The 112,053-nt window shown below is 39.2% G+C and overlaps 3 protein-coding genes across 9 annotated transcripts; 1 reads left to right on the forward strand and 2 right to left on the reverse strand.

The window, feature by feature from the left end:
- The first annotated feature begins 4,886 nt into the window (after positions 1-4,886).
- On the forward strand, positions 4,887-36,875 carry PGBD2 (piggyBac transposable element derived 2). Of its 7 annotated transcripts, XM_067032183.1 has the most exons (5): positions 7,541-7,622; positions 8,143-8,261; positions 15,296-15,468; positions 31,047-31,110; positions 34,325-36,480. In XM_067032183.1, exons 4-5 carry the CDS (start codon positions 31,094-31,096, stop codon positions 36,084-36,086), a joined length of 1,779 nt encoding a protein of 592 aa, XP_066888284.1. In that variant the 5' UTR covers positions 7,541-7,622; positions 8,143-8,261; positions 15,296-15,468; positions 31,047-31,093; the 3' UTR covers positions 36,087-36,480. The 7 variants fall into 7 exon arrangements, with proteins under 7 accessions (XP_058917827.1, XP_066888285.1, XP_066888282.1 ...); XM_059061844.2 differs by lacking the exons at positions 7,541-7,622; positions 8,143-8,261 and adding an exon at positions 4,887-5,168 and having other exon boundaries at positions 34,325-36,875; XM_067032184.1 differs by lacking the exons at positions 7,541-7,622; positions 8,143-8,261 and adding an exon at positions 4,891-5,168 and having other exon boundaries at positions 34,328-36,480.
- An 8,530-nt stretch (positions 36,876-45,405) lies between these two features.
- LOC131755792 (olfactory receptor 2V1-like) lies at positions 45,406-46,691 on the reverse strand. The gene is given in 2 exon segments (XM_059062404.2): positions 45,406-45,591; positions 45,843-46,691. Coding segments are annotated over 2 exon segments (1,035 nt in total).
- Positions 46,692-72,097: 25,406 nt separating this feature from the next.
- LOC131755793 (speedy protein E4-like) lies at positions 72,098-75,508 on the reverse strand. Its single transcript, XM_059062405.2, has 5 exons — positions 75,439-75,508; positions 74,734-74,792; positions 74,045-74,130; positions 72,329-72,497; positions 72,098-72,185 (listed from the first exon to the last, which is right to left on the reverse strand). Exons 1-5 carry the CDS (start codon positions 75,506-75,508, stop codon positions 72,126-72,128), a joined length of 444 nt encoding a protein of 147 aa, XP_058918388.1. The 3' UTR covers positions 72,098-72,125.
- Positions 75,509-112,053: the final 36,545 nt, after the last annotated feature.

Consider the following 112,053-nt stretch of genomic DNA (forward strand, 5'->3'; position numbering starts at 1 on the left):
TGTTTAATTGTGCATATATTTATCATCCCTGTGGATATTCTTTACCAAAAGTAATTCTTAACTTTACATAGGACATTAAATCCTTAATCGTACAGAGTACACCCAATCAATTCAATTGTCATCAGCATGTATATCATGTTCAGTATCATCTCTTAACAAGCAAGTTCTGAGAAACCAACAACCTCCCGGTTAATGCCACTTTTATTGCCCTGGGCCTGTTAATAGCTGGAGATGGTAGCTTGACACAATATTTGGCATTTGGTTCTTCAGAGCCAAAAATCTGAAGTTCACTTTAATACTTTTTTCCAAAAATTTTTCTTTAAAACTTAGCCTATTTGTCAATTAAAGACAATTTCAAAATTTGCATTTTTAGAAAGAATTTTGCTTTAATTGGCTGATATTTTCCAATTCCTATTATGTAGGTTTTTTATCCTCCTTATCACTCCAAATTTGAATTTTTTTTAAAAAAAAGTTCAACTTAAAAAAATTATTAACGTAGTTTATTTCCAAGCAAGGCACTGAAAATGTCTACATGGGGTCTTCAAACCTCCGTAAACATATAGACTTGGTCTTGATTTTTAAATTAATTTTTGGTAAAATTACATGTGCTAGCATCCACATTGCAGGGAGAATGCTCTCTAGATTATAAAGAGCTGAAAGGAGCAGGCATGGGGCACACTGTTTATGTATCTCATTACTCCTTGCTCAATTCACCTTCATGGTTCATAGCCATAATAAGAATTAAGCAATAAATGAAAGTTTGAGTTATACTCAGCAGCATATATAAGAGTTGGTAAAGTTCATGCCAGTCACTGTGGGCATATGATGAACTCAACAAAATTTGGCATAAAGTGTGTTTAAGAGAAACAAGAAATAAAGTTAAATTTTAACCAAAGCCATAAAAAAGCTCCAGCTGAAATAAAAATAAGCTACAAAAGTGACTTTAACATTTTTAAATACATGAAAACTAAGACCCCATTATGCTGAGCCCTAAACCTAAATGACTCATAGAACACATTTTTTGTTTTCTTTTTGCCATAATACTATGAGCAACAGCTTAAAACACAGAGATGGGATGATGGATGTCCTTATAGGAGACAGAAAAGCAGAAGACACACAAAGACACATGTGAAGGGGTTTCCCTGGGGGGTCCAGTGATTAAGACTCCGTGCTTGCACTGCAGGGGGCACCCAGGTTCAATCCCTGGTTGGGGAACTAACATCTTGCATGCTGTGTGTGTAGCAAAAAAAAAAAAAAAAAAAGACAGACACGCAAAGAAGAGACAGAGATTGGACAGATGCAGCCACAAGCCAAAAAACACCAAGGACATTCATCATTGGATTTAAGGCCCACCTTAATCCATGATGATTTCACTTTACTTTTATTACATCTGCAGAGACTCTTATTCCAAATAAGGTCGTATTCTGAGGTTCTGGGTGGACATATCTTTTGAGAGGGCACCATTCAACTCACTACAAGGATGATTAAAACCTCCAATACCACAAGTAAAGAAACGGTTTCTTTATTAGAAAAAAAATTCCTTCGATATTCTCCAAGAAGGCAGTCCAGTGTGAAAATTAATAAAAGGGAACTTTACTGTATTAGAGTTGAGAGGCCACAAGGGGGAGAGCCACACATGTACCACTGAGTCAATATGAATCTTAGTAGGAAGAGACACATAGTTTGCATCTCTGGCTGGAAATGGCCCTACTTCAACCACTGCCAGCATGAGGAAGAAAGATTTTTTTCTCCTTGCTTGGCAACAGCACAGCCAATGTGAAGTTGTCACAACTCAGACAATGAAAAGCCACCATACTTCAGTGGACTTTTTGTTTGTAACAGCCCCTCCCAACTTTCCCTTCTCCTCTATAAAACAGTTTCTTCTCCTTTGCTTTACGGTACTTTCAGGTGGTTTGCCATGACTGCATGTCCGAAATTGCAGTTCTTTGCTGCTCCCAAATAACCCATTTTGGAGGTAGAATATTTGGCTGTTTTATTGTTTTAAGGTAACAGCAGTCAAGGAGAGAGCACCTGAGCCACTAGATGGGCTCACCTGGAGGACACTGTCACCCATTACTCCATAATTCTCTTCCCTCTCTTCTCCACCTTCAGTCCATCTTTTCCTGACTATCTTTTTCACCGTTTTTGTTCTATACTGATTTCTCCCCGTATCTTAGATTCCCCCTTCCCCAAATCTCTATGATCCTAATAGCCCAAAATAGGGACCTGATATTTCTGGTGGTTTGTATGCTGGTTATTCTGGAAGAGTGTTCGCTTCCTATTCTCAGATTCCTCCATCCTCTATTTCACTCATGAATAGAGAGCCACAGTCTTCAGCACACGTATTGCTGTGTGGATAGTGAAGTCCTTTCACACACCCTTTCTATTATCTGAGGAGGAAGGAACTGGGGAGCTGGAATGGAGGGGGAAGGCTCAGTGTAATCCCTCCCCAGGTTAAACTCTATGAATTGGCTACGGGTTGTGAATATTTCCATTATTCATATGGGAGTGAGGAACCTAAATTCTGAGTGGAACAATCCAGTCATCCAAGCAAAATCTCAGATTTTTACTGCGCATTTCCTCCTTGGTCCAAGTCACCAAGGAGAAAATGGCTTAGGTGAGGATCCTAACCATTAATTAAGACAAAGGTGGGTATGAGCTGGATAGGTATTTCTTCATCTAGAAAAGACAAGCCAGTCAGTAACCTCCACGAATTTGCTAACCAAGGTCCCAAAAGAATGAGGATTCCAGTATGCATGTAACACCAAACTCCTTACCTCCCACCAAACCTTCTCCTTCTGTCATCTTTCACTTGTCAGTCAATGGCAACGCTATTCTTCTACTTGTGAAGGCCAAAACCCTTGAGTCTTCTCTGCCTCCTTTCTCTCATGTTCTACATCCAATCTATGAGCAAGCCCTATTGTGTCTCTACCTTCAAAATATATCCAGGATCCTACTATGTCTCTCTGCCTCCATTATTGGCACCTTGGTCCAAGTCACCATCATCTCTGGTCTGAACCACTATAATAGCCTCCTGTCTGGCTCTTTGCTTCACCTCAGAGGGCACTTATAAAGGCTTCATCAGACTGCATTCCTCCTCTGCTAGAGCCCCAAGCACACACAGAGGCTGGCCACATACCTGGCACGTGATTTATCACTTCTCCAACTTCATTGCTTTGACTCTCCTTGTTCACTCATCTCCAGCCATGCTGTTCCTCCAAAGTGCTGGGCTTGCTCCCACCTCAGGGCCTTTGAACATGCTGTTCTCCTTGTTTCAAGTATTTTCCTCCTTGAATTCTGCATGGCTTAGTCTTCATATCTTTTGGCTTTTCCCTCAAATATAATTTTTTCAGGGAGAACTTCCATGACCACACTATTTAAACATTTCCCTTCCCTGATTTTTTTTTTTCTCCATAGAACTTTCCACTTTGCATACCATATATTTCACTTGTTTGTTTATTGTCTGTTTCTCTCACTGGAATGTAAGCAGTGACTGTCACAGACTGGGCATTCAGTGGATGCCTGTTGAATGAATGAATGAATGGGATGTAGGTTCTGGGGAACAAAAGAAGGTAGGAAACACTGCATTTATGTTACCTAAAATAGCACCCCACCATCCCAGAGCTCATCTTCTACCCCCTTAACTTGCTTCATTTTTCTTCACAGCATCTATCACTTTTGATACTATTTGTTTTTTGAGTGCCTTCTCTATTAAAAAGTGAGTTCCATGAGAACAATAACTTTTTGTTCTCCGCTGTCTCTGGTCTGCACGGCAACAATACATATTTGTGGAAAAAACAATGACAAACTTGAGGGTGCCCTTGGCTCCAGAATCTCACAAATGGGCATGGTAACTTATTTTTCTGACCCAGGTGGTTTACACTTTACAGTGACCAAAACCCTTATGAGAAGTGCCAGGGTGGAGAAGCAAATACAAAACCTTCACTACTTGGCCCTCTTCTTGAATGTTTAGCACAGTTTGGTCCCAAGGATTTTTGTGTTTAGAAAAACCCTTGGAGGACAAGGCACCCTTTTCTGTAAAGTCACTTCCTATATACTTTATGGAACAGAGTCTCAAAGTGTGTGTATGGGGAGGCGATGGGAGTGGTCCAGGCTGGAAGGGGGATTCCCCCGCCCCGATTTCTCCCTCCCCACCCCCAGCCACCCCCCACCCCCCGCCCCCGCGCCGCGTGCAAGGTACCTTGTCTGCAGACAATTTTAGCTGTTGTAACTGGTGGAGCAGGGGTGTGGTGTGCTACTGGCACCTAGTGGGTAGAGGCGAGGGATGCTCAAAATCCTAAAATCACGGCTGCCATACTTAGCAAATAAAAATACCTGTAGGTAGGGTCGCCAGATGAAATACATAACTCCAAGATTAATTTTAGAGTATATTTTTATCTGAAATTCAAATTTAACTTGGCGCCCTATATTTTATCAGGTGATCCTACCTGCAACACATGGGACAGGGCCCCACAACAAAGAAGTATCCAGACCAAAAGTCCAGGGTGTGAGGTTGGTCCAGTAACGCAGATTGTTGGGCCTGGCCTCGGAGTTTCTGATTCGGTAGGTCTGGAGTGGGGCCCCAGGATTTGCATTTCTATCAAGTTCCCAAGTGAAGCTGCCATTGGTCTGGAACTACATTGGAGAACCACCGACCTAGAAAGAAAAAAGACTTCGTGCCATCCTGAGTAATAGCGAGGAAAGTGCCTAGGCTAGCATGTAAGGGGATAGGACGAGAAGGGGCTGCAAGACGGTCAGAAGATATTTCTGCCGTCCTGGGCCCTGCCTCAGAGGCACTTCTGCGTCCCCTCTAGGCGCCGCGGAGGCCCCAATGTCTCGATGGTCGCTCGGATCGGGGGCGTGTCCTGGGCAGGGGCGTGTCCTGGGCGGAGAGCAGAAGGCGGGCCGAGGCGAACCGAGCGCTCTCGTGCCGGACGTTGCGCGGCCGCGACGCCCGACGCCGGCGGGGCAGCGGCCCTTTGGGCTCCTAGCTGCCGGTCGTATCTGGCGCGAACCCACGAGGCTCCGGTGCGTTCGGTGGAGGTAGGCGTCGTCCCGCTTGCACCGCCGACTGGGCCCCTCTTGGATGTGGGAGCGGCGCGCCCTGGCGTTGCGTTTTCTCAACGGTGTCCGAGGCGTTGGCCCTCGCTGCCGCAGGCGGACGACGGGTAGGTGGGACCGGGACAGGGACAATGGACCTCCTGGCGCGGAGCTCAGAGGGCCGCACGGGGGCGCTCGCGCTGCGGGACGGGGAGGCTGGGCTGGGACCCCGGAGTACTCAGCTGGGGCGGAGCGGGCTTGGGGGCAGGAGACTTTGGGCGAGGCCGGGCTGTGGGCGGGACCGGGGCCTGCTAAACGCAGGATGTACTAAGGGAGGAGTGGCTGGGACCCTTGGGCGGAATCGGGGGCTGGCCCGGGCTGGAGGCCGGACGGACTGTGGGCGGAGCTGGAGCTGGGTCAGGCTGACGCGGGGCAGATTGGGGGCGGTGTGGGCGGACATCTGCAGGCGGGGTCGGGAGGTGTGGGTGGGGTGCGGCTCCCGCGCCACGCCCCTTGGGGGAGGGGCGGCTCCGCGCCGGGACGCTCTGGGTGCAGGGCATTTCTGGCATTTATAGTTTCTGCATGCTTTGGGGATCGCCGACGTTAAATAGGGTCTTTGTTTTCCCCCCTTTTTGTTTGGTATTGAGATGCGTAGGAGAAGAAGGAGGAGGACCACGTTTCACAAAGGCCATTCCTGAGCTGTGGTACACCTGGCTTAGCTTTGAGGCATTTACGTTTATAAAATGTCTTATTTTCAAACAAATATTTTTGAAGTAACTTAAGAATTTGAAAAAAGTTGTAAAACTAGTACAAAGAATTCCCACATTCTAGTCACCGAGGTTCCTAACATCTTATTTAACAGAACAATTAGCAAAACCAGGACACCTAACATCTACAGGCCTTATTCAGATTTTTTTTGCTTTTCTTGTCCATTTCCTCTTTGTGGTATAGGATCCAAATCAGGATTTAGATGTATTTAGTTGTCGTGTCTCATTGGAAAAATTTATATTTTAAACAGTAGAAGCCCCCTTACCTCCAAGATCCTTCAGAGTGGCCCATGGGACCACCAGATCTCAAATCAAAGAGGCTTTTCTTCTTGGATGCCAGGGCCGGTTGAGAACGTCCAGCTGAGCCTTCGGGCAGCTTTGGCATAGGTGGTCACCCTCTGTGCCTTGACCCATCTGGCCCTTGGCTGCTCAGCCTCTCCTAGTTCTCCTAACTCTCAAGTCAACCTCCTCCCTCAGATCTCTGCAGATGCCCTCCTTGGCCAGCTTCTCTTTCAGTGTGGGCTTCCTCCCTTGCATGATCTCTTGTGGCTTCAAGGATTCTTGTGGCTTTGAGCATTCCATAAATCCTCAGAAAACTCACTTGTTTATCACTTCAGCCCAGGCCATTTCTCTGTCTCAGACCCACAGGGATTGTGGCCTATTGCTACCTTTCTGGGTTATCTCAAAAGCATTTCCATCGCAATATGCACAAAACACAGCTCCAAGTTACCCATATCTAGTCCACTGTATCAATTGGATCTCCACTGATAGACATTTCCTATGCAGAGTTTCAGAGAATCTTTGGGAATGCATTTTGCCTAGGGGCAGTCAGATACTAAGAGTTCCTAGTACTTTTTAAAAAAAGCTGTCTTAAAGCCAGAAAGTGAAGATGAAGATGAAGGCCTGCTACAGGATGAGGAGGATGCCCTGCAGTATGGCCATTTTCTTAGCAGCACAAGTTGTTCAGTTCAGCAGGTATTTATTGGGTGCCTGTTGCATGCCAGGAGCTGTGTTGGCTTCTGGAACAGAGGTGAATAAATTCTGCACCTGCCCTGCCATCAGAGGGCATGTGGTGGGGTCATGTGTTGCAATTGAGGTGAAATCTGTGATAGAGGAAGCCTCAACTTGGAGAAGGAGGTTGCAGGATGTGAGTTGGCCTGAGCCTAGGTGGGAGAAGGCTGGGGACCCAGCTGTTAGGGGCCTTGACCTATTTCCAGGGCTCGTGGGATTGTGACCTCGGTAAGTTCTCCCTAGGCTATGAGTATGGGCTGGTGTGGGAGTGACTGGTTGGGGGCTGTCACTGAATGTTGGTGAGTAGATAAGGGTCAGCCTAGGGTAAAGCAGAGGAAAAGGTGATGAGCTGAGCTGCTGAGAGTGGTGTGACTGTGAAATGGTAACACAGGTCATACTCTCTGACCCAAACCCAACCAGACATGGGGAAATGTCAGAATGTTTGAATTGTATCAAAGTCACACTGAAGCACTCCTTAACCAAACATAGGATTTATGTAGCAATATCTATCAATATCTATAGTAAGTAACAAATAGGTATTATAAAGAACTTCAGATATTTTCAGGTTTTGCTGCCAGGCAGTTTATTGCCCAAATTTTGAAATAATGTTCAGTTTTCACAACATTTTTGACTTTTGAGAATTGCAGGTGAAGGGTTGTGGATCTGAAAAAGTAACTACCACTTGTAGAGCCAGGCCTGTTGTGTGTGCTTCACAGGCATTGACTCTCATCCTCATAACTCCCTACAAGAGTTGGTGCCATGCAGATCCCATTTTGTGGGTGAGGAGATGAGGGCATAGAGAAGGTAAGTGATTTGTCCACAGTCACACAGCTTGCCCCTGTTGGCTCCATAGTCCACATTCTTACCAGACTGCATACATGTGAATGGGAGGTTGGGGAGTTGCAGGACCAAAGTCTTTCTCCCATACCTCAGACACCTGGCATCTGCAACCAGCCTGTGTGAGTGCCAAGGAAGGTCAGAAGAGAAGGGAGGCAGGAGCCCTGTAGAGGTTGTGGTTACATACACAGATTCATTGAATGCCTGTGGGGACTCACTTCTGTGATGCCTGGAGCTTGTGGTCTGGTTGGGCAGTGAGCTCTTCTCACAAGCTGTAGAGGAAGTTAAGTGCACTGTCAAGTGGACCAGAGGAGGACTTGGGTAATCAGAGGCACTGGGTTGACAAGCTGGGATGCAGACTAGCTGTGCTTTGAGAAAGTTTAGGTAAATGATTTTATGAGGATTCTATAAGGAGATTCTTCATGAGAGACACAGACTGTTGAGTGCAGAGATGACTGTATTCTAATTTTCTTCCTGTAACTGCAAGAGATATATGTGCTCTGGAACACCACAGATGAATGCCTTCTGCCTGCCACTTCCGTGTCACTGCAGACAATGGTCTTCTCAAAGGACATTGAGTGGGTCAACTTGATCATATTTGCTCAGGTGTGTGGGAATGTCCCTGTGCCTTTATGAGTGCATGTATAACTGTGCAAAATATGCATTCAAAAACATAAGATGCATAGGAACAGTTTAAAGAGTCATGAAAGAACTTTGAACACTCCACTCAGTTTAAGAAATAGAACCTTGTCAAAATCTTAGAAATCACCTGTGTGTCTGCCCCAATTGCCTCTTTTCTCTTCAGAGGTAACTACTATTCTGAAGTTCCTCTTAATCATTTCCTTGCTTTTGTTTATAGTTTTACAATGTGTATGTGTCTCCAGATAATATTTTAATTTTGTTTAACTTTTTGATCCTTATAAAATGAAATCATGTAGCAAGTTTTCTTTTTTTTTTTTTGAGATCCATTCAGTCGTGTGTGTGGCTAAAGTTCTTCACTCACTTTTTCTGTGGTATTGCACTGCATCCATTCTGTTGATGGCCATTTGGGCTGTCTCTAGTTTTTGCTACTCTAAATAAACAGTGCTGCAGTGGACATTCTTGTCCTGGTCTCCTGGTGCACAGATGAAGTAGTTCTCAAACAGGGGTGAAGGAGGTGAGGTGAGATAGGGGTAAGGGAAGAAAGTGAAACACTTTTGGTTGTTATAATTGGGAGGTGGTGTGCTCCTGTCTCTAGTGGGTAGAGGCCAGGCACACTGCTAAACATACTACAATGCACAGGACAGCCTTCCCATCTCCTCTTGCTCTCCCACACACCAAAGAATTGTCGGGTAAATACCTGGGGTGGACTGCTGGGTGGGTGGGTTTGTGCATGTTCAACTTTAGTAGATACTAGCATACTGTTTACACTCCTTTCAGCAGTATGTGGCCTCTTGCATTACTCATTGTCCTTTTCAGCACTTGATAATCTCTGCCTTTAAAATTTTTGCCAACTTGATGTCTGTGAAATGATATCTGATTGTGGTTTTAATTTCATTTCCTGAACAGTAATGAGATTGAGCATCTTTTCATGTCTGTCTTCTTTTTGTATTTCCTTTGAGAAGTGCCTCCTGATACTATTTTGCCCATTTTCCTGTTGTGTTATTTGTGTTTTTCTTAATTGTGTCTGGGATTTTTTTATATATCCTAGATGATTCTTACCTCCTAGATGCTAATCCCTTATATTTGTTGCAGGTAACTTCTCCCATTTTTGAGTTTATTCTGATGGACTGAAAAGTTCTTAATTTAAATGTAGTAGAATTTATCAATCATTTTCTTTATGGTTAAATGCTTTTTGCTGGTTGGTTGGTTCCTGCCAGATCCCCAGGTGGGCAGGACTGCCTCTAGGACCACACTGGAGCAGTGTGGAAACCAAGTCTCAGTGCCACTTCAGGACCCACAGCTGGCACTAAGGTTGGCAGGCCTGCGGTCAGGGGCACAGATGGGTGTTGCTGGATCCCTGGGTGAGCAGGACTGGGAGCAGGGCTAGATCCAGGTCACAGGGCTGCTTCAGAATCTGTAGTCTGGTCCAAGGATGGTAGGCCTGTTACTAGGGGTATGGATGCATGATTCCTCCTGGGTCCCTTGTCAGATGGTTACAGGACTGTGACCAGGCAGGTCTGGAGCTGAGTCTGTAGGGAGTTGGGGCTGCTTTCAGTTTGCTGGCAGAACCATGTGAGCTTGCCACCAGGATGTGGGCTTGCCTTTTTAGAGCAGCTGTCCTTGGCCTTGGGTTCACTGGGGTTTTGCAACCTCCTATCTGGATCCCAAGATTTTCACAAAGGCACTTTTGTCTGTAGTTGCCTTCCAAATCATTGTTTGTTTAGGGAGATGCATTCCTATTCCACCACCTTGCTAATGTCATTCCCTGGCTCCGTTTATGTAGGATAGGTCAAACATGTCAGTTCTGTTGTTCAAGTCTCAGTAATTTTGTCTGCTTGACCATCAGTTACTGAAAGAGGTGTGTTGAAATCTCTTACTGTTACGATAGATTTGTCAATTTCTATAATTCTATTACTTTTTACTGTATTTTGAAGTTATATTGTTAGATGCATAAAGTTTAAAATTATTATATCTTTCTGATGAGTCCCACCTTTTTTCCCTTGAAGTTACCCTCATTTTCTCTGATAATGCTTGCTTTAAATTTTATTTGTTATTTTTAATTGTAAAAAACACATGAGATAAAATTTACCATCTTAACCACTTTTAAGTGTATGTTTCAGTAGTGTTAAGTATATTCACATTGTTGTGCACCTAATCTCCAGGACATTTTTATCTAACAAAACTGAGACTATACCCATTAAACATCAACTTCCCGTTTTCCCCTCCACCCACTCCTGGTAACCACCATCCTACTTTTCTGTTTCTATGAATTTAAATATTTTAGATACCTCATGTAAGTGGAATCCTACAGTATTTGTCTTTTTGTGAGTGGTTTATTTCACTTAGCATAATGTTCTCATTTCATCCATGTTGTAACATGTGACAAGATTTCCTTCCTTTTAAGGCTGAATAATGTTCTATTGTAGATACATACCACATCTTCTTTATCCATTCATCCGTAGGTGGACATGTGAGTTGCTCTCACCTCTTGGCTATTGTGAGTAGTGCTGCTATGAAACTGGGTGTCTCTTTGAGACCCTGCTTTCAGTTCATTTGGTTAAATGCTCAGAAGTGGTATTGCTGGATCATATGGTAGTTCTGTTTTTAATTTTTTTGAGGTACCATCATACTGTTTTACATAGTGGCTGCACCATTTTATGTTCACATTAATACTGCACAAGGGTTCCAATTTATCCACATCCTTACCAACATTTGTTATTTTCTGTTTTTTTTTGATAGTGGTCCTCCTAATGGGTATGAGGTGATAAATCATTATAGTATTGGTTTGCATTTCCCTAGTGATTAGTGATGTTGAGCATATTTTTGTATGCTTATTGGCCATTTGTATATCTTTAGAGAAATGACTGTTCATGTTTTTTGTCCACTTTTTAGTTGGGTTACTTTTTTTGTTGTTATTAAGATATAGGAGTTCTTTATATATTCTAGATATTAACTCCTTGTAAGATATAATTTGCAGATATTTTCTCCCATTCGATGTATTGCCTCTGTTGATTATATCCTTTGATGAAGTTTTAAGTTTGATGTAGTCCCATTTGTCTGTATTAGCTTTTGTTTCCTCTGCTTTTGGTGTCATATTCAAGAAATCATTGCCAAATCCAATGTCGTGAATCTTTTCCCCTATGTTTTTTTCTAAGCGTTGTATAATTTTACCTCTTACATTTAGGTCTTTGGTATGTTTTGAGTTAATTTTTGTATATGATGCAAGGTAAGTGTTCAACTTTATCCTTGTGCATGATATCCAGTTTTTCCAACACCATTTGTTAGGGACTGTCCTTTCTCTACTGAGTGGTCTTAGCACCCTTTTTGAAAATTACCTGGCTGTATACATGAAGGTTTATTTCTGGCATTCTATGCTGATTCATTGATCTATATGTCTATCTTTAATGCCAGTACCATACTGTTTTGATTTCTGTAGCTTTGTAATATGTATTGAAATGAGGAAGTGTAAGTCTTACAACTTTGTTCTTTTTCAAAATTGTTTTGGCCATTGGAGTTCCTTGATATAACATGTGAATTTTTAGGTGGCTTTTTCTATTTGTGCCAAAAATGCCATTGGGATTTTGACAGAGATTGCATTGAATCTGTATATTACTTTGGGTAGTATTGACATACTGTCAACATTAAGTCTTCCAGTCTATGAACCTGAGATGTCTTTACATTTTTTGGTGTTTTTTTAAAGTGCTTTCATTAATGTTTTTTTGTCAGTTTACAACTCTTTCACCTTCTTGGTTAGGATTGTTCCTAAATATTTTATTCTTTTCAATGCTGTGGTAAATGGAATTGTTTACTTAATTTCTACTTCATATTGTTCATTGTTAGTGTATAGAAATGCAACTAAAATGAATAGATTTCAGTGTGTTAATTTTGATTCCTACAACTTTGCTGAATTTGTTTATTAGTTCTAACAGGTTTTTAAAAAATCTTTAGGGATGTCTACATGTAAGATCATGTCATCTGCAAACAGGTAATGCTATTTCTTCATTCCCAAGTTGGATGGCATTTATTTATTTTTCTTGCCCAAAGGTTCTGTCTGGCTAGGACTTCTGGTATTATGTTGAGTAGAATGGCCAGAGTGGGCATCCTTATCTCGATCCTGTTGGTAGAGGAAAAGTTTTCAGTATTTCACTATTTCATATGATGTTAGTTGTGATATTTTTTCATATATGGCCTCTGTTATGTTGAGATGGTTTCCTTCTATTCCTAGTTTATTAAGTGTTTTTATTGTGAAACAGAGTTGAATCTTGTTAAATGCATTTTCTGCATCAATTAATATGAGCATGTTTTATTTTACATGATTTTTACATGTTGAACTATTCTTGCATTCCAGAAATCCTACTTTGTTGTATATAATCCTTTCAGTGTGCTTTTGAATTCAGTTTGCTAGTATTTTATTGAGGATTTTTGTGTTCATATTTATCAAGGCTATTGGTCTTTAATTTTCTTCTAGTGTTTTTGTCCGGCTCTAGTATCAGGGTAAGGTTGGCTCAGCTATTATATTTTTCAGCTCTAGAATTTCTGTTTGGTTCTTTTTTATAGTTTCTATCTCTTTGTTGATATTCTCATTTTGTTCATGCATTTCTTGATTTTGTTTAGTTGTATATCTGTGTTTTCTTTTAGCTAATTGAATATCTTTAAGAAGTAGGTTTGAAATTTTCATTAAGAAATTCAGCAATCTGTTTTTCTTTCGGGTCCAGTCTGGAGTTTTATTTTGTTCCTTTGATTGGCCATGTTTCCTTGTTTCTTTGTATACTTTGTGATCTGTTGCTGAGATTTGGTCATTTGACAAAACAACTTCCTGTCCCCGTCTTAATGGACTGGCTTCGTTTAGTAGAATACCTTCACCAATCAGCCCACTTGGAAGTTTGGGACCTCCCCATCCTTTTCTAGTGATGTATCTTCTCTGGGCTTGTGTTTGTACTTTTTAACTGTCTCAATTTCTCTACACTGCTTGTCCTTATTTCTTCTCAGGAGCTTGTAATTTCTTGCTCTCCCAGACATCTGCCTGCTGAACTGCAGAATCTCTGCAGCTACTGTGCTGTGGCACTTGCCTGCATTTTCAGTGTCTTCCAAACTATGCCAACATGTTTGTCAGTGCTCCAAGTCTGGTGAGACAGAAATCTGTCCTTCAGGCAGGCCTCAGGCAAACCAGAGCTAGGTTTTCTCCTAGTTGCACCTAACTACACTGAGATGGAGAAGCATGTGTGTGCAAAATGCCATGAACTTTTCCTACCCTTTTAATGGAATCCCTTCTTGTTTTTCTATTGGCTTTGGTTTTCCATTGGTCTCTGACCCCTGTTCCTGGGACAAGAGAACAAGAAAAAGCAGGGGAAAGAATCAAGAGACTGGTCTTAGCAGGGTGGAAATTTTTATATGGTTATTAAGGAATAAGGTGAATTAAGCAAATATTGATAGGGGTGAAAGAAAGGTGAAACAGAAAGGGGAGAGTCACAGGACTTGTCTCTGCAGGGTGGAAATCTTTAGATGGTTGTTAAGAAGTGGGATGAAGACCACCTAGAGGAGTGGGATAGGGAGGGTGGGAGGGAGGGAGAAGCAAGGGGGAAGAGATACGGGGATATATGTTTATGTATAGCTGATTCACTTTGTTATAAAGCAGAAAGAAACTAACACACCATTGTAAAGCAAGTATACTCCAATAAAGATGTTAATTAAAAAAACAAAAAGAAGTGGGATGAATAAAATGGACATTGAGCAATACCAAAGACTGGGTGTTAGCCAAAGGGATCTCCTGCTGGTCCCCCAGCCTGTAGGGGTCCCAAACAAGTCTGCTCTATTTATCCCAGTTTGGAGGAGTAAAAAGCCAGAAGGCAGAGTCTACAATGAGGAACCTCGCCAGCAGTCACTTGGGGCAGTGGTTAGGCAGATTAATCAAGTTGACAGTTGACAAAAGGGCCAGGGTACCTTGGCTCAACCCTTACTAGGGACCCAAAGTCTTTTGCACATGAGTGGGTAAAATGGTCAGAGGGTTGATACAGGAGTCCTGCGAACTGTGGTACCAAGACCTATTGGTGAAGCCCTGACACAGGCTACAGTTAGATTTAGAGAGTATAAAAGTGTGAGTTGGGAATTCCCTGGCGGTCCAGTGGTTAGGACTTTGTGCTTTCACTGCCAAGGGCCTGGGTTCAGTCCCTGGTCAGGGAACGATGATCCCCACAAGCCGCGTGGCACAGCCAAAAAAAAAAGTGTAAGAGATAATAAGATTGTGAAAGTTGAAATGTTTAAACAAGCTTTATGTAAAGAAGTTATGTTTTCTTTACCTGAATGTTTTATGGGAATCAATATTGTGTTTGGCTGGGGAACACTTCCCCTACCTAATATCGTAAGACAGAACCTGTTGATGTGATCCTAATGGAAGCCACAGTTAGGGTTGATAGAATTAAGATTGAAGTTTGTAGAATTGTTGTTTGAACAGGCTTTATGTGAAGTGGTTGCATCTCTTTTTTCTGATTGTATTATGGGGATGGACGTTGTATCTGGGGGATATTTCCCCTACCTAATGTTGTAAACAGAAGGCACGTAACTCTACCCTTTGAGCAATATTAATCGGACGTGATAAATAGGAACTAGTAAGTAGTGTGGAATAGAAGTTGGATTGCTGGTAGGGACAAATTCTCTGTGTGATAGCCCGTGTGGAGCCTAGACTGTGGATTATGACAAAAGCCTATGAGTGCCTCCCAGCGATCACTACTGGGAGTTTATACTAGACAATTTCCATTTGAGGGGCATTTACTATCTTGCCATTTGACATTATTAATTGAAGCTAGCCCTATGACTGAAGGACATAAAATTATCTTAAAACCTGAAATACTCAATGTGTAGGATGATGTCAGAGAATCACCCTAATGGGGATGGCAGTGCCTGGGAGGATTTCATAATAAAATAGAAATGGTTTATACAGGATGATGCTGCCTGGGGAGTGCAAGGAGATACTCACGAGTAGGGGGCTTCTTTTTCTCTAGGACTGACTCTGTAACTGTGTGAGGAGTTGCTGGATTCTTCTGTCACTTGGACAGTGCCTTATAAAGAACTCTCAACTGACCAACAAAGAGTTGCTTCGTTTGTGGATGGCATTTAGAAGGTGAATGGACAACATCCTATCCTATTTGGAAGGCCACCACTCTGATGGAAGAAGGTAAAACAAATCAGCTTGGTGGGCTGACTTGCATGCTGTTTTCCTAACAGTAATGGAAGAATTGAACAATGGTATAAGCCCCTATGTTTGGGTTTTTATTGATTCATGGATGCTGGCCAATAGATTGGCCATATGGTCAGGCAGGAGGGCAATGGAAACTTGGCCCATTAAAGGGATGCCCTTGTGGGCCACAGGCTTGTGGAAATTTGAGGGGTGCTTTAAAGTAGGACATGTCAGTGCCCATCAGAAGAACTCTTTTCCAGGTTTAGCAGGTGATTGGAATCAGCAAGCAGATACTCCTGTGTGCTCCCTTGAGATGGCCACCTGGGTCCGTGAAATGTATGGACATGGGGTCACTGCAGCAAAGTAAAGATGGGTTGAATTTCCTCATAGTCTTCTGGTACTCTCATGCACAAAATACCAGTAAGAGAAGTTCTCTCTGTCAACGAGAGAGAGATAGAAATTGCACGTGGCTATATGGCATATTCCCTGGTGGGAAGGCTCTGATCATGGTTGGCATGTGAGACAATGCTGGTAGCCGTGGGGGGCTATAAATGGGTCCTGACACTGGGAATAGACACTGACTCTGGACAGGGATATGCCTGCCCAATGGTAGATGAAAATGCTCAGAATACTGTGAAAGAACTGGAACAGAAGATACTGCACCAATTTGGGTTGCTGACTGTCATTTCTTTAGACCAAGGAACACATTTTACAGTCTGTAATGTCCAACAATGGGCAGAGAAATATTCTCCTCTGAGTACAAGTTTGATAGAGAATTGGAATGGGCATTTGAAACATTGGTTATCTAAAATGGAGGAAAATAAAGGCATGAAGGGCTGGCTTTACACACCTTCATGAGTGTCTACTCATACTAAACATGAGTGGGACTAGAAGAGTGTCCCCACAGGATAGATTCCTCTATTTTTCTGGTGGATCTAGGGAAGTAGGGGTGGCAAAGGATGCTGATATGACTTACCTTCTTGCCAAAGGAGGAGGATGTTGGTATAATAACTATAGTTGTTTTTTCTCTCTCTTTTTTTTTTTCTTTTTCTTCCTCATATCACCTCAACTTTTTGTTTGTTTTTCCTACCTGATGGCAGTGGTCATGTGACCAGGGCTGCAAATACAAGTTGATTGATTCCTAAGCAAGAAACTGTAACTATATTTTTAAACCTTATGTCAGAATTCCTAAGGGCCTGATGGGGCAGAATGTGCCTTCATCCCATCTGCAGCTATATTGCTTGGTGGTAAAGATAGCCCACTAGTTCTGTACCTGCGTAACCTCACCCTCTCTAAATGGGAGTGGACTGAGGGAAGGCACTTGCTAGGCTAGTATTGCTTTCTGCAACCTAGACCAACACAATGGTTGAATCTAATGAACCTTCCAAAAATGGAAGAGTTTGGGTATAAATGAATAGAAGGAGGAATAGTAGCTAAGGGTAAGTTAAGTAGTGAATAAATGTGTTATGTAAAAAGGTAAATTCAGTATTACATTAGTACCTCAAAAGAGCTCAAAGCAAGAGATGACATTGTTTCTTAGCTCAATTATGTCAGATGTCTGAAAGAGTGAAGCCATATGTTTGCTGAAACCACTCCTGCTTCTGGAACCTGATATGATCGAATGAAAGACTGCAAACCGGAGTGGCCTAACCCTGGGAGACATCCTCATACAACAGAATGATGAACTCGAATGATTATTAATGATTGCATGGGGTTCTGGTAATGTGCCAATATCTTTTGACTTGGGTATCATTTTGCTGTAAGGGGTCTGTGGCCAGAGCCCAGGGGGTAGGCCATGAGATAATAGAAAAAAATATATAGATCTCTGCTCCAGTTCCTGGCACAGAGCTCCTGAAATCCTTGTAATTTCCTATGTGATAAGAGCACTAGGAGCATCTTTTGTCCTAATACTTGGTTTTTGACCTGGGTTCCTGGCACAGGGCTCCTGAAACCATTGTAATTTCCTGCGTGATAGGACTGTCCTTTGTTCTAATGAGGTGACTCTGTTTGGGTGCCTGGATGGCTCCTGGATGAGGGCTGGTTACCAGAAAGACTAAGCCATGATTGGAAGCTTGGAATATTCAGCCCCACCCACTCCCCATTCTCTTGAGAAGGGAGAGAGCTGAAAATGGGGTTAATGATAAATCATGCCTACATGATGAAGCCTCCATAAAAATCCCAAAAGTATGGGATTCAGAGAGCTACCGGATTGGTGAACACATGGAGGTGCTGCGAGAGTGGCATGCCTGAAGAAGGCATGGAAGCTCTGCACCCTTTCCCCATACCTTGGCCTGTGCATCTCCATCTGGCTGTTCATCTATATCCTTTATCATATCCTTTAATAAAGTGGTAAACATAAAGCATTTCCCTGAGTTCTTTGAGCAGCTCTAGCAAATTCATTGAACCCAAGGAAGGGATCATGGGAACCCCTGATTTGTAGCCATGTCAGACAGAAATTGTGGGTAACCTGGGGACCTACTACTTGTAATTGGCATCTGATGTGGGGAGCAGTTTTGTGGTACTGAGCCCTTAACCTGTGGGATCTGACACTGTCTCCAGGTAGATAGTGTCAGAATTGTTGGACACCCAGCTGGTGTTGCAGATAGTTACTTGTGCGGACTCCCCCCCCCCCCAAATTAGGTCACTAGAAGTGTCAGAAGTGAAATGTTCTGTGCGAGTGGTAAAGAAGAAACACAGGAGAGAAACAAAGGACGGAAAGACTGGGTTTTTTCCTACCCAGGAGGGGGAAAACTGGGTTTTTCCAATTTAGTAGTATTCTCATAAAGGTATTCTGGCCCATATATTGATGTTAACTTGCATTTCTGTGGGGAATGAGGACCTAGAGCTTCCTAGTCCATCATCTGTTGATATCACCTCCCCCATATCTGCCTTTTGATTAGGTAGTTTAATCTATTTACTTTAAAAATAATTACTGAAAAGGGGAGACATATTTTGTCACATTGCTATTTGTTTTGTGTATGTCTGTCTGTCTATCTTATAGCTCTTTTATCTCTCACTTTCCTCCATTACTACCTACCTTTTTTGTGTTTAGTTGATTTTTTGCAGTGTCATGTTTTGATTTCCTTTTAATCTCCTTTCGTGCATATTCTTTAGAGGTTTTTTTTGCAGTTACCATGGGATTATATAGAATATCCTAATGTAACTAATTTCAATTGATAGCAACTTTGCTTCAGTTGCATACATAAACTCCTCTCTTAAAAAGTTCTTCCTCCCTTATATTACTGATGTCAAAAATTACACCTTTAATTTATAATTGTTTTTTATGCATTCATCTTTTAAATTCTGTAGAAAATAAGAAGTGGAGTTACAAACTAAAATGACAACAATGTTGTTGTTTTTTTAAATATGGGTTTATATATTTACCCTTACTGGTAACTTTATCTTTTCTCAAGTATGACTGAGTTACTGTCCAGGATCCTTTCCTTTCAACATTAAGGACTCTCTTTACATTTCTGGTATTGTGGGTCTAGTGGTAATGAATTCCTTCAACTTTTGTTTGTCTGGGAATATCTTAATTTCTCCCTCATTTTTGAAGGACAGTATTGCTGAATATAGAAATCGTGGTTTGCAATTTTTTTTCTTTTAGCACTTTAAATATATCATCTTACTACCTTTTGGCCTCTAAGGTTTCTGATGAAAAACAGACTGATGATCTTATTGCAGATCCTTTATACTATGAATTGCTTCTCTCTTCCTGATTTCAAGATTCTTGCTTTCGCTTTGGCCAATTTGATTATGATGTGTGTTGGTCTGGGTCTCTTTAGTTTATCCGACTTCAAGGTTTGTAGATCTGTGTCTTCCCTCAAATTTGGGAAACTTATGGCTATTGTTTTTTCAAGTAATGTCTGTGCCCTTTTTCTGTTTTCCTTTTGAGATTCTCAAAATGTGTATGTTGACTGACTTGATGGTGACCCCCAAGTCTCTTAGGCTCTGTTCACTTTTCTTCATAAATATATTTTTCTGTTTGTAAGAGTTGATATTTTAATTTTTATTTTTGACATCTTTATTGGAGTATAATTGCTTTACAATGGTGTGTTAGTTTCTGCTCTGTAACAAAGTGAATCAGCTATACACATACACACGTTCCCATATCTCTTCCCTCTTGTGTCTCCCTCCCTCCCAACCTCCCTATCCCACCCCTCTAGGTGGTCACAGACCACCGAGCTGATCTCCCTGTGCTATGCGGCTGCTTCCCACTAGCTATCTACCTTACGTTTGGTAGTATATATATGTCCATGCCACTCTCTCACTTTGTCACAGCTTACCCTTCCTCCTCCCCATATACTCAAGTCCATTCTCTAGTAGGTCTGTGTCTTTATTCCCATCTTACCCCTAGGTTCTTCATGACATTTTTTTTCTTACGTTCCATATATATGTGTTAGCATACAGTATTTGTCTTTCTGACTTACTTCAGTCTGTATGACAGACTCTAGGTCCATCCACCTCACTACAAATAACTCAATTTCGTTTCTTTTTATGGCTGAGTAATATTCCATTGTATATATGTGCCACATCTTCTTTATCCATTCATTCGATGATGGACACTTAGGTTGCTTCCATCTCCTGGCTGTTGTAAATAGAGCTGCAATGAACATTTTGGTACATTTTGAACATGACTCTTTGAATTATGCTTTTCTCAGGGTATCTGCCTAGTAGTGGGATTGCTGGGTCATATGGTAATTCTATTTGTAGTTTTTTAAGGAACTTCCATACTGTTCTCCATAGTGGCTGTGTCAATTTACATTCCCACCAGCAGTGCAAGAGTGTTCCCTTTTCTCTACACCCTCTCCAGCATTTATTGTTTCTAGATTTTTTGATGATGGCCATTCTGACTGGTGTGAGATGATACCTCATTGTAGTTTTGTTTTGCATTTCTCTAATGATTAATGATGTTGAACATTCTTTCATGTGTTTGTTGGCAATCTGTATATCTTCTTTGGAGAAATGTCTCTTTAGGTCTTCTGCCCATTTTTGGATTCGGTTGTTTGTTTTTTTGTTTTTGAGCTGCATGAGCGAGCTGCTTGTAAGTCTTGGAGATTAATCCTTTGTCAGTTGCTTCATTTGCAAATGTTTTCTCCCATTCTGAGGGTTGTCTTTTGGTCTTCTTTATGGTTTCCTTTGCTGTACAAAAGCTTTTAAGTTTCATTAGGTCCCATTTGTTTATTTTTGTTTTTATTTCCATTTCTCTAGGAGGTGGGTCAAAAAGGATCTTGCTGTTATTTATGTCATAGAGTGTTCTGCCTATGTTTTCCTCTAAGAGTTTGATAGTTTCTGGACTTACATTTAGGTCTTTAATCCATTTTGAGCTTATTTTTGTGTATGGTGTTAGGGAGTGTTCTAATTTCATACTTTTACAAGTACCTGTCCAGTTTTCCCAGCACCACTTATTGAAGAGGCTGTCTTTTCTCCACTATACATTCCTGCCTCCTTTATCAAAGGTAAGGTGAGAATATGTGTGTGGGTTTATCTTTGGGCTTTCTATCCTGTTCCATTGATCTATATTTCTGTTTTTGTGCCATACTGTCTTGATTACTGTAGCTTTGTAGTTATAGTCTGAAGTCAGGGAGCCTGATTCCTCCAGCTCCATTTTTTGTTCTCAAGATTGCTTTGGCTATTCAGGGTCTTTTGTGTTTCCATACAAATTGTGAAATTTTTTCTTCTAGTTCTGTGAAAAATGCCAGTGGTAGTTTGATAGGGATAGCATTGAATCTGTAGATTGCTTTGGGTAGTAGAATCATTTTCACAATGTTGAATCTTCCAATCCAAGAACATGGTATATCTCTCCACCTATTTGTATCATCTTTAATTTCTTTCATCAGTGTCTTATAATTTTCTGTACACAGGTCATTTGTCTCCTTAGGTAGGTTTATTCCTAGATATTTTTTCTTTTTGTTGCAATGGTAAATGGGAGTGTTTTCTTAATTTCACTTTCAGATTTTTCATCATTAGTGTATAGGAATGCCAGAGATTTCTGTGCATTAATTTTGTATCCTGCTAATTTACCAAATTCATTGATTAGCTCTAGTAATTTTCTGGTAGCATCTTTAGGATTCTCTATGTATAGTATCATGTCATCTGCAAACAGTGACAGCTTTACTTCTTCTTTTCTGATTTGGATTCCTTTTATTTCCTTTTCTTCTCTGATTGCTGTGGCTAAAACTTCCAAAACTATGTTGAATAAGAGTGGTGAGAGTGGGCAACCTTGTCTTGTTCCTGATCTTAGTGGAAATGGTTTCAGTTTTTCACCATTGAGGAAGATATTGGCTGTGGGTTTGTCATATATGGCCTTTATTATGTTGAGGAAAGTTCCCTCTGTGCCTGCTTTCTGCAGGGTTTTTATCATAAATGGGTGTTGAATTTTGGCGAAAGCTTTTTCTGCATCTATTGAGGTGATCATATAGTTTTTCTCCTTCGGTTTGTTAATATGGTGTATCACGTTGATTGATTTGCATATATTGAAGAATTCTTGCATTCCTGGGATAAACCCCACTTGATCATGGTGTATGATCCTTCTAATGTACTGTTGGATTCTGTTTGCTACTATTTTGTTGAGGATTTTTGCATCTATGTTCATCAGTGATATTGGCCTGTAGTTTTCTTTCTTTGTGACATCCTTGTCTGGTTTTGGTATCAGGGTGATGGTGGCCTCGTAGAATGTGTTTGGGAGTGTTCCTCCCTCTGCTATAGATTGAGAAGGATAGATGTTAACTCTTCTCTAAATGTTTGATAGAATTCGCCTGTGAAGCCATCTGGTCCTGGGCTTTTGTTTGTTGGAAGATTTTTAATCACAGTTTCAATTTCGGTGCTTCTGATTGGTCTGTTCATATTTTCTGTTTCTTCCTGATTCAGTATTGGCATGTTGTGCATTTCTAAGAATTTGTCCACTTCTTCCAGGTTTTCCATTTTATTGGAATAGAGTTGCTTGTAGTAATCTGTCATGATCTTTTGTATTTCTGCTGTGTCCGTTGTTACTTCTCCTTTTTCATTTCTAATTCTATTGATTTGAGTCTTCCCCCTTTTTTTCTTGATGAGTTTGGCTAATGGTTTATCAATTTTGTTTATCTTCTCAAAGAACCAGCTTTTAGTTTTATTGATCTTTGCTGTCAATTTCCTTCATATCTTTTTCATTTATTTCTGATCTGATCTTTATGATTTCTTTCCTTCTGCTAACTTTGGGGTTTTTTTGTTCTTCTTTCTCTAATTGCTTTAGGCTCAAGTTTAGGTTGTTTATTTGAGATGTTTCCTGTTTCTTAAGGTAGGATTGTATTGCTATAAACTTCCCTCTTAGAACTGCTTTTGCTGCATCCCATAGGTTTTGGGTCATCGTGTCTCCATTGTTATTTGTTTCTAGGTAATTTTTGATTTCCTCTCTGTTTTCTTCATTGATCACTTCGTTATTAAGTAGTGTATTGTTTAGCCTCCATGTGTTTGTATTTTTTACAGATCTTTTCCTGTAATTGATATCTAGTCTCATAGCATTGTGGTTGGAAAAGATACTTGATACAATTTCAATTTTCTTAAATTTACCAAGGGTTGATTTGTGACCCAAGATATGATGTATCCTGGAGAATGTTCCATGAGCACTTGAGAAGAATGTGTATTCTGTTGTTTTTGAATGGAATGTCCTATAAATATCAATTAAGTCCATCTTGTTTAATGTATCATTTAAAGCTTTTGTTTCCTTATTTATTTTCTATTTGGATGATCTGTCCATTGGTGAAAGTGAGGTGTTAAAGTCCCCTACTATGAATGTGTTACTGTCGATTTCCCCTTTTATGGCTGTTAGTATTTGCCTTATGTATTGAGGTGCTCCTATGTTGGGTGCATAAATATTTACAATTGTTATATCTTCTTGGATCAATCCCTTGATCCTTATGTAGTGTCCTTCTTTGTCTCTTGTAATAGTCTTTATTTTAAAGTCTATTTTGTCTGCTATGAGAATTGCTACTAAAGCTTTCTTTTGGTTTCCATTTGCATGGAATATCTTTTTCCATCCCTTCACTTTCAGTCTATATGTGTCCCTAGGTCTGAAGTGGGTCTCTTGTAGACAGCATATATATGGGTCTTGCTTTTGTATCCATTCAGCCGGTTTGTGTCTTTTGGTGGGAGCATTTAGTCCATTTACATTTAAGATAATTATTGATTTGTATGTTCCTATTCCCATTTTCTTAATTGTTTTGGGTTTGTTATTGTAGGTCTTTTCCTTCTCTTGTGTTTCTTGCCTAGAAAAGTTCCTTTAGCATTTGTTGTAAAGCTGGTTTGGTGGTGCTGAACTCTCAGCTTTTGCTTGTCTGTAAAGGTTTTAATTTCTCCATCAAATCTGAATGAGATCCTTGCTGGGTAGAGTAATCTTGGATGTAGGTTTTTCTGCTTCATCACTTAAATATGTCCTGCCAGTCCCTTCTGGCTTGCAGAGTTTCTGCTGAAAGATCAGCTGTTAACCTTATGGGGATTCCCTTGTGTGTTATTTGTTGTTTTTCCCTTGCTGCTTTTAATATGTTTTCTTTGTATTTAATTTTTGATAGTTTGATTAATATGTGTCTTGGCGTGTTTCTCCTTGGATTTATCCTTTATGGGACTCTCTGTGCTTCCTGGACTTGATTAATAACTATTTCCTTTCCCATATTAGGGAAGTTTTCAACTATAACCTCTTCAAATATTTTCTCAGTCCCTTTCTTTTTCTCTTCTTCTTCTGGGATCCCTATAATTCACATGTTGGTGCATTTAATGTTGTCCCAGAGGTCTCTGAGACTGTCCTCAGTTCTTTTCATTCTTTTTGCTTTATTCTGCTCTGCAGTAGTTATTTCCATGATTTTATCTTCCAGGTCACTTATCCGTTCTTCTTCCTCAGTTTTTCTGCTATTGATCCCTTCTAGAGTATTTTAAATTTCATTTTTTGTGTTGTTCATCATTTCTTGTTTCCTCTTTAGTTCTTCTAAGTCCTTGTTAAATGTTTCTTGCATTTTGTCTATTCTATTTCCAAGATTTTGGATCATCTTTACTATCATTATTCTGAATTCTTCTTCAGGTAGACTGCCTATTTCCTCTTCATTTGTTAGGTCTGGTGGGTTTTTATCTTGCTCCTTCATCTGCTGTGTGTTTTTCTGTCTTCTCATTTTGCTTATCTTACTGTGTTTGGGGTCTCCTTTTTGCAGGCTGCAGGTTTGTAGTTCCCGTTGTTTTTGGTGTCTGTCCCCAGTGGCTAAAGTTGGTTCAGTGGGTTGTGTAGGTTTCCTGGTTGAGGGGACTAGTGCCTGTGTTCTGGTGGATGAGGCTGGATCTTGTCTTTCTGGTGGGCAGGTCCACGTCTGGTGGTGTGTTTTGGGGTGTCTGTGGCCTTATTATGATTTTAGGCAGCCTCTCTGCTAATGGGTGGGGTTGTGTTCCTGTCTTGCTAGTTGGTTGGCTTAGGGTGTGCAGCACTGTAGCTTGCTGGTCTTTGAGTTTAGCTGGGTGTTGGTGTTGAGATGGAGATCTCTGGGATATTTTTGCTGTTTGTTATTACGTGGAGCTGGGAGGTCTCTTGTGGACCAGTGTCCTGAAGTTGGCTCTCCCACCTCAGAGGCACAGCACTGACTCCTGGCTGCAGCAGCAAGAGTCTTTCATCCACACGGCTCAGAATAAAAGGGAGAAAAAGTAGAAAGAAAGAAAGAGGATAAAATGAAATAAAATAAAGTAAGATAAAATAAAGTTATTAAAATAAAAATAAAAAACAATTGTTAAGAAAAAAATTTTTTAAAGAAGTAAAAAACCAAAATAAACAAACAAAAAATGGACGGACAAAACCCAGGACAAATGGTGAAAGCAAAGCTATAGAGACAAAATCTCACCCAGAAGCATACACATACACACTCACAAAAAGGAAAAGGGGAAAAAATAATAAATCTTGCTCTCAAAGTCCACCTCCTCAATTTGGGATGATTCATTGTCTATTCCGGTATTCCACTGATGCAGGGTACATCAAGTTGAATGTGGAGATTAAATCTGCTGTTCCTGAGGCTGCTGGGAGAGATTTCCCTTTCTCTTTGTTCGCACAGCTCCCGGAGCTCAGCTTTGGTTTTGGCCCCACCTCTGCATGTAGGTCGCTGGAGGGCGTCTGTTCTTGATGACAGGACGGGGTTAAAGGAGCAGTTGATTCGACAGCTCTGGCTCACTCAGGCCGGGGTGAGGGAGGGGCACGGATTGCAGGGTGAGCCTGCGGTGGCAGAGGCCGGCGTGACATTGCACCAGCCTGAGGCGTGCCGTACGTTCCCCTGGGGAAGTTGTCCCTGGATCCCGGGACCCTGGCAGTGGCAGGCTGCACAGGCTCCGGGTGGGGCGGTGTGGATAGTGACCTGTGCTCGCACACAGGATTCTTGGTGGTGGCAGCAGCAGGCTTGGTGTCTCTTGCCCGTCTCTGGGGCCCATGCTGATAGCCACGGCTTGTGCCCGTCTCTGGAGCTTCTTTAAGTGGTGCTCTTAATCCCCTCTCCTCATCCACCAGGAAACAAAGAGGCAAGAAAAAGTCTCTTGTTTCTTTGGCAGCTCCAGACTTTTTCCCCCCCGGACTCCCTCCCAGCTAGCCAGCTAGCCGTGGTGCACTAACTAACCCCTTCAGGCTGTGTTCGCACCACCAGTCCTCTTCCTGGGATCCGACCGAAGCCCGAGCCTCAGCTCCCAGTCCCACCTGCCCCAGCGGGTGAGCAGACAAGCCTCTAGGGCTGGTGAGTGCTGGTCGGCACCGATCCTCTGTGCGGGAATCTCTCCGCTTTGCCCTCCGCACCCCTGTTGCTGTGCTCTCCTCTGCACTTCTGAAGCTTCCCCCCTCCGCCACCTGCAGTTGCCGCCCGTGAAGGGGCTTCTAGTGTGTGGAAGCCTTTCCTCCTTCACAGCTCCCTTCCACTGGTGCAGGTCCCATCCCTCTTCTTTTGTCTCTGTTTATTCTTTTTTCTTTTGTCCTACTCAGGTACGTGGGGAATTTCTTGCCTTTTGAGAGGTCTGAGGTCTTCTGCCAGCGTTCAATGGGTGTTCTGTAGGAGTTGTTCCACGTGTAGATGTATTTCTGATGTATCTGTGGGGAGGAAGGTGATCTCCGCATCTTACTCTTCCGCCATCTTCCCGGAGCCTCTAAGAGTTGATATTTTTAATAGTCCAGTGTTCAGTCCTTTTTTTCTTCCTTCACAACTCTGGTGTTGAACTCCTCTAGTGAATTTTTCATTTCAGCTTTGTTTATATATTGTTTGCCTGATTTCCTTTAGTTCTTTGTCCATGTTTTCCATTTACTTGCAGCATATTTAAGATGATTATTTTAAAGGCTTTGTCTAGTAAGTCTGATGTCTAGGTTTCCTCAGAGTTGGTTCTATCAGCATTAAATGAGCCACATTTTCTTGTTTCTTTTTGTACCTTGTGATTTTTTTGCTAAAAATTGAACATTTTTCTAATATGATGTAGTTCTGGAAATTAGACTCCTTGAATTCCCCAGGGTTTGCTTTTTTGAATTTTTTGAAGGCCATTGTAGTTCATTTGTTTTGGGACTTTTCCAGACTATTTCTGGAAAGACTATATGTTGTCATGTGTGATCACTGAAGACTCTGTTCCTATAGGTTGTGTTCAGCTAATCTTTTGACAGAGAATTCCATGAATCTCAGGAGCTGAAACAAACAAAAAACACACAAAAAACCCAAAAAAGACCATCTACCTCTCCTCGTCTTTACATATTTGCTCTTTGCTGGGACACTCCTTCATCACTTAGTTAGGATGCTCTTAATCTTGGGATTAGCCCAAGGTAAAAGTTTAAGGTCTTCTCAGGAGTTTTCTGAGCGTGTGTCTTGGGCTTGCATGTGGCTTTCTTAAATTCCTCCGTATACGTGGAAGCTTTTGAATGTCCTGTATTTCCAAATAGCCTTAAATGGTCTGTTATGTATCTTTACCTACAGTCTCTTGCTCCAGACGTCTGTGGATTTGTATTCTGCCTCACAGCTTTTTCTGCCACACCGGTGTTTTAGGTATCCTTAAGACATGTTAGAGCAGAAATACACAATAATTTGCAATCAGGTTTGCTCTTTCTCCCTTTAGTTTGAGGGGGAAACTGGGAATTGGGCTTCTGGCTACTCAGTTTGGGAAGGATTGATATTAATTCTTTAAATGTTTGGTAAAATTCACCTTGAATCCATATGGTTCTGGGCTTTTCTTTGTTAGGAGGTTTTGGGTACTGATTCAGTTTCCTTACTAGTAACTGGTTCGTTCACTTTTTCTCTTTTTTCTTCATTCAGTCTTGGTATATTTTTTGTTTCTAAGAATTATCCATTTCTTCTACATTGTCCAGTGTGTTGGCAGATAAATGTTTCTACTACCCTCTATGATCCTTTGTATTTTTTTTTACTTTTTATTTTATACTTGAGTATAGCTGATTAACAATGTGATAGTTTCAGGTGCACAGATCCTTTGTATTTCTGTGGTATCAGTTCTAATGTCTCCTCTTTGATTTATAATTTTGTTGGTTTGGTTTTTTTTTTCTTGGATAGTTTAGCTAAAGGTTTGTCAATTTTGTTTATCTTTTCAAAGAACAAACTCTTAGTTTTGTTAATCTTTTCTCATTTTTTTCGTCTCTCCTTTAGTTATTTCTGCTCTAATCTTTATTGTTCTTTCCTTCTGCTAACTTTAAGCTTAGTTTGTTCTTTTTTCTAGTTCCTTGAGGTGTAAAGTTGGATTATTAGAGATAGTTCTCTTTTCTTTCTGTATGTGTTTATGGCTATAAACTTCCCTCTTGAACTGCTTTTGCTAACATCCCCTGTTTTTGTATATTGTGTTTCCATTTTTGTTTCAAGATACTTTTTTATTTTCCTTTTAATTCTTCTTTGCTACATTGGTTGTTCAGGAGAATTATTTTTATGCATTCTTGAGTTTTTCAATTTTCCTCCTGTTACTGGTTTCTAGCTTTATACCACTGTGTTCAGGAAAGATACTTAGTATGATTTTGGTCTTGTTGAATTTGCTAAGACTTTTTTGGTGGCCTAACATGTAACATCCCAGTAAATGTTCTATGTGTGCTTAAGAAGAATGTATATTTTTCTATTGTTGAATAGAATATTCTGTATATGTCTTTTATGTGCGCTTGGTCTATGGTGGCATTCAAGTCTGATGTTTCCTTATTGATTCTTTGAATGATCTACCATTGTTGAGAGTGGGGTATTAAAGTCCCCCACTATTATCTTATTGCTGTTTATTTCTCCTTTTTGTTCTCTTAGTATTTGGTTTATATTTTTAGGTGCTCAAATATTTAGTGCTTAAATATTTGCAGTTGTTATGTTTTTTGATGGATAGTTGTTTTTCATTACATAATTATCTTATATTCTTGTTTCCATTTCAGTAAAGTTCATTTCGACTGATATAAGTTTAGCTACCCCTGTTTTTTTTTTTTTTTGGTCACTATTTGCTTGAAATATCTTTTTCCATCCTTTTACACTCAGCATATTTGTATATTTAAAAAGGTCAAGTGAGTATCTTGTCAGTAGCATATCACTGGATCTTATTTTTTTATCCATTAAGCCATTCCATGGTTTTTGGTTAGATAATTTAATGAATCTACATTTAAAGAAATTATCGATAGGTAAGGACTAACTATTTTCATTTTGTTCATCGTTTTCTGTTTTATAAATCCTTTGTTTCTTTTATTCCTGTTGTGTTCTTTTATGATTTGATGAATTATTGTATCATTATGCCTTGACTTGTTTATTATATTCTTTCGTGTAACTACAATAAGTTTTTCTTTTGTGTTTGCCATGAGGTTTACATAAAATAATCTTGAAATGATAACACCCTATTTTAAACTGGTAACACCTTAACTTCTATAACATTTCTAAACTTTGCTCTTTTACTTCTCCCCCTCACATTTTAGATTATTGATGCTACAGTTTACATACTTTTTATAGTATATATCTAATAACAGATTATTGTAGTTATAGTTGTTTTAAAATGTTTTTTTTCCCTTTTTAAAAAAATCGGGGTATAGTTGTTTTACAATGTTGTGTTAGTTTCTACTGTACAGTAAAACAAAGTAGAGTTCCTTGTGCTATACAGCAGGTTCTTATTAGTTATATACTTTATACATATTAGTGTATATATGTCAATCCCAATCTCCCAATTCATCCCACCCCCCACTGCCCTCCCCCCACTCTCCCCCCTTGGTGTCCATACATTTGTTCTCTACCTCTGTGTCTCTATTTCTGCCTTGCAAACCAGTTCATCGGTACCATTTTTCTAGATTCTACATATATGCATTAACTTTTAACTTTAAATCTAGAGTTGTTAGTGAATTATACACCCCTATTACCTGACTGACTTTATACCACTACCAATGAGTTTTACACTATCTTCATATTATTTTATGATATAATTAGTGCCCTTTTACTTCTACTTGAAGAATTCCTTTTAGCATTTTTTTTAAAGCAGGTCTTGTGGTATGAACACCCTCAGCTTTTGTTTGCTTGTTAAAGTCTTTATGTCTTCTTCAATTTTGAAGGACAGCTTGCTGGGAATAACATTCTTAGTTGATAGTTTTTTCTTTCTACATTTTCAATATATCATCCCATTCTCTCCTGGTCTAAAAAGTTTCTGTTGAAAAATCTGCTACTAGTCTTATAGGGATTCCCCTGTATGTAATTTCTCTCTCTTGCTGCTTTCCAAATTCTTTCTTTGTCTTAGACTTTTGACAATTTAATTATAATGTGTCTTGGTGTAGCCCTATTTGAGTTCAACCTATTTGGGGTCCTTTGGGCCTTCTGCCTACTACAGATTTGTTGGAAGTTTGAGGTAGTTAGAAGTATCCACCTTCCTTTAAGTTTCTGTGTTTTCTACAAGAAAGGTTTCCCTCTGTGGTCATTAATATACTTTATAAGTTTTGGTTTTGGGAATTAATACTTAATACATCTAGGACTTCACTATCTAATATAGTAGCCACCATCCACATGTGACTATTTAAATTTGAATTACTTAAAATTACATAAAATTAAAAATTCAGTTTCTCAGTCACACTAGCCATATATCCAGTGCTTAATACCCATATGCGACTCATGGCTACCAAATTGGACAGCACTGATATAAAATCTTTCTATCATGTGGCAAGTTCTATTGGTAGTGCTGATGTAGGACAGTAGTCTTCAACCAGGGGAGATTTTACCTCCTACTCTCCCCACCAGAGGACGTTTATCTAGAAACCTTTTTGTTTTTCACAACTAGTGGGGTAGTTGTTCTATTGGTAGATGGAGGCCTGGGATGCTGTTAAACATCACATAATTCATAGGACAGCCCCCCACAAGAAACAAAATGCCAATAGTTCTGCCTATGGGAAACCCTGCTCTAGAATGTATTTTGTTGTGAGGTGTGAGATGGGGGAGCTTGTTCTTTTTCCCTCTGACTAGCCAGTCAACTACACATCATTTCCTGTGTGTACTTGATCCATTTCCCTCTGGTTGATAGTGAATCTTGAGATTTTTTTCCCTTAAATGGTAGAGAAGGTCCTGTTCCTTTGCTAATTAAGATATGATTTCTTAAAACTGACTTCTGTTGTCTTACAGATTCTTAGACTCTGCAAGTAAAGACAACCTCATGTTCACAGTATACCATGGCTTCATCATCAAGGTAGGAGTAATGTTTGATGAAAGGCTTTATGCAAGTATAGTTGACTGTTGAACACATGGGGATTAGGGGTGCTGACTCTGCGGATTTGAAAATCTGTGTATAACTTTATAATTGGGCCCTCTGCACTGGCGGTTCCAACCAACTGAGGATCATGTAGTAGTACTCCAGGATGTATCTACCAAAAAAAGTCTATGTATAAGTGGACTCATAGTTCAAACCCATGTTATTCAAGGCTAACTGTATTTACTTCTCTGCTTTTGAAAGACCAAGTCTATAACATTTTCAGTTCTCAGTCCTGCTGGCCACCCTAAGCACTTGGTGTCTATGAAGCTCCAAGGAGGGAGAGGAGAGATGAAGATTGCAGACAACACAAGGCAGACAAAGGAGTGTGTATGGTACAGTACGGGGGCAGCTGTGTAGCTCTAGTTCTGCACTTGATCTAAAAACGTGATTTACTTTCCTTATCTTTCAAGACACAAGATGGTTGTCTGTGGGGCTGCATCAGTTCCTGCAGGCTTTCTCACTCCAAGGGTTTGAACAGGTATGCACAGAGGTGTTTGAGGGCCTGTGGGTGAGCAGCAGTTTGAGTGGTGAGACTAGCAGAGATTGTGGCTGGGCAGGCCTAGATCTGCTTCTGTAGACCAGGGGAGGTCAGGGGAGGCATGAAGATGGCTGTTACCCTTTGAGAACATGTCTTAGTTCGAGGTCCATGGAAAGGAAGAGCTTCAGGTTTCCTCTCCCTTTCTGGCTGGCCATGGAGAGCTTGAGGCATACCTCATCTCCCCAGAGGTCAGACCTCTTGTACTCTAGCCTCCAGCAGGGGTGGCTGGTGGAGTCAGTGTCCTGGAAGTGAGGTTGGAGTGAATCTCTAATGCAGCTTAAACTCCAAAGCCTAAGAGTAAGCAGAGAAATAGCCTTTGTGGTAAAGCCTGCATCCTCCCTCTGGCACATGGCTTTTCTCATGCAGAGGCCAAGGCATAGGGCAGCAGCAGCGCCCACCTTCCCAAGTCCAGTCTGTTCTCATAGCCAGAGTAATGTATTTGACCCCTCACTGTCCTGCTCCATCCCCTCAGGGGCTTCCTGTGATAACTGAATACAACTGGAAGTCCTGATCAGGACCTCTGGAACCCTGTGGGGCCTTGTCCCTGGACCCAGCCACCTCTGCTCTACTCTCCTCCCCTCACTACATCTGCAGTGTCACTAACCTCCTTGCTGTTCATAGATATCAAGTCCCTTCAACCACAGGGCCTTGCACCCGTACCTACAGTTCTTTCTCTCCCTCTGGGACACCCAGTCTCCAACTGTCTGCAAGCCTCACTCCTTCACCTCTCTAGGCCATCTGCCCTGTGAGCCTTCCCTCATCATATGTCTAAAGTAGCACCCCCAGCCCTATTCCTTTGCTGCACTCTCTGTCCCTTACTCAGGATGGTCCTCATCGCTACCTGGTGCCGTCCTGCATAGCTACGTGTTTGTTGATGTGTCATCTGTCTCCTCCATTTGGAAACAAGTGCTACGCAGGTCAGGGAGTGGAGTGTGCCCACTGCCAGCCCCTGGGCAGCACCTGCTTGTGGTTGGTGCCCACTAAATACAAATGTCTATTATGTTTGGTTCCTACATGCACAGGGAGAGTTAGAATAGCAGGGGTTTCCATGTTTCCAAATCTGTTTAGCAGCTAGTATGCAGTAGGATATCAGATGTTGAGGGAGCTTTGTGAAAATCTGTCTGAATCTGTTTAGGTCCTGAATTTGGGTAGTGAGAGTTCAAGTAGGGAGAGTTTGAGAATTTAGGAAGTGAGGAAACATATATGCCAAGTGAATAAGAAAAAGGGAAGAGACAGATAAGGCAGAAGCATGAAAGCAGAGCTGCTAGGGCCACTGAGTCAGGGGACATCGGTGGATATCACTTCAGCAGCCGAGCCTTCCCATTGACAGTTACTGTTAACCAGGTGATAACAGTGGCACCTGGATTAATCACTAGAGGGGATCCTCTATTCAGACACTTTATTTAAGAAGGAAAGGAAGACCCTGAGAAAGTCATAATTCTAAAAGAGTCATGTACCAAAATGTTCATTGCATCTTTATTTACAATAGCCAGGAGATGGAAGCAACCTAAGTGTCCATCATCAGATGAATGGATAAAGAAGATGTGGCACATATATACAATGGAATATTACTCAGCCATAAAAAGAAACGAAATTGAGTTATTTGTAGTGAGGTGGATCGATCTAGAGTCTGTCATACAGAGTGAAGTAAGTCAGAAAGAGAAAGACAAATACCGTATGCTAACACATATATATGGAATCTTAGGGAAAAAAATGTCATGAAGAACCTAGGGGTAACATGGGAATAATAAAGACAGACCTACTAGAGAATGGATTTGAGGATATGGGGAGGGGGAAGGGTAAGCTGTGACAAAGTGAGAGAGTGGCATGGACATATATACACTACCAAACGTAAAATAGATAGCTAGTGGGAGGCTGCCGCATAGCACAGGGAGATCAGCTTGGTGCTTTGTGACCAGCTGGAGGGGTGGGATGGGGAGGGTGGGAGGGAGGGAGATGCAAGAGGGAAGAGATGTGGGAACATATGTGTGTGTATAACTGATTCACTTTGTTGTGGAGCAGGGGCTAGCACACCATTGTAAAGCAATTATACTCCAATAAAGATGTAAAAAAAAAAGAAAAATAAAAAAAATAAAGCAAAAGGAGAACAAGGATGGGAAGAGGAAATGGTGATATGAAACAAGTGAACAGAATGTGTGCCCGGGGTCCTGTAAGAGAACCCAAGAAGGCTTAAACGTTACAGCAGTACATAAGTAGAAGAGTACCAAAGCTCCATCCTTTGATTTTTATGTGCCATGAGCTAATGTTTAATGATTACCACCTTTGTATTACCCAAGTGATAACATGAAAATTATTAAATGTTCTTTCTGTTGAGCACTAAAAAAAAAAAAAAAAAAAAAAAAAGAGGAAGGAAGGGAAGTATGGAGTACCTCTTTAGAATGTCTCCCTTCATTAAAATACTTCTGCGCTTAGATGAGTAATTTGAGTTTGTCTGGAAAATTCACTTATCTGGCACTATGCCTTATGGTGTTAGGTCCAAGATGCTGTTGCAGTGCGAGTGCCCTCCTCTTGGGCAATGCTTTAGTGGAGTTTTCTGCTGAAGCACTGGCTTTCCTGCATGGCCTCTCTTCATTCTGTTTCCTGTCATCGCAGCAGCCTCACTACCGGGAGAAGAACCGGCTCAAAGCTGAAGTCCATGAAGTTGCTTGAGGTTCTGAATGCTCTGGAGGAGGAGGAATCTGGCCAGAGTAGGGAGGAGATCTTCATTGCACCGCCCAACAATGCTTCAGGGGACTTCACTGATGAGGACTCAGGTGATGAAGATGGCCGGCGAGGAACCCACCTGCCTGGCAATGTGCTGCATGCGTTTGTTGTGCCTGAGGACTCTGGCACCGGGGAGGAGGATGATGACCTGCAGCTGCAGCCAGCCATGAAGAAGCAAAAGGCAGTAGTGGAACCTCAGCATGTTTGGACCAAAAGAGATATCTGCCCGGACTTCACCAGTTGGACAGCATCAGATCCTCATATGGAGGATCTCAAAAGCCAGGAACTGAGTCCTGTAGGCCTCTTTGAATTGTTTTTTGATGAAGGAACAATTAATTTTATTGTTAATGAAACCAATCGTTATGCTTGGCAGAAGAATGTCAACCTGGGTCTCACAGCCCAGGAATTGAAGTGTGTTTTGGGCATTTTGATTTTAAGTGGGTATATCTCCTATCCAAGGAGAAGGATGTTTTGGGAAACATCCCCTGATTCACATCATCATCTTGTGGCTGATGCAATTAGAAGGGACAGATTTGAACTGATCTTCTCATACCTGCATTTTGCAGATAACAATGAGCTTGATGAAAGTGATAGGTTTGCCAAGGTGAGGCCTCTCATTGTCCGCATGAACTACAATTTCCAGAAGCATGCACCCTTGGAAGAGTTCTACAGCTTTGGCGAGTCTATGTGTGAGTACTTTGGACACCGGGGGTCCAAGCATCTGTCTGCGGGGAAACCTGTGCGGCTGGGCTACAAGATCTGGTGTGGGACGACCAGCAGGGGCTATTTGGTGTGGTTCGAGCCCTCACAGGGCACACTGTTCACTAAGCCAGACAGGGGCCTGGACCTAGGAGGCAGTATGGTGGTGAAATTTGTGGATGCACTTCAGACACGTGGGTGTCTGCCATACCACATATTTTTTGACAAGGTTTTTACAAGTGTCAAATTGATGTCCATTTTACGGAAGAAAGGAGTGAAGGCCACAGGAACTGTTCGTGAGTACAGAACTGAACGATGTCCCCTTAAAGATCCCAAAGAACTGAAGAGAATGAAGAGGGGTTCGTTTGATTACAAAGTTGATGAGAGTGAGGAGATCATCGTGTGCCGCTGGCATGATAGCAGTGTGGTCAACATCTGCTCCAACGCTGTGGGCATAGAGCCAGCGGGGCTGACCAACCATCACTCGGGAGCAGCCAAGACGCAGGCCCAGGTTCATCAGCCATCCCTGCTGAGGCTGTACCAGGAGAAGGTTGGGGGTGTCGGCCGCATGGACCAGAACATCGCCAAATACAAAGTGAAGATCCGGGGTATGAAGTGGTACTCGAGTTTCATTGGCTATGTTATTGACGCTGCTCTTAACAATGCATGGCAGCTGCACAGGATATGCTGCCATGATGCCCAGGTGGACCTCCTGGCCTTCCGGAGATACGTGGCCTGCGTGTACCTAGAGAGCAACGCGGATACATCATCCCAAGGGAGGCGAAGCAGGCGGCTGGAAACCGAGAGCCGCTTTGATATGATTGGGCACTGGATCATCCACCAGGACAAGAGGACCCGGTGTGCCCTGTGCCACTCACAGACCAACACCCGCTGTGAGAAGTGCCAGAAGGGCGTCCATGCCAAGTGCTTCAGGGCGTACCACATCCGGTAATGCATCCTGGGCAGAGGGAGCCCCCTGGATGTTTGGTTTGTTATGAGATGTTTACAGCTAATTACATATAGCATTGGGGGCATTTGTGTGTTGTGTTGACAAAAAGAGACCTGAATCCCTGATTTGGTTTTGTATTTTTCCTCGTCTTCATTACAGTTATCTTTTTATCATCTTCTGTTGTGCCTACATGTGATATAAATTAATATTTATGTTAGTAATCATAAATGTTTGTAAATATACATTTTATACTGTTATTTATTTCAACTTATGGCCCTTTTTTTATTCAAATAAAAATCTTGCTTTGGGGTATAGCTGTCCTGATAAGGAGACTTGAACGTAACCAAAAACTTTAGAGAAACTTTCGTGAACAGCAGAAAGATTTTACAGTGTATGCTCTCAGTTATAATCTAAGATATAGGCAATATTGTATCAATATGATGAAAGATATCTTAATCATATTTATTTCACTTTAATCTAATGCTAACAAACTGTCCAGGGATAGATAATCTGCCATATATTTATCCAGCTGACTAGATTTGTAGAGTTTGTATTTTCTTGATGAAAAATATTTTTCTAATACACATATCCATGTGGAATCCATTTTTATAACTAGTGGGAAGTAGGGAGTTTATTCCCCAAAATGGATGGTTAGCATCATATTAATATTAAAAGTTATATATATATTTCCCCAATGATTTAAATTGTACCTTTAAAAATTCCTGAACTTTGGGGGAAAATACTGAAACAAAGAAAAAAGTTTATGTTGGAAAGCCTAGTGGAATATAATCCAAAAGAATAAAAGAAATACATATAAAAATTTGGATTTAATCAAAAATCTAAGAGAGCATGTTGAATATCTTTATTTGGTAAAGAACTTTCTACAACAGCACAGATAAAAAAGGAACACATCAATATATTTGACCATATAAAACTGTAAAATTGACATTCATTATTAAAGGTAAAATGCAAAGAAATTGAGAAAATATGTTACAGATTATTCCATTTGTAATAATATCCTCAGTGCAAAAAGATCTCGTAAACATATAGGTGACAAGCGTAAAATGTGCAATGTTATATAAAATAACAAATGATGGAAGATGAAAAATGAACATTGAAGATACATAAGAGGCAATAAACTGCAAAGGTAAGTAATTACTAGATATCCTTTTTTTTTTTTTTTGTGGTTCGTGGGCCTCTCACTGTTGTGGCCTCTCCCGTTGTGGAGCACAGGCTCTGGACGCACAGGCTCAGTGGCCATGGCTCACGGGCCTAGCCGCTCCGTGGCATGTGGGATCTTCCCGGACCGGGGCACGAACCCGTGTCCCATGCATCGGCAGGCGGGCTCTCAACCACTGTGCCACCAGGGAAGCCTTAGATATCCTTTTTTGAAACAAATGAATTTATTTGTACGTAATTACTGTTGGTATGGGTATAGAAATGTGACAAACTCATGTAGTACCAGAGGGAGTGTAAATCTATACACTCTTTCTGAAGGCAATTTATCAGGTCCATCCAAATTCTTAAAAATTGTTCATACCCATAGAAAAGGAAATGTTTGGTCCGTTGTGATGTGAATACATAAATAAAAGGGGCAGATCCTCCCTTCAGTATAATCCCAATTATAAATATAGAAGGAAGAATGGAAATAAAATACTGCTATTTGGCAAACACCACAGCAGTAATTTTGCAGGCAAGAACTATCAGTGGATGCTAAACTTAGGAGGGCAAAGCATTTCCTCACAAGATGTCCAGGGGGAATAAACAGAAACTGCTTAGTGGAGAAATCAGGCACACCACCACAACCAAGCAGTCAAAGTTAATACCACCAGTATTGAGATAGAGACATCATGTGTCCTACGCCACTCTCTGCAAGTATGGTAGGTACACTGTGATACTGCTGCCCAGAATGTATAGCCTGAATTCTAAATCATGAGAAAACATGAGACAAACGCAAACTGAGGGACATTCCACAAAACAGTTGGTGAATACCTTTTGAAAGTGTTGAGGCTGTAAAAGACAATGAGGATCTGTCCACGATTAGATGAGACCAAGGAAGTATAACAAATGTGATGTGTGATACTCGCCAGGTTCCACAAAAAAGCTTTCAAAAAGAACATTAGTGGGACAATTGGTGGAACTTGAATAAGATCCGTAGTTATACTGCTTTATAAATATTAATTTCCTGGCTTTGACAGCTGTACTGTGGTTATGCAGGATGTCAGCATCTGGGGAAGATTGGTAAAAGGGAGCTATCTGTACTCCTGGAACTGTTTTGTAGGTTTGAAATACTTTCAGAGTGAACGTTTAAAAATGTTTATACCTTTGGTGCATTATTTCCATCTTTAGAAATCTAGCCTGGACACTTTAAAACATTTGTCTTAAGGAGAAGTTTGTTCATCAAATTCTACTTTTCAGTTTTCATCTCTTGCATCATGATGATCCTGAAATATTAACCAGGTATTTTTTACCTTACTGATGGTCCAAATCAATTAATTGAAGGGTTGTGAAAACAGTTTGTGAAGCTTCCAGAAGCTACAGAATGGCCAATTGTGATTCCTCTCTTAAGAGCTAAAGGAAGTATTTACACTTAGACAGATGTTTGTTCGCAGGTTGTAATTGATGTAGGATTGATGTAAGAGCATGTGTAATTGATGGAGAAGCATGTGCAGTCTATCCCAGGCCACTAAATGATGCCAAAACTAACACAGTAGAAGACTGTGTAGACAATATCAAGTATCACAACTGGCAGTCAAGACCAGGTGACATTCCTTGTTGGCATATTCCCAAAGGAAGACTTTAAGGTACAAAATGAAACTATGGTCTGTCACCAGTCCCACAATTGGGGAAGCACTTGAACAGATTGTCTACCTTGTCTACTCTAGTACTGCAGAACCATTCATTAATCTTTTAACTAGAAAGGATATGAAAGTTGTCCTGGTTATTCTGGATGACATTTCAAAATTCTTCTAGTTGTTGAGAAACTAGACAAAATTCAAAACAAAACAAAACAAAACTTAGTACACCAAACTGTGGAAGCATGCACAACATTGAAACTTTTCAAATGAACCATGAAAATGATTTTGTCTACAAGACTTCATTGATTGCCAGGCTATTATGCCTTTTAAAAAAAAAGTGGTAAAACACATAACAAAATTTATCATCTTTACCATTTTTAAGTGTATATAGTTCAGTAGTGTTAATTATGTTCACATTGTTGTGCAAAAGAATTTCTCATCTTGCAAAAGTGGAACCTCTGTACCAATTGAACAATAAGTCATTTTCCCTCTTCCTTCAGGAAGCGTGTAACCAATAAGTCTCCCATTCGTTGTGGTGGACCTCAGTTTGTATGTTGGGACTTGCCTTCAGCATTCAGTCAGGCAGCATACAGTTTCATTCAGCCTTCACTTCCAGCTTGTGTTGAGCCTCCACGTTAACCAAAAGTGAGTGCTTAGGACTTCTTAGGTCATTCCTGAGCAAGCACACATCTCTGGGAGTATGCACAATCCTATGAAAGCACATGGCCTTCAAGAATCCCAGAAGTATGTGAGAGCTTTTCAGAGTCTGCTATAGACATCTCATTCCCCATGTTTTCTTTTTCTTTTTTTTTTTTTTTTGTGGTACGGGGCCTCTCACTGTTGTGGTCTCTCCTGTTGCGGAGCACAGGCTCCGGACGCGCAGGCTCAGTGGCCATGGCTCACGGGCCTAGCCGCTCCGTGGCATGTGGGATCTTCCCGGACCGGGGCACGAACCGGTGTCCCCTGCATCGGCAGGCAGATTCTCAACCACTGCGCCACCAGGGAAGCCCCCCATGTTTTCTTTTTAAGCTTTTTGGTTAGCCAGTTTTTACCCAGTTATTATGTGTTGCTTTTGGCAGTCATGATGTTCCAACAATTGCCTTTGATTGTTTTTACCAAATGCCCCTGGGGCCTCTTTGTACTGGATGAGTGCTGAGTCAGATCAAATATATATGGTCTTGCTAGCGGGGTCTTCCAGGGAATCAACAAACAGATTACATGATAATTCCCTGGGGATTGGTCTTTGAAGGAAATCCAGTGCCGTCGCACCCCTCTAGTTACTGCCCTGCTCCTGTTTTTCACCACTGCAGGTGTTGGTTTTCAAGGTTATAGCAAAACAGGAGAAGGGACAGTAAGAAATGACAAGTCAACAGGCCATAAAACTCACTGATTTAGTTTCATTTTTTTTCCTCAAGTAAATGCTCCCCAGATTGCCTTTGTTTGATTTTCAGAATTCTGAAAAAGTTGATTCTGGAAAAATGTCCAGTGTTTTAATTGCTTTTATGGATATAAAATTTATTTTCATAAGTCCTTACTCTGCCATTTTTGCTAACATTATCTTTGAAAAGGTGTCTTTGCTGCATATAGAACTCTAGGTTTTTCTTTCTATACTCTAAGGATATCTACCTATTGTCTCCTGGCTTGTATTTTTTTTTTTTTTTTTTTTTTGGTGGTACGCGGGCCTCTCACTGTTGTGGCCTCTCCCGCTGCGGAGCACAGGCTCCGGACGCACAGGCTCAGTAACCATGGTTCACGGGCCCAGCCGCTCCGCGGCACGCGGGATCCTCCCGGACCAGGACACGAACCTGTGTCCCCTGCATCGGCAGGCGGACTGTCAACCACTGTGCCACCAGGGAAGCCCATTGCATTGTTTTTTGAGGTCTCTTGTAATTCTTATTCTCTTGGTTCTGTACAAAATGTGTCTTTTTCTCTCCAGGTGCTTTAAGACTGTCTCTTTATCACTGATTTTCAGCAATTTTATTATGCTGTACCTTGTAGTTTTCTTCATATTTCTTTCTGTTGCTTGGAGTTATTTGAGCTTCTTGGTTATGTAGGTTCATAGTTTTCATCAAATGTTTTGTTTAAACGTCATGGTACTCTTCATAACTGTCCTTTTTTCTTGAATGATAGATGAGGGGTGTTGGTGTGGGGGTGAATATAGCATCAAAGGGAAAAGGATGTTGTTTTTCTCTCTGTAGATGGGTGATCTCTCAGATTTAACAGTGACTGGACAAGAGTAGGGGCTCAGCACTTGGGGGGAGTACTTGTGAGGACTGGGGAGGGTAAGTTATAAAAGAAACACAAAACCTGAAATCCAAAAACTTTCTAGTAGGGTATCTTCAGAAGTGAATTTTAGGAGGGCAGTGATTTCACAGAAGAAATGAAGAATTTCCTTCAAGGCACAGGTAGAGAGAGTGATGTGTTGGCAAATTAGCTCTCCAAAAAAAAAAGAAAGAAAGAAAGAAAGAAAGAAAAATCCCAAGACAAAACACACAAAAAGCCTTGGTTGGTAATGTTTATCAGTTCCTGTGGTCTAAATACTTCCACCATGGCCATTTGTAAGTTACCAATGGTAACAATCAACTTGCAAAATTATTTAAAATTTAACAGCTCTTGTGAGTCAGTATAAGCCAGCTCCAGAGCACTGGTAGTGGAATATATGGCACCAACCATAAGTTTTAGGAAAAACAAGCCACTTCTAACGTAGCTCTCAGCAGGTATTTCACCCAGACCCTTGGAAGGGTGACAGCCATAGATCGGTCAGAAGACACAGAAGTCAAGAGGAAACATTTAGCAAATAAGATGTCATTGAACAACAAAAGCCCTTTTGTGAGTGCTTCATATTCTTTAGAAGCTGGGGGCTGTTTGGAGGATGGCATTGGATGACTCTAGGGCAGGGAAGAAGGTGCAGATTGCATGAAGGAGAATCAGGACTGTGTTTCCAGTGACAGAAGCAACGTGGAAAGAAGGTGAGTGGAAGTGAGGTAGCAAAGACGCCCTTAGAGAATAGTTCTGGAAAAGGAAGTCCTGTGTTAACTTTTATTCCCTTTCCTCATGTTTTAGCCTCAGTTGATTTCACCTGAAAAATTACGGGAAGGAAAACCAGAGTGTGAGTTTTTTATAATTTTTTGCAAAGCTTTTCTATTTTGTTAATACAGACTTTTTACTTCTGACTCTACTTATTAGGTATGTGCAGACGTGTCAACATTTTGAATGTGTGGAAGATTCCAATTCACTTATTGGTATTAAATAGCTACTTTGGTGAACACAGAAACCTAGGATTGAGAGACTGTATTCTTGCCTGGATTACCCTAAGAATGTAATATTCTTGCACAATGCCTGGTTCACCCCAAGAACATAATAACATCTTTGATCTTAGTGAGAATGGTCCAGAAATGACCCAGGAGGGTCAGGTGCTCTGATAAGCAAACATAGGGATGAACTGAGTTGACAGTGCAGAAAACAGTCTACATTTGGGTTCATCCTTGGTGGGTGACTGTGCAAAATTACCAGCTATGACAGCAACTTGGCGGCGCTGTCACTGTAATTCAGGTGGCTTTGGTTTGCACTATTGTTGCTGGTGTCATATGGATTAAATCTGAGAAATTACAGTGTCAAATCTGTAGAATAAAGTCATCTAGACATTAAATTAATGGAAATATATCTGCAGCCTCCCTACTTGCCTTCTTTCAGTCTCTCTGTCTCTCTGTTTCCCTCATTCTGAATCTTTGGCATTCGTTCTAGTTTTAAATTAATTCTTTGGTTCAAATTCTTTCTCACATTGATGGGTTTGGTTTCCCCATCTAAAATTTGTGTCATTGCATCTCTAGCATTGTATGAAATCTTCGAAATAAAGGATGCTGCAAGAAAAATTGGGGAGAACATAATGGTCACTCACAGAAAGGTCCTGTCCACAGGTGAGGAGGAGGAGGATGCTGTTTATCCTCCTTCCCTGAGATGATTCTGTATGTGGTTCACTGTATGTGGGCAGCTGTAGCTGGAGTCATTCAGGCTTGGAGCACCATATATATATATAAATGCTGCATTAGAAAGTTAGCTCTTAGCATTTATATTGCTTAGTGAGAACAGAGGGGGAGGGAGGATAGTTAAATCATAATAAAAATGGCTAATGTGGTGGAATCTAAATCATGAAGAGGAAAAAAAGATTCAAATAAGGGAACTGAGATTGTTGTGCTAGATCAATTATTTAGAATTTAGGAATGACTTTACTATATTCAGTAATTCAATTTGGTTTGATAGTGAGGATGCTGGTCATCTAATTGTTCATTTCAGAGGAAAAGGGCAATAAGGGACCAGTGGCAATTTCAGTCATCTGCAAAGAGTAATGTTTGTTTCATTGAGGATTAAGTTTATTTTAGAAACTTAATACTTTCCCCTCCAAAGAAATTCCAATCTGAGAAAAGAGAAAAGTTGGTTTCCCATTCTGCCTTACCCCTATTCTGTCACAGGTCTTTTCTTAGTCTTTTGTATCTTTTGAGGCATCTCATTTCTTTTCAGAACTTTATGGAATGAAATTGCACTAGATAACTATCTTCCCTCTTCAGACATTTCTAGACAAAGGTTTCCAATTAGATCAGAAAGAAGTGGTTCCTAATATGTATAAAATAGATAACTAACGAGAACCTGCTGTATATAGCACAGGGAACTCTAATTCACTGTATAGTAGAAACTAATACAACATTGTAAAACAACTATACCCCAATTAAAAAAAAAAAAAAGAAGTGGTTTCTGCCACATGGCTTTGTTCTCCATGGAGAGAGATTTTGACAGGGCAATGGACTTTTCAGGGGCACTGGGGCTGCTCTCTCTTTTTCTTAACTGCTTTGGTTATGCATACCATTTACCAGAAGCCTGCTGATAAGGGGTGTGACATTGGCAATAGTGAGCAAACAGATGAGAGCTTTGCCTAGGGATTTCCTTTTCCCAGTCTTTCTCTTTTATTCTCTTAAAAAAAGTCAGTATACTAAAACTTCATTTTGTTCTTCCATGGACGAAGAGGGTACTTATAGAACTTTGGACATTTATAAGCCACTCCCTCTCGTGTCACTTAGTGTAATAATGTAATGGTTATATCATAAAGACAACTAAAGTACAGCTTTATTGTCAGAAGTAGATAGGCTCAAACATGACAACTGATACCTGAATAAATGTTTATGGGCTGAAGCACGTGTCCTTGCTCAATCACTGTCAAAAATTTCTGGTTTATACCTTTCCCTTAACCCTCCCTGCTCTACATCTTGATTGGCACATACATTTCTTCTTGTGCAAATAATTTATGTTAATCACTTATATGAAGAATGTCCTAAAACTTTGTTACTTATCCATTTTGTAGATCAAAACAAACATTTCTTCCATATAATCCTCAACATATTTTGTATTTAAAAATAAATCTTTTTTTCCCAGAGATTTAGGGATAATTTATGGATACACCTTCTAATTCCTAGACCTTGGTTTTTTTCGTAGTCCAGGTAGGTTTCTTATTTCTCACTTTTCCTTCTGTATTTTAAATGACTTGTGTCTATAAATAGTTTTCCATTGTGCTAATTCAGTCACCCAACCAAGTCAATTAAAATGTGATGGATGTACTAGTAAATTACTAAATCCATTAGGTTCAACTGCAGTCCATTTATATTCATACTGTCAGATGTTAGGACAGTAATATTTCCACATTTATAGATTCAGCTACATTTGCTCTATTTTCCCCTCTGCTGAAATGTGAATGTTTATTTCTATTACATTACATGGCAGAAAGTCACTAGAAAGGTAAAAAATTCAAATTCATTTTATGATATAAAGTTGTAGATAGCTGTCCATTATATATTCTTAAAAATAAAGAGTTAATATAGATTATTTTTGCTAATGGGGAAAACTTCATGAAATAATTAAAATGTTAGGTAGAACAAAAATAGAGTAATTAAAAATTTTTTATTTTACTTTATTTTTGTTGAACTATAGTTGATTTACAATATTGTGTTTCAGGTGTACAACAGAGTGATTCACTATATTTTTTTTCAAAAAATATATATTTTTCAGATTCTTTTCCATTATGGGTTATTACAAGATTAAAATAGAGTAATTTAATTGGATTTTTGTTTGGGTCTATAATTTAGTCCTTTCATTTTAAAGATTTTTTTTTTTTTTTTTTTTTTTTGTGGTACGCGGTCCTCTCACTGTTGTGGCCTCTCCCGTTGTGGATCACAGGCTCCGGACGTACAGGCTCAGCCGCCATGGCTCACGGGCCCAGCCGCTCCGCGGCATATGGGATCCTCCCGGACTGGGGCACGAACCCATGTCCCCTGCATCGGCAGCCGGACTCTCAACCACTGCGCCACCAGGGAAGCCCCATTTTAAAGATTTGACACCAAGAACTCAACTCAGTTTTTATTTTCATTTAAGGGTCTTTTGGAAGCTGGAGCATTTCTGTACTTTCAGTCATGGTTGGCCTCTTTCAAAGACTGAAATAGATTCATATTTCCTTTGTAGTTGAATAAAACATCATTGATTCAGTTCTCTTGGTGAAACTTCATCATCATTACCATCACTACCTCTACCACTTCAACTACCACCACTCCAATTACATCATTTACTACCACTGTCACCACTACCAGCACCAACACCACCCTTATCACCACCACAATCACTGCCACCACTACCACCATCATCATCATCAGTCCTGGAGTACCTAACTCCTGGAGGTTCACAATTTGAGAATGTGGGCCTAAAATTCTCAAGGCAGCATGAAGAAGATAAACACATTTCACCAATTTTATGTATATATGAACTGAATCCATGGAGTCAGTGGTCCCTTTGCAATTTCAAGTACAAAAAGACTAGAGTTGAAATGGAATCTAAGCAATGCTGTTTTAGAGTGAAATAGAGCTAGCAATTAATGTCCATCATATATTTGTATCTAATTTGAGGTTAGGCAGCATCCCAACACCTTTTTCAAAGTACACACCACCTCCTTGTTCCTCAGACTGTATATGAGGGGGTTCATCATAGGAGTGAGGATGGCACCAAGCATAGAAAGAACCTGGTCCAGCTTGGGACTGTGGTAAGAACTAGGTCTCATGTAGACCAGCATGGCTGGACCAAAGTAGAGAATCACCACAGTCAGGTGGGAGGAACAGGTGGCCAGGGCTTAGTTTCTACCCCCAGGGGTGTTCATGCGGAGGACAGCAAGGAAGATGAGAGCATAAGAGGACAGGATGAAGGACAAGGGGCTGAAGAGCACCATGATGGTGGTTGTCACCACAGCCTTCTCATAGGCAGAGTCGTCTACACAGGCCAATTTTAGAATGGCCATGACCTCACAGAGGAAATGGGAAATCTCTCTGGAACCACAGATGGGGAAATGCATGGTGTAGGCCGTGTGTGCAAGTGATGTAAGGGTGCCCCCAACCCAGGAGATGGCAGCCATCTGCAGACAGACCTTCTGGCTCCTGATGAGGGCATATCTCAGAGAGTTGCAGATGGCCACATACTGGTCATAGGACATGCGGGTGATGTGGATGCACTGAGCAATTCCTAGAGTCAGGAAGAAGAAGATCTGAGTCCCACAGGCCACTTGTGATAGGTTTCTCCTCCCAGAGAAGAAGTCAGTTGCTATCTTGGGCACTGTGCTAGAGATTAATGTCATGTCCATGAGAGCCAGTTGGCTGAGCAGGAAGAACATGGGTGTGTGGAGGTGTGAATCCACCCAGATCAGGAGAATAAGGATGGAGTTTGTGGTGAGAGCCACAGTGTAGATCAGGAGGATGGCAGAAACAAGGAAGTTGACGTGTTTCATACCAGGGAAGAGGCCCAAGAGGATGAAATCTGTATTTGGAGACTCTGCTTTTATCCATGTTTCTGCCTTGTTAGAATTAATCAACCCTGGAGAAAAGCCAGAGGTGTAGAACTCATGAAGATTTATTGGATTCTGTTCCTAAGCTCTTTCCTTTTTAATCCTTATTAAAGTATCAGCAGACTATGATACTTATGCAAATGACAGATTTTAGCCAATTTCTTGGTTAAGTAGGCTCTCTCAAGTCCTCACCTATCTCCTTTACTCACAGAGCAAATTGCCACCACCTGGAACAGTTAACGTTCAGCCTACATCTAGTACGTAGTAGTAGGTCAGACCCAATACTACCATCTCTCCTCCTTCCCACCTCATTGCTCAGAGACTTCTTTCCCCCCTCCTCTTTATGCAGTCTCACTCCCCTACTTGAACCTTTGAAAAGTTTATGACATTTGTTCCACCCTCACACGTTTTTTTCCATCCTACTCTGTGCCAGACACTATGCTAAGTCTCAGACAAAGATGAATAAAGTATAATTTCTGATGCCAAAGACCTTTAGCCTTATTGAAGAAGGTGACCAGTGAAAAGTACATATGAAAAATATATGAAAGATATTATCAGTATAATGGAAAAATATACATGATACATTGTACGATGGAGATGCAAATTATTCTTTATTTTCAAAAGCCAGAGGAATTACATGATGGCAAAGTCTAACCTCACACAACCTTTAACCTGAACCATCAGATTTAAGACTTAGCATCGTGGAATTGTAGGCATTTAGAAAGGAAGGGTGTTTCAGAGATTATCTAGCCCAGAAAAATGGCTTGTCCAAGGTCACATCATTACTTAACGTTGAAGAGAAATAACTAAAACTCATGCCTTGGCATTTTTTAAAAAAATCACAGGCTGCTTTCAAATCCTCATAAAGTATATTAATGGTAGCACTTTTATTACATATAGCCTTGTATTGTTCTGTGGTACATTTAATAGGATAAGTCTAGCTCCCAGAACAGATTATCTTCCAAATCTCAGTGGCTTAAGGTAATAGACATATATTTCTCATAAGATGAAGTCCAAAATAGGCATCATTAATATAGGCAGATGGCTCTCCTCTGAGTGACATTTCTGGGACCCAGACTCCTGCCATTTTGTTGTTTACCATCTTCAACACGGACTTCTAAGGTCATTCTGTTCCTCTGTACCAAGCAGACAGCACACAAGATGTGGAAGTGTTAATGGGCCAAGCTAAAAGTGCTGCATGAGCCGTCTCCTAATATTTGGATCTAGTCACATAGCCATACCTCATTTTAGGACAGGCTGGGAAGTGTTTCTAGCTTGATTAACAGAGAGAACAGAAATACGTTTGGTAAACAGCTGCCAGTCCCTGTCACTTCTAAATTACTTTGTGTTTGCACAAGGCCAATAAGCTGATTCATAGTGGGAATAGTGTTTTGCATTCCTTTACCACTTTACTTGAGCATAATGGTGGTGCTATCAGTACTCATTGAATTGAATGGAGCATAACTTTCTAGTCACTCAGGAGAGAAGTTCTTCATTCCCCTTCCATGGTCCCAATTCTTGGCCCTTTCAAAATAGTTGTGATCTTTCTTTGGAGCCTGTACTAGTTATCTGTTGCTGCATAATAGTTATCCCAAGATAGAACAACACACGTTTATTACCTTAACAGCTCTTCCAATAGCAATCTGAGTGAGGCTTGGCTGGTGCCTCTGCCTAAAGATCTCTGACAAGATTATAATCAAAGTGCTGGCTGGTGGTACAGTTTCATCTGAATTCTCAACTGCGGGGAGGATCTGCTTCCAAGCTGACTCAGGTGTTGTCAGGGTTCATTTCAGCCCCCCTGGGGTTTTAGACTGAGGGCCTCAATTCCTTGCTGGCTGTTGTCTGGGAGCCTCCCTCAGTTCCTAGCCTTTCTGTGAGGCAGCTCACACCATGGTAGCTTCCTTTAAGAAAGAGGGGAGGGAGAGGGAAGAGGGAGAGAGATGGAGAGTGAGAGCAAGATGGAAGTCACAGTCTTTTTGTAACCTAGTATCAGAAGTAATAAGGTCCAACCCTTCATCAAGGGCAAAATACAGAATACGGTATGAATATTTGCAGGCAAGGATCACTGGGATTGTGGTTGCCTATAGCAAAGATTCTTTAAATGTATTGTATATTTGTAGAACCTTTGAATTTTAGAGTTAGAAGGTGCCTTAGCAAAATCTACTTCAGTCTTATCCCCAGTCATTTTTATCTCCCTATTATTTTGGTGATGAAGAATTTACAGTTCAGAAAAGTTAAATGGTTAGTCCCATATCACCCAGCTAGTTAACAAGGAAGAAACTATACCCAGGTCTACTATTATCTTGACTTTCCTGACTAGCAGGACTTTACTATAAATTATTTCTTTGTTTCAACTTACTTACATTAGTTCTTTTACTTCTAGAACCCTTAAGGAACAACCAAAGATGCTCTACATCAGTGTAAAATTCACTCTCATGGGTAAGAATGGTGAAAAAGTGTTTAGAAAGCTTTGAAAAAAACAAATTATTAGTTCATTATAGCTTATATGTGGATTTTTATCATCTAGTACACACCCTAAATATCAATGTATTTCAATTTTTATATTTATATTCAATTATATTTATTCAGTTTATATTCATTTATATTCAATTTCAATATTTATAAATTTCATTTGTGCATAAAACTTTTAAAATGCCTACCCATTTAAAAGATACTCATATTTAGCCCTTAAGTCTTGAATGAAGACCTGTAAATAGATGTACCAATATATTCTGGGTTATTTTCATACCTTGACAGATTGAGTGTTCTGGTAACTGTCTTATTTATGATTGTTAGGTAAATGAATCATTTCAGTTGGATTGCAAAGTGATGTAACCAGCAGAACCAGATTAGAAGAATCAGTCATGGTGGTTGCATTTTATGGTAGATTCCGCTACTTGATATAAACCCAAGTTATTAGGCATAATAGCCTGCTCTGCAACTTTTCTTTTTCTGGGTCTTAACCCTTGTTTTGTCACATGTGTAGACTCATACCTTTGCTTCCCACAGCTTGCAGCCCGGAACAAAGTAGTAAACAAGTTAATTTCTCAGAGTGGAAATGTGCTCACCCTTAGCATCTCTGGTGAGTTCATGTGCCAGTGAATTATTTGGTTGATGATATGACAGGAGACATTCAAATCGAGATCTGTCCCACTTTCAACATTGCATTGTTGTGAATTACTTTCTTTTTAACCTGGAAGGACTTATGCCCCCTTACTCTGACACCCTTTCTCTGATTAAACATCTCTAGCAAAGGATCTGGTAAATGCATGCCCTGTGATATAACAGCCTGTCCTCTGTGAGGATGCACTGAGTTCCACAGGAAATAAATTCACGAGTCAAAGACACGGACCCTTGAAGGAGTCATTCTGGCCTCAGGAACCAACTGGCAGAGATGCAGAGAGTGGGGACATTCCTGGCACACTTTCATGCATGCACGCAGCAAAATCAGCATCTCTTCTCTCATCTATTGATTCTCCTTTATCCACACACCTATTGACTTCAAGTCCACATGCCACTTAAAGTCACATGCTTAGTCTCCAAAGAGCATCTCAATCTTCCTTTCTCTCATTAAAAATTTTACTCTTCCACTCAACTATTCCTCTCTACTTCCATTTCTCAGTTAACTGCCAACCCTGTTAATTCTTTTTTTTCTATGCTTCTTTACAGAACCACTGCAGGACTACACACTGTTTCATCCCTTTCACCTTCCCTTTAAGAGGGAAATCAAATTCTAATTACTCTGATGGTCGCCAAAGGAGGAAAATATATTTTAACAGAAAATATGTCAGTGGTGTACAGAGATGGGCTTTGTTATTTCCTTATTAGTTATTGACTAACCAATCATGATGGATGGAATGTTCTTTCCTTTACAGAACCTTACATGGTTAGAGGAACCCATAATTCACAGTCACTTCTGAGAGTTTTTTTTTTAAAGTAAGTATTCTAAATATTACCACTGAAATTTCTTCGATATCACTTTCAAGTCAATTAATCACTAGGAAAAAGAAGACAGTTTTTATCTTTTTTCTGGTTTAAAGGCAGTGTTTTTAACAGGCAACTCACAATGATACAAAAACATTTTGTAGATTCTAATCTGAAACTTTGGATTTGTTTGTGAAACATTTTTTATCTTAGTCAAAAGAATAGATTTCTGAATCAAGATGAAACTGCTTATGACATGTTAAATACAAGCAAGGTAAACGTTATGTCATAAAGCAGACCACTTTCCTTTTTTCCTTCATCTTACCTTAGTTTCCTAGTTGAATCCATGAATACACAGTTTGACAGCCTATTTATTTCTTCACTTTTGTCCATTTTCTGCCAGGCAGACAGAACTATTTTTTGTTGTCATCATACAGGAAAATCTAGAAATTGTTAGTCAGGTAGGTTTTTTATGCTCAGGAAGTTCTCCCTGATTTTGGATTTCAACAAGCTAATGGGAGCTAAGAATGGGAGCTCTCTGCCATGTTAAGTACCATCCTCTGCCCTTTGTGTGTTGTCTTTTCCCAAAGGACTCAGTGAGATCAGACTCCCTGGATCCCTGTAGACCCTTCTGTTGCCCTGGTGCCTGCTCTGGGCTCTGCTCAGAATGAGTTGTGCATGGGAGTTGTGGGAGGGGTCTGTTACTGAGATCCACATGTTTCTGCTTTGAAGTTGAAACAGCAAATCTTACTTGTTCTGGAATTTAGATTTGACATAAATGATTTCACTTACATTATGTCACATAATCCTCGAGTGCAATGTGAGATGGATACAATATGTGTTATCACAATAAGGGAACTTGTCAAGTATTAGTTGACCATATAACAGGTTTAATTCTGGGCTCTTTATTCTGCTCTATGGTGTATATATCTATTTTAATGCTAGCACCACACCATTTTTCTAGCTATAGCTATGAAGCATAGTTTTAAATCAGGGAGAGTGATACATCTGAAATTGTTCTTTCTCAGAAATGTTTGGGTGTTCAGTGCCTTTTTAAAGATTATTATTATTATTATTATTATTATTTTTTACGGTACGCAGGCCTCTCACTGTTGTGGCCTCTCCCGTTGCGGAGCACAGGCTCCAGACACGCAGGCTCAGCGGCCATGGTTCACGGGCCCAGCCGCTCTGCGGCATGTGGGATCTTTCCAGACCAGGGCACGAACCCGTGTCCCCTGCATCAGCAGGCGGATTCTCAACCACTGCGCCACCAGGGAATCCCTATTTTTTCTATTTCTGTAAAAAAATGCCATTGAAATTATAATACAGATTGCATTGAATGTATAGATGGCTCTGGGTACTCTGAATATTTTAATATTCATTCCTATAATCCATGAATACAGGATATCTTTCCATTTGTTTGTGTCTTCTTCAATTTCTTTTATCAAAGTCATGCCATTTTGATTGTATAGATCTTTCACGTTTTGATTAAATTTATTCCCAAGTAGTTTATTCTTTTGGGTTCTATTGTGAATGGGATGGTTTTCTTATTTCTTCATCCAGTGTTTTATTGTTAGTCTTTAGAAACAACAAAAACCAATTTCTGTATGTTGACCTTATATCTTGCAACTTTACTGAATTTGTTGATTAATTCCAAGAGTTTTTTGGTTAAGTCTTTAGGATTTTCAATGTATATCATATCACCTGCAAATAAATAAAATTTTACTTCTGTCTTTCTGATTTGGATGACTTTTATTTCTTTATCTTTTGTGATTGCTCTAGCTAGGACTTCCAGTACTATGTTGAATAAGATTGGCGAGAGTAGGCATACTTCTCTTATTCCTGGTCTTAGAGGAAAAGTTTTCAAACTTTCACCATTGAGTATGATGTTAGCTGTGGATTTGTCTTGTATGGCCTTTACTATATTTGAAGTATATTCTTTCTGTAACCAAATTGTTGAAGATTTTTTCATGATAAAAATGTTGCATTTTGTCAAATGATATTTCTGCACCTATTTAGATGATTCTATGATTTTTATTTTTTATTCTATTAACGTGGTGTATCACATTTATTGATTTGTTTATGTTGAACCATCCTTGTATCCCAGGATTCAATCACATTTGATCACGGAGTATGATCCTTTTCATGTGTTGTTTAATTTGTTTCGCTAATATTTTGTTGATTTTTTATACCTATGTTCATCAGGGATATTGGTTTATAATTTTCTTTTTTATAGTGCCTTATCTGGTTTTGTTTTCAGGGTAACTCTGGTATTGTAAAATTAGTTTGAGAGTGTTTCCTCCACTTCAGATTTTTGGAAGAATTTGGGAAGAATTGACATTAATTCTTCTTTAAGCATTTGGCAGAATTAACCAGTGAAAGCATCTGGTTCTGGGCTTATCTGTGTTGGGAGGTTTTTGATTACTGATTCAGTCTCCTTACACATTACTGGTCTGTTCTGATTTTGAATTTCTTCTTGATTCAGTCTTGGTAGGTTGTATATTTCTGGAAATTTATCCATTTCTTGTAGGTTATTTAATTTGTTGACAAACAGTTGTTCATAGGAGCCTATTAGGATCATCTGTATTTTTGTGTTATCGATGGTAACACCCCCTTTGTTATTTCTGATTTTATTTTTTTAGGTATTCTCCTTTTTTCTTAGCCTAGCTAAAGATTAGTCAATTTTGTTTATCTTTTCAAAAAAAAAGCCAGCTATTAGCTTCACTGATCTTTTATACTGGTTTTCTGATCTTTATATTATTTATTCCTGCTCTGATCTTTATTTTTTCCTTCTGCTAAGTTTGGGCTTAGTTTGTTTTTTTAGTTCCTTGAGGCCTAAAATTTGGTTTTTTATTTGACTTTTTTTTTCTTAATATATGCATTTATAGCTATAAACTTCCTTCTAAGAATAGTTTTTGTAGCACCTCAAAGGTTTTAGTGTGTGTGTTTCCATTTTCTTTTGTTTAATAATATTTCATAATTTCTCTTTTGATTTCATTGATCCTTTAGTCGTTCAAGAGTATTTGTTCCACATATTGTAAAATTTCCAGCTTTTTTCTTCTTGTTGATTACTGCCTACATACCATTGTTGTTGGAAAAGGTAGTTGGTATGGTTTCAGTTTTCTTAAATTTACTAAGGCTTTTTTTGTGGCCTATCATATAATTTATCCTGATGTACTTAAGAAGAATGTGTAATCTGATGTTGTTGGATGAAATGTCCTATATATGTCTGTTAAATCAACTTAATCTAAAGTGTGGTTGAATTCCAATGTTTTCTTACTAATTTTCTCTCTGGATGACCTACCTATTGTGGAAAGTGTATACTGAAGTCCCTTATTATTGTGTTGTAGTTTATTTCTGCCTTTAGATTTGTTAGTATGTGTTTAATATATTTAGGTGCTCTGATGTTGGGTGCATATATATTTATGATCATTATATCTTCTTGATGTATTGACCCTTTATCATTATACAATGACCTTCTTGCTTTCTTGTTACTATTTTGGGCTTAAAGTCTATTTTGTCTGACATAAGTATGGCTACTCCCACATTATTTGTTTGCCACTTGCATAAAATAGCTTCTTTCATCCCTTCACTTTAAGCCTATGTGTGTCTTTAGTGAATTGAGACCTTTTTAGGCAGCATGAAGTTGGGTCTTTTTTTTCCAGCCTCTCTGTGCCCTTTGATTGGGAAGAAATTAAATTTCTAGTTAATATTCCAACTAAGAGGGCTTCCCTGGTGGCGCGGTGGTTGAGACTCCAGCTGCCAATGCAGGGGACGCGGGTTCATGCCCCAGTCCGGGAGAATCCCACATGCTGCAGAGCGGCTGGGCCCGTGAGCCATGGCCGCTGGGCCTGCATGTCCAGAGCTTGTGCTCCTCAGCAGGAGAGGCCACAGCAGTGAGAGGCCCGCGTACCGCAAAAACAAAACAAAAAATATTCCAACTAAGTAAAGTCCAGTTCATGAGGACTTCACTCTTGAATTTTAATGAATAACTAAGGAAGAAATTATATCAATTCTAGATAAACTGCTTCAGAAAATTTTAAAAGATGGACTTGTTCCTAAATCATTCTATGAGGCTACTATTATCCTGATACCAACTCCAGACAAAGATGGTATAAGAAAATAAATATATAGACTAATATTCCTCATGAACTTAGATACAGAAATTCTAAAACTTTACAAAATCACATCCAATAGTATATAAAAAGGAAAATATATCATGAACACAGCGTTAACATTCAAAAATCAATTGATGATTTTCACCATGTTAACAAAAAAAGAAAGACAAACATGATTATATCAATAGACAAAGAAAAAACATTTGACGAAAGCCGACATCCATTCCTGAATTAAAAAAAAAAAAAAAAAAAAAAAAAAAAAAAACTCCCAAGACTAGGAATAGAAGAGAACTTCCTCAAACTAAAAATGGACATTTATGAAAAACCTACAACTAACATCACACATAATGATAAAAGACTGAATGCTTTCTCACTAGATCAGAAAAAAATAAGGATGTCTGCTCCTGGCACTTCTATTCAACATTGTACTAGAGGTTCTGACAGTGCAATCAGGCAAAAAAGAAATAAAAGGCATCCAGATTAGATATATGGACAACTGAATTTAACAAAGGTTCAAAGGGAAGTCATTGGATAAGGTGCTGCAACAGTTGTATATTTATATAAAAAAATTAATTTACATCCATATACAAAATGAACCATATTCAAAAATTACCTCTAAATATAAAACCTAAGCCTATAAAACTTCCAGATGTGTTCATAGGAGAAAATCTTTTTGACCTTGAGTTGGGCAAGGATTTATTAGATATGACACCAAAACATTAACCATAAAAGAACAAATTGATTAATTGAACTTCATCACTTAACTTCTGATCTTCAAAAGACTTTGTTAAGTGAGTGGAAATACAATCCATGAGCTGGCAGAAAATGTTTGCAAATCACATATGAATATATGAAAACCCTGTAACCTCAACAATGAGAAAACAACCCAATTAAAAATAGGAAAATGATTTGAATATATACTACACCAAAGAATACACTCATATGGTAAATAAGCACCTGAAAAGATTAACATAAGTAGTCATTAAGAAAATGTAAATTAGGATTTGAACAAATATTTTTACACCATGTTCATAGCAGGATTGTTCACAATATCCAAAAGGTGGAAGCAATGCAAGTGACCATCAGTAGTTGAATGGAAAGTTTATTCAGCATTAAAAAGAGGAAATTTTGACACATGCTACAAGTCAGATGAACTGTGAAGACATTATGATAAATGAAGTAAACCAATCATAGAAGTACAAATACTGTATGATTCCACTTGTATGAGGAGGTACATAGAGTAGTCAGATTTATAGAGTCAGAAAATAGAATGATGGTTACCAGTGGCTGGGGGCAGGGGAAATGAGGAGTTATTATTTAATGGGTAGAGAGTTTCAGTTTTGCAGGATGAAAATATTTCTGGAATTAGGTGGTAGTGATGGTTGCAGATCAATGTGAATGTACTTAATGCCACTGAACCACGCAATTAAAAATGGTCAAGATGGTAAATTTTATGTTATGTATATTTTACCATAATAAATATTTTAATGACCTTAAATAATGTAAATCAAAATTGAATTGCAATAGTCCTTTAGTGGAAGGCTAAAATAGGAAAGACTGGCTATGCAGAGGGGATGATGTAGAGGACTTGGACTCTCATATTCTGCTGAATGGGGATGTAAAATTGTACAGTGTAATTGGCAAAAAGTTTGTTAGTCTTTTTTTTGTTTGTTTAAAACTATTTATAGGTCAAGAAAAGTAGAAAATGACAAAGTCATTGCATGGGAAAAATATGCTAGTAATTTTATAACAGGCTAGATAGTAAGGAAAGATTATAAATTGTTAGTAGGTGGAAGACTGAGCTCTTATGAAAACAAGTCAATCCTGACAAAGAACCCAACCATGTTTACTGACTTTGGACACCCTGTACGAGGTTAATAGCAGAGTGTATATTATGGAATTCGTCTTGTTCCAAGCCTACTTACTAGCTCTAGAAAAAAAAGTGGACAGACATCATATGTACTCCCATATGCTTAAAAGTAATAAACACTGTAAATAACAGACTCAAGTCCTCAAAGGGATGCAAAAGAAAACATACAGAATTTAGAAACATTTAAAAGAAACATTTAAAAATGATTTTAAAGTTAATCTTAAAAATCAGACTGCACACTGAGACATACTGTTGCCACTGTAACCATTTATATTAGTAACTCTGACCTAACCAATGAATTTTTGTAAGCTCAGATGAATACTGGTGTATTTATTCTTTTTTCAAATTATTTTATTGAGGTATTATTGATGTACACAATACTGTAAATACTTAATATATACAACTTCATGTTTTTAGTGATAAATATATACCAATGAAACCATTATCACTATGAATGCCATAAACTTATCCATCACTTCCAATTGTTTCTTCCTTCTCCCCTTTTTGTTTGTTTGTTTTCCTTTTGTAGTAAGAGCAATTAACATAATATTTACCCTTTTAGCAAAATTTTAAGTATATAATATAGTATTGTTAATCAAAGAACCTATATTGTATAGTAGATCTGCAGAAATTATTTATTTTGCATAAGTGAAACTTTGTACCCTTTGGGCTAACACTTCTTTATCCCCCCTACCCCCCAGTCCCTGGCAACCACTAATCTTATCTCTTTCTAAGTGTTTTGTTTTCTTAGATTTCACATATAAGTGAGATTATATTGTATTTGTCTTTCTGTGTCTGGTTTATTTCAGTTAGCATAATGTCTTCCATGTTTATCTATGTTGCTACAAGTGGCAGTATTTCCTTCTTTTTCAAAGAGATGGAGTAATAATATTCCACTGTTTGTGTATACCACACTTTTTTTTTCAGCTCTCCTGCCAAATGGACCTTTGGGTTGTTTCCATATCTTGGCTATTGTGAATAATGCTGCAGTGAGCATGGGAGTGCAGACATCTCTTTGAGATACTTATTTCATTTCCTTTTGACATATAGCCACAAATGAGAGTGCTGGATCTTTTTTTTTTTTTTTAATAAATTTACTTTACCTGTTTATTTTTGGCTGCTTTGGTTCTTTGTTGCAGTGCACAGGCTTCTCATAGTGGTGGCTTCTCTTCTTACAGAACACAGGCTCTAGGCGCGTGGGCTTCGAAAGTTGTAGCTTGTGGGCTCTAGAGTGCAGGCTCAGTAGTTGTGGCTCACAGGCTTGTTGCCCACGGCATGTGGGATCCTCCCAAGACCAGGGCTCGAACGTGTGTCCCCTGCACTGGCAGGCAGATTCCCAACCACTGCGCCACCAGGGAAGCCCAGAGAACTGGATCTTATAGTAGTTCTATCTTTAATTTTTTTGAGAAATCTTCATATTGCTTTCCATTATGCTTTCCCAAATGTAGCAATATGCAGTCCACACAGTGTACAAGGGTTACCTTTTCTCCACATCCTTGCTAACACTTGTTCTTTTTCTTGGTTTTTGTTAATAACCATTCTAACAGATGTGAATGTGGTTTTGATTTGCATTTCCCTGATGATTAGTGATGGTGAGCACCCTTTCAGATACCTATTGGCCATATTGTATGTCTTCTTTTGAGAAACGTCTATTCAGTCTTTTGCCTATTTTATTAATTGGTTTATTTGTTTGGTTTGCCATTGAATTTTGAGTTTCTTATATATTTGGATATTAACCCCCATTGGACATATGTTCTCCAAATATTTTCTTTCATTCCATAAGTTGCCTTTTAATTCTATTTCTTGTTTCCTTTTCTGTGTAGAAGGTTTTTAGTTTCATGCAATCCCACTTGTTTATTTTTGGTTTTGTTGCCTGCTTTTGGTGTAACATCCAAGAAATCATTGCCCAGTCCAATGCCTAGAAGGTTTTACATTTAAGTCTGTAATCCATTTGAATTGACTTTTTGTATATGGTGTGAAATAAGTGTCCGATGTCATTTTTTAAAATGTGGACACCCAATTTTTCCAATACCATTTATTGAAGAGACTACATTTTCCCCATTGTATATTCTTCACACCTTTGTCAAAGATCAGTTGCCTAAATATGTGGAGGTTTATTTCTGGGCTCTCTATCCTGTCCCATTGGCCTATATGTCTGTTTTTATACCAGTACCATACTGTTTTGATTACTATAGCATTGTAATATATTTTGAAATCAAGGAGCATGCCACGTCCAGCTTCGTTTCTCTTGTTCAAAATTTCTTTAGATATTCTGGATCTTTTGTGGTTCCAAATGAATTTTTGGATTGTTTTTCTCTTCCTGCAAAAAAAAAAATGAAATTTTTTATATACTGCATTGAACCTATATATTGTTTGGGGAAGTATGGACATTTGAATAATATTAATTATTCCAATCTATGAACATGGGCATCCTTTTAGTTGTGTTTTTAAAAGTTTCTTTTTTGCAGCTTTCAGTATAAAGTCTTTCTCTTCCTAGGTTAAGTATTTCTAAGTATTTTATTCTTTCTGATGTTATCATAAATGAGATTTTTCTCCTCAATTTCCTTTTCAGATAGTTGGTTTTGTTAATGTATAGAAATGAAACTGATTTTTGAATGTTAAGTTTGTGACCCATGACTTTAGTATTAGTTCTCACAGGGTTTTTTGTGTTTGTTTTTGGTTTGGTTTGGTTTGAGGTTTGTTTGTTTGTTTCGTATTTTCTATAGATAAGATCATGTCATCTGCAGAGATAGTTTTATTGTTTTCCTTTCTGATTTATATGCCTCTTATTAATTTTTCTAGGCTAATTGCTTTTGCTAGGACTTCCAGTGCTATGTTGTATAAGAGAGGCAAGAATTGAAAAGAAAAAAAGAGAGAGGGCAAGAATTGGTGTACTTGCCTTGTTTCAGATCTTAGTGGGAATGCTTTCAGCTTTTCACTGTTGAATATTATGTTAGCTGTGAGATTTTCATAAACAAACTTTATTGTGTTGAGGTAAGTTTCTGTATCTAATTTGTTAAAAAAATTTTGGTAGAAAGTGTGTTGAATTTTGTCATATATAATTTTGACAAATATAAAAGATAAAATAAAAATCCACATGATTATATATAATCACGTGCACATAATATTTTATATATATATATATATATATATATAAAATCATGTGGATTTTTATCCTTTAGTCTGTTAATGTGGTGTAACATACTGATTGATTTATGCATGTTATACCATTCTTGCATCCCCAAGATCAATCTCACTTGGGTGATGGTGTAAGATTCTTTTAATTTGCTACTGTATCCATTTTGCTAGTATTTTAATAGTTGCAAATTTTTACATCTATGTTCATTGAAAAAATATTGGTCTGTGGTTTTCTTTGGTGATGTTGGCCTAATAGAATGAGTTTTAAAGTGTTCCCTCCCCTATTTTTTTCAAAGAGCTTAAGAAGGATTGATATTAATTCTTCTTTAAATGTTTGGTATTAGAATTTATGGGTAAAGTCATTTAATCCTGGGCATTCTTTGTTGGGAGATTTTTAAAATTACTTTTTCAATATCCTTATTGGTATGTTATTGGTGTGGTATGTTCAGGCTTTTTATTTTTTCTTGATTCAATTTTAGTAGGTTGTATGTTTCTAGAAATTTCTCCATTTGTTCTGTTGCCCAATTTGTTGGTGTATAATGTTCATAATAGCCCCTCATAATTCTTTTTTATTTCTGTGGGATCAATTGTAATCTTTCCTCTTTTATTTATGATTTAATTTATTTGTATCTTATCTCTTTTTTACTTAGTCTAGCTTAAAGTTTATCAATTTTGTTTCTTTTCAGAAAAACAACTCTTAGTTTTGTTGATTTTAAAAATTGTTTTTCTATTCTCTATTTCATACACTCTGGAGCCTGCACACCACAACTAGAGAAGCCTGTGTGCCACAACTAGAGAGAAGCTTGTGCACGCACCACAGTGAAGAGCCCATGCACCACAACAAAAGATACCACATGCTGCAACTAAGACATGACGCAGCCAAAAATAAATAAAACAAATAAATAAATATTTTTTTAAAAAACGAAAAAACTTCCCTAACCTGGAGAAGAAACACACATCCAGATTCAGGAGCCCAAAGAACACCAGAGACCCACACAAAGACATACTATAATTAAAACGTCAGATGTTAAAGACAAGGAGTGAATCTTAAAAGCAGGAGAAAAACAGCTGGTTAGGTACAAGGGAACCCCCATAGGAATACCAGTAAATTTTTCAGCAGAAACTTTGCAGGCCAGAAATAAGTGCCATGATATATTCAAAATGCAGGGGGAAACAAACAACAACAAAAACAAAACTTCCAACAGAGAATATTCTACTGCTTTTGGATGGAATGACTTACATATATATGTTAAGTCACAGGAGAGTTATCATTCAGAATTGAAGGAAAGATAAAGAGTTTTCCAAACAAGCAAAAGAAAAGAAGTTAATCAGCACTAAACCAAAACAAACCAAAAAATAAATGTTAAAGGGACTTCTTTAAGCTAAACTAAGGGGGGTGTTCAATCATTATAACAATAAGATGTATGAAAGTATAAATCTCACTAGTAAAGTTAGTGGAATAATCACTTATAAAGCTGGTATGTAGGTTTAAAGAAAAAAGCAGTAAAAAAAAAAAACTGTAACTACAATAATTAGTTAAGGGCTACACAAGTGGTCAAGTGGATAAACAAAGAAGATCCATGAATATGTTACCTATAAGAGACTCTTCAGATGGAAGGACGCACACAGACTGATGGTGAAGGGATGATAAAAGATATTTCATGCCAATGGAAACCAAAAGAAAGCTGGGGTAGGTATAGGCAACAATGTAGACTTTAAAACACAGACTATAATAAGACACAAAGAAGCCATTACATAATGATAAGGTGGTCAACTCAACAAGAGGATGTAACATTTGTAAATACTATACACACAACACAGGAAAACCTAAATTATAAAGCAAATACTGACATAAAGGAAAAAACAAACAGAAATAAAATATTTGTAGGTGACTTAAATATCCTGCTTACATCAATGGATAAATCATCAAGACAGAAAATAAATAAGGAAACACTAGCCCTAAATGGCATTTTAGACTAGATGGACTTAACATATATATCTAAGGCATTCCCTCCAAAAGCAGTAGAATACATATTCTTCTCAAGTCACATTGAATGTTCAACATATGTTTCACCACAAAAATGTGTTAATAAATTTAAGCATACTGGAATCGTATCAAGAATCTTTTCCTACCACAATGTTGTGAAACTGAAATCAATTACAAGAAGAAAACTAGAAGATTACAAATATGATTAAACAACATGCTACTTAACAACCAAAGGGTCTACAAAGAAATCAAAAGAGAAATCAAAAAAACCTGGAGACAAATGAAAACAAATACAACATACCAAAATGCATGGGATGAAATGGAGAACAAACTAGTAGTTACCAGTGGAGAGAGGGAAGGGAGAGGGGCAAGATAGGGGTATGGGATTAAGAGACACAAACCACTATGTATAAAATAAATAATCAACAAAAAGATATATTGTATAGCAAAGGAAAATATAACCATTATTTTATGATAACTTAAATATCTATAAAAATATTGAATCACTATGTTGTACACTATTTTGTACACTAATATTGTAAATAAACTATACTTCAATTTTTTTAAAAGTATGGGATATAGCAAAAACACTTCTAAGAGGAAAGTTTATAGAGATAAATGCCTACCTCAAGAAACGAAAAAATCTCAAATAAAACCTAAAAAATACACTACAAGGAACTAGAAAAAACAAACAAATCCCAAACTTAGTAGAAAGAAAAAAATGAATGCATAAATAAATGAAATAAAGACTAAAAATACAATAGAAAAGTCAAAACCAGGAGTTTGTTATTTGAAAAGATATTTTAAATGAGAAATCTGTAGCTGACTCACTAATTTTTTTTAATGTGGAAAGAATTCAAATAAATAAAATCAGAAATGAAAAGAAGAAATGTTACAGCTGATACCACAGAAATTCAAAAGATCATTAAATAAACTGCTATAAACAAATCCATGCCAACACACTGGACAACCTAAAAGAAATGGACAAATTCCTAGAAACATACAACCCTCCAAAACAATCATGAAGTAATGGAAGATCTAAACAGACCAATTACCTTAAGGAGAGTGAATCAATAATCAAACACCTCCCTCCTAACAAACAAAAGTCCAGAACCAGACAGCTTCACTCTTCTACCAAACATTCAAAGAAGAATCAATACAAAACCTACATGAAGAAATGCCTGTCATCACTAATCTTCAGGGAAATGCAAATCAAAAATATGGTTAGGTATCACCTGACACCTGTAAGAATGGTTATTATAAAAAATGACAAGAAATGTCAAGTGTTGATGAGGATAAGGATAAAAGGGAACCCTGTGCACTGTTGGTGGGAATGTAAATTGGTGAAGCAAGTATGGAAATCATTATGGAGGTTTTTCAAAAAATTTAAAATACAACATCACATAGTCATATAACCCAACAATCCCACTTCTAGGTATTTATCCTAGGAAAACAAATACACTAATTCAAAAAGACATATGCACCTCCATGTTTATTGCAACATTATTTTTAATAGCCAAGATATGGAAACAACCCAAGTGCTCATCAATTGATAAATGGGTAAAGAAAATGTGGTACATATATACAATGGAATATTGTTCAGAGATGAATGAATGAAATCTTGCCATTTGCCCACAACATGGATGGAACTTCATCGCATTATGCTAAGTGAAATAAGTTATGCAGAGATATCATTTACCATATCACTTACATATGGAATATAAAAATATTCAAGCTCATAGATACGGGAAAGATTGATGCTTGCTAGAGGTGTGGGATGGGAGGTGGGCAAAATAGTTGAAGGGAGTCAAAAGGTGATTTCAGTAATAAATGAATAAGAATTGTGATGTAATATACAGTAGGGCTACTATAGTTAATACTGTATTGCATATTTGAACATTGCTAAGAGAGTAAACCTTAAAAATTCTCATCAAAAGAAGATAAAATTCTGTAAATATATATGGTGATGGATGTTAACTAGACTTTTTGTGGTGGTCATTTTGCAACATGTACAAACACTGAATCATTATGTTATACATCTTAATGTGATGTTATATGTCAGTTATATCTCAATACAAAAATTTTATGTTTTGCAGTTGCCTCAATCTGCTTAAAAATATGTGATCATTACTCCTTAAAACTGTCAAGGAAGGTGCGAAAAAACTGTCACAGACCAATGGAGACTAAGGTGACATTAACAGTAAGTGTAAAGTGGTTTCCTGGATAGGATCCTCAAACAGAAAAGTGACATTATAAGAAGAGAGGGAGGAAACTAGTTAAGTCTGAGTAAAGTCTGGAGTTTAGTTGCTGATAATATACCATATTGTTGGTTTCTTAGCTGTGACAAGTATACCAAAGAAAAATCAGATGTGGGTTCCCACAGCTGAAGCCTTTTTCAAGGAGGCAGCCTAGAGAGAGCACTGAGGTACTGAAACCACCTGGAGGTTATCCAGGCCTGAAACCACTTAAGCAATCTTTATAAACTTTGAAGACGCTGGTGGGTAGGTGTGGAGATCAACTCGTCTCGCGGCGTCCACAGCAAGCCTCATATGTCAGGAACTTCTTGCCTTTTGGGAGGTCTGAGGTCTTCTGCCAGCGTTCAGTGGCTGTTCTATAGGAGCAGTTCCACGTGTAGATGTATTTCTGATGTATCTGTGGAGAGGAAGGTGATCTCCGCATTTTACTCTTCAGCCATCTCTCCTCCCTCCGAGAGCCGTGTGGATTAAAGGCTCTTGGCACTCCAGCCAGGTGTCAAGGCTGTGTCTCTGAGGTGGGAGAACTAACCTCAGGACACTGGTCCACAAGAGACCTCTCAGCTCCACGTAATATCAAACGGCGAAAATCTCCCAGAGATCTCCATCTCAACACCAAGACCCAGATTCACTCAAGGACCAGCAACGAACAGTGCTGGACACCCTATCCCCAACAAAGAGTGAGACAGGTCTACAGCCCCATCCATTAGCAGAGAGGCGGCCTAGAATCACAGTAAGGCTACCGACATCCCCATACACGCCCCCAGACGTGGACCTACCCACCAGGGAGACGGGATCCAGCCTCATCCACCAGAACAGGGGAACTGGTCCCCCCAACCAGGAAACCTGCTCAACCCACTGAACCAACCTCAGCCACTGGGGACAGCCACCAAAAATAGATAGAAATTCGAACCTGCGGCCTGCAAAAGGGAGACGCCAAACACAGTAAGATAAGCAAAATGAGAAGACAGAAAAACACACAGCAGATGAAGGAACAAGATAAAAACACACCAGACCTAACAGATGAAGAGGTAATAGCCAATCTACCTGAAAGAGAATTTAGAATAATGATGGTGAAGATGATGCAAAATCTTGGAAATAGAATAGACAAATTGCAAGAATCAGTTAACAAGGACCTAGAAGAAATAAAGAGGAAGCAAGTAACAATGAGCAACACAATAAATGAAATGAAAAATACTCTAGACGGGATCAGTAGCAGAATAACTGAGGCAGAAGGACGGATAAGTGACCTGGAAGATAAAATAGTGGAAATAACGACTGCAGAGCAGAAGAAAGAAAAAAGAATGAAAATAACTGAGGACAGTCTCAGAGATCTCTGGGACAACATTAAATGCACCAACATTCGAATTATAGGGGTCCCAGAAGAAGAAGAGAAAAAGAAAGGGACTGAGAAAATATTTGAAGAGATTATAGTTGAAAACTTCCCTAATATAGGAAAGGAAATAGTCAACCAAGTCCAGGAAGCACAGAGAGTCCCATACAGGATAAACCCAAGGATAAACACGCCAAGACACATAATAATCAAACTGTCAAAAATTAAATACAAAGAAAACATATTAAAAGCAGCAAGGGAAAAACAACAAATAACACACAAGGGAATCCCCATAAGGCTAACATCTGATCTTTCAGCAGAAACTCTACAAGCCAGAAGGGAGTGGCAAGACATATTTAAAGTGATGAAGGAAAAAAACCTACAACCAAGACTACTCTACCCAGCAAGGATCTCATTCAGATTTGATGGAGAAATTAAAACCTTTACAGACAAGCAAAAGCTGAGAGAGTACAGCACCACCAAACCAGCTTTACAACAAATGCTAAAGGAACTTCTCTAAGCAAGAAACATAAGAGAAGGAAAAGACCTACAAGAACAACCTGAAACAATTAAGTAAATGGTAATAGGAACACACATATCAATAATTACCTTAAATGTAAATGGATTAAATGCTCCCACCAAAAGACACAGACTGGCTGAATGGATACAAAAACAGGACCCATATATATGCTGTCTACAAGAGACCCACTTCAGACCTAGGGACACTTACAGGCTGAAAGTGAGGGGATGGAAAAAGATATTCCATGCAAATGGAAATCAGAAGAAAGCTGGAGTAGCAATTCTCATATCAGACAAAATAGACTTTAAAATAAAAACTATTACAAGAGACAAAGAAGGACACTATATAATGATCAAGGGATCGATCCATGAAGAAGATATAACAATTGTAAATATTTATGCACCCAACATAGGCGCACCTCAATACCTAAGGCAAATACTAATAGCCATAAAAGGGGAAATCAACAGTAACACAATCATAGTAGGGGACTTTAACACCCCACTTTCACCAATGGACAGATCATCCAAAATGAAAATAAATAAAGAAACACAAGCTTTAAATGATACATTATACAAGATGGATTTACTTGATATTTATAGGACATTCCATCCAAAAACAACAGAATACACATTTTTCTCAAGTGCCCATGGAACATTCTCCAGGATAGATCATATCTTGGGTCACAAATCTAGCCTTGGCAAATTTAAGAAAATTGAAATCGTATCAAGTATCTTTTCTGACCACAACGCTATGAGACTAGATATCAATTACAGGAAAAGATCTGTAAAAAATACAAGCACATGGAGGCTAAACAATACACTACTTAATAACGAAGTGATCACTGAAGAAATCAAAGAGGAAATCAAAAAGTACCTAGAAACAAATGACAATGGAGACACGACGACCCAAAACCTATGGGATACAGCAAAAGCAGTTCTAAGAGGGAAGTTTATAGCAATACAATCATACCTTAAGAAACAGGAAGCATCTCGAATAAACAACTTAACTTTGCACCTAAAGCAATTAGAGAAGGAAGAACAAAAAAACCCCAAATTTAGCAGAAGGAAAGAAATCATAAAGATCAGATCAGAAATTAATGAAAAAGAAATGAAGGAAACAATCGCAAAGATCAATAAAAGTAAAAGCTGGTTCTTTGAGAAGATAAATAAAATTGATAAACCATTAGCCAGACTCATCAAGAAAAAAAGGGAGAAGACTCAAATCAATAGAATTAGAAATGAAAAAGGAGATGTAACAACTGACTCTGCAGAAATACAAAAGATTATTAGAGATTACTACAAGCAACTCTATGGCAATAAAATGGACAACCTGGAAGAAATGGACAAATTCTTAGAAATGCACAACCTGCCAAGACTGAACCAGGAAGAAATAGAAAACATGAACAGACCAATCACAAGCACTGAAATTGAAACTGTGATTAAAAATCTTCCAACAAACAAAAGCCCAGGACAAGATGGCTTCACAGGCAAATTCTATCAAACATTTAGAGAAGAGCTAACACCTATCCTTCTGAAACTCTTCCAAAAGATAGCAGAGGTAGGAACACTCCCAAACTCATTCTACGAGGCCACCATCACCCTGATACCAAAACCAGACAAAGACGTCACAAAGAAAGAAAACTATAGGCCAATATCACTGATGAACATAGATGCAAAAATCCTCAACAAAATACTAGCAAACAGAATCCAACAGCACATTAAAAGGATCATACACCATGATCAAGTGGGGTTTATTCCAGGAATGCAAGGATTCTTCAATATACGCAAATCAATCAACGTGATACACCATATCAACAAACTGAAGGAGAAAAACCATATGATCATCTCAATAGATGCAGAGAAAGCTTTTGACAAAATTCAACACCCATTCATGATAAAAACCCTGCAGAAAGTAGGCATAGAGGGAACTTTCCTCAATATAATAAAGGCAATATATGACAAACCCACAGCCAGCATTGTTCTCAATGGTGAAAAACTGAAACCATTTCCACTAAGATCAGGAACAAGACAAGGTTGCCCACTCTCACCACTCTTATTCAACATAGTTTTGGAAGTTCTAGCCACAGCAATTAGAGAAAATAAAGAAATAAAAGGAATCCAAATAGGAAAAGAAGAAGTAAAGCTGTCACTGTTTGCAGATGACATGATACTATATATAGAGAATACTAAGGATGCTACCAGAAAACTACTAGAACTAATCAATGAATTTGGTAAAGTAGCAGGATACAAAGTTAATGCACAGAAATCTCTGGCATTCTTATACACTAATGATGAAAAATCTGAGAATGAAATTAAGAAAACACTCCCATTTACCATTGTAACAAAAAGAATAAAATATCTAGGAATAAACCTACCTAAGGAGACAAAAGACTTGTATGCAGAAAACTATAAGACACTGATGAAAGAAATTAAAGATGATACAAATAGGTGGAGAAATATACCATGTTCTGGGATTGGAAGAATCAACATAGTGAAAATGACTGTATTACCCAAAGCAATATACAGATTCAATGCAATCCCTATCAAATTGCCACTGGCATTTTTTACAGAACTAGAACAAAGAATTTCACAATTTGTATGGAAACACAAAAGACCCCGAATAGCCAAAGCAATCTTGAGAACGAAAAATGGAGCTGGAGGAATCAGGCTCCCTGACTTCAGACTATACTACAAGGCCACAGTAATCAAGACAGTATGGTACTGGCACAAAAACAGAAATATAGATCAATGGAACAGGATAGAAAGCCCAGAGATAAACCCACACACATATGGTCACCTTATCTTTGATAAAGGAGGCAAAAATGTACATTGGAGAAAAGACAGCCTCTTCAATAAGTGGTGCTGGGAAAACTGGACAGCTACCTGTAGAAGTATGAAATTAGAACACTCCCTAACACCATACACAAAAATAAACTCAAAATGGGTTAAAGACCTAAATGTAAGGCCAGACACTATCAAACTCTTAGAGGAAAACATAGGCAGAACACTCTATGACATCAATCACAGCAAGATCCTTTTTGACCCATCTCCTAGAGAAATGGAAATAAAAACAAAAATAAACAAATGGGATCTAATGAAACTTAAAAGCTTTTGCACAGCAAAGGATACCATAAACAAGACCAAAAGACAACCCTCAGAATGGGAGAAAATATTTGCAAATGAAGCAACTGACAAAGGATTAATATCCAAAATTTATAAGCAACTCATGCAGCTCAACAACAAAAAAACAAACAGCCCAATCCAAAAATGGGCAGAAGAACTAAATAGACATTTCTCCAAAGAAGATATACAGATAGCCAACAAACACATGAAAAAATGCTCAACATCATTAATCATTAGAGAAATGCAAATCAAAACTACAATGAGATATCATCTCACACCGGCCAGATTGGCCATCATCAAAAACTCTAGAAACAATAAATGCTGGAGAGGGTGTGGAGAAAAGGGAACACTCTTGCACTGCTGGTGGGAATGTAAAATGATACAGCCACTATGGAGAACAGTATGGAGGTTCCTTAAAAAACTACAAATAGAACTACCATATGACCCAGCAATCCCACTACTGGGCATATACCCTGAGAAAACCATAATTCAAAAAGAGTCATGTACCAAAATGTTTATTGCAGCTCTATTTACGATAGCCAGGACATGGAAGCAACCTAAGTGTCCATCAACAGATGAATGGATAAGGAAGATGTGGCACATATATACAATGGAATATTACTCAGCCATAAAAAGAAATGAAACTGAGTTATTTGTAATGAGGTGGATAGACCTGGAATCTGTCATACACAGTGAAGTAAGTCAGAAGGACAAAAACAAATACCATATGCTAACATATATATATGGAATCTAAAAAAAAAAAAAAAATGTCATGAAGAGATTAGTGGTAGGATGGGAATAAAACACAGACCTACTAGAGCATGGACTTGAGGATATGGGGAGGGGGAAGGGTAAGCTGTGACGATGTGAGAGAGTGGCAGGGACATATACACACTACCAAATGTAAATTAGATAGCTAGTGGGAAGCTGCAGCATAGCACAGGGAGTTCACCTCTGTACTTAGTGACCACCTAGAGGGGTGGGATAGGGAGGGTGGGAGGGAGGGTGACAAAAAAGGGAAGAGTTATGGGAACATATGTATATGTATAACTGATTCACTTTGTTGTAAAAGAGAAACTAACACACTATTGTAAAACAGTTATACTCAAATAAAGATGTTAAAAAAAAAAAAAAATCAGATGTGAACACCATGGAAAACCGGGTAAAGAATACATAGAAATTGTCTATATTAACTTTGGAAATTATCTGTAAATCTAAAGCTATTCTAAAATAAAAAGCTTGGGCTTCCCTGGTGGCGCAGTGGTTGAGAATCTGCCTGCCAATGCAGGGGACACGGGTTCGAGCCCTGGTCTGGGAAGATCCCACATGCCGTGAAGCAACTAGACCCGTGAGCCACAACTACTGAGCCTGCGCATCTGGAGCTTGTGTTCCACAACAAGAGAGGCCGCGATGGTGAGAGGCCTGCACATCGTGATGAAGAGTGGCCCCCGCTTCCCACAACTAGAGAAAGCCCTAGCACAGAAACGAAGACCCAACACAGCCAAAAGTATAAATAAATAATTTTTAAAAAATAAAATAAAATAAAATAAAAAGCTTTAAAAAACAACAACCTCTACCTTTGCCCATGTATTTCCATTTCTCTTCTGTCTGCAGAAACATCTTCTATTGAGACAGTTTTTCTTTTGACTGAGGTGTGGTGAAGCTATAGCCATCGACCTAAATACTTTTTTTAACATTTAAAAATTTTTAATTAAAATATGACAAACTCCCACCCAGGTATCACTGCTTCTCAACTAAGAGCAATTTTGACCCCAAGGGTCATTTGGCAATGTCTGGATATATTTTTAGTTGTCACAACCAGGGGAGGGGTGCTTATTACTGAGAGAAACACTGTCAGTAGTAAGATAGAGATAGAGAACACTGCTAAACATCCTATAATGCACAGGCTGGCCCCCTACAAACAAAGAATCATCCATCCCAAATGTCAAAATGCTGAGGTTGAGAAACTCTGCCACAGAGCAGTTTCTTTCTTTTTTACTCTTTTTCTTCTTCTCCTTCAATCTATTCCCCTAATTTTCTCCTGTATCAAGCTAAGGATCTGTCTCATCTCCCAATATTGTATTATTTTGTTTATTGTTTTGAAACAAAAATTAGTCATATAACTACAAACTATTTAGACACCAACATAATTTAGTAGCAAGCAAGTAACTGAGACACATGCTATCACACAAATATTGAAGGTGGTAAGACTTTTCATCTTTATCATATTGACAAACAATGTATTCTTATAAAGTCCTATGTTTTAAAACATTTGTTTTCCAGTTGTTGTAAAATGCTGTCATGTACAATAATTTAAATTAAGCTACAACTATATCAAATAAAGTTTAAAAGTACAATTAAATTCAAACAATTCAATATTGAAGATAAACCATCAAATAAATCATGCATGTTTACAAAAACTTTAGGGATCTAAAGCCTAGTTATGTAAATTTAATAGATAAAAATACAAAAATCATTTAAAATCATAAAAATTATTTATTTAACTTGAATAGCATCCATCACAAAAGTTTTTAGTAATAGTTTAATTTGGTTTCAAAAAAAGACCAATATTTTCCCCAAAAAAGTGAAATATCTGGCATATATCTATCATCCATAACCCTATAACTTTAATAGTATTTTTACATAAGTTTATTAGAAGTTAGTATTTTAAACTGCAATATAAAACCCCTTCTTTGGCAGTTTATTATTTATTTCCTTTAGTTAAAGTGTCATAATTCCTGGCCATTTCTTATACCTATAACCCAATTTCTATTATTATGTGTTCATTTTCTTCTTCTTGCTACTATTTTTGTTATTCCCTTAGTGCTCTTTTGAGTCAGTATTATCTCATTTTAGGATTATAACATGCTGTGGTTATAATAAAATATTGTTGACAATGTATGATATAAAATATTTTCCTTACAAAGAAAAATAGTCCTCTGTATAACCTGATCAGCTACAATATAATAAGTTCCTTTACTACTAATTTTCTCCACCTCCTCTTCTAAGAGGATTGCTTATATCTTAATCTGGTATTTTTCTTGTGATGTTCACAGGTTCAGATTGGAGGACTACTGTAGCTTGACCTCAGGTCTCTGTGGTCTTTGGGAGTTCTAGGGAATGAGAGTGCGATCTCGCCCCCATGCCCAGTGTTCCGGATCATAATTCTGGATCTGGAAAGAAAATATCCGATGGCTAGGATGAGAACCCTCTGGAAGAACACAGACCACCAGTGCCTTCCTTCCAGTCCTCAATCTCCTATGCTCCCCTCTCTCCCCATCCAGTCCATCCACTCTACAAAGCCTTACAACCCTACCTCCTCACACTCATCTCGAGAAACCCAAGTCTGCCAGCGCATGGAGCGAATTAACTGGAGTCGTAGCTTGTGGAACATGGGAAGCTGGAAGCGGCTCTTCCCATAGAGGAAGGAAAATATAGCTTGCTTAGGGGCCTGGTTGTCCTCCTCCATATCATTGGCCAGGTAACTGGGGAAAGAAAGCAGGTTTCTTATCAGACACAGAACCAGAAGAACCTCTGTTTAAGGTCATCTTACTAGACAATGCTACAGGCTGACCATCTTCAGCACATGACCATAATAGTCAGCTTATTAATTGTCAGAGTGCACACCATCAGCTGGGAAGATTACTGCTGAAAGAAACCAAAAGATTCACCTTTGTCATACCTGGATGACAAAGGTCACACTGGGAACCTGGAAACTATATTCGGCTAACATTAAGCAATACAATTTACATCTCAATTTTCCCTCAAAATTTTCTCCCTCTTTCACTCCTATTTGTATTTGCAAATAACTTTCTCCACATGATGTTGTAAGATTCTCAAGGAACTGACTACTTTATTTGTGTGTCAGCCCCCTCCCACCAAATACCGAACGTAGCACCTTGCTTACATGGGTATGTTAATCCATGAGCATTTCTTAATTCCCTCCTTCATACCTCTTCCTGTTCCCTCATAGTCCTTGGCACACTGGAGTTACGTAATAAGCTTTTGTCAATTGAATGAATCAATGAATGAATATTCAAGCAATTGAAAAATAAAAAGAGGTGTGTTTATCACTTTACAGGATCTGGTGATTTTACAAGACCCTGTCTTTAAGTAGTATCTAGTCTAATGGGGTTGTATAAAAAGAATGGGGGTGATAAATAACTAACACTCAAAATAGTATATGATAATAACATTCAAATAAATGCCACTGAGATGCAGAAGGTCAGGTCTTATCTGACTGTTAAGTTCAGGGACAGCATTATGAAAGAGGTGAAGTTTAAACTGGCTTTAAGGATAAAAAAAATATTTTATTCAATTAGATATGCCTGAATAATCAGACAGCATATGTAATATAAACTAGAGGGAAGAAACTAGAGGGCATTTGCAAGGAGGAGTAAATAACTTTTTTAAAACAAATAAATGAGATGTCTGGATGTCAAACTGTGTTCATTGAGATTGTAAAGATTTTGTTCATTGAGAGTTCTGGACTTGATTAAGAAGGATACTAGGACCCAATGCAAATTTTTAGGAGGGCTATGACTTCGATCTGTATTTTAGGCTTTAATGTGGAGATGTCCACAGTAACGAATATGAGCTGAGAGACCTGCAAGTAAGTTGGCATGATATAAAGAGGATCTGGCAAGTGGCATACACCACAATACCTAGAAGAAGAGGAATAGATTTGAAGCTGACGTGGGAATCAGAAATGACTATGATTTCAGCAGTATTCACATAGGGCATGGTGGTAACAATTATTTTTTTCTCCACTTGGAAGAGTTTTATATTTTGTTTAATTTCATCTTGTTTCTTTTTTAAACTGGTATCAAGTTTTGTTTATGGTGAACAATAAAAAATGAAAACAAAACTATACCTTAATCCCCAAACTCAAATATTCCTTATTGTTTTCTACCACAGGGAAAACACTACAAATAGTTTTAAAATAAAGATGAAAAGTGAGAGACCCTCTTCTGCCACTCTCACACACCTAGGGAATTGAAGCTTGGGTAATGGGATAAAGAAAAATACTCACAGAGCTAGGAAGAAATGAATCCGCTGGTACTGCCAGGAGAAGAGGCCAGCCCGGCTAAAATAAGCAATTACCATGGACAGAAGATACTAATAGGGAGATAAAAAAAAACAATAAAGGGGGGCTCAAATGTGGAAGTGGAAGAACACTGGAATAGGGAACTAGAGACAAAAGAGTGGAGTTGTAGCACATGGAGGAGAGAGTATCAACTGTGGGTTGAAGGTGCTTAATGGGGAAGGGTCAGCAGAAATGTTGTCAGAGGGTCAGTCACAAATTACAGAAAACATGGAAAGGGAAAGGCACAATGCTGTGAAGATGATAAGATCTGACTGTTTGAGGGAGGGAGCTTAGGATGGCAGAGATTGGGAGGAGCTTTGGTTATCTGGAGCAGAAAGGTGTCTCAATGGTCCGCGTGGAGCGGTGATCCTAGGAATGTAGGTGGCAGTATCCATGGCCTAGTACTCAAGGCCCCAGAGGACACTGCAAGGGCAGGGGTCTATGTGCCACATGGAAAGGAAATAACAAGAAATGGTTGGTGGGGGTGAGTTGCCAGGTACTGAAGGAGCCAGGCGTTTTCTAGACACCAGAGAAGAGATTAGCAAAGATTGAGAAAAGGAAAGGTCTAGATTTTTTTTTTTTAAAGTACAACCCCACAGATTTGGGCATTAGTAGACTTTGATGGATAATGTTACCTTGTCAGACACCCTCAGCTTTTTATCCCAAGCCAGGAATCTTTGAACAACAGTATCCTCTGCAAAAAAGAGGGTATGTTAGTTTGACATTGGAGCCCTCACCAAATCTCCCCTAGAGAAGTATGAGGGTTGTGGCCAAGGGTTAGCATGAGGGGAAAAGGAATAAGAACATTCATTGTGCAACCAAGTATGACTGTCATTGTGGGGCTCCTAGGCGGAGTGAATATATGTGGAGTTGTGTTTCTGTAGAATATCTGCATTACTAAGACTTTAAAATAAACATCTGTAGCCACTCATTAGACATGAATGTGTCATTTCAGAGATTAAAAATGCGAATTCACATTCCTTTCCTCATGTAATATTCACATCACTGGACTGGGTGTTATGGCCTTCATTGTACAGATAAACATATTTAGATTCAGAAATTTAAGAAAGGAAAAATACATAGTAGAGGCTACACTTAACCCCAAGTGTTCTCATCTCAAATGGAGAGATTTCACCAGTCTATTCTCATGCGGTGTCATTTTTCAAAATGTCCTTAACAAATGATCAATAACAGATTGTCACCACTTACACATTCCCAGTAATGGAGAGCTCACCACCTAAAACAAAATCTTATTTCTTACTGATAAAGTATAGTTATTGGAAATTTCTTCATTTTAGAAAGAATAAAATTGGAGGATGATGTCTGGGGCTTCTTCCTACCGAGCAGCCTGTTGAAGACCTCATGGTGCTCAGGTTCCACGGCCGACTCCCACCGTCTCTTCACCTGCATTGTGAAACCACTCACGTTCTCTGTGACCCAGCTGTCCTTAGACTCTAAGGCTACTTCCTTCACGAAAGCTACTGTCACGTCCCTCTTCTGGATGCAGGTCTCAGACAAGGGGCTGGAATCTATCCAGAGGACTATGTAATGGAATAAGATTACAAAATAAAGCATTTTCTTTGAGATTCAGCTGTTGATCCCAAACCTAGGCCCTCTCCAAACCTCCCTACAACGATCCCCTCTGTCCTTATAGACTCTAGGCCTTGCCCTTCTCTTTTTTCTCCTTTGTTTATATATACCTGCTTCCATTATCTTGGTATTATTACATCTCCATATCCTCAAAAATATTCCTAATTATAATTAATTTTCTTTTTCTTAATATTTTTCTATTTATTTACTTTTAAATTTATTTTTGGCTGCATTGGGTCTTCACTGCTGCGTGCAGGCTTTCTCTAGTTGTGGCGAGCGGGGGCTACTCTTGGTTGTAGTGAGCAGGCTTCTCATTGTGGTGGCTTCTCTTGTAGTAGAGCACTGGCTCTAGGCATGTGGGCTTCAGTAGTTGTGGCACGTGGGCTCAGTAGTTGTGGCTCACGGGCTCTAGAGCACAGGCTCAGTAGTTGTGGTGCACGGGCTTAGCTGCTCCGCGGCATGTGGGATCTTCCCGGACCAGGGCTCAAACCTGTGTCCCCTGCATTGGCAGGTGGATTCTTAACCACTGCACCACCAGCAAAGTCCTATAATTAATTTTCACCACTGGGGAAAGAAAAGGACACTCCTACACGATTCCCCTCATCTCCTTTCCCTCTCTTGTGGATCTCAGGTACCAAACCCTCCCTCCTTGCTGCCCAGACTATATTTCCATTGAGAATTTTTCCCTTTCCAGCTCTTGTACCTTTTTCTCCCAATGTCCTGAATGCTGACACCCTCCTCTTTTTCACACACTGACTCAGAAACTCTTTCCTAACTCCCTAATGATTTTTTTTAAACTAGGAACCCCACCTAAACATCTTCACATTGCAGTCTCCTCACCTGAAGATCTTGGGCTTTCTTCCTTCACCATCACTTCCAGGGCACATTCTGAGGAGCTTGGCTGGGAGCTCTCATTCACAAACTGGGCTAAAAGAAGATATTCAGCCATGATTTCCCCCAGAATGTTTGTTCCCCAGCAGAGCCCAGCCCTGTTCACACTTGATCTCTGATTGCTCCAAACTGATTCTGTATAATGGCTGTGCTGAAGGCTGTTATGTCTCTTCCAGTCTGGGAAAGATAATAAGTAATGAGGAACTCTGAACAGAAGCTGTTGTCCACATCCGTTGCCTGGAACCCACCGAGTTTGAATAGTCCAATCAGGATTATTGGAACTCTCTGATGTCATCACTCTTTCCAACCTTGCAACCATGTCAGTTTGAAGGAAAACACATGTAACTATCAGAGATGTGGGTTTTCTTCCTTGGAAATTAGTCTTAACAATATGTCAGGTTATTGACTCAACCTCTTCTAAATTTCTAACACTGTATCCATCAAAGAATCAATTTGTGTGTGTGTGTGTGTGTGTGTGTGTGTGTGTGTGTGTGTGTGGTACGCAGGCCTCTCACTGTTGCGACCTCTCTCGTTGTGGAGCACAGGCTCTGGACGCGCAGGCTCAGCGGCCATGGCTCATGGGCTTATCTGCTCCGTGGCATGTGGGATCTTCCTGGACTGGGGCATGAACCCATGTCCCCTGCATCGGCAGGTGGACTCGCAACCACTGCACCACCAGGGAAGCCCAGAGAATCAATTTTTAACCTTTGTCTCACCAGAAGCCACATTTTCCATTCAAAATCTGAATGTGATGGACATATATCCTCTTCTTTCCATTTCCATTTTAGTACTTTGATGGAGGAATGGGGAAGGAAATAGTAAGTAAATTTAGGGTAAGGAGAAATGATAATAACTTGAAGAGCCAGTTCAGAAATACAGAGACCCCAGGCACATTGATTTATTGTGTGAAAAAAAAAATCAGAGCAAACCCAATTTTGCAAACCTATTCTGACCACCACTTATTGATATGTACTATGGGCAGGACCTTGTCCTGGTAAGAACTATGCACAACTACCATTACCAGGCACCTACAGAATAAGCCACACTTAAGGATTAAACAAAAGCCCCTTTTCTGAATCAAACATAAAGGCATAAAAATCTATGTATGTGCTCACACACATTTCAAATGGTGTATATAAAATTTCAGGGAGAGTCTGTAGTTTCTTTAAAGCCTATCCCTCAATTCCAATTTTAGCCTCCATATCAAATTTTAGATACATATATCTTTGAACTAAAATTTTCAGTACTGTTTATGTATAATTAAGATATGTCACCTGTACAAAAATCTCTAAGGGAATATATGTTTTCTCTAAAGGTGGGGTAGAATGCCATGGGTGTACAAGTGAGAAAAAGAATACAGCCACTTCAGATTACCTGTATATCATAGTATCCAGTAAGGCTTCTACCAAGCCTCCTAATGTGCCTCTTTTAAACAACCCCTAAATACCTTACACTTATTAAAAAGGTAGTTAAGACCATGTTTTTTATCTACTGTTTGAATTTTAACAAGAAGTACATCTGTTAATTCTGGGAATGCCAAAATTTTACTTTGCATTTTTAAGAATTAGATATTCCTAACTAACTCCAAATACACATGAGTAAATGATACTAAGTGTATACTTTTAATATAAAAAGTAACTTTATTGGATGAGGTTTCAGGCACCATCTAAACAATTCTGACTTCTTTTACCACACTGCAAATTGGGTTTGCATCTACCAGGATACTTGCACTAGTGGGAAATTCCCTGATCTCTGTGAAAGAATGTCCACTGTTATGTAGAGGTCTGGTAGTTAGGAAGGTTTGTATATGTTTATATATATATTCATATATATACAATATTTTTATATTCCACATATAAGTGCGATCATACAGTATTTTTCTTTCTCTGTCTGGCTTATTTCACTTAGCATAATGCCCTCAAGATTTATCAATGTTGTCACAAATGGAAGGACCTTCCTTTTTAAGGCTGAATAATATCTATATCTATAATATGAAATCAGCCAGACACAGAACAAAAAATACTACAAAATCTCACTTATATATGGAATCTAAGAAGTTGAATATGTGGAAGCAGAGAGGAGAACAGTGGTTACCAGGGGCAGGGAGGTGGGAGAAATGAGGTGATGTTGGTCAAAGTCTACAAATATGCAGTTATATAGGATGAATAAGTCTAGAGATCTAATGTACAGCATGATAACTATAGTTAATAATACTGTATTGAATGCTGGAAATTTTCTAAGAGAGTAGATTTGAGGTGTTCTCATCACACATACGCATACACACACACATGCACACATACACACACAATGGTAACCGTGTGAGGAGATAGATAATGTTAATTAGCTTTTTGTGGTAATCATTTCAATATGCATATGTATATAAAATCATAATGTTGTGCGCCTTAAATATACACAATTTTTGTTTCAAAAATCACATATGGGAAGAAAAGATGCTGTTGAATATTAGACTAGTTGGTTAAACAAGGTTTTGATGTTAATACAGAAAATCAGAAAGTGACATCAGTATAATGGCAGAGTGAGACACTCACTGTCTTTGCCTCACGCCTTCAATCTACAACCAGTAAAACAACCACAGCTCAAAAAAGCTGTCTCTGCCCGGTGTACCGAGATGCTGGAGAATTCCATATGTCTGTACATCTAAAAGTGGGTGGACTGGAACACAGAAAGGACGCAGACTTAGGGTAACAGCAGAGGCAATGCCTGTAATCCTGGCCCCCCAGCCAAGAAAGTGGAAGCTTCAGCCCCAGAGAATCTGGCAGCAGCAGGAGAGGCTGTGCACACAAATCCTGCACCCCAGCAGCAACAACACCTACAGCCACAGATAGCTGTGCATCAGCAGCAGTGGGACCTGGGACCCTGTCTCTTGAGCTGCACAGACACCCACAACTCCAATTCCCACACCCCTACCCACAGCAACCAAGCCCACAAACTTTACAACACTGAAAACAGCAGAGGTGCCCATGCAATTCTACCTCCAGCCCCATGCTACCCCTTTCCCTGTGATGACAGAGCCTGCAACTCAGGGGATCCCAGACGTGGCAGAAGAGCCCATCCCAGTATCCCAGGTGGTGTTACCAGCAACACTGGCAGCAGCAAAGCACCAAGGACCCTAGAGGCACAAGAAGCAATAAGAAGGGCATGGGGCACCACCTCTGAAAGGCCTTGGAGAGTGGGGAATGCTGACTCTCAAATATCATCAAAGGCAGCTCAGGGAAGAGAAACCAAAAACTTGTGCTATAGCACCACCACCTACTGGAAAATGAAAGACCTCTAATTTGTAACCTGTTGAATTGTTAGAATCAAGTAGAAAGGTATTTGCTACTTCAAATGCACTGTCAGAGGAAGAACTCATCAAGCACCATGAAGAATATCAGTAACACTGTACCACAAAAAGAAAATAACAATTCTCCAGAAACCAAACTTAAATTCACAGAATATTGTGATCTAACTGACAGAGAATTCAAAGAGCTGTCATGAAGCAATTCAACGAGCTACAAGAAACTCAGAAAGGCAGTTCAATGAGCTCAGGATAAAAATTAATGAACAGAAGGAATACTTTACCAAAGAGATTGAAACTCTAAAAAAGAGCCAAACAGAAATTCTGGAGCAGAGAAACTCAATAAATGAAATGAAAAATGCATTAGAAAGCATTGAATCATATGCAAGAGAGAATTCGTGAGCTTAAAGACAAAAATCTAGAAATGATACAAGTGGAAGAGGAAAGAGAGATAAGATATTTTTAAAATGAGGAAGTTCTATGAGAGCTATCTGACTCTTTCAGGAAAGGCAACATTAGGGTAATGGCTACCCCAGAAGAGAGGGAGAAGGGAGCAGAGTTTATTTAGAGAAATTATAGCTGAGAACTTCCCAAACATGAGGAAGGAATTTGAATATACAAGTCCATGAACACCTAATTACCTCCACACAAAAAGACATTCTCCAAGACACATTGCATTAAAACTGTCAAAAGTCAATGACAAAGAATTTGAAAGGCAGCCAGGGAAAAAAAGGATGATAACCTACAAAGGACCCCCCAATAGGCTATCAGCAGATTTCTCAGCAGATTCTAAAGGCCAGGAGGCAGTGGAATGACATACTCAAAATACTGAAAGATAAAAACCCTTATCCCAAAATACTCTATCCAGCAAAGTTTCATATCATTCAAATATGAAAAAGAAATACTTTCCCAGACAAACAAAAACTGAGGGATTCCATCAACACTAGACCTGCCTTACAAGAAGTGTTGAAAGGAGTTCTTATACCAGAAACAAAAAGGCAAAAGTACACAAAACTTTGAGAAATAGAAAGAATCAGAAAATTTCAACTCTTTATCAAAATAGTTCTTTAAACACTTTATTATAGCATAAAGATTAAAGGAGGAAAAAAGAAGAAAAAATGACTATAGCTACTTTTTTTGGTAACAAACTCACAACATAAAAAGGGATAATTTAAGAAAACAAAAACCCAAAAGAGAAAGAGGAAAAGGACAGAATCCATATAGTAAATGAAGATGAAATGCTATCAGCATAAAAAGGACTATTTTACTTATGAGACATTTTATACAAACATCATGGTAACCACAAAACATAAATCTAGAGCAGACATGTGAAACATTAAGAAAGAAGAAAGTGAGTAAATATCATAGAAAACCACCAAACTAAAATGGCACAGAGAAGCACAAGGAAAGAGAAACATTAGGGATATAGAGCAAACAGAAAAAAGAAAAAGATAAAATGACAGTACTGCATTCTCATTTATCAACACTCTAAATATAAATGAATTGAATTCACCAATCAAAAGACAGAGAGTGGCCAAATGTATTAAAAAGCAAGACCCAACTATATGCTGTCTCCAGAAGACTCATCTAAGCTCTAAAGACAAACATACACTCAAAATTAAGAGATGAAAGATGATATTCCAAGCAAATAAGGTCAAAAGAAAGTGAGTGAAGTCATACCAGACAAAATAGACTTCAAGCCAAAAAAAGGTACCAAGAGATGAAGATCAACATTATATAATAAAAAGGGGCCAATTCATAAAAAAGATGTAACAGTTATTAATATATATTCACTTAACATAGGAGTACCAAAATATACAAATGAATTATTAATAGACCAAAAGGGAAAAATTAACAGCAACACAATAAGAGTAGGAGATTTTAACATCCCACTTACATCAATGAATAGATCATCCAGACAGAAGGTCAACAGGGAAACAGTGGCCTTAAATGAGACATTGAACCAAGTAGATATGATAGATTTGTACAAAACTTTCCATCTAATTACACATTCTTCTCAAGAGCACGTGAAACTTTCTCAAGGATAGACCATATGTTGGAGCACAAAACAAGTCTCAATAAATTTAAGATTTAAATAGTATCAAACATCTTTTCTAATCACAATGGCATGGAACTAAAAATCAACTACAAGAAGAAAGTTAGAAAAATAACAACTATGTGGACACTAACCAACATGCTACTGAACAACTATTGGCTCAACAAAGAAACCAAAGGAAAAATAAAAAACTATCTCAAGAAAAATGAAAATGAAAATACAACATACCAAAACCTATGGGATGCAGCAAAAGTAGTACTAAGAGGAAAGTTTATAGCAATAGAGGCCTACCTCAATAAACAAGAAAAATCTAAAATAAACAATCTAACCTTATACCTAAAGGAACTAGAAAAAAGAAGAACAAATGAAGTCCACAGTCAGTAGAAGGAAGGAAACAAAGATCAGAGCAGAAATAAATGAAATAGAGACAAAAAGGACAATACAAAATATCAATGAATCTAAGAGCTGGTTCTTTGAAAAGATAAACAAAATAGACAAACCTTTAAATAGACTCACTAAGAAAAGAAAAGAGAGAAGGCTCTGACAAATAAATTCAGAAATGAAAGAAGAGGAAAAACAATACCACAGAAATTCAAAGGGATATAAGAGATTATGAACAGCTATACTCCAAGAAATAGGGCAACCTAAAAGACAGACAAATTCTTAGAATCATACAACCTTCTGAGACTGAATCATGAAGACATAGAAAATTTGTATAGACCAATCACTAGTAAAGAGATTGAAACAGTAATCAAAATCCTCCCATAAGACAAAAGTCTAGGACCAGAAGGCCTCACAGGTGAATTCTACCAAACATTCAAAGATTTAATAACTCTTCTCAAACTCTTTTGAAAAATTGAGTAGGAAGGAAAGCTTCCTAGCTCATTTTACAAGACCAACACTGCCTTGATAACAAAACCAGACACAAAGAAAGAAAGAAAGAAAGAAAGCAAGAAAGAAAGAAAGAAAGAAAGAAAGAAAGAAAGAAAGAAAGAAAGAAAGAAAGAGAGAAAGAGAGAAAGAAAGAAAGAAAGAGAGAGAGAGAGAGAGAGAAAGAAAGAAAGAAAGAAAGAAAGAAAGAAAGAAAGAAAGAAAGAAAGAAAGAAAGAAAGAAAGGAAGGAAGAAAGAAAGAAAGATAGTTACAGGCCAATATGTCTGTCAAACATAGATGCAAAAGCCTCAACAAAAATATTAACCAACTGAATACAATAACATTAAAAAGATCATATACTGGGGCTTCCCTGGTGGTGCAGTGGTTGAGAATCTGCCTGCCAATGCAGGGGACATGGGTTTGATGCCTGGTCTGGGAAGATCCCACATGCCGCGGAGCAACTAGGCCCGTGAGCCACAACTACTGAGCCTGTGCGTCTGGAGCCTGTGCTCCACAACAAGAGAGGCTGCAATAGTGAGAGGCCTGCACACCATGATGAAGAGTGGCCCCCACTTGTTGCAACTAGAGAAAGCCCTTGCACAGAAACGAAGACCCAACACAGCCAAAAATAAATAAATAAATAAATAAATAATAAAAATAAACGAGTTCCCTTAAAAAAAAAAAAGATCATATACCATGATCAAGTGGGATTTATTCTAGGGATTCAAGGATGGTTCAACATCCACAAATCAATCAATGTGATACTCATATACCACACTAACAAAATGAAAGACAAAACCATATGATCCTCTCAATAGATGCAGAAGAAGCATTTGACAAAATTCAACACCAATATATGAGAAAAACCCTCAGTAAAGTGGGCATAGAAGGAACATGCCCAAACATAATAAAGGTCATATGACAAAACACAGCTAACATCACACTCAATGGTGAAAAGCTGAAAGCATTTCCTCTAAAATCAGGAACAAGACAAGAATGCCCACTCTTGCCACTCTTATCCAACACAGTATTGGAAGTCCTAGCCAGAGCAATTAGGTAAAAAAAAAAAAAAAAAATCCAAATTGGAAAGGAAGAAGTAAAACTGTCACTATTTGCAGATGACATGATTTTATAAATAGAAAACCCTAAAGACTCCACCAAAAAAACTATTAGAAATAAAAGGAATACAGTAAATTTACAGAGTACAAAATCAACATACAAAATCTGTTGTGTTTCTGTATACTAACAGAGAGGTGACAGAAAAATAAATTAAGAAAACAGTCCCATTTACAATCACAACAAAAAGAATAAATACTTAGGAATAAATATAACCAAGGAGGTGAAAGATTTGTACACTAAAAACTATAAGACATTGTTGAAAAAAAATTGAAGAAGACCAAAGAAATAAAAAGTTTTTCCATGCTTGTGAAATAAAAGAATTAACACTGTTAAAACGTCAATATTACCTAAAGCAATTTACAGATTCAGTGTAATCCCTATGAAAATCCCTATGACATTTTTCACAGAAATAGAATTTTAAAAATCTAAAATTTATATGGAATGAGAAAAGACTCAAATATCCAAAGCAATCCTGAGAAAAAAGGAATATAGCTGAGGGTTTATACTCCCTGATTTCAAACTATATTACAAAGGCTTAGTAATCAAAGCAGCATGGCATTGGCAAAAAAACAGATACATAGATCAATGAAACAGGATTGAGAGCCTAGAAATAAATCCACACATATATGGATAATTGATTTATGACAAATGAGCAAAGAACATTTAGTGAAGAAAGGATAGTGTCTTCATGCTGTTGAGGAAAATGGACAGATACATGCAAAAAATAAAATAAAATAAAGTTAGACCATGATCTCACACCATACAAAAAGATAAACTCAAACTGGATTAAAGACTTGAATGTAAGGACTGAAACCATAAAAATCCTAGAAGGAAACATAAGCGGTACACACCTTGACATTGGTCTTAGCAGTATCTTTCTAGATACATCTCCTCAGGCAAGGGAAACAAAAGCAAAAATAAACAAATTGGACTACATCAAACTAAAAAGCTTCCTCACAGCAAAGGAAACCATCAATGAAAAGAAAAGACAACCTACCAAATGGGAGAATATATTTTAAAATCATACCCAATAAAGGGTTAATATCCAAAACATATAAAGAACTCATACAACTCAACAACACAAAACCCAATTTAAAAAATTGTTAAAATAGCTATTATCAAAAAGTCAAGAAATAAAAAGTGTGGGTGAGGTTATGGTGAAAAGGTAATCCTCATATACTGTTGATGGGGATGTAAATCGGTGCAGCCATTATGGAAAACAGTATGGAGATTCCTCAAACAATTAAGAATAGAACTATCAAATGATCCATCTACCCCACTTCTGGGTCTTTATTCAAAGAATATGAAAACACGAATTGGAAAAGATATATGCACCCTTATGTTCACTGTAGCATTACTTACAATAGCCAAGATATGGAAACAATCTAAGTGCCCATTAATGGATGAAGGGATAAAGAAGATAGAATACTATTCACCATTAAAAAAAGATGAAATTCTGTCATTTGTGACAATGTGGATGGACCTTTAGAGTATCATGCTAAGTGAAATAAGTCTGACAGGGAAGGACAAATACTGTATGATTTCACTTATATGTGGAATATAAAAAACAAACACAAAAACAAAATAAATGAACAAACTAAGCCAAATAAAAACAAACAAGTAGATACAGAGAACAGAGCAGTGGTTACCAGAGGGGAAGGAGTGGGGGGAATGTCAAAATGTATGAAGGGGATCTACTGTATGGTGACTATGGAAACTAAATTTTTGGTGGTGGAGGGCACACTGTAGTAAATGGAGAAATAGAAATAGTGTTGTACACATAAAACTTACATTATTAACCAATGTTACCTCAATAAAATATTAATTTTTAAAAAAGAAAATCATATATATGACAAACATATATATGTATATTTCCTTACAAAATTCACATTAAATGATGTAAAATTATTACTAAGCACCAAAGAATATTTTCAGTATATAATAAAGGCTGCAAATGTAAAAAAGAAAAAAGAAGGAAAGAGAGAAAAACAAGAAAGAGAGAAAGAGAGAAAGAAAGAAAGAAAGAAAGAAAGAAAGAAAAGAAGGAAGGCAGGAAGGAAGAAATGAAAATCTACTCCATAAAATCTAAACTTATTTTTAAAACTGTTCAGAAAAGACTGTGGTAGCTAAATTTCACTTCTACTACCACACCCTGGTTTGGATGTTATATTTTGTTACAACTGATTTTGATGATTCCAGATGTATTATTTTCTAAGTTTCAATTAACATTTTAAACTTTTTTTTTTTTTTTTTTTTATGCGGACCTCTCACTGTTGTGGCCTCTCCCGTTGCGAAGCACAGGCTCCGGACGCGCAGGCTCAGCGGCCATGGCCCACGGGCCCAGCCGTTCCGCGGCACGCGGGATCCTCCCGGACCGGGGCACAAACCCGTGTCCCCTACATCGGCAGGCGGATTCTCAACCACTGCACCACCAGGGAAGCCCTACTTGGATACTCTTAAAAGAAGTTGTCGGGCTTCCCTGGTGGCGCAGTGGTTGAGAATCCGCCTGCCGATGTAGGGGACACGGGTTTGTGCCCCGGTCCGGGAGGATCCCGCGTGCCGCGGAACGGCTGGGCCCGTGGGCCATGGCCGCTGAGCCTGCGCGTCCGGAGCCTGTGCTTCGCAACGGGAGAGGCCACAACAGTGAGAGGCCCGCGTACCGCAAAAAAAAAAAAAAAAAAAAAGTATCCAAGTAGATATAAAGGAGTTTGCATGGAAGCTGGTCTTTGGAGGAAGGAGAGGACTATAACATTCCTAGAAGACAGTAAAAGACACTCCATTTGGAAGGAACAGCATGAATAAAAGTAATATGTGGAGGAGCCTCAAAGTAGCAAAACAGGTCAAGACGTGAGGAAGTGCCCTAGGTTGGAGGAGCAAGGAGGTCCCAGCTTCTCCTGCCACCAAGCAAATCCATAGATACTCAAGGAGTCAACACTCACCTGCTCCATGTGTTTCTTATAAATAAGGCTGCTGAAACCCGTTCATGTCTACCTAACATCATGTATAAGCTGTCAACCTTGGTGCTGAGTGTATCATCGCCAGAACTCTGCACAACTGCCATCTGAACTAACTGCTAAATAAAGTGAGGTTCCTGAAGTGACACAGCTAGTATGGAGCAAAGGTGGACTTCACACTCAAGCAGTCTAGTCCCAGAGGCTGTTTCTTATGAGCAGAGGCTTTGTGCAGGAGCACTGCAGAGAAAAGAATGGGGAACCAAGCATAAACAAATAGGATGATTTCTGGGAACAATAATGAGGGAAGAGCTTACTCTGGTGCACAGAAAATGCAGACATGCAAAGGTCTAGGACTGGGTCAGCAAACGTTTTCTGCCTATGGCTACATGTACCTATTTTAGGCTTTACAGGGCTGCATGGTCTCTGTCACTACTACTCAGTTCTGTGGGTTAGCACAAAAGCAGCCATAGACAACATGTGAAAGGATGGTGGCTGTGCTCCAGTGAAACTTTATTTACAAAAACAGGCTCTGGGCTGTTTTTAGCTGGCTGACCACTGATTTAGAGAGAAAAGCCATCCAATTAGAAGAAGAAGTGAAAAGCTCTGAGACAGAATAAGACTCGACTTTGCCTAGTAGAAGTGATGGCCACTTTTCCTGGGTGCAGTGAATGCACAGGGAAAGCAGTGAACTGTTGTAGAATTGAGGCAGGAAAGGGTGGGAAAATTGAAGTCTGAGGTCTGTGAGACAGTTGGGCCAACAGGTGCCCTATAAGTTTGTGCAAATTGTTACCGCACGAAAGTAACTGCCTGAAGGGTGAGTGGAGGTGTCTACAATGCAGCCTGCACTTGGTTCACCAATTTGTGTGGTAGTCCTGGTGCTAGCCAACCTCTGCCTTTCTCTAATTCTCACAAGAGGCACTGTCTGCTAGGAAACTGTGGGTCAGAGTGGCCATGTCTACCCAGAGGGCCTCTGTGTCTTAATTACACCATGGCACAATAAATGACTTAACTTGTGTGTGCCAGGTGCTGTACCGTGGTTGCTAGAGAGATGGGTGCTAAGAAAATGGGGTCAAGAGATACTATGCTTCCTCTTTTCAGCTGTCTTAATAAAAGTTAGCCATGTACAGTGACTCTGTGTTATCATGTTACACAACCCAAAGCAGTCATGCATCAGACATGTTTAGTACCTCCCTTGGGAAACTGCAGTGGTAACCATTCAAGGGAGAGTACTTTATATTCAAGCACACACCAGTGCTTGAGAGAGACTTGATCAGATGAATGATTCCTTACCTCAGTCCCTTCCCCCTCATTCTGTCCCCCAGTTCTTCCCTCTTTATTCATTGCTCTCAATCCTCTGCTTCTACAAAAACCGTACACCTCCTATGGGTTGAATACGCTAAGATGTCTTCTGTGACATCTCAATCAGATAGAAGAAACAGACAAGTGGGGATTTTTTGTTATTGATTTGTATACCTATTTATCTGATGGTCACATTTGCTTCAGATTTAAACTTTTTAAAGGAAAAATCATGGATACAGTAGAATCTCCCTGGGTGCACTTCCCTGACTTCTTCCCTCATCTCCCCCAGGTACAAGTCACAAATCTGATGATTTTCATTCCCGTGCAAGTTTTCCTATTTCATTTTATATGTACATATCCACATCCATAACATTTTATCCCTTTTAGAGATGAATTATAGTCTTGCTTTGCATGTGTAGAACTTAGGTATGGTGTCATAATTGTGTGTACCTTTTGCAGCTTGCTTTTTCTCACTCAGTGTGCTTTGGAGATTTGTCTCTGTTGGTATGTGTGGTTCTCAATATCCATTAGATTTATATGGTACTTTCCAGTGTCCAACACACTTGAGTGTATATTTCCTGTGAAACTCACAACAACCTTGTTGTGTAGCAGAATAAATATCATCTCCTGCCTACACAGTAGCAAACTGAATTCCAGAGAGTGAAATGACATTCCCAGACCACAAAGTGGCCGAGACCCAGGCTTTCTGACTTCTAGCCCGGGGCGTTTCTACTCTCATCTGCTTTCTGGATGATGCTTTTTGTGTCATTTCATAAGAGTGTAAAGCAGTCTTTGGGTGTGAGCAACCAGAGAGCTTACAAGTAGAGGGAAGAGTAGGGGAGATGGCAGGAGGGAAGGGTGGACCAAGGATAGTCAGCCAGGAAGCTCTGTGACTTTGTATCTAACACCAATTCTCAGCCTTTGATCCTCCTTGGAATTACCTGGAAATTCAGAAAACACTGATGCCTTAGAACATACCTCCCAAGATTCTAGTGTAATGTCTCAGGGTAGAATGGGCAGTGGGGTGTTTCAAAGCTCCCCAGTTTGCTTTAATGTGTATCCAGGACTGAGAAGCACAGACTCATGGACACCACACACAGACTACCATTCCTGCTGAATCATTTGAGAGTAAGGTTCAAGGGGCCAGCACTATGCCCCTTTACCCCTAAATTCTTGATGTATATTTTAAGAATATGGGTAATAGCTTATGAAACCACCGAACCATTATCAACTTCAGGAAGTTTGACAGTGATACAATGCCATCATAAGGTATATAGTGCATATTAAAATTTTGTCAATTATCCTAATAATATTCTTAATAACGATTTTCCCAGTCTGGGACCATATATTACATTTAATTGTCATATGTCTTTAATCCTTTAGTCTGGAATTCTTCCTTCTCATTTAATTGTCTTTTGTGACAATGGTATTTTTGAAGAGGAAAGGCTGGTTGTTTTATAGAAAATCGAATTTGTGTAACTAAGCAGGTTTGTTTAATTAAACCACTACTGATAGATACTTGGGTTGTGTCCAGCCTTTTGTGTTACAAAAATTGTGATAAGGAACAACTTTGTACATATATAATTTCTGTGTGTGTTTAGGTATATGTAGCGTAAATTCTCAGGGTTGGGATTGCTGAGTCAAAGGGAATATATGCATTTGCTGTTGTGATAGTGATCAGAGGCCCTTCTGTGTACAGATCTATATGACCACAGGTGTGCTGAGGAAGTAGAACGTGGCTCCTACGGAGAGGTCACTTTGGAGAGACAGCCATGAGTCAGAAGTGACTCAAAGCTATTGTTATGGTCCAGAGCTTGGGAAAACTAACAAACTTTTGAATTTTTCTGCACACCAGGCATTGTGCCAGGCACATTATTTAGGACTAGGGCATTGGAGGACAGATATAAAAAGGATGTAAGAAAATGCTGATTTTTCTCTTTCTTCCAACAGCAGATCATCAAAAGAGGAGAAGAAATTGATGTGTGCAGCAGCGTGCAATGATGCCCATGGGCATCGCATCCACCAGCCTCAGCATCGCAATACCTGACGCCCTGTGGCTGATCAGTTGCGAGCTGGGACGATTATGCCAGATTTGACTGAGACACCCAGGGAAGAGGCCACTTGGAGCTGACCACGTGAGTCCAGGAGTTTCAGTCCCTTCCTTTAAGAAATAGACACCAGAAACAAGGCAGTGATGAAAATAATGCTCTGTAACAGAACCCTGGGTGAGAAGGGGCCTCCATAGACCTGTAGATATGGTATAGATCAAAGAAGGAGAGATTAGGCCAGGACACAGGAGTTTGCCAAGGGTTTGTGGAGAAAGTGGACAATGATAGTGAGAGTATAAGGAGTGTTGTAGGAAGCCTAGAAAGGGAGGTAGGTGACATGTGGTGGCTAGGCCTTGCATGGATGGCAGGGTAACTGAAAGGTTTGGCACAAATATTGTTGGTAGGTTGTAAGGAGCCATTAAAGGTGTTGAACTGAGCATGATGAGATCAGTGATCATGAGATCATGATGAGATCAGATCTGAGCTAGGGCTGCACCTGTCAGTGATGAGGAAGTGGATGTGAGAGCTGAGGTTAGATGGACAGGAGTTGGTAACTTTTTTAACAGAGGGTTTGGACTCTGGCTGGGCCATGAGACTCACTGCCTCTTCCTTCCTGTTTATCCCCATCTAATCGCACACTCAGTGCTCCCTATAGGCTGCTCCCCTTGAGGCTGTAAAGTTATCCATCTCCAGTCATGACAAAAAACAGTTCCACCTGCAGCTTACCACTGGCTGCTCTTTTCACCTTTCAAATGCTCTTTTTTTTTTTTTTTTTTTTGCATTTGAAAGTAGTCATGACCTTTTCAAATGCAAAAAAAAAAAAAAAAGATCTCTTTGTCCACTGGGAAGACTTGTTGTACTTCCTGAGACCACAAGTGGAGGCTTTCAGTGATATGCAGGTCAAACCAGCTGGGATAATAGACATACCTGTGTTAGAGGCAGAGGACAAGAGCCCAGCAGTAAGCCTATGCAGAGACTCTAGGAGATGGGGCCAAGTTGTTTTGTGAGAGCAGCTGAAGGCTAGGTCTACAAAGCCTTTGGTGTTCTCAGAGGCTTATCTGAGAAACACTGCATTTGGAAGGGCTCAGGCCAAGTGAGCCCCCATGTGGAGGCACTGCCACACTGGGAAGGCTCCAAGTGCTTCTCCAAGACTGGTCTCAGAGTTTCTTTGGATGCCAGCTCCTCTAATCAGATAACCAATGTTGTAATACCCTCAGCAGCATCCTGACCATCCAATCTACACAACCCAGGCAGTCTGATCTGTTGCAGAACATTTTTAACTATGAGAAAGTCCTTCCTTTATTTAAGTCGTGCACTGTTTTGTGTACATCTGTAGCAGAGGAGCATGCTCTGTGTATATGTGCACAATTTGTTAGTAGCTATTCGAATGTAAAGTGGGCAGACCCCTTGGCCAGCAGTCTCACTTCTAGCAATCTATTATGCAGAAAAAACTAACACAAGGTTATAAAAGAGAAGTATATGAAGAAGTTTACTGGTGAATAGCAAGTGTTCTTGCTGGCACTGGAACCCTCCAAGAAAAAACAGAGAGACCATGTGGTAGTGCTGTAGAGGGGATTCCTACAACAAACAGAGATTGGACTTCGTGACCCCAAACGTTCTCCTAACACACGTCTTCAGTGGTTCCACTGCAGGAAGAGAGGGAGAAGGCTTTTCTAGTCTCATTTATTTTTTTTTCTCTACTTTCCTTGTTTATCCTCCCCTCAAGACAGGTCATGAGCTCCATGGAGAAGGGGACCCAGGTCAGGTCAGCATTAGGAGACTTCTCATGGTCCCTAAGGTGTCTGAGGCCACCTTTTCTGCTTATGCAGCGAGAGAAAAAATCCACCACGCCTCCCACATATACTGTGTGCATGAGAAAGCAACTCTCTCCAGTCAAAACAACTAGATGGCCTGGCTGAGGGGCAGCCAGAGTGACAACAGCAGGCACCACAGTGGGCATCGTGGATATGGCAGCAACTGAGCCTGCAGATTAGGATCCATCAACCCAGCATGAGCAGGAGCAGCCTTCATGGGTCCAGGAGGAAATAGGAGCAGGCATGTCCATGGTGGTTCTTTATATGATTGGCGTAAGTGCTGAAAGCATGTCCTTGTCCCCAGAGGGTGCTGCCAGCAGGTCAGCAGGACCTGCCAGTTAATCCCCAGAAAGTAGCATGAGTGTGTGTAGTGCTTTCAGGAACAGAAACGGCTGGCAACTCTATTACATGGACTAAGAGCAGACCTCTCATCTCAGCCTTGCAGGCAATGAACTGTGTGCAGAAGGCAACAGTAGATAGTGAACAGTGAGAGAGGCCAGAGAGTCTTCCAACCCACAGCTGATATCCTAAAGAAGAGAAAGGAAAATGGACAGAATTTCTACTAGTAGGCCTAACCATCAATACCAGATAAGGGAACACAAGTCAACTTCTGTTGGTCTTTAGCCCATCATGGAACCACTCAAAGGAGGAAGAGCAAGAAAAAGCCTGGGGCAGCCCAAGGCACTGAGGACACAGCTTCTCACCCCAAAGAAACACCAGCTCAGCCCCACCCCAAAGGAGTCTAGGTAAGTGGCTAGATTTCTCTTCCTTCTTATTTTCTATTGGCTCTGATTCATCATTTCTATGAAAAGTACTGTACTCAGGTCTGTGTGGCAAATCAGGAAAATGAAACACTAACCCTCTACCTAGGAGTTTGCAGTCTAGCAGGGGGAATTGCAACTTCCCTCCCTCCTTCATTTTTTTGCCTGATCCTGAGAATCACTTGTGCTAAACCATGTATAGTGCAAGGCTGATTAATAAGCACCATAAGAAAGGAATAGTGTAAATTCGATATAGTCTGTCTGCTTTCCCCTCTGGACGTGTGCAGTGAGTGCATGGCTCTGGGAAGACCAGCTGAAGGTCTTGTTACCTACTCTGTGTGCCAAGTGCTGTGCCTGGCACTGTCCCCACATCCGATTCTCACAACCATTGATAATAAAAGCCTTATCATCTCAGTTTTACAGACAAAGTAAATGGGGGTTCAGAGGATACTAGTAACTTGCACAACAAACTAAGGTCACACAAACTAAGAAGTAGTAGAGCCAGGCTTTTAACCTAAGTCAGTCTGATGACTAACCTATGCTTTTTGCCAGCAATCGGGAATTCTTTTAAATGCTAATTTAATAGGAAGCAATGGATATACTTTTTCTAAAACTTGTTTTAGACTTATGGATATGTGGCAAAAATGGTTTTCCTGTATTGGTCATCCAGCTTCCTCACATGTAGGCATCTTACACAACCGTAGCACAGTAATCAAAAAGTAAGAAATTAACACTGGTACAATATTAACTAAATAAAGTATTAGAATTTCGTCAGTTTTTCTGTTCCAAGATCCTACACTGCATCGTGTTACTTTTCCCAAGTTCCCTCCAGTTTGTAACACTCCCTCAAACTGTCCTCGTCTTATATGATCTTTCCACTTTTGAAGAGTATGTCTTTGTTTTCCCTCTAAGATAACAAATCATGTTAAATTAACCTGATTTCTTTAACAAAATTACAAATGTACTGCATGGAATAATGTGTCAGATATTGTGTTTCCGAAAGTGTTGTATCTAGTCAGAAACAAATGCAAGTCTCATCTTTGAATCTAGATTTCAGCCAGGAGCTAAAACTCAGTCCTAGATAGAAATTGTTTGTATTCAGAATCCTTTTTGTTGTTGTTGTTGATACTGTTAATAAATGTTTACTAACGTACTGTGAAAAGTTTACACTTTCCTCAGATCTGGGAGTTTTTGTTAAAGTCAGTGGCCATTCACAGAGGAGCTTGGGATACCTGCTATACATTGTTGACTTTGAAATTGTGATGTATTTTTTCCAGCCTTATAAGATATAACCAACATACTATAGAATATTGTGTAAGCTTAAGGTGTACAGTGTGTTGATTTGATGCACTTATATATTATAAAATGATTACCACCATAGAGTTAGCTAATATCTCCATCATATCACATAATTACATTGCTTTTTTGTGGAGAGAACATTTAAGGTCTTCTCTCTTAACAACTTTCAAGTATGTAGTTGATCATTATTAACTCTTGGCTTGGCCAAGAAGTTCATTCGGGGTTTTCCATAAGATCTTACAGAAAAACCTGAATGAACTTTTTGGCCAACCCAATATAATTACAGTGCTGTTCATTAGATCCCCAGAATTTATTTGTCTTCTAACTGGAAGTTTCTACTCTTTGACCAACATCTCCCTATTTGCCTCCAGAGTCTTAGCCTTGATGTCACCTCTCTATCATGTGGATTAGGGCAAGCTTTCAACTTCATAAAGAAAGAGCCAATTGTGAATTCATACTATATTACAAGTTTAGTTTTTTAAAACCCCTGAGAAAAAGAGCAGGAGACATATGCAATGAAGGCACACAGACTGAGTCACTCCAGAGACAATGAAGGAAGAAAGGGTTTTTACTTAGACCTATACCTAATTTACTCTTGGATTCTGATTTAAAAGGCTACTCCTGATATCACACCTCTGCTTAAAAAAACATAACGGCTCCACATCATCCAGTGAATCAAGGGAAAATTTCAAAGCAGAGTATTTGAGACCTATGACAATCTGGATCTAATCTACTTTCACCATCTTATCGCCAACAATAGCAACCCTGTGGGCACCCTATGCTTCAGCCAAGTTTGAATAGTCAATGTTTCTTCAACATGTTGTTCCCTCTGATCCACTAGTACTTTGAACTGTGAAGGGATTTGCTCACTTCCTACTCACACTATTGTTATATATACTTAATACATTATATCTCCCTCAGGAAACTGTGAGCTCCTAAAACTAGGAACTCCTCTTAATTCACCATGCTACATATTCCACCATACCCATCCCAGGGCAGAAAGCCCAGCACAGACAATGTTTACTTACAAATACTGAAACGAAAGATCAGGAATAGAAATTAAGGAAACACTCCCATTTACCATCACATCAAAAATCATAAAATACCTAGGAGTAAATCTACCCAAGGAGGCAAAAGACCTGTACTCTGAAAACTATAAGACACAGATGAAAGAAATTGAAGATGACACAAACAGATGGAAAGATATACCATGTTCTTGGATTGAAAGAATCAATATTATCAAAAAGACTATACTACTCAAGGCAATCTACAGATTCGATGCAATCCCTATCAAGTTACCCATGGACCCAGGTGTGGAGACAACACAAAAATTGCAGTGAGGAGCATCACTATATGGATGAGGGCCAAGTGACAGGAGATCAGGTCACTAGGCTTAGACCTGCGATCCAGGATGAGTAGGAGAATGTGGAAGAGAAGGAGAAAAGCATTGGCTGAGACTCCAACCCCAGAATGGAAAAAAAAACCCCAGCATTTTTAATGACAACATAGGTGGAAACTGATGTTCTTAATGGCATAGAGGAAATGTGTTTTGTGTATATGCAAATAATAATAAACCTCACATTATCAACGTTCTTTCTTCAGTAGTCTAAATCACCACCATTATCAGGTTTGTTTCCCCTCATTATTCTCGTTTAACCCTAACTACCTCATATAATTAAAAAAAAAATAAATCCTCAGCCTTACTTTCTATGACAAGTTATATATGAAATATGTGTAATTTGTTTTATATATAATATTTAATTACCATTTTATATATTTATGTTAAATACATTATATTATTTAATATATTATTTATTAACTATTATATATAACTTTGTAGATAATACAAAATTATAATATTATATATATATATCCCAAAATATCTATAATCACGCCTGTATAGGGTATACATTACCTATACTCCTACTGTATAACGGACCCTCACTCCTTACAAAACATTTTTTTCTGTTCCACATTCCCTAATTTTTCTGTTCCACATGTCCCTAATGCACAAATAATGATTCAAAACAATTATATACGTATAAAATTTCTAAATAGAATTTATAAAGCTGAACTGAGTAAAATTTTATGAATGTGGAAAGAATGATCAAAACCAAAACTTAGGAAAAATAATACCCAGTTGAGTCTTTCTCATATCACAGCATTTTGACTCTTTCTATTATTCATCACTCTTCCATATTTATGAACCTTTATCATTACATTGGACCCTCAATAATATGAAATAACCTCCCTATATTAAATCATCAGATTAGAATACTTAGTTCCATATACTCCCTTATTTTCCTATTCCCAGAATCTGGGGAGTAGGATGTGGATATCTTTGGGGGTGTTATTCTGCTTGCCACAACTCCTACTAAATGTATCACCTCAAAATGGTTCTGGGTCTCTCTCAGTTTTGAGTTTCTATCCCAGAGATCCCTCATGTAAACTGTACTGATCTCAAGAAGGAATTGCTAAAATCCAGCTTTCAATTACCAACTGGATAAAAACTACATTTATTCTCTTTATGACATCCATGATGCTGCATCAGAATGGATCACATAATGATTCTTTACTTGAGACTTCATTGCTATGAAGAGACCCTCCCATGCCTTAGAAAATACTTAGGTTTTTAATAGTAGAGAAACTTTCCTTCTCATTTTAATCAAGATATCTCCAATATCAAAACACCTTGTAAAATGTCATGAATATTTTTGCAATTACTATTTCATGTTAGTTTCCTGGATACATGTATCATTATTTTTATCAAGTTACTTTAATCTAGTAATCAGCTGTATGACACTGACAAAATGGAAAACCATCATATTCACTCAGGAATATATTTGATAGAATAGTGCTCAATTATTTATTCATGGCCACTCATAAGTTGATGGCCAATAAATATAAATACGTAAGACAATTCAGAAATCTTGACAGTATTCTTAGCTCATGCTCAGAAATGGAATATTGTTCTAAAATGACTTAATATGCATACATTTATAAAGGAGAAATTATATAATTGATTGTGATTGTTACTCTACCTCCAAAAACTTAATCTATAAAGGTACGTATATATCTTAAATGCCAGGACCAAACAACTGATAATCCTCACCAGCATACATATGAATGTTCATTACATGCTGTCCTGTTGGACTCAGGAGAAGCACCAGGATAATATTGACTTAAAGACTTAATAGTCCCCACATTTTAAGGATCACAGTTCACTAATAGTAAAAGAATATTTAAGCATGGACTAGCATTATATTAATGTATAATTATTTAGATACATATATGAATATTTTATTAATATACCACGTGTATCAGAACATTATACTAAAAAAGAAAATTAAAATAATTAGATAATATACACAATAATTTTAATACTTTCTATTCTCATCCCATTAGATATCCAGCTCACCTCCTCTAATTTATATCCCTCACTCAACAAGTGACTATCATGTCCTAAAAATGAGTTGATCATTAAATGGCATCTTTCTCCAATGAGGCTCTTGAGGAAACTGGTGTTCAGCCTGGATAGGAAAGTTACATGGTTCTCGTGGATTTGGGTTGACTACTAAAGTATAATTAATCTCACTAGATATTTTGAAAATTTATCTCAACTGTAAGAACTGAAAAATTAACTGATTAGTTGCCAGTAACATACTTCTGCATCAAAAAAGAATGTCATTTGATATGTATCTGGGTTTTTTTGTTTTTGCCACACCATGCAGCTTGTGGGATCTCAGTTCCCTGACCAGGGATTGAACCCAGGGCACAGCAGTGAAGGCACTGAATCCTAACCGCTAGACCACAAGGGCACTCCCTATCTGAATTTTAAATTTCACTTTCTGTTTTGTGTATTTATATGATGAATCTGGAAATTCCAACATGGAAGAACCATGGAACATGCAATAATATGGTGCTGACTTGAGAGAAAGGAAATAGAAGAACTATCCATAGTATTCAGAGATTCATCAAAGTGCAAAGGAGCATATTGGGTCCTATCTGATACATTAAAAACTTAAAAATCTGAATGCACATCTGAGCACTCACTATGAGAAGTGGCAACCAGTGTTGCTAGGGCTAAGGGTGAAGCACATGACCACTCTCAGTAAGCAGATAACCTAGATCAAGTCCATTCTCATCATATTGTCTTTAACCTTAGGCTAATCTCAATATTATGAGCCCCCAATTATACACATAATCATAGATATTGCTGGGGGAAAGAATGGTATTGAATGGACAAGGAACAAAACTTGACCATAAATCTGAGCCTAGATCAGATATTTGGATTAAAGAGAAGGAGTGTAATGAAATGAAGAAGGCTTTCACAAGAACCCAAGTGCTACCTTGCACAAGATGAATGTGTTCTTTTGAAGAAAGTAAAGTTTAATAATATATTTTCCTTATTTTTATAATAATGTGAAATTGTTAGAGTATTTTATTTAATAAATGATATATATATTTATATAAGATCCTCGTACTTACTCTGGTGTATTTAAGTATGTATTCTATATGATAAAATAACATTCTGCATATTGTTTTACTAGTATTACGTTAGTGAAAGTGTCATTTTCCTCATCAGACTTCCCATAATCTATGAATGTTTTTAAAAGATCTATGACTGGGGCTTCCCTGGTGGCGCAGTGGTTGAGAGTCCACCTGCCGATGCAGGGGACGCGGGTTCGTGCCCCGGTCCGGGAAGATCCACATGCCGCGGAGCGGCCGGGCCCGTGAGCCATGGCCGCCGAGCCTGCGCGTCCGGAGCCTGTGCCCCACAACGGGAGAGGCCACAACAGTGAGAGGCCCGCGTACCAGAGGAAAAAAAAAAAAAAAAAAAGATCTATGACTGGACATCGACAGGATAAAGTGATCATGAGAATTTCAGGTGACAAGAGGAGGGAGGTTCAGTTTCATTCAGTGGCAATAATTAGTAACATGAAAAACAAAGCTGGCAATGTCATTAATGGAAAATCCCTTTCTCACCATGATTAGTACATAAGACCTTTATGAAGAGTCAAATTCCAAAAAATTCATAAGATAAATATCAGATGCCACTGCATAAGTAAAATGCAACTGCTATTGCATGGCAATTGAGCTTAGCATCAGGTGCACTTGGAAGCACAAAGATATTTATAATTTTAAGATATTAATTCTCAGCTCTCTTAGGGAAAATCATAGAAAGGGAGAGTATTACTGCAAAAGAGACAGAAAAACACTGGAAGGTCTTGATCACAAATCAAGACAAATTTGGTAAACCCTAAAAGTCCTATCAGGCAGTGGTTTTTTTTTTTTTTCAGACAATAACATCTTGCTTTATGACATCATGATTTTTAAAAGTTGTAAATATTATAAGTAGACTAAAGTATCTACAAACTTAAAAGAACAAAGACATGTGACTAAGTCATTCTGAATTTGTTTAGATAACATATTTCAAAGGTAAAAATTCACCTAAGTACATACAGTAAGTAAAATTGAGAAAAATTAGAAATATTTTGAAATATCAAATGCAGTTCCAATTAAAACACAACGTCACAAAATTATAAAGCTACTTTCAAAAATCTATAAATTTAATGCCTGATAAAATTCATGAAATTGATCTTTTCATCTGGAAAAATCGTTATATTTATTTATGATTAACTAAGATACGAGACTGAAATTACGAGAAGACAATTCTTCTGACACTTCATTTGGTAAATCCTGTCTCATCCCACCACTCACCTGAGTCTTGAGCTCTCTCGGTAAATAAATCTGAGAAAAAGACACCAAGCAGCGTCTTTGGATGAGTCCATGTGTGAGAAGAGGCACCCAAGGTCTGATTATAAGGAAGGGATGGGGCTTCCCTGGTGGCGCAGTGGTTGAGAGTCCGCTTGCCGATGCAGGGGACACGGGTTCGTGCCCCGGTCCCGGAGGATCCCACATGCCGCGGAGCGGCTGGTCCCGTGAGCCATGGCCGCTGAGCCTGAGTGTCCGGAGCCTGTGCTCTGCAACGGGAGAGGCCACAACAGTGAGAGACCCGTGTAACGCAAAAAAAAAAAAAAAAAGGAAGGGATGTCTTCAGTTCATCTTCCCACAGACTCATAGCTGTCATGTCACCTGTAGAAGCTGGAAAGCCCTGATCTTGGGATTGTTAGACATGGAAGCCACCAAAGGGAAAAACTGAACGTACCTTATTGCTGGAAAACAACAGAAAAGAAGCAGCTGGGTTCCAAATGTTTCCCTGTGTGAGCTCATTTTCCTAGGTCATCTTGCCCTAATGAATTGTAGCGTCTCAGTTCTTGTCAACACAAAAGAAGCCTAACAATAGCTCTAAATTCAAAACAAGTAGAACACTTATGTCAGAGCCCCCAACATACCTCTAGGGGTTCAAGTGATTTCTTCTGGCCTTCACCAGTGTTCTCCATTGGTCTCTATTTTAGGTCATAACTAAACTAGAAGCTCCTTTGTGAGGATTAGGAAAATGTCCTCTCGGGCTGACCTACCAGGTGAAGAATTTGCCCTCCAGAGAACACAGCTCTAAGCAAGAGCACCTGGGAAGGGTAGCAGGAGGCAGGCTGCTTTTCACTCCCACACGTACTTTTCCAGGTACATTCAGAGAGGATGGAAAGGACACTTCCGTTTTGAAAGCACTATAGTTGAGAATGTAAAATGTCTGTCCTCAGATATCTTGCTTTGCTGTGAAGTGTCAGGTTCTTCTGGTGGTGTGTTCTGTCTCAGTCTCCTCTGCTGTTTGTCTTCACAGGGCTCTTTTATTTCACATGCTCAATATTAGGGTGCCACCCTTTAGCAACAGGTAATACTTTTTCTGTAGCACCATCCTTGTTGTAACTAGCCTTGCTACATTTTTGGCCCTCTTTCTTAATCAAGCCTCATTTTATACTAATTTGGTGACTTTCATTCCTCTGAAATTATGAATACTAGCACAGGGCGCCAGTTCTCAGCCTGTTTGAATTCAACCTGGTCTATTTCTCACAAATCATTTTTGCTTCTCTAATAAACAAGTTCGTCATTTGGCTTCAGTCAGGAACGCCTACCCCACAGGCTTCTACAGTCTAAAATTACTCTTATTCCTGCCGTCAACAACCTAGGCCCATCTGTCATTAGCCACCATCACTATGACTTTTTTGTTCAACTCACATGGATTTTTTAGGTCTGGAATTGTTGCCATCTTTGAAGCTTTTTAGCCTCTTCTTCTTAAACTTTTGTGTAATACTAAGGAAAAAACTTTCAACCAAGAATCCTGTACCCTGAAAACTATGAAAACTAAAGGCAAAGACATTCCAGATAAACAAAAACTGAGCCAATTTGTTGTTAGCCATCCTACATACTAAAGGAAGTTCTTCAGTCTGAAAGCAAGTGACCCCAGATACAATGCACAAAAAAGACAGAGTACCAGTAAAGGTAATTTTGTAATTATAAGAGACAATATGAATGCATATTTTTGTCCCTTCTTATTTTAATTAATTTTAAAATCCACTGTATAAAATGTATATATAATTGCATTGTTGGCCCTATAAGTATAGAAATGCAATGTATTTCCCAACAAATGAGAAAAGAGGTGGATGGGAACAAAGCTTTTCGGGGCTCAGAAAATTGCTCTAGATTATAACCTGGATCCATAGGAAAAAAATGAAGGGACTATGTTATGGGAAATAATGTTAATATAAAAAACTGTAAATATATAAGTTGCTACATGTAAGCTTCATGGTAATCCCAAAGCAAAAACGTATAGTAATAACACAAAAGTGAAAGAGAAAGCAATCCAAGCATACCACTAAAAAAATCATCAAATCAAAAAATTCAGTTTTTTCTGGGTGTAGTATTTCTGGTTAGCCATTTTTTTTCTTTCAGTATTTCAAAAGTGGGAATATTTCATCCCACTTCTTTCTGGCCTGCAATGTTTCTGCTAAGAAATCCACCAATATTCTTATGGGGATTCCCTTGTATGTGACATATCCTTTTTCTCTTGTGCTTCCCAAATTGTCTGTCTTGAACTTCTGAAGATTTGATTATAATGCATCTTTGTAGATTTCCTTGGGTTTATCTTATTAGAACCTGTTGGGAATCCTGGATCTGGATTCTATTCCCTTTGCCAATTTTTGACCATGACTTCTTTAAATAAGCTTGCTGCCCTTTTTGCTTTTTGTTTTTTTCTGGGACCCTCATAATGTCTGGTTTTTTGGAATCTAAGTCACTTAAGTTTTTTTCACACTTTTTCATTGTTTTTGCTCCTCTGACAAGACAATCCCATCAACCTCTCTTCCAGTTCCCTGATCATTTTATCTGCTTGATTTAGTCTACTCTTGAACACCTCAACCCCTCTATTCTATTTTTCAGTTCAGTTATTGTATTCTTCAGCTTCATGATTTCTGTTTGGTACATTTATAGTATATATTTGCTATCTCTTTATCGAAATTCTCATGTTGTTCATGCACTGTTTTCCTGACAACACTGAACATCTTTATGGAAATTACTTTGCTTTCTCTGTCATGTAAATCACGTATGTTTGCTTCATTGGAATTAGTTCCTGGAGATTTATCTTATTCCTTTGTTTAGAACATGTTTTCTTGCCTCTTCCTTTTCCTTAACTCAGTGTGTCCTGCAATGTGTGTCCTTAACTCAGGATGTGTGCCTTAGACAAAACAGCCACCTCTCCCAGTCTTCACAAAATGCCCTCATACAGGAGAAGTCCCTCAACAATCATTCTTACCAGAGATTTTGGAAAACTCTCATCCTTCCTAGTCCAAACCATTGTCTCTTTTCTTAGCAGTCCCCAGTCATCTATATGCTGAGTTCCATCAGCACTCTGAGATACGAAAAAGAGAATCCAGTTCCTTGGGCAGCCATGGGACATTTTGGAATTTTGTGCAAGTAGTCTCACTCTTTCCCTCCCAGGGAGAATTTGGGAACTGAGGGTTTTCTCAGGGTCAAGTGGTGCTACACCAGGACATCTTAGACTGTTCAGGCTGCTGTGACAAAATACCATGAACTAGGTGGCTTAAAAGCAACAGAAATTTAGTTCTCACATTTCTAAAGGTTGAAAAGTACAAGATAAAGGCATCAGGTGACTTGGTGTCTGATGCACACTCACTTCTTTGTTCATGGATGGCTGTCTTTCTGTAGTGTCTTCATATGGTAGAAGGGCTAAAGAGTTTCTCTGGGGCCTCTTTTATCCTATTCATGAGGGCTCTACCCTTATGATCTAATTACCCCCCAAACCCACCATGTCAAATACCAACACATTGGGAATTAGGCTTCAACATATGAATGTGTGGGAGAGACACATTCATTCTATAGTATGGGGGTAGAGCTTGTCAGGAGAGGGTGTTTCCTTTTTCCTTACTGGCATTTATGTGACTGGTTTCACACTCACCCAAGATGCAAAAGCCTCTTAACTATTTTCTGGATTTTTCATAAAGTAAATTGATTTGTGTATTGTTGACTTGGTGTGCCTGAGGGGAAAAAGATTTTCTAGTGATTCATATTCTGGTTTCTTGCTCATGTCACTAGACTACAAAATTTCTTAAATTCTTTATTTAAAGTTATCATGGAAAATTTTAAATCTTAACAATGATAAGGATAATTACATAATTAACCCTGTCAAAAGTACCCATTACAAGGCTTCAGCGATTCTCATTATTCTGCTTTTCATTTTCAACTATGAATTCTGATTATCCTGGTGGCATATTAAATATAAGATATAAGATGCTTTTGTTTGTAGGAAATTTAGTACTTTAGTACCTTTAGTATCTTGTGGATGAAGAGAAGAATTAATGAAAATATCATTAGCACATGTAATAAAATACTGTACAAATATTTTAAAACATCATATAAAACCCAGTTAGATAGTGTTTTAGGCTTGAAACTCTTGAGTTCTACAATCAACAGATATTTCACATGATAAAACATTTTAGGTCTAATATTTACCTGGAGAATCAAAAGTGACAATGAATGAATATATTTAATGCTGTATAAATGGCCATAGACTAGGTTTGGTAAGGAAAATGTGAAACAAACTAGATATTCCCAACCCATTTGCTGTGAAAACAAACACAAGGGAGGAAGAAAAGACATTCAATTTTAAGGGTAACTGATAAACAAAGTCCAGCTGAAAATAATATTCAGGTTTCACAGAAGAACAGAGCTTTCAGCATCTAATTGAAGTTTTCTGCCCATTGGACATGGCATAGCAAAACTATAATGAGGGAGAGAGAAAGCCATATATGTAATGAGAGTCCTTTAGGCAGTGAAAACCTCAGATTTGAAAAATCTCAGGAAGCAGAAAATTGTACTCTAGGACTTGATGATTTACGTACACTTTTCATGTAACAAAGAATCCCCAGATTAATGAGAAGAAGAAGACACAACCTATTGGAGAATGGAGGGAAATAGTAATTTATAGAAACAAGATGACTCTTCATTTGGCTGAGCAGAAATTGGAACAAAACGTACATGGAATATTTAACTCCCATGAAAATGTCGCCAAGATGCTTACCAAAACCCCACACTTTTGGTTTGAAATTGACCACTCTTAACCCTGGAACCTCAAAGCATTCCACCCGTGGACCCTAATAAAGGCATGGGCCCCAGGTGCTGCCATGCTCTCCCTGCCTGCACCCTGCCTTAACCTCCCTGCATGTATCCTCAAGGTGAGCCACGTATTTTCACCAGGACCTGTGAGTAATAAACTTCACTATTTCAGTTCCCTAGTGGTGTTTTCTTGAACACTGGCTGGCCAGCTGATATCCTGGGGGCTCTAATTAACAATGTTAATTTAACAAAGTCACAACACTTTGCTTCCAAATCTTCTGTATAAAAAACCCTTCTCCGCTAGTTTTTGTTGGTAGAGTGCTCCAACCACTTCCAGTTTAGCACAGCCCAATTGAGATGGATGTATTCTAAAAATAAGCTTGAAAAATTTAGCATGCCTCAGTTTGTCTTTTAACACACTATACACTGCAATTTATTTAATTAGTTCCTTTTCATTGTGTCTTCAAATTTCGTCCATTTTTTTTCTCACATAAAGAATCTTCCCGTGAAGACACAGACTCCCTATAATTGGGGACCTGGCACCTGTGATCTGCCTTCCTGAGGTCTGTCTAGCCGTCTTCCTGGTGCCCGATTCAGACTTGCTGATTTAGCACACGGAAAAGGAAACAGAGCTGCTGATATGGAAGGCACCTGAGAGCTTAAACCTGGGATCCACATGCCTTCTTCAGTTTCTCTTTCTCCTGAACCCCCGGTTTACAGTATGGCAAATTTTCTTGTTTCCACTCACCCCCATTATTTTCTTACTTTGCTTTGAAAGACAGGGATCTCGTCCACTGGTAGCTCTAGATACACTCTTCATAAACTCTTCATAACTCTTCATAAACCACTCAAGCAATCCACAATCACTTTTCTTCTCAATCTACAGTTCTGAAACAGTGAAAGTCCTCTTTGTTCAGATTGGAATCGCACATGTTCTTTGGACCAATTGCAGTGTCCAGGGGAAAGGGGGAACTCTTGTTGGCTGAGCCTGTGGACATCTTAGGGTGGGTTGCTCTGATTGGTTCCTCCAAGCATCCCTGTACTTTGTCTAAACTTCAGGTCAGGAAGAACCTGAGGCTAGATACAGTGTATTAATGAAAGAAAGAGGGCAAGGGGGCAAGGGAGGTAGGGGAAGGAAGGGAGGGAGGGAAGGAGAGAAAGGAAATTAATGAAATACAAGAAAAAAGACACAAAATGCATCTCATAAGGTTAAAACTTTCAATATTTTGCTATTTTTTCTGCATGTTTGTATTTTTATGAATTGGCTTTGGTCATAATTTTTTAAAAAAGAATAGAAAAAACCATAAAAATGAACTCTATAAAGATGCACCTGCTGTAGGGAACATCTTTTAAAGCACTCTTGGTAGAGCCACCTCCACCTTTTGGTTTATGATTGGTTGATGCCCTGTAGGAGGACTATCCAATCAGAGTGGATACTTCCTTCTCGTCCAATCAGAACGAGGCTTTCAGGAGTCCTCATTTGAATATAGCAACTATACATAGGCCACTCCTGCCGCGCTCTGCCGCTTTTCGTTCTGCACGGCAGGGCGTGTTTGAGCTTTGGTTTTCGGGTTATGCTAGTTCCCAAAGATAGAGTGCCGCTCCAGCACTGAGGAGAGGAACAGGAGAAGCACAGTGGCAGCAGCAGGAAGGGCTTCCCCACAGGTGCATCAGGTGCTGGAGCAGGTTCCCCATGTTGAGAACTTTCCTAGGTCCAAGTGTTTCCCGGTCTCCCGAGGTCTGGTGCCTTGAAAGTCCCCTTGTTAATGTCTGTGAAAACGTCGCATGGGGACCACAGGCAACCACAAGCCCTGGACAGTGTCCTCTGGAAGGCAGGAAGAATACCTTGTGATGTGTGTGTATGTTCCTTGAACTGCTGCTGGTTGTAAGGGTCCCTCTTGCAGGTACTGCCTAGTGTCTCAGCTAGTTCTGTTGGGAACAGGGGTCTCAGTCCTGGTTGAGACGAAGGAGGTTTCACTGGCTCCTCGTTGCTCTAGGAGCACTAGATACATTCCCCTCGGATCTTGTTGGGCCTGGGAGCCACCTTGTTCTGTCAGAGGGCCTCTGGTCAATCTGGGGAGGAGTGAGCCTATTTGGCTGCCTTGTGTTCATAGATTGTGGGAAACACCTGATGGGTCTCGTTCTTCAGTTAAGTGGGAGAGCTAAGGCACCCTGCTACTTTTCCTTTTCACTGCCTTTCAGAGTTCTGCTTTGAGTAATTCTTATGTTATTTCCAGGGCTTGTAGTTGTGCTTGGTAGAGAGGAGCAAGGAAAACGTGTCTACTCTGACTTGTCCGGACTGGAAGTTCCTACTCCCCGTCTTTTTTGTTGATTCAGGATTCTTCTCGCATCCTAAACTTAAGTTATCTAAGTTGGATTTGAAGTTTCCTCCAACAAGGCAGTAATAAAATTTACTTCCTATAATTTTTGGTCGCATGATCCAACCAAACTCACCACCCTTGAGCATTTACTGCTACATGACCCCCATGCAGCAAAACCACACAAGTTACAGGATGCTAGAAAAAAGAGGCAAGCTGCTGCCTTCCATCAAAATAGAGTAACATTAGCATATCACTCACAAGCCCCCATCACTTTTTATCTGACATAAAAATTAGGGCTCCTCAAATAGATCTCCACTCTCTTTGCTGCTACTTATGTACTATATAAAAAGTTGTGTTCTCAATTCCCATCTTCTGATTCTCCTTCAGCCATTCAGATTTCACCTGGCTTCTTGGTTGGAGTCTGGCTTCCTTCATCAGCAACTGTGTTCTCTCCACCTATTGTTAAACCTGATGGATTTTTTCCCACAACCTCTAACACTGTGATATGTATTATTTTCACAACTTTCAACAAATGTTAGGAAATTTTTAAATATGACAACACTTAGTTTAACTTCCTAAATTTTTAGAAAAGACTAAAATTTAGGCCTGCATTATTTTTTTTTATGGAAACCAATCTTAGAGAGATTTTAGTTATTAGAAAGGTATGAACAATGTAGGGAAACAGAAGGAGAAACAAAAAAAATAAAAATTAAAAACAAAAATGAAAAGTTGTTGCTATCAGTTTCTTTATACGGCTGGTCAGTCTGTGTCTGGATCTTGATTTCCATATCAGTCAGTAGGTAACCACTATCTGCTTCCTGTTGTTACATAGTAGATTGTATTTTCTAATCTATAGTGGCAGAAAGCAGGTCAGTGTTTTCCTGAAGACCAGCAGGAGGTGCAGGAGAGAAGTGACAAAGGGAGGCAAGGAAAATTGGGGGAGGATAGATATATTCATTATGTTGACACTTTCACTGGTTATATGTATGTATAAAACCATTTTAAAGCCCCCCCCCAAATATCAAGTAGTTTATTAAAAAAATGAAAACTACATAGGGACCCCAAATTTTCATATTATAGTGGAGTAGAAGACCTCAATGACATCTTGATAAAATGTTTCTCAGGTATAGCTTCATATACAGCATGGAGTGAACAAGAAGAGACAAAAACCAAAACCAGAGGAATCAGGGAAAGCCCGATCAGGAAAGACCACCAGGGCCAAAGTCAGATTTAGTGATTTCATGCAGTGAGGGAGGGAAGGCATCCAGACAAAAGGGGGAAGGGAATCATCATTTGTAAGTTGTACGTTCCCATTGACGGATTCTGAGGATGGTCCAGGGAAGCAAAGGACAGTTCTGGATTAATGGTGTGTCTGGGGTAAGATTAAGAGAAGCAAGAGTTAAGCCAAAATTGGATGTGGTCATGAGGCAAGGGTGGTTTAGCAATTGTATATTCCAGGCATTGCATAGTATAGTAAAGGAGATCTGAAACATCACTGATATAAAACAGGAGTCGTTAAAAGGTGGGGTGGGGGACTTCCCTGGTGGTGCAGTGGTTAAGAAACCACCTGCCAATGCAGGGGACACGGGTTCAATCCCTGGTCTGGGAAGATGCCACATGCCACGGAGCACCTAAGCCCGTGGGCCCAACTACTGAGCCCATGCGCCACGACTACTGAATCCTGCGCACCCTAAAGCCCATGCTCCGCAACAAGAGAAGACGCTGCAATGAGAAGCCTGCGCACCACAACGGAGAGTAGCACCCTCTCACCGCAACTAGAGAAAGCCCACGCACAGCAATGAAGACCCAAGGCAACCAAAAACAAAAAAACAAAAAAACAAAGGCGGGTGGGGGATATTTTGGCATTTCACAGCTGCTGCATGACTTCGAACTAAACAATGTTACTCATTAACTTTGCAGCTAGACGTATCTATCTGTCCTCCCTATATGTTATCAGCAGAGATGACTTGTGTCTGTTTTTGTTTTACAGTCCCTGTTGATTTATACACTTCTATATCTGACACCAATTCAGCTTTAAGAGGAAGGCAAAAGGTCAGCTGATCAGAGAGGAAAGATGTGCTGTTTTACGGTTTCAGGGAAAGTAGAGAAGGCATTGGGCTGGAGCAAGGCAGGATGTTGGAACTGAGATTCTTGGATACATCCAGAAACTTCAAGGGGCCATACAATCATTAAAATTATAGATTGGAGGAAAAAAATGCCCATTCACTCAGGAGACAAAAAGATGGCTTACTTTGCCCTGGTTACTGCATTGTGTCTCCCCAAAGATAACATTACAATGCACATATTTTTTTTTTGTGGCTAAAATTAGCCTCACTCAGTTCCTCTGAGAAGTCACAGGACAGGACTGCTATTCCCCTTGTGCTGGTCCAGCCATAGAGGTTGCTTTGTGTCATAGAAGTCCCAGAAGGAGAGGAGATTGTGCTTTGCTAAATATATATATATATATATATATATATATATATTTCAACTAACAATGGCTGAAAACATCCCAAATGTGGCACTGTTTCCTGCGGTTATTTCTTTGCTTTGCATCTCCTTCTTAGAGAATTTTAGGCAAATTTTCTGGTCAACCTTCAGGAAATAGCATAAACAAAAAGGAAGAGAAAACAAGCCTGATTTAGGAAAAAAGGAAATTGCAAGTGTGACATGAGTAGCCTATTTATATAACCTGTATTCACATTAGGACTCCTAGAACACTTAATTCTGATTAGATAAGAAGGGACTATCTCCTGAATGCGAACCTTGATTGAAAAATCTTCCTACCTGGCATCAATCAATCAAAAAACAAAAGATTGTGCTGGCTCTACCTTGAGTACTTTGAAAGGACTGTCTCCTACAGCACATACATTTCTGTAGAGTTCAGTTTTAGCTATTCAAAGTTTTTTTTTTTTTAATCATGACTTAGAAGAAGGCATAGAAATAGACACATGCAGAAAAACTGTTGAGCAAAGTATGAAAACAGTATAAATCTTTTGAGATGTTATGAATTCAATTACTATTGCAAGTCAGTCTACATATTTCAGTAGGTTCTTTTCTCTGAATATTCTCCTATTTATTTATTTTTTCCTCTCTTCTGGCCTTTCTCTCTCCTTCTTTCCTTTTCTTTTTTTAAACATCTTTATTCAAGTATAATTGCTTTACAATAGTGTGTTAGATTCTGCTGTATAAGAAAGTGAATCAGCTATATGTATACATATATCCCTCTCCTGCTGAACTGCCCCTCATTCTAAAGGACCCAGGCTTGACAGATCTGGTTCAAGGAGGACCTTCCAGCTGCATTTACACAACACTTTACCCAATATTGAGAGAAAAGGACATCTTCCAGCAAAGAATGGGAGACTTGGGAAACTATGAGGAGGTGATCAATCCTGTAAGCCAGGGGTGCCCAACCCCCAGGCTGCAGACTGGTACCTGTCCCAGGCCTGTTAGGAACTGGGCTGCGCAGCAGGAGGTGAGCAACAGGCGAGTGAGCGAAGCTTCATCTGTCGCTCCCCATCGCTCTTATTACCGCCTGAGGCATCCCACCCCATCCCCGTCTGTGGAAAAACTGTCTTCCACGAAACCGGCCCCTGGTGCCAAAAAGGTTGGGGACCGCTGCTGTAAGCTATCCCTTGCAGCCTGGACAAGGTGATATGGATATGAAAATTGTAAAGCCTCAAGGAGTTAATCTGCGGTCAGAGAGTTGAGCCACATTATCCCTGATTTTAGCAGACAACATCTTGAATGCTTAGAGGATTTGAAAACACTGTGCATAGTCCCAAGGGATGGGAAGCAGGAGGCTTGTTTGGGGAGGTAGGAGAGAGGGTTGAGAGATGGAAGAGAGAGTGATCTGTCCTCCAAGTTTCCCAGGAAACTTGTATGTTGTCAGAAAGTGCATTTCAAATGTACAGTTTACTGTAGTCGGTCACACCTCAATAAAATGGTGACAACAGTAGTGAAAGCCCACATAACATATGAAAGGAAGTGAGTATGTGTACTGAGGCTGGTTGAGGAGTCAGCTCACTGGAAGTGGGGAATAGAGAAAGCTTCAAATCAGACCTGGGATTCTCCAGCTTCTTGCTCTTGAGCTTGGGCAATTCGTGCACTCTCTTTATGCCTCAGTTTCTCCATGCATAAAGCATGCATGAAAATGAAGACTCATATCTTCTGGGTCAGCTGTGAGCATGAGGCAGTCAGAGCAGGAAAGATGCTGGTCATCAGGCCTCTGATAAATGTTTGAAACAATTAATAGTGGAGGGATGGTAATGGCAAACACAAGACCTGCCATTGTCAGTTTTGTATATCATACTCACATGTTCAACCCAGCTACTCTGCTCTCAGGTAAGAACTATCATGACTGCTGTGTCAGTCAGCTCAGGCTGCATAACAAATACCACAGACTGGGCAGTTTAAACAACAGACATTTATTCTCTCACAGTCCCGGAGGCTAGAAGTCTAAGGTCAAGGTGTAGGCACAGCTGGCTTCTCCTGAGGCCTCTCTCCTTGGCCTGTAGATGACCATCTTCTCTCTATGTCTTCATATGGTCAAACTTTTTGTGTCCTAATCTCCTCTTCTTATAAGGACATCAGTCGTATAAAATCAAGGCCCACCCAATGACCTTATTTAAACTTAGTCACCTCTTTAAAGACCCTGTCTCCAAATAGAGTCACACTCTTGAGGTCCTGGGGGTTGGAACTCCGACATATGAATTTGAGGGGCCACAATTCAGTCAATAACAACAGCCATGTTGTAGACGAGCAAACTCATGTCCAGACCTGTTTTAACTTGCAGGAGGCTTTACAGAAAGTGACCATCAGGCTGGAATTTGACTTTTGGGCAGATGCTGGTCAGGTGCTTGAGAAGACCATGGCAGGGGCCATTCCTGGCCCCAGGTGGATAGCTTGGCATTCTCCCCATCCTGGTAGTGTAGGTATTTGAGTCAAAAAGGGGAGAATGGCAGACCTCACCCAATGGAAGGTGTCAGGGAGGGGGGTTGGGTGGGTAGGCAGAGGCCCAAAGAAGTAAGCCCAGCTGGGCACTCCCCGGCAGGTCAGGTGCCAGGATGAAGGGTCCCACTTAAGCACCCAGACACTTCTCCAGGT

The sequence above is a fragment of the Kogia breviceps genome, chromosome 4, assembly GCF_026419965.1.
Source record: "Kogia breviceps isolate mKogBre1 chromosome 4, mKogBre1 haplotype 1, whole genome shotgun sequence".
Taxonomy (NCBI): domain Eukaryota; kingdom Metazoa; phylum Chordata; class Mammalia; order Artiodactyla; family Physeteridae; genus Kogia; species Kogia breviceps.

Coding starts and splice junctions, on each gene's coding strand:
- PGBD2 (XM_067032181.1), top strand. CDS start 34,290: ATGGCCTCTCTTCATTCTGTTTCCTGTCATCGCAGCAGCCTCACTACC.
- LOC131755793 (XM_059062405.2), bottom strand. CDS start 75,508: ATGCAGGTGAAGAGACGGTGGGAGTCGGCCGTGGAACCTGAGCACCAT. Junction 74,131..74,733: donor AGCTGAGGGTGTCTGACAAG/GTAACATTATCC, acceptor TCTCCCTATTAG/TATCTTCTGTCCATGGTAAT. Junction 72,498..74,044: donor ATTCATTTCTTCCTAGCTCT/GTGAGTATTTTT, acceptor TTCTTTCCCCAG/TTACCTGGCCAATGATATGG.